Source organism: Phyllobates terribilis, unplaced genomic scaffold (assembly GCF_046119375.1).
Source record: "Phyllobates terribilis strain yellow unplaced genomic scaffold, ASM4611937v1 Scaffold_332__1_contigs__length_2088354, whole genome shotgun sequence".
Classification (NCBI taxonomy): Eukaryota; Metazoa; Chordata; class Amphibia; order Anura; family Dendrobatidae; genus Phyllobates; species Phyllobates terribilis.
Window position 1 is genome coordinate 508,543 of NW_027363092.1, and position 144,179 is coordinate 652,721.

At 45.0% G+C, this 144,179-nt stretch overlaps 2 protein-coding genes across 2 annotated transcripts; both read left to right on the forward strand.

Annotated features, from left to right (window-relative positions):
* The first annotated feature begins 21,808 nt into the window (after nt 1-21,808).
* SH3BGRL3 (SH3 domain binding glutamate rich protein like 3) lies at nt 21,809-76,967 on the forward strand. The gene is made up of 3 exons (XM_073666562.1): nt 21,809-21,959; nt 27,102-27,269; nt 76,282-76,967. The coding sequence occupies exons 1-3, from the start codon at nt 21,915-21,917 to the stop codon at nt 76,348-76,350; spliced, it is 282 nt and encodes a 93-aa protein (XP_073522663.1). The 5' UTR covers nt 21,809-21,914; the 3' UTR covers nt 76,351-76,967.
* A 23,830-nt stretch (nt 76,968-100,797) lies between these two features.
* Nucleotides 100,798-103,432, forward strand: LOC141221673 (uncharacterized). The gene is made up of 3 exons (XM_073666563.1): nt 100,798-102,593; nt 102,680-102,746; nt 102,961-103,432. Exon 1 carries the CDS (start codon nt 100,818-100,820, stop codon nt 101,928-101,930), a length of 1,113 nt encoding a protein of 370 aa, XP_073522664.1. The 5' UTR covers nt 100,798-100,817; the 3' UTR covers nt 101,931-102,593; nt 102,680-102,746; nt 102,961-103,432.
* The last annotated feature ends 40,747 nt before the right edge of the window (nt 103,433-144,179 follow it).

Here is a 144,179-nt window from a genome sequence, read left to right on the forward strand (position 1 = left end):
GTAAGTTAAAAAAGAAATCTATTGGTTTCACTATGTTATTCTTATTGCCAATCTATACAGCGTATGATGACATCTTGCTCTTTATGAACACTTAATACAGATTCTATATCTCACAATTGTACTATCTCAAGACCAAAATTAATGCAAATTTCCATTGCCTCTAGAGGAAGCTTATTAGTGAGTAAATGAAAAAAAAGCTATTTGTGGATACTAACTCATGAATACCTGTTTATAAGACAGGCACGTTAACCCAGTAAGCCAATGGAACATCGCTGGTGGAAAGCGATGTCAAGAAGCGCAGTAAACATTGCATCGCTAATAGGTAAGTTAAAAAAGAAATCCATTGGTTTCACTGTGTTATTCTTCATGCCAATCTATACAGTGTATGATGACATCTTGTTTTTTATGAACAATTAATAGAGATTCTATATCTCACAATTGCACTGTCTCAAGGCCAAAATCCATGCAAATTTCCATTGCCTCTATAGGAAGCTTATTAGTAAGTAAATGAAAAAAAGCTATCCGTGAACTCGAACTCATGAATGCCTATTTACAAGACAGGCACATTAACCCAGGAAGCCACTGAAACATCACAGGTGTAAGGCTATGTCAAGAAGGGCAGAGAACATTGAATCACTAATAGGTAAGTTAAAAAAGAAATCTATTGGTTTCACTATGTTATTCTTAATGCCAATCTAAACAGCGTATGATGACATCTTGTTCTTTATGAACACTTAATACAGATTCTATATCTCACAATTGCACTGTCTCAAGCCCAAAATCAGTGCAAATTTCCATTGCCTCTATAGGAAGCTTATTAGTAAGTAAATGAAAAAAAGCTCTCCATGGATTCAAACTCATGAATGACTGTTTACCAGACAGGTGCATTAACCGAGCAAGCCACTGAAACATCACAGGTTTAATAGGATGTCAAGAAGGGCAGTAAACATTGAATTGCTAATAGGTAAGCTAAAAAAGAAATCCTTTGGTTTCACTGTGTAATTCTTCATGCCAATCTATACAGCGTATGATGACATCTTGTTTTTTATGAACAATTAATACAGATTCTATATCTCACAATTGCACTGTCTCAAGGCCAAAATCCAAGCAAATTTCCATTGCCTCTATAGGAAGCTTATTAGTAAGTAAATGAAAGAAAGCTCTCCTTGGATTTGAACTCATGAATGCCTGTTTATAACACAGGTGCATTAACACAGGAAGCCACTGGAACATCACAGGTGTAAGAGGATCTCAAGAAGGGCAGTGAACATTGAATCGCTAATAGGTAAGTTAAAAAAGAAATCCATTGGTTTCACTATGTTATTCTTAATGCCAATCTGTACAGCGTATGATGACATCTTGTTCTTTATGAACACTTAGTACAGATTCTATATCTCACAAATGCACTATCTCAAGCCCAAAATCAATGCAAATTTCCATTGCCTCTATAGGAAGCTTATTAGTAAGTAAATGAAAAAAAAAGCTATCTGTGAATTCAAACGCATGAATGCCTGTTTACAAGACAGGCATATTTACCCAGTAAGCCAAGCAACCATTGGCAAATTCAGGCCCTGATAAAAATCAAGAGGTCACTGAAATTGTAAGCCATGTAAACCAACAATATAAAAAGAATGCTGAATTTTTACTAAACAGGTTACTGCAGAATAAAAATGTTACAGCCTAGAATGATAAAAGTGAATCAATTTTCAAAGGAACTGTAATACCAGGATCTAACTTGCTGGATTTTGTATGTAGTAAAACACAGAGTCATGCCCTGACCAGCAGGAATTTGCCTTGGGGTTGGGATTAATTTATGCAGGCAATGGCCAAGCTAAATATTCCATCTACAGTTGTGGGCAATCCCGCTACTAGACAGCTTTTAGATGGATTAAAAATCTCCATCAGTGAAGGTAGCGATGTATCTACACCCCAGACGCTATCCACATCAACCCGCACACTTCAATCTTTACACTCTCCATCATTAGGTATCACACAAGAAACTTTCCAACTTTAAAAAGGTCTTTACCAATGCTACAATCCATGTGGCTCACGATGTAAGTGATGTACTGGATAAATGATCTGACTGAATTGTAATACTCTATATTATTCTGCAAGAAATGTAATGATGTGTATTATTATTATTACATGCAATTTGGTCCATGTGAATGAAATACTTTTTACATTATTTTGTAAGAATTGTAATGATATATATTTATTGTCCTTGTGATACTTTTTATATTATTCAGTAAAAATTTTTATATTATTGAAATGTCTTTGAGATGTTATTATATTTAGAACAATAAAATCTTTTAAAATGTTTACAATATTGTGTCTTTGCTTTTTTTATAAACGTATAAAACACACACTTTATACTTGGGGAGGGGAATTGGGAGACATGAATAATAGAATTATTGGCCATATAAATAAGCCCAATCATTGAGAATCACGCTATCAAATAAAAGTAAATAATCTGATAGCAACACCAAACTCATATAAAATACTAAACAAGATACAACAGATGGCCTGATAGGGGAGAGGGAGTGGGCGGGGAGGAGCTACACTCTTTGATACACTTTGATAGGGGCGTGTCACCTGTCAGATTGAGTTTGATGAGACATACCCGGGATACACTACTCTCCTTACCTTGGCATGCCACTGTCCACAAGAAGAAATGTTAAACCTGGTATTAGGCCATGGCCCCACCATCAGTATTTGGTCAGTATTCGGTCAGTATTTTTTCTCCGGAGTGGGAGCCAAAACCAGGTGAGGAACAATCAGAGAAAATGTATAATAGAAACAAGTGCACCAATTCTGCATTTATCACCCACTCCAGTTTTGGCTCCCACTCCTGAGAAAAAATAATGACCAAATACTGACAGTGGGGCCGTTGAATTAAAAGGTAACTTCAAAAGAGAGACGGAAAAATTTGGGAGTACAAATTTATGACAACCTTTGACACACTCAGAGGAGGAATTTATGTCTTTTTATTTATTTATTTCACTGACTTATATAGCACTATTAATTCCACAGCACTTTACAGACATTATTGGCACTTTCCCCATTGTGGCTCACAATCTAAACTCCCTATCAATGTCTTTGGAGTGAGGTAGGAAACCGGATGAAATCCATGCAAGCATGTGGAGAAGATAGAAACTCCTTACAGATGTTTTCCTTGTTGGGATTTGAACCCAGGACCGCAGGACTGCAAGGCTGCTGTGCTAACCACTGAGCTACAATGCTATCATATGTTTCTACATCAACTAAGGAATGTGCTGTGCAGACCATTTGGGGGCATTGCAATCATGGACCAGACCTCAATCACAGGACAATAAAACTTTCACACTCCATATTTATGAACTGTTCTAATATTTACGGCCACAACTGTTTACTCCCCATCCCACATTGATAGTTCTGCTTCACATCACTTGTCTTTATCTATTGCATTATTCCTGTGTTCTCTTGTGCATAAATACCCGACTCTTCAGATTATGTGTTATTCTATGCCTGACGAAGAGACCTGAGTAGACTCGAAAGCTTGCAATTTGTTACAGTCAGAGCTAGGGTTTTGGTTCAAGGGGGCAAAACTTTTGAGTGGGCCCCTAATCAGTTAACCCTGATTACAACTATGATGGCGCACCCCGATAGTGGATGTAGGAGAATTTCAGCCGATGACCGCGCTGTTACTGAAAATAATCTCTATTCAAAGATCAACACTGATATTACTGCCATATGGTGACATCAGTCCTGCAGAACATATGAGATTACAGTGAATTTATATATATTAACTTACAGCTGAAGTTCTTTCTGATGGAATCGTTCACTTTTCTTGTCTTTTCCATCTGACCCAGGCTAAAACGACATCATCTCCAACCAGGACTCATCTGCAGAGATTACAACGAAAACACATTTGACTTGTAACATTTCAGGCATATCCCCATCTAATCCGAACCTGCACAAACACCTCATCCTGCTGATACCCCAATATTGAGCAATACTGAGCCTCTGCTGCCATATATGTCCCTACTACTGCGCCTAATGTATGCCCTCTAGATGGTAAAACAAACCTCCAGAATATAGTAATGCTGTGCGCAAGTGCCCTAGTAAACAGTGCCCACATTTTTCCCCCTATAAAGTAATAGTGCCCTCTGTGTGCACCTTTGACAGTCACAATAACCTGAGTTCCTCTATAACAATAAGTGCCCACTTAACTTTTAATAATGTCCCACGTCTCCCCCATGTACAGCTCCCCTCTACACAGTATGATCCTCTCCTATGCACAGTATGATGCCTCTCCACACAGTATACTGACCCCTCAGTAGCCCCCAAACTGATGGCTCCCACACTGTACAAAAAACCCACATTATCATCCTCACTGTATTCCCCACACTGTATGATAGCCCCCTAAATAGCCTCCATATAGTATAATGCACCAGATAGTCCTCAATATATTCTAATGCACTCCCCATACTAATCCATATAGTATAGTGCACTCTTCATAGGCCTCTATATAACATAATGCACTCTCCATAGTCCTCCATATAGTATAATGCACTCCCCATAGTCCTCCATACAGTATAATGCCCTCCCCATGGTCCTCCACACAGTGTAATGCACCACATAGGCCTCTATATAGGATAATACACCGCCTATAGGCAGACTCTCTATAGTATAATGCATCCCTATAGGCCTCCATACAATATAATACACTCCCCATGGGCAGACTCTATATACAGTTGTGCTCAAAAGTTTACATACCCCGGCAGAATTTTTGCTTTCTTGGCCTTGTTTCAGAGAATATGAATGATAACAAAAAATCTTTTTCTCCACTCATGGTTATTGGTTGGGTGAAGCCATTTATTGTGAAACTACTGTGTTTTCTCTTTTTAAATTTAATGACTACCAAAAACATCCAAATGACCCTGATCAAAAGTTCACATATCCCAGTTCTTAATACCGTGTAATGCCCCCTCTAACATCAATGACAGCTTGAAGTCTTTTTGTGGCAGTTGTGGATGAAGTTCTTTATTTTTTCAGATGGTAAATCTACCCATTCTTCTTGGCAAAAAGTCTCCAGTTCCTGTAAATTCCTGGGCTGTCTAGCATGAACTGTGCGCTTGAGATCTCCCCAGAGTGGCTCACTGATATTGAGGTCAGGAGACTGAGATGGCCACTCCAGAACCTTCACTTTACGCCAGGGATAGTAGGACGAGGCACGTGATCGGCGACAGCTGCAGAGGCTGTATAGGGACGTTAGGGGGAGACAGGGTGACGCTAGTCCAGATTAGGAGGTCACCTCTTCCCCCTTTTCCTAGTGTCTGGGCTCCCTTTCTCTTTCCCCTCTGTGTTGCACTCACACCTGGCGTGACACATAGGCAGACTCTATGTAGTATAATGCTTCCCCATAGGCCTCTGTAGTATAATGCACCCCCATAAAAAATTAATTCAATACTCACATTTCCTCCTCGTTCCCCCACTGCTCCGAGCACCTTCATCTCAGGACATCGGGCGCCAAGTGATGGCATCAATGTGCCCGCTGTCAGCATCTGCACATCAGTGATGTCAGACACAGAGGGATGGGAGAGGGAGTGTCATGCAATGAACTTGCGGTGTGTTATGCACACGCCCGGGCTAAGCGGCGTGTGCGTGTGATTGGTAGTGATTCCACTGGACCGTGCCGGAGAGTGAATGCCTGGAGGGGCGTGACTAAGTATTCACCCGATCCGACCAGGGTCGCACGACGGCATACGACGCCAGTGCACCAAGGAGGAACCGAGCAGAGGGACCAGGTGCTACTCCAGGACAGACCCCGGACACGGCTGTTGACCCACACAGGGGAATACAGGAACAGGCTGGTAGGCTGGCACACAGACTGGAGGGTATAGGCAGGCACGACTGGTATGCAGGCAGGCGGGTATGCAGGCAGGGGGGTAAAGGCAAGCACAGCTAGAGTGCAGACAGGGAGGCACTAGCAGGTAGGAACACAGGCGGGATAGGACCCAGTACACACTGGGACTCAGGAACATTACAGGCAGAGGGGTACAGGCAGGGCAGGACAGGACTGCCGGAGCAGCGGGCAGAAGCAGGGCAGGACAGGACTGCCGGAGCAGCGGGCAGAAGCAGGGCAGGACAGGACTGCCGGAGCAGCGGGCAGAAGCAGGGCAGGAGCAGGACTGCCGGAGCAGTGAGCAAGGAGTCAGAGCAGGCTAGAACCGCCGGAGCGGTAAGCAAAGGAGTCAGAGCAGACTAGACTGAGTAGGGGGGACAGGGCTCTGTTCACACAGAACAGACAGGAAGGGAAAGGCAGAGCCAGACACCCACAGGGTACTTGCAGTGAAGTAGCGAGTGGACCACAAACTCACAAACGGGAGTACAGAGACAACAAGCAGGAGTTAGGTACGAGTTCAGACTCTGCAGAAAAAGGAAGGGAACGGACATAGAGGCAAAACAGGTAAAGGATAGGAGAGAGTTCAGACTGGAACTGAGTGTACGGAGGAGACCGACACTGCAGCGGGATACAGGAGCGGGTCTGGGAATACTGCCCCCAGAGAGGCGGGACGAACAGGCAAGGAGCGTGTTCAGACAGGACAGACAAGATACACAGAAAGGACTCAGTTCAGACACGGGAACTAATACCGCAAAGCAGGAGACATACAGGACTCAGTTCAGACACGGGAGCTGATACCGCAAAGCAGGAGACATACAGGACACAGTACAGACAGGCCTGGAAATACAGCCTCCAGGAAAGGCAGACTAGGAAACAAAGACGGGACCTGGCACCTTCAGAGTGCAAGCACACACTGAAGGAAACACTATGCTCAGGCAGGGATAGAAGGGAGCTGCTGAGCTATATACCAAGTGACAGACAGCAATAGGCTGAGGACGCACAAGGGGTGTGACCCACAGCAGGTACAAAAGGCAGGAAGTGATCGGGCGCCGCCCTTAAGCAGCAGAAACAGACACAAACAGACAGCATGGAGGGAAGCCAGAGAGACATTCTGGACAGGAGATCAAGTGCGCCCTCTTGCACAGTGGGAGATGGACCACCATGCAAGGACGCCGCCAGGTATGTTACAGTACCTCCCCCCTTACGCCCCCTCTTCTTCAGGCCTGCCAGAATCTTCCGCAGGGAATTCAAGGACCAGTCGTTCACTGGGTTGGAGGGGGACAGAGACTTAAGGGTAATCTCTGCTTCGAGGTACATCTTGTCAAGCTCACAGGAAGAAATAGACGGGATATCAGGTACATAATGAGGAAAAGTCACTGTCTCTTTGTTATCTGGTGGTATCCCGGAGGATTCAGGAAACAACTGGAGGTCCTCCGCCGGGTCAGAAGAGTGCAGAGGCTCAGAGAAAACAACTGCTTCAGAGTACACTAGGTCGGACTCACTGGAGGAAGCAGGCGAGGTATCGGGTACCGAGTATAGGAAAGTCTCTGTCCATTCACCACCAGGTGGCACCCCGAAGGGTTCTGGAGACAGCTGGCGGTCCTCCGCCTGGTCAGAGGGGTGTAGAGACTCACGGGTAACCTCTGCTTCAGAGTACACTAGGTCGGACTCACTGGACGAAGCAAGCGAGGTATCAGGTACAGAGTATAGGAGAGTCTCTGTCCTTTCGCTACCAGGTAGCACCCCGAAGGGTTCAGGAGACAACTGGAGATCCTCCGCCTGGTCGGAGGGGTGTAGAGACTCGGAGGTAACTACCACTTTGGGGTACCCATTGTCAGGCTCACAGGACGAAGCGGACAAAGTATTGAGTACCGGGTGTAGAGAAGTCTCTCTCCATTTGTCATCGAGTGGTATCCCGGAGGATTCAGGAGGCAACAGGGGATCCTCCGCCAGGTAGTAGAGGTGCACAGACTCAGAGGTAACCACAGCTTTGGAGCATCCTTGGACATGCACACCGGTTAAAGAGAGAGAAGCATCTGATGCCGGGTGCAGGAAGTTCTCCTGTGTGGAGTCTGGATGGGCAGAAGTCTCTTCGGGCAGGAGAACTGGTGCACTACCCACGCACATTACCCATTGGGGTTTCTCCGGGATACAGGGAGATGAAGCTTCAGTAGGGACTTCAAGGTTGGGGTCAGGAGGTCTCAGGGAGGACAGACCCTGGCGTGACGGCTTGCCTCTAAGTCTAGCACGTCTGGACTGCCTCTTGAGGTTGAGAGAAGTATTCCGGAAAGCGTAGTCACCCTGTGAGGATTCTGGGTGGGCAGTAGTCTCATTGGGCTGGAGGACTATTGCGCTACCCACACACATTACCCATCGGGGCTGCTCCGGGATATTGGGAGATGAAGCTTCAGCAGGAGCCTCCGGGTTAGGATCATCGAAGACCATTAGAAAGGCCACCAGGAAGGCCATTAGGTCCAGGAGGATCGGATCCTGTGTTTCATATAGGGGGTTGATCCATTCCAAGGCATCACCCGCCAGGTAAGACATAATAAAGGCCACTTTAGCCCAATCGGAAGGAAAATAGAGAGGGTAGGCCTTAAAGTGTAGCATGCATTGCTCCACAAATGCACGACACTGTCTTGGATCCCCATAGTAACGTGGCGGATCCGCAGGAACGAGAGCTGATAGATCCATCTGGACGGTGCTTAATTCGCCTGGAACTCATCTAAGGGAAAAAAAATTTATTTATTTATTTTAATGCATGTATTCGCTGGAAAACTTCTCAGAGGGCGAAGGCCGTGGGGCTCAACGGGAACCATGGCCTGAGCATGCTGTTATGCACACGCCCGGGCTAAGCGGCGTGTGCGTGTGATTGGTAGTGATTCCACTGGACCGTGCCGGAGAGTGAATGCCTGGAGGGGCGTGACTAAGTATTCACCCGATCCGACCAGGGTCGCACGACGGCATACGACGCCAATGCACCAAGGAGGAACCGAGCAGAGGGACCAGGTGCTACTCCAGGACAGACCCCGGACACGGCTGTTGACCCACACAGGGGAATACAGGAACAGGCTGGTAGGCTGGCACACAGACTGGAGGGTATAGGCAGGCACGACTGGTATGCAGGCAGGCGGGTATGCAGGCAGGGGGGTAAAGGCAAGCACAGCTAGAGTGCAGACAGGGAGGCACTAGCAGGTAGGAACACAGGCGGGATAGGACCCAGTACACACTGGGACTCAGGAACATTACAGGCAGAGGGGTACAGGCAGGGCAGGACTGCCGGAGCAGCGGGCAGAAGCAGGGCAGGACAGGACTGCCGGAGCAGCGGGCAGAAGCAGGGCAGGACAGGACTGCCGGAGCAGCGGGCAGAAGCAGGGCAGGAGCAGGACTGCCGGAGCAGTGAGCAAGGAGTCAGAGCAGGCTAGAACCGCCGGAGCGGTAAGCAAAGGAGTCAGAGCAGACTAGACTGAGTAGGGGGGACAGGGCTCTGTTCACACAGAACAGACAGGAAGGGAAAGGCAGAGCCAGACACCCACAGGGTACTTGCAGTGAAGTAGCGAGTGGACCACAAACTCACAAACGGGAGTACAGAGACAACAAGCAGGAGTTAGGTACGAGTTCAGACTCTGCAGAAAAAGGAAGGGAACGGACATAGAGGCAAAACAGGTAAAGGATAGGAGAGAGTTCAGACTGGAACTGAGTGTACGGAGGAGACCGACACTGCAGCGGGATACAGGAGCGGGTCTGGGAATACTGCCCCCAGAGAGGCGGGACGAACAGGCAAGGAGCGTGTTCAGACAGGACAGACAAGATACACAGAAAGGACTCAGTTCAGACACGGGAACTAATACCGCAAAGCAGGAGACATACAGGACTCAGTTCAGACACGGGAGCTGATACCGCAAAGCAGTAGACATACAGGACACAGTACAGACAGGCCTGGAAATACAGCCTCCAGGAAAGGCAGACTAGGAAACAAAGACGGGACCTGGCACCTTCAGAGTGCAAGCACACACTGAAGGAAACACTATGCTCAGGCAGGGATAGAAGGGAGCTGCTGAGCTATATACCAAGTGACAGACAGCAATAGGCTGAGGACGCACAAGGGGTGTGACCCACAGCAGGTACAAAAGGCAGGAAGTGATCGGGCGCCGCCCTTAAGCAGCAGAAACAGACACAAACAGACAGCATGGAGGGAAGCCAGAGAGACATTCTGGACAGGAGATCAAGTGCGCCCTCTTGCACAGTGGGAGATGGACCACCATGCAAGGACGCCGCCAGGTATGTTACACGGTGACGGGCAGGAAGCACGATGCTGGCACCCGGGGCCCCCTGCCGGCAACGAGGGACCCCCGCTCTCCTGCTCAAGGGCCCTATAGAGGCCACTTGGCAGTGTAGGGACATCAAGACTCCCTGCTCTGCCCTAGAGTGTAACTGTATGGGCTTGCCGTGCACACCCATATAATTACACTAGCATAGCTCCAGGTGGGCCCCTCATTTTGCCATAGAAAACAATGCCCACATTTTGCCCCCTAGAAATTAACAGTGCCCTCTGTGTGCCACTTTGACAGTCACAATAACTTGAGTTCCCCTACAACAATAGGTGCTCATTTAACATTTAAAGGGGTTGTACACTACAGTCATGGCCAAAAGTATTGAGAATGAGACAAATAGTAATTTTTCCAAAGTTTACTGCTTCATTTTTTGTAATGGCAATTTGCATATACTCCTGAATGTCAAAGAGTGCTCAGCTTAACAGCAATTACTGTACTTGCAAAGTCAATATTTGCCCAGAAAATGAACTTTAACCCCCAAAACACATTTCAACATCATTGCAGTCCTGCCTTAAAAGGAGCAGCTAACATCGTTTTAGTGATTGATCCATTAACACAGGTGTGGGTGTTGATGAGGACAGGGCTGGCGATCAATCAGTCATGATTAAGTAAGAATGACATCACTGGACACTTTAAAAGGAGGCTGGTTCTTGGTATCATTGTTTCTCTTCAGTTAACCATGGTTATCTCTAAGGAAACACGTGCAGCCATCATTGCACTGCACAAAAATGGCCTAACAGGGAAGAGTATCGCAGCTACAAAGATTGCACCTCAGTCAACAATCTATCGCATCATCAAGAACTTCAAGGAGAGAGCTTCCATTGTTGTCAAAAAGGCTCCAGGGCGCCCAAGAAAGACCAGCAAGCGCCAGAACCGTATCTTAAAACTGTTTCAGCTGCGGGATCGGACTACCAGCAGTGCCGAGCTAGCTCAGGAATGTCAGCAGGCTGGTGTGAGTGCTTCTGCACGCACTGTGAGGCGGAGACTCTTTGAGCAAGGGCTGGTTTCAAGGAGGGCAGCAAAGAAGCCACTTCTCTCCAGAAAAAACATCAGGGACCGACTGATATTCTGCAAAAGGTACAAGGAGTGGACTGCTGAGGACTGGGGCAAAGTCATTTTCTCTGATGAATCCCCTTTTCGATTGTTTGGGACATCTGGAAAACAGCTTATTCGAAGAAGAAGAGGTGAGCGCTACCACCAGTCTTGTCTCATGCCAACTGTAAAGCATCCTGAAACCATTCATGTGTGGGGTTGCTTCTCAGCCAAGGGAATCGGCTCACTCACAGTCTTGCCTAAAAACACAGCCATGAATAAAGAATGGTACTAGAATGTCCTCCAAGAGCAACTTCTCCCAACCGTCCAAGAGCAGTTTGGCGCCCAACAATGCCTTTTCCAGCATGATGGAGCACCTTGCCATAAAGCAAAGGTGATAACTAAATGGCTCATGGAACAAAACATAGAGATTTTGGGTCCTTGGCCTGGAAACTCCCCAGATCTTAATCCCATTGAGAACTTGTGGTCAATCATCAAGAGACGAGTGGACAAACAAAAACCAACAAATTCTGGCAAAATGCAAGCATTGATTATGCAAGAATGGACTGCTATCAGTCAGGATTTGGTCCAAAAGTTGATTGAGAGCATGCCAGGGAGAATTACAGAGGTCTTGAAGAAGAAGGGGCAACACTGCAAATATTGACTTGCTGCATTAACTCATTCTAACTGTCAATATAACCTATTGGTACTCAAAATATGATTTCAATTATATTTCTGTATGTGATATAAACATCAGACAAACACTAATAAAAACCAGAGGCCAGCAGATCATGTGAAAATATAATTTTGGTGTCATTCTCAATACTTTTGGCCATGACTGTACTTTATATTACCGCTCCAATGTATCCCCCCGGGGTCCCTAAGACTTTTTGTAAATACCTTATGTTGCTGATAATGCGGCCAGTGATAGCACCGCTCACAGGCATCACGTGAACCCCGACTGCAGCCGGCTCTGACATCAGCTGATGTCACGACAAGTGCTGGCAGCAGCCGGGGGTCTTTGTCTTCTGCGTTTCAGGTGGATGCCAGGCTGTGGGCCGGGTTACCCCCCCGCGTCACACCTGGCATCCACCGCGCGCTCTGCCTCTCCCCATTCATTGGGAAAGAGTGTGGTGGATGCTGGGTGTGACGCGGGGGGTAACCCCGCCCACAACCCAGCAGCCATCATGGGGACCCCAGCACTGAGTCACGCCTCACTTGACGTGACATCAGTGCGGGGTCACGTGATGCCTGTGAGCGGCCACCGATAGCGCCGCTCACAGGCATTATCAGCAATGTAAGGTATTTACAAAAAGTCTTAGGGGCCCCCGGGTGATACATTGGTGGGGTAATATAAAGTAGTGTACAACTTCTTTAACCCCTTAACAAAATTAGACGTACTAATACGCGTCTGTGCCCTGGGACTTAAGAGCCAGACCTGTATTAATACGTCATCGTGATCGCGCGCGCACACAGGCTGTGCGGGCGCGATCGCCGCCGGGTGTCAGCTGATTGATACAGCTGACACCCGGTACTATGTGCAGGGAGCGGTCCCGCACCGCTCCCGGCACATTAACCCCCACAATGCTGCGATCGAAGTCGATCGCAGCATTGCGGAGGCTAAGGGGAGGTGACCGTATACTCACCTCCTCTTCCGGCCTCTAGCGCTGTCTGCCGCGGCTTCCAGGATGTTGCCATGACGACCCGATGTCGTCATGACAACATCCGGGTCACCAGACAACAGGAAGATTTTTTGGACATGCGCAGTGCATTTCCAAACTATCTTCTCCCTGTCCAGCTCTGATAGCCTGCATGGCACAGGGATGGTGCTCCATTCCTGTGCCATGCAGGTGATCAGAGTAAAAAAAGTGAAAGTCCCATAGTGGGACAAAGTAAAAAAGTAAAAAAACTGTCAGAAAGTGAAAAAAAAATAAAAAAAATTGTAAAAATATTTAAAAAAAAAATGAAAAAAATAATCCACCCCCCAAAAAATATAATGTACCCATCAATATATATTATTATGAAAAAAAACAAAAAAAACAATAAAAGTACACATATTTGGTATTGCCGCATCCGGAACGACCTGACCTATAAAACTGTCCCACTAGTTAACCTCTTCAGTGAACACGGTAAAAAATAAAAAACTAAGCAAAAAACAATGCTTTATCACCATAACGCCAAACAAAAAATGGAATAACACGCGATCAAAAAGACGAATATAAATAACGCTAACAATTTGAGCCGATTTTCCAATTCAATTTGTTAGCGGACACCATGTCGCGCTTGGAGAGCCCCTGTGAGCCTAAACATTGGAACTCCCGCACAAGTGACCCCATTTTGGAAACTAGACCCCCCAAGGCACCTATCTAGATGCATAGTGAGCATTTGGAACCCCCAGATGCTTCACAAATTAATCTGTAAAATTAAAAAAGTGTTTTTTTTTCCACTTTTTCATTTTTACGAATCAATTTGTGAAGCACCTGGGGGTTTCAAGTGCTCACTATGCATCTAGATAGGTGCCTTGGGGGGTCTAGTTTCCAAAATTGGGTCACGTGTGGAGGAGCTCCAATGTTTAGGCGCACAGGGGCTCTCCAAACGCGACATGGTGTCCGCTAACAATTTGAGCCGATTTTCCAATTCAATTTGTTAGCGGGCACCATTTTGCATTTGGAGAGCCCCTGTGAGCCTAAACTTTGGAGCTCCCCCACAAGTGACCCCATTTTGGAGACTAGACCCCCCAAGGCACTTATCTAGACACATAGTGAGCACTTGGAACCCCCAGGTGCTTCACAAATTAATCCGTAAAAATAAAAAAGTGGTTTTTTTTCCACTTTTTCATTTTTACTAATCAATTTGTGAAGCACCTGGGGGTTCCAAGTGTTCACTATGCATCTAGATAGGTGCCTTGGGGGGTCTAGTTTCCAAAATGGGGTCACTTGTGAGTGAGCTCCAATGTTTAGGCACACAGGTGCTCTCCAAATGCAACATGGCGTCCGCTAATTATTCAAGTAAATTTTACAATCAAAAAGTCAAATGGCGCTCCTTCCCTTATGTGTCCAGCCGTGCACCCAAACAGTGGTTTTCCCCACATATGGGGTATCTGTGTGCCCAGGAGAAATTGCACAACAAATTTTGGGGCCCATTTTTTCTTGTTACCCCTGCGAAAATAAAAAAAAAATGGGTCTAAAGTAACATTTTTGTGAAAAAAGTTAAATGTTCATTTTTTTCTTCCACATTCCAAAAATTCCTGTGAAGCACATGAAGGGTTAATAAAGTTCTTGAATGTGGTTTTGAGCACCTTGAGGGGTGCAGTTTTTAGAATGGTGTCACTTTTGGGTATTTTCTGTCATAAAGACCTCTCAAAGTGACTTCAAATGTGATGTGGTCCCTAAAAAAATGGTTTTGTAAATTTTGTTGGAAAAATGAGAAATCGCTGGTCAACTTTTAACCCTTATAGCTCCCTAACAAAAAAAAATGTTGGTTCCAAAATCCTAAATCTTATTTATTAACATTTTTGTGTGACATATCTCTCTGATTTAAGGGCATAAAAATTCAAATTTTGAAAATTGCAAAATTTTCAAAATTTTCGCCAAATTTCCATTTTTTTCACAAATAAACGCAAGTGATATCGAAGAAATTTTACCACAATCATGAAATACAATATGTCACGAAAAAACAATCTCAGAATCAGGGGGATCTGTTGAAGCGTTCCAGAGTAATTACCTCATAAAGTGACAGTGGTCAGAATTGTAAAAATTGGCCTGGTCATTAACGTGCAAACCACCCTCGGGGGTTAAGGGGTTAATAATGTCCCGAGTCTCCCCCCATGTACAGCTACCCTATACACAGTATGATGCTCGCGTCTGCACAATATAATGCCCCTCACTGTATACTCCCTATGCAATATACTGACCCCTAAATAGCCCCCAAACTGATGACTCCCACACTGTACAAAAACCCCATATTATCTCCCACACTGTATCAAGGCTCTCAATATAATCCCCACACTGTAAGATGGCCCCCTAAATTGCCTTCATATAGAGTAATGCACTCCCCATAGTCCTCCATATAGTATAATGCACTCCCCATAGTCCTCCATATAGTATAATGCACTCCCCATAGGAGCATACAGACATTACAGCACGGGATCACAGCAGATTCTTTCCGTGAGGCAAAACATTTCCCTGATGATTTTTAACCCCTTTACCCCTGAAGGTGGTTTGCATGTTAATGACCAGGCCAATTTTTACAATTCTGACCACTGTCACTTTATGAGGTAATACCTCTGGAATGCTTCAACGGATCCCACTGATTCTGAGATTGTTTTATCATGACATATTGTGATGATAGTGGTAAAATTTATTTGATAGCACTTGCGTGTATTTGTGAAAAATCAGAAATTTTGAGAAAATTTTTTACATTTTGCAATTTTCAAAATTTGAATTTTCATGCCCTTAAATCAGAAAGATGTGTCACACAAAATAGTTAATAAATAACATTTCCCACATGTCTACTTTACATCAGCACAATTCTGGAACCAAAGTTTGTTTTTGTTAGGAAGTTATAAGGGTTAAAAGTTGACCAGCGATTTCTCACTTTTCCAACAAAATTTACAAAACCATTTTTTAGGGACCACATCACATTTGAATTTGAGGAATTTGCCTTTATGACAGAATATTCCCAAAAGTGACACCATTCTAAAAACTGCACCCCTGAAGGTGCTCAAATCAACATTTAAGAAGTTTATTAACCATTCAGGTGACTCACAGGAATTTTTGGAATGTGGAAGAAAACAATGAACATTTAACTTTTTTCACAAAAATGTTACTTTAGACCCAAATTTGTTTATTTTCGCAAGGGTAACAGGAAAAAATGGGCCCCAAAATTTGTTGTGCAATTTCTCCTGAGCACGTCGATATCCATATGTGGGATAAAATGTGGGCACATGGCAGGGCTCAGTAGGGAAGGAGCGCCATTTGACTTTTTGAATGTAAAATTTGCTTGAATAATTAGCGGACGCCATGTCGCGATTGGGGATCCCCTGATGTGCCTAAACAGTGGAAACCCCCCACAAGTGCCACCATTTTGAAAACTAGACCCCTCAGGGAACTTATCTAGATGTATGTTGAGCACCCTGAACCCCATGGTGCTTCACAGAAGTTTATAACGTAGAGCCTTGAAAATAAAAAAATCTAACTTTTTCCACAAAGATTATCTTTTAGCCCCAAATTTTTTATTTTCACAAAGGGTAAGAGGAGAAAATGGACCCCAAAAACTGTTGTGCAATTTCTCCTGAGTACGCATCATGGGCAGATGATGCATGTAGAAGGGCATTACAGAGGTGGGTTTACGATACACGTCAGTTGTGATCAAGCGATCCGGACCCACCTCTATTAAAATGTCCAAAAACTCCACTTTCCTAGTATCAGATTTATATGTTAACCTAATATTAAATGGGCCCAGTCTGCCCATGAATATACCGAGTTCCTCCGCCGTGCCCTGCCACAAAAAAAGTAAATCATCAATATAACGGAACCAGCACTGCACATGTTCGCAGCCCGCCACACCCCCGTCGCCAAAAAGAGGTTGGCGTACGAGGGTGCACAGGCCGCGCCCATGGCAGTGCCGCATCTCAGTAGATAAAAATCATCTTTAAATACAAATAAATTGAGTCAGAGCAAAACGGAGAAGCTCGAGTATAAGGTCATTCATCGCACCATCCCGACCAGTAGACGTCAGAAAAAATCTCACGGCCTCCAGGCCATCATAGCGGATGCACGTGTACAGGGACTCTATGTCAGCAGTGACAATTAATCATCATCATGTTCCACAAAGATGCCGTCGACCCTCATCAGGACGTCCGTCGTGTCACGCACATAGGAGGGAAGAGTCTCTATGAGTGGTTTTAAATAAAAGTCAATAAATTGACATATTGGTTCACATAACCCCCCAATGCCGGACACGATCGGGCATTTCATTACAATAGGCAATTTGTCCTGCAAATGAACTACTATATTGAATATATAACTTTTGGACTTATGGCTGTATACTATTGATTGTACATTTGTGTGTGCTATGCATTGTCCCCTTTTTGTGCCCACCTGTCTTGTTTCAGAAATAAGCTGTGAAATTGTATAACATCACTTGACCAAATATCTTTAATTGCACGCCTTCTCTCCTTCTTCTCTTTTTCTTTTTTGCTATCTATGGTCGGAGTTTCATGTGTCTGTTGACCATAGTCTCTGACACATTTTATGGATTGTATGTAGTTTCATACTTAATTGAGTTTGCATCGGGTACTCGGGTATGCACCAAGTATTGCGGGTGCTCGAGTGACATGCTCAAGTCCCAGCCGCGCATGTTTCACGATTGTTAGACACCCAAAAAAAACATATGGGGATTGCCCGTGCTTTGTTTTTTTTTCAGAATAATATTTATTTATGAGTACAGTATATTTTTATTTTTTTGGATTGTTTTATCATTTTTTAAAAATATTTTTACAATTTTTTCTTTCTGACACTTTTTTGACACTTTTACACTTTGCCCCACTATGAGACTTTCATTTTTTGCAGGCTGATCGCTTGCATAGCATAGAGATGCAGGAGCATCCCCTCTATCTATCTAACTTGCAGGGGCTTGGTGACCTGGATGTCGTCATGGCGACATCGGGTCACCATGGCAACGATCAGGTCACAGATCCAAGGTAAGAGGGGTGCTCTTACCTCTGCTTTCCCCGGAAATGCTGCGACTGACTTCGATTGCAGCATTTCGGGGGTTAATGTGTAGGGAGCGGTGCGGCACCGCTCCTGGCACAGCGTAGTACCAGATGTCAGCTGTCAAAATCAGCTGACAACCAGCGGTGATCGCGCCAGTACAGCCTCTGTGCGGGTGCAATCGCCAAGGCATAATAATACGTACCTGCTCAATAAGTCCCAGGGCGCAGGTACGTATTATTACGCCCCACGTCAGAAGGGGGATAAACAATATTTTACTTCAAAGAAAGAATTAGCTGTGATCCCCTGTTGTAATGTCTGTATACTCTTCTGCTTCTCCCCCACTGCCCAGGAGATGTGGTATGATCAGACCATGTTCCTGTACGGTCAGATACAGCCATTACACAGTACACAGCAGGGGCTCATGTATAAGATTACCTCAGCACTGGAACATTTTATTTAAACACATCCAATTGTGTAACTTATTATTATTCCAAGATCTATTGATTAAAATTAACTTTTGTTCATAGGAAAATCCCTTTAATGCATACGCTTCATAGTGCAATATCTGGGCCAGAGTGTCAGGAACGACAACGGCAGGATCATACAATATCCCACCGCTGCCATTAATTTGTCAAGGATTCATGCACCCGCACAATCCCGATTACTCACTACGTAGCTATCAGCAAGCGAGCAGTGAGCATATGGCTTTCACACCTCCGAATTCCAACGCATGGAATATGTGTATATGCCCCCATACAATCACTGCCAGCTTCACGATACCCCAATTAAGATTATTCGCTGCCACCACCAATCAGTTTTAAAATATAATACAGGCCTGATCGGGGTGCCTGCTTTCTGGTAGCGAATGGCTTCGGGGGAGGGACGATTACAGAGCACAAGAAAAAGAACTATTACATTTTATATTTAATCCAAAAGGGAGGCAGTGTTAATGAAAGCTATACAAAAATTTTACAAAGGGTGACAATACAGAAAATACAGTTACACAAAATAAAAAAGGTTTAAAAAAGAAACTTACTAGACAAATCGCAGAGACGATTCAATTTAGTTGGAGGGAGGTGCTCCAATGGACCGTTATCGAACGGGACCCGTGCTTAGAAATATGTATCTCCTGGCATGAGTATACATCAATCTTCAGCTGGATCTTTCATGCCGAAGGGGGACCCTGCCCACACACTCCCCCGGTGATGACCTCACGTGAGTTGGTCTCCGCCCTTCATGGTTTTATTAAAATCTCTAATTTCTGAGATAACGTCTCGTTTGTTGATCGCTGAAGTTTGCAAGTGACACCATATATTTTATTGCGAATTTACCTTTCTGTAGAGACCAGACATGATATGGCTGCTGTCCGTTATTTTTGTACTTTTACGCCACAGGTCACCGACAGGGCTCACAGATACGGAAAAATATGCACATTGTTCCTTAGCTAACCCTGCCTCTAAAAATATGTGTCCCATCTCCCTGAGCAGACGGGGGGGCCCACTCACAGCCGGGCACCCCGCCACGCTATGGGACGCGTGAGCGGAGGAGAGCAGTGTCAGCGCCCCATTCCCCCCCGCTTGTTCAGGGCCCCGGCAGCCGGCACAGTACTTACCTCTTCCTGTGCCTCCACAGCAGCTCCGGTCTCTTCCGCGGCTGCTGCACTGTGACGTCTCAGGTCAGAGGGTGCGGTGACGTGTTTACACCACGCTCTCTCCTGAGCAGTCACAGCGCAGCGCGGGAAGACACCGGCAACATTGATGAGTCCGGAGCAGTGGCAGCAGGTGAGGAGAAGTGAGGTGAGTATTTTATTTTTTACGTATGGAGGCATGGGAAGGGGGGGTGACATCTTGCATGGAGCATTATAAAGGGGGGGATGTGACATCCTGCATGGGGCATTAAAAGGAGGGGTGTGACATCCTGCATGGGGCATTAAAAGGGGGGGTGACATCCAACATGGGGCATTAAAAGGGGGGGTGACATCCTGCATGGGGCATTATAAGGGGGTGTAGGTGAAATCCTGCATGGGGCATTATAAGGGGTGGGGGTGACATACCGCATGGGGCATTATAAGGGGAGGTGACATCCTGCATGGGACATTATAAGGGGGAAGGCATCCTCCATGGGGCATTATAAGGGGGTGACATAATGCATGGGGCATTATAAGAGGGGGTGACATCCTGCATGGGGCATTATAAGGGGGGGTGACATCCTGAATGGGGCATTATATGGGGGGAACAGCATGCATGGGGTATTATAAGGGGGGGACAGCCTGCGTGGGGCATTGTGGGGGGAACAGCCTGCATGAGGCATTATCTGGGGGGGGGGGACAGCCTGCATGGAGCATTATGTGGGGGCACAGCTTGCATGGAGTGTTATATGGGGGCCAGTATTCTGTATGGAGCATTATATGGGGGCCAGTATCCTGTATGGAGCGTTATATGGGAGTCAGTATCCAGTATGGAGCATTTTATGGGGGCCAGTATTCCGTATGGAGCATTTTATGGGGGCCAGTATTCTGTATGGAGCGATTCGCCGGTTTCTGAGCTATTGTAGAATCTACGATAGATATCGGTCATGTAATGTAAGAAGTGAAATTTTTTATATATTTCTCTGCGGTATCTGTGCATCATGAATCATGTTATGTGTTAAAGGGGCCCACTGAGACTCTTTCGCTCGGGGCCCACAAAAACCTGGAGCCGGCCCTGCTGCAGATGAATGGAGTAAATGTTTTTGGTTGTACAACTTTAAGTCATGTAAACTGCAATTTCTGAGGCTGGAAAACTCTCACCCCAACAGATAACCTAACCTGTTCAATGACATTAGATAAGGAGCCTGCTATAAACACATAAAACTGGTGTCAGCATGGAGAATACTGGATTCTCTGATTGTATTGTTCCTACTGGCCAGATGTTTTTAGGCGTTTAAGACTCCTCATACTGGCGAGCCAGACCTGGTATGTCACTCTCCACAAGGAGAAAACTTACCCCTTAGACCCTAGCCATATTGATGAAATGTGACTTTTACAAAATGTTTGTTTTTCCAATGTCTGTACAGAGGAAGGTATAAAGTGGAGTTTTCAATCTGGCGCATTTTTAGACAAATGTACAACCTTTAATGGATTTGCTATTTTTTGGGGGGGGCTAAAAAGTAGCAAAAAAACGGTTGAAGAAAAAAGTAGATTATTTCATGCTGCGACAAATTTTGTGTGCCAATCTGGAGAAATGGTACAAAAAGAGTCAGCAATGCCCACGAGACAAAAAATGTCTTTGTTGTGCCAACACATGTTACTTTAGACCGATAGAAAAATAGCAGGCTCATTATTTCGTGACTTAGACGCCAATTCAGCCCTTGAATTTTTCTTGGTCACTTTTCTTTTTTGTGTTGTGGTGTTTGTTGATGCTTTTTCACTTATTTGAAATCATGAATGTGGTAATGTCTTTATTTTATGTCTTTAAGCTCTTTAAAACTTCTTAGCATAAAAAGTCGCAAAATGTAAAAATAGAGCAAAAACTCCTGGCTGTACATAAACCACGGCAGAAGACTGAAGCCCATCTGTAAGCAATGACGTTCGGAAAAGTCAGAAATGGTAGATGATGTGAAAAGAGCTGAAGCCTCCTAAACCCCGCCCACAATGGCGACCTAGAGGAAGAAGGAGCGAGTGCCAAAATAAATGATGTTGTCTATCCCCTGCTGTTGTAACTATGGGTTAAAAATGGACATTGTTGGACAGCTAGAAACCTCCGGAGTGCCTACACCGCGGCTCCCCTTCTAAATCGCTGTTCTCCGGGGATCGCGGCACTACTCCGCCAAACATCGCATTGCACTCTGGGAACTGTAGTTCATAGCTGGTCGTCACATGTCATCGCTGCTCCGTGATTGGTTTATGTGTGGACACGTGGTGGGAGAGGTCGGAAGTCCACGCTGCAGAACGGGATCTGAACGATCAGGATGTCGCTAAAGCTGTACATGACAACGGTGACCAGCTCCCGAGAGGTGAGGAGGATGGCGATGGTGGCGTGCATTGTGTGGGGCGACCATGTCAGCGGGTCCAGACCTGTCTCCTCATAAGGCTATGTGCCCACGATGCACAAATGCTCCGGATTTTTTCCTGAGCGTTTCTGCATCTCCCTGGCAGAAAAAACGCATGCAGATTGTGCATGCGTTTTTCCTGCCAGGGACAAGTGGATTTGAAGCGTTAGGCTATGTGCCCACGTTGCATTTATGAAGCAGAAAATTTCTGCTGCATGAGGCTGGGTGCCCACGTAGCGTTTTTCAAGCGTTTTTGATGCGGAATTTCCGCAGCGGAAACGCTTGTAAAACGCTTGGTAATCCGCACCCCATGATCCCCAATGGGATTCCGCAAGTTCTATGCACATGCTGCGTTCAAAAATCCGCAGCATGTCATTTAATTTTGCGTTTCCGCAAGCAGAATTGCCTTTGTCCACATGCGTTTCTGCATGCAGATTGACAAGCGCTTTCCAGGCGATAGCATCACTTGGAAAGTGCTTGACAACTAGGTCACACTATATAAATCCATGCAACCGGCATGGATATATACAGTGTGACCGTAAAACAATGCTTCAAATAAAGCTATACTCACCCCCGAGGCCCCGGCGTGGCTGCAGCGCTCGTTCCTGTCTGGTTCTCGGCTGCCGGCATATCGCGAGACAGAGCGGTGAAGGGCCTGCGGTCACATGACTGTGACGTCACCGAAGGTCCTTCAGCGCTGCTGGCATTCAGAGAGAAGAAGCCGGACAGGTGAGTATAAACTTTATTTGTTATTTTATTCTTTTTTTTACAGGTAGAATGGTACCCAGGTCTGGATGAGAGTCTCCTGTCCTCCAGAACTGGGTACCATCCGCACATAGAGACGCATAGAAGCCGCTTGTAAAAATGTACAGTCGCGGTTTCTATGCATCTCAATGCAAGTCTATGGCGGGAGTTCCGCTGCGCTTCCGCAAAATTAAATGACATGCTGCGGATTTTTGTACGTAGCATAAACGCTGCGGAATAATCCGCAGCATGTGCATAGAACATGCGGAATCCACTTGGGGGGACCATGGGGTGCGGATTACCTAGCGTTTTACAAGTGTTTCTGCTGCGGAAATTCCACAGCATAAACGCTTGAAAAACGCTACGTGGGCACCCAGCCTCATACACATGCGTTTCTGCATGCGGATTGACAAGATCTTTCCAGGCGATTTTAGGGTATGTGCCCACGTAGCGTTTTACAAGCGTTTTTGATGCTTAATTTCCGCAGCGGAAACGCTTGTAAAACGCATGCTAACCCGCACCCCATGGTCCCCAATGTGAATCCGCATATTCCTTGCCCATGCAGCGGATTTTTCCGCAGCGTTTTTGATGCGCACAAAAATCTGCAGCATGTCTATTAATTTTGCGTTTCCGCAAGCGGAATTGCCTTTTAAATGTAATAAAAAACGCAAGGCAATTCCGCATGTTGAAAACGCGCGATAAACGCTTGGAAAATTCCGCATGCGTTTTTCCGGGAAAGGACATGCGGAAATGAAGCACAAATTATCCGCTTCATTTCCGCAACGTGGGCACAGCCTTAGCATCACTTGGAAAGTGCTTGACAACTTGGTCACACTATATAAATCCATGCAAACAGCATGGATTTATATAGTGTCACCAAAAGAATGGTAAAAAATAAACCTATACTTGCCCTCCGATGGCCCAGCGTGTGTAGCTGCGCTCCGTCCTGGCTGTCAGCTGATCGCGGGACACTGCACTGAAGGGCCTGCGGTCACATGACTGTGATGTCACCGAAGGTCCTACAGTCCAGCCCGCAAGCAGAGGGAAGGAGACCGGGGGCCGTCGGAAGGTGAATATAATCTTTTTTTTTTATTTTATTCTTTTTTTTACAGGTACAATGGTACCCGGGTCCGGAGGAGAGTCTCCTCTTCTCCAGAACTGGGTGCCATCCGCACATAGAAACGTATATAATCCGTGAGTACAAATGTACTGACACGGATTATATGCGTCTCAATGCAAGTCAATGGCGGCAATTACGCCGCGCTTCCGCAAAATTAATGGACATGCTGCGGATTTTTGAGCGCAGCATGGGCATAGAACTTGCGGAATCCCCTTGGGGACCATGGGGGGCGGATTACCTAGCGTTTAACAAGATTTTATGCTGCGGAAATTCCGCAGTATATACGCTTGAAAAATGCTACGTGGCTACTTAGCCTAAATCCATGTGACCGAAAGAATGGTAAACAATAAATCTATGCTTACCTTCTGATGGCCCCCGGTGTCCTTGTCTCGGCTTGCCAGCAGCTCGCGGTGGACTAAAGGACCTGCCTACGTCAGGGTCGTGTGACCCGTCACATGACTAAATGACATCACCGCAAGTCCTTGAGTCCACCGCGAGATGCCGGCAAGCCGAGAGAAGGACACCGGGGGCCATCAGAAGGTAAGTATAATGTATATTTTTTATTTTATTATATTATTTACAATTTCTATGGTACCCGGGTCCGGAGGAGAGTCTCCTGTGCTCCAGACTCGGATACCATCCGCACATTAGAACGCATGGAATCCGCATGTACACATGTAGTGATGCGGCTTACAAGCTTTCCAATGTAAGTCAATGGCGGCGAAAACGCAGCGCTTCTGCAAAATAATTGGTAGTGCTGTGTTTTTTCCCGCAATGATAATCCGCAGCATGTGCACAGCACATGCGGATTATCATTGGGGAACATGGCAGGCCTTCTACCATGCGTTTTTTTAAGCGTTTCTGCAGCGGAATTGCTGTTGCGGAAACGCTTAAAAAACGCATCGTGGGCACACAGCCTTACTGCTGCTGCCATTACAGTGACGCTATGCTGAGGGCTGAGCCCAGATGGGTTACTAATCACCGCCAATTAGTAATTGTCCTGCTGCTGCCAATCACCCTCCTGTCCCCCCACCTCTGCACACGTTCATCCTGCTCTATATGTTTCTAGCGCCTACATATAGGATAGCTGTGTGCACCAGCTCCATATCTAACGTCCCTCATGTACTCAAATGTTGGGACACTTCTCAGGACTTGGGGAGGAGGGGTCTAGAGGACAAAAAGGGAACCCCCTGAAAGTATGTGGGATCGCACAAATGCAATGGTAGCTGCTTAACTGCGGCGGACAATGCCTCCGTTAGCCGGATAGTCCTCTTTAGGAGATTAAGGCTATGTGCCCATGTTGCATTTATGAAGCAGAAAATTTCTGCTTCATTTCTGCAAGTCCTCTCCCGGAAAAACGCATGCGGAATTCCGCACGCGTTTATCGCGCATTTCTCGCGCGTTTATCACGCGTTTTCCACATGCGGAATTGCCTTGCGTTTTTTATGCATTGGACAAAGGCAATTCCGCTTGCGGAAACGCAAAATTAAATGACATGCTGCGGATTTTTGAACGCAGCATAAACGCTGCGGAAAAATCCGCAACATGTGCATAGAACTTGCGGAATCCCATTGGGGACCATGGGGTGCGGATATAGATGCGTTTTTCAAGCGTTTACGCTGCGGAAATTCCGCAGCATATACGCTTGAAAAATGCTACGTGGGCACACAGCCTTAGTACTTTATGCCGTACTGGACTTGTGCCATGTACTGCTCATCCACTCCGTTCACACGTCTATGGGGCAGAATGTGTGTAATTTCCATGGAGGGAATGAGAAAAGCGTCACATGAGGGGTCTGTCAGCTGCTTTTCTTCTCAGACCCTCATCTTGCTGATTGGAGAGGGAAAAGTCCAGCTGTTCCCACAGATTTCAGATGCCCACAAAAAATGGCTGTGGCTAGCTTGTGTTTGTACGAAACATGCCCCAAACCTCGGATGGTATGTGAAAGTCTGTGATGAATTCACAACCCACGGAGGGAGTGTTTTTCTGGTGTCTTCTTGGGGTCAGTTGTATTTTTTTCAAAATGCAGCAGATCTAAATGAAGAAATGCCATGAAAGCAGGTTACGTTTCTCACTAGGCAATTGGGCCATGTTCACACAGGCGTATTTCATGCTGCTTATACAGACTGCAGTGCCTGGTCTAGAGTGGGTGTCCTGACACGTACGTACTGCTTCATGAGTGTCTGAGGCTGTATCCAGTACAAGTTGTGAAATGCGCTCCTGTGGGCCTGGCCATACACAACTTGACTGGGATTCCAGTCCACAAACATAAAGAGCTCTTGCTGTTCTTTTATCCTCACACCTGAGTGCCGAAGTAGCTTCCAGTTCTATTCTATCTACAAGGCCAATAAATGGATCTCTCCAGCCCTGCGCCTTCCCAGTCCTGAAACACAAGACAAGGACAAGTCCTACAAAAATGAAAACCTATGGGCAAAGCGTCCTCAGAAATTGTATGCTGCCTAGGCTGTGATCACACCATTCTTCACAAAGGAAACTGGTTTTAGTCTTGTAAATTTTATTCTTCATGGCTGATGTATAAAAACAGCTGAGAATGCAGATAGAAATGGCCCGTTTTTTTCTGGATGCACACTCCTATTGAATAATAAATGGGACGGAGTGTTGCCTGAGCATCTTTTCTGTATTTTCAGCAGGGAGGACGTCTCTGTGAAAAGTGGTTTATTCTGTAGCAGTATTCACGTTGTACGTATCTAGTACATGTAATATATACAACCAGTCTGCGTTATTATGAAGTTTTCATGCAGTTGAAAATGGCAGGAAAAACCCAACGTGTGAGGGGAGCGGATCTCAGAATAAAATTCTGCAGCGCTTATTCCCACTGATGTTCCTGTATCTCCCACATTTAGGCTGTCCGAAAGTGTCTCTGCCTCAGCTGTGTTATAGGCAGGAAAACGTAACCATGGAATTGGAAATTCACTGTCACAAATTTGGGGGTGAAGCTAGCAAACGTGCACATCACCTGTCAGCCAGCGGCTGTCCGATTCTGCCACAGTCACCTATGGAAAGCTGAGTGCGTGTGATATACACAGAATGAATCATTTCCGGCATAGACTGACCTGTACACTGATCCTCTAGCCCGGCATCTGCTATTCTCACTTCATGCTCTTCTCTATGCTAAGACTTCAGCCTCTTCCTCTTCACCTTCTCGCTCTTGTGTGCTTTGTTTTTATCCTCCTATGTATTTCCTTTCTGCAAAATTTGAGTTTTTCTTATTCATTTCCCAGACAAAATCTCAGCAGAATGACATGATGCGGATTCTGGATATACATGGAGTCCAGTATGAGCCAGTGGATATTTCCTTAGACAAGTGCATTCTGGGAGAAATGAGGGAGAAGGCTGGAAATCCCTCAGCAGTTCCACCGTTGCTGTTCTCTGGAGATACCTACATTGGTGTAAGGATCATTTTTTTCCCCCTATACTTAAAATGGTTAAAGGGAACCTAACAGCTGATACATGCTGACCGAACCGTGGGCAGCCTGTGTCAGCTACTGGCTGCACGTCTTCAGCCATGTATGTTGGGCTCTGAAACACTCTGCAGAGAAAAATACTTTAAATGCCTCATGGGTGGCTAGTTGGGAATGCTTCTCCCTGCCTGCTGGAACTGACTGACAGATCTCTTTCTATACACGCACACGAAGCGAGACCCATCAGTCAAGGAGAGCAGCAGGGAGCAGCCGCCAGGGAACGGACTTTTTTAAAGTATTTCTTTCCCTGAAACGCCAAAGTGGCTTAGAGTCCAACATACCTTGCTGAGATCATACAGCCAGTGTTTCATACATGTTACCCACGGATCAGGCAGCATGTATAAGATGTCAGGTTCTCTTTAAAGGGGAACTCTACTTAGAAAGTTACAGAATTTCTCTTACAAAGTACTTTTTGTGAAAAGTGGCCACATACACCAGTTGTTGGAGGGTAAAGCCTTTTTTCATAAGGAATTTGTCATCAGGTTTTTGTTTTGTAATATGACAGCAGCATGATGTAGGGGCAGAAACTATGATGTAGGCAATGTATCACTTAGTTTACTGGGTGCAGCAGTTCTGAAAGTTCCAGATTTGAGCTGTGAATAACCCACCCACATAACTGATTGGCAGTGTTCTCTGTACACTGTATAGTGAGATAGAGCTGCTGATCAATGGTGGGGTGTAGTCGGCTGAAACGGCAAAACACAGCCCAGTAAGTGACACATCCCTGTAATCAGGGACTCTGCTCTTACATTAGACTGCTCTCAGATAGCATAACAAATATCTGCTGACAGATTCCCTTTTAAGAAATGTCGAATGTGATTGTATTGGCTGATTTGTATGTAAGAAATGGCAGGGTGACGATGGTTGTAGTAATCATAAAGGCAGACCATTAGGTGTCTTTAAACTAACTGCTCTTTACTCACTCTTTTAGGCTATGTGCCCACGATCCTGAGCTGCTGCGGGTTTGACGCTGTGGACCTATGAATTGTAAAACCTGCAGCGTCCAGATGTTAAAGCATAGTGGATGAGATTTCTAGAAATCCCATGTCCACTATGCGTCTGCGGCTCACCCGTGGAAACTGACATGCAGCACGTCTTTCCAGACCGCAGCATGTCAATTTCTCCGGCATGTCCACATGCAAGCTTTCCCTATAAACCTAACCTCGATGAGGAAAGTCCACAGGTAAAAAAATAAATAAATAAAGGCTCCTCTCAGTTGCATATCTGCCTGCTGCTCCCCCGCAGTGTCAGGGCCGCAGGCTGGGACGCATCGTGGGCACATACCCTTAGGATCCAGCGCTGAGTCACTGCTGCTGCTTTCTTTTTTTATTGTCTGCAGTGCTTATGTCATGTTGATTGGCTGCAGCCAATCAGTGAGCAAGGCGGTTCTGCCCATGTTGACCACATGAGCTGCTGAATTCACTGATTAGCTGCAGCTCTTTTGATGGTACCACTACGCTGCAAAAAATAAGACATTAAAGCCAGAAAACCTCATTTTTTCCTTCCCCCAGGACGGCACCATGGAGAGAGGGGATCCGCCCTTCAAGGGCAGGAAACCTACAGATGAAAAGGGCGGTACCTCTCTCCCGCATCAGTTGGTTTCTGTCCTTGACGGGGGACCTACAGTCTCCGTGATACCTAAAGTCAGTACCTGAATAAAGAAGATCCGGATGTCCCAGGCCCGACTAGTCCGACTCAGGCAGCAGGGGTTCTCTGCCTCGGCTGGTGCAGCGTCCTGAAGCACCACCGCTGGGGTCAGTGGGTCTCTAGGGTGAGAGGGGCGATTCAGCCTGAAGAGGAGCCAGCGGAATCAGCCCCCTCTCTCCATTCTCCCGGCGCAGGAAGCGTCTCCTCGTGGCATGGGCTCGACTTCCAGTTTGCTCAAGCCGAGGCGCCGCTTTATGGCGTCACGCCGCAGTGCATTACTGGGAGCCCCTGAGTGCACAGATATGGGAGGGAGGGGGGGACGACAGAAAGAGGCGGGAAAAAGAGGAAATTAATGCATTATAAAGGGGCGATTAGCAGCAGGAGATGCTGCCCATATCAGCTGGCATCATGAGCGAGAAAGGAGCTGGGAGAGTTGTGGCTTCTGTCTCCTGAGTCTCCGCTACCGCTGCAGCAGCGGCAAGCAAGACAGAAGGAAGGCGCTTCACGTCAGGATGGGAGCAGACGTTCGGGCAAAACATCCCAGCGTAGTAAAGGCTCCAGCGCAGCATCCACCTCGAGAGGGAACTCACCCCCCCCCCCCCCCTACGGATATGGTTCCACCTGACAACCCGGTACCCCTTCTTCGTTCAACTGGGTAAGTGGTCTTCATGAAAGTTCGGCTAATAATTGGGGTCCCCTCTCTTTCTCTTCTCTCTTAGGGAAGAAAAAGTACAGGTAAAACCAAGCACAGAATCTGTGCTCTTTGCGCAGAGAATTTACCCCCTACTTGGGCGAAAAAACTCTGTGGCTCCTGTATAGAGAAAAGGATCTGCAAGGAAACCCCTAAATTTGCCGCAGATCTGAGATCCATAATTAAAACCCAGGTGGAGGACACCGTTAGATCCCTTCATGAGATGAAACCGAGGAAACCTTCCCCCCGGAGTCAGATTCTAGTAGCCCAGACTTGGTCGATACGGACTCGGATTCGTAAGGCTCATCCTCATCTTCATCCTCATCCTGGGAGAAAAGGGGATGTAGTTGTTTTCCCATGGAAGAAACGGATGGCCTTATCAAAACCGTTAGGTCCACCATGGGCCTGGTAGATCCTCGGCCCAAAAGGTCTGTCCAGGATATTATGTTCGGGGGTCTAGAGCAGAAAAGGTCTTTTCCTCTTAATGAGAAGGTTCATTCTTTAATTAAAAAAGAATGGAAAAGACCAGAGAGGAATGGCCTTTTATCCCCGAAAAGGAAATAACCCATTGATGACCCGGCTTGCTCGTTCTGGGAGAAGGCAGAAACAGCAAAATTGAGGACTTAAAACGTAACTTATTATTAACTTTAAACGTAACTAAGTATGTTTAAAAATTGTTAATGGTAGACAAACATATTAAAAACGTAAGTGAAAAAAAGAATGAAGACCCTTGTCCCTGCAAGAGAACAATTACTGACAGTGGTCAGAATAATCCATAGGGTCTCAATACACATAAGTCTATGAAGTGAACAGACTCATAAATATACCATTTGAGTGTCCAAAGGACTAAATAAGAAAGATCTCACCCATATATGGTTTGGTCCTCTGTATCTTCTCAAAATTCCCTGTAAGTGGCGGAGTTCTCGTCATTTACTATCCCTGCCTGTCCCTATAACTTAGAAATTGCCCTAAGACCCCAAGAGCTCCCGCCCTTACAAGGACAGTCCACAGCTGACCCTATTGTACTAGTACAGCCCTGAACTGACCCTTTTAGTGCCTCGCGACGCGTTTCTTTAGGATTCTGAGTCAGGGGAATGGCACATGCATCTCTACATCGGGAATAAGGGAAAAGACCCACCCTCCAGATTATGGATGGGAAAATCAAACAGACCTGTCAGCTGTGAACTCCGCCACTTACAGGGAATTTTGAGAGCATACAGAGGTCACAGAGGACCAAACCATATATGGGTGAGATCTTTCTTATTTAGTCGTTTGGACACTCAAATGGTATATTTATATGAGTCTTTTCACTTCATAGATGTATGTGTATTGAGACCCTATGGATTATGCTGACCACTGTCAGTAATTGTTCTCTTGCAGGGACAAGGGTCTTCATTCCATTTTTCACTTACATTTTTAATACACTGTGTGCAGAATTATTAGGCAAATGAGTATTTTGATCGCGTGATACTTTTTATACATGTTGTCCTACTCCAAGCTGCATAGGCTTGAGAGCCAACTACCAATTAAGTAAATCTGGTGATGTGCATCTCTGTAATGAGGAGGGGTGAGGATGAGGATGTAAGGATGTAATGAGGATGACTAATGACATCAACACCCTATATAAGGTGTGCTTAATTATTAGGCAACTTCCTTTCCTTTGGCAAAATGGGTCAGAAGAGAGATTTGACGGGCTCTGAAAAGTCCAAAATTGTGAGATGTCTTGCAGAGGGATGCAGCAGTCTTGAAATTTCCAAACTTTTGAAGCGTGATCACCGAACAATCAAGCGTTTCATGGCAAATAGCCAACAGGGTCGCAAGAAGCGTGTTGGCCAAAAAAGGCGCAAAATAACTGCCCATGAATTGAGGAAACTCAAGCGTGAAGCTGCCAAGATGCCATTCGCCACCAGTTTTGCCATATTTCAGAGCTGAAACGTTACTGGAGTATCAAAAAGCACAAGGTGTGCGATACTCAGGGACATGGCCAAGGTAAGGAAGGCTGATAAACGACCACCTTTGAACAAGAAACATAAGATAAAACGCCAAGAATGGGCCAAGAAATATCATAAGACTGATTTTTCAAAGGTTTTATGGACTAATGAAATGAGAGTGACTCTTGATGGGCCAGATGGAGGGGCCAGAGCCTGGATCAGTAAAGGGCAGAGAGCTCCACTCCGACTCAAACGCCAGCAAGGTGGAGGTGGGGTACTGGTATGGGCTGGTATCATCAAAGATGAACTTGTGGGACCTTTTCGGGTTGAGGATGGAGTGAAGCTCAACTCCCAGACCTACTGCCAGTTTCTGGAAGACAACATCTTCAAGCAGTGATACAGGAAGAAGTCTGTATCGTTCAAGAAAAACATGATTTTCATGCAGGACAATGCTCCATCACATGCAACCAACCACTCCACAGCGTGGGTGGTCAGTAAAGGTCTAAAAGAAGAAAAAATAATGACATGGTCCCCTTGTTCACCTGATCTGAACCCCATAGAGAACCTGTGGTCCATCATAAAATGTGAGATCTACAGGGAGGGAAAACAGTACACCTCTCGGAACAGTGTCTGGGAGGCTGTGGTGGCTGCTGCACGCAATGTTGATCGAAAACAGATCAAGCAACTGACAGAATCTATGGATGGAAGGCTGTTGAGTGTCATCATAAAGAAAGGTGGCTATACTGATCACTAATATTTTTGTTTTTTCACATCAGAAATATTTATTTCTAAATTTTGTGCACTGATATTGGTTTACCTGGTGAAAATAAACAAGTGAGATGGGATTATATTTGTTTTTTATTAAGTTGCCTAATAATTCTGCACAGTAATAGTTACCTGCTCAAACAGATATCCTCCTAAGATAGTCAAATCTAAAAAACAACAACACCAACTTCCAAAAATATTTAAGGTTGGATATTTCTGAGTCTTTTGGGTTGATTGAGAACATAGTTGTTGATCAATAATAAAAATAATCCTCAAATACAACTTGCCTAATAATTCTGCACACTGTGTATGTTTGTCTACCATTAACAATTTTTAAACATACTTAGTAAAAGTTATGTATTAAGTCCTCAATTTTGCTGTTTCTGACAATATAATCTGTGTGAATTCTAGAATAGGTCCTATTGGGATCTTTCTTCTATGCTTTGGCATCTATATATATATATTTTTTGCTCTTTTCATTCTGGGAGAAGGCACCAAAATTGGATGTAACAATCGCTAAGGCATCCAAAAAATTCTCCCTTCTGTTCGAAGACATTGGGGTACTAAAAGATCCCATGGACAAAAAGACAGACGCCTTTCTTAAAGGTTCATGGGAGGCTGCTGGAGGGGGTCTTAAACCTGCGGTAGCTGCCACCTGTACCACCAGATCATTAATGGTCTGGCTGGATCATTTAGAGACTCAGCTCAAAGAGAAAGCACCTAGGGAAGCAGTTTTAGACTCCATACCTTTGATGAAGGGGGCTGCCGCCTTCCTAGCAGATGCTTTGGCTGACTCTGTCAAGTTGGCGGCTAGGGCAGCTGGCTTCTCTAATGCGGCCCAGCGGGCCCTCTGGCTTAAGTGTTGGCCAGAGGACCTTCAAGCGAAATCAAGGTTATGCTCCATCCCCTGTAAGGGGATGACATCCTAGATAAGGCGGGAGATAACAAAAAGCGCTTTCCTGTCCTCTCTAACACTACCTATAGGAAGTCCCAGGGACTAAGATAGATATGAAGACGGTAGGAGGAGAACCAAAGGCTTCTTGTTCAATAGACTCCACAACGAAAATAAAAAGCCCTCCCAATGAGGGTTTGCCCCGGTTGGTGGGGGGGGGGGATTGTCTGATATATTTTCCCAGGCCGGGAGATACCCAAACAGCCCATGGATCCTGGACCTAATAAAATCAGGCCTAAAATTCCAATTCCTTTCAATCCCTCATCCAAACTTCATGATAACTCCCAAAAGGTCCTCATGCGAAGAACAGTTAGCATTAGAGCAAGAAGTTCAGACTCTTAATAGAAAAAGCAGTCCTTCAGGAGGTGCCTACCAGGGAGCAGGGGGACGGATCCTATTCTCATTTGTTTCTGAGGCAAAAACCGGACGGGACTTTCAGGACTATCATCAATCTGAAAAAATTAAACAAACTGTTGAAGGTTTTGACCTTCAAGATGGAGACAATAAAATCATCAGTGAAAATGCAGTTTCAGTATTGCTTCATGATAGTGCTGGACCTGAGGGATGCCTACTATCATGTCCCCATCCACAAAGATTTCCAGGGGTTCCTCAGGGTGGCGGTCCCAATAGGGGGGGGGTGGTTAAGCATTATCAATACACGGCCCTCCTGATGGCGCACCTGAGAGAGCAAAACATCCTGGTAGTCCCATATCTGGACGATTTTTTGATAATAGGCAGCTCATTCCGGCATTGCAGGACCCAACTAGAGAAAGTCATGGATTCCTTAAGGAGCTTAGGTTGGCTTTTGAATCTGGAAAAGCCCAGAACCGAACCAGGTCAGGTGCAGGAATATCTAGGCATTATATTGAACTGAATAAATCAAGAGTGCCGCCTCATGGCAGGGAAAATCCAAAAACTTATAAGCCTGGTGTCTCGGATAGAGGGTCACCCAAGCATGACCCTGCGGAAAGCCATGTCCCTCCTGGGTTCCATGACTGCCTGTTTCCCAGTCGTCCAGTGGGCCCAGATACATTCAAGAGAATTGCAGTGGGAAATATTAGAGGCTGGAAACTCTCTAGGAGGGCTCTTAGAAAGTCCACTAACCTTTATCATTAAAAACCATACTTTCCTTAAAATGGTGGGCGGAGTCAGACAATCTAAGCCGGGGTGTCCCATGGGTAACTCCAGTCACTCAGATACTGACCACAGATGCAAGCCCAAGGGGTTGGGATGCCCACTTAAACGAACAGCTAGCTAAGGGTTGCTGGACAGGGTCACTAAATTCCGTATCCTCGAACATGAAGGAGCTCTTGGCGGTGACGTTTGCCCTCTCAGAATTTCTGGACACTCTGCGAGGTCACCTTGTAAGGGTGCTCTCTGACAACCGGGTAGTGGTGGCATATCTCAATCACCAGGAAGGTACCAGGTCCCGTCCTCTGATGCAGGTGACAGAAGGTATTTTCCTTTTGGCCGAAAGCAATTTGGGGTCCCTGTCGGGGCTCCATATAAAGGGAATAGAAAACCACAGAGCAGATTTCCTAAGCTGGACTCAGCTGAAGCAGGGTGAGTGGGAGCTAAATCAGGATGTTTTCAATCACATAGTAGAGGCATGGGGGCGTCCTGCTGTTGATCTGTTTGCCGACAGCCGTAGCAGAAAGGTAGCTGAGTTTTGATCTCTAGACCGCAGGGGGAACCCACTAGCAGTAGACGCTTTCATGATCCCTTGGACTCACACTCTGGCCTATGCTTTTCCTCCGATTGTTCTAATTCCAGCAGTTCTGAGGAAAATCAGGGAGGACGAAGCAAGAGTAATCCTGATAGCTCCTTTCTGGCCAAAAAGGCCATGGTTTTCTTGGCTAAGGATGTTGTCCATCTCCGACCCCTGGGTGCTTCCGGAGCTCCCGAACCTTCTGTCTCAGGGGCCGGTCCTTCATCCTCAGGTAAAGAATTTACATTTGACAGCATGGAATTTGAGAGGAACCTCCTGAGGGATAGAGGGTTCTCTCCAAACTTAATTTCCACATTACTACTAAGTAGGAAGGCCTTAACTACCAAGCTTTATGGGAGAACCTGGAGGAAATTCCTCTCATTTTGTGGCTCTAGATTGGATGGTAAAGTTCCGCTGTCAGCTATTCTAGAATTTCTTCATAAAGGGTTGGAACTGGGCCTAGCCACAAGTACTTTGAAGGTCCAAGTTGCCGCGTTAGGGGCCTTATACAGTTGTGATTTGGCCAAGAATAGGTGGATAGCCAGATTCATCAAGGCGGCGGCTAGAGCTAGGCCCGTCCCCTCTCGGAATCTTCCTCCCTGGGATTTAAACTTCATTCTTAAGGCCCTAACCAAACCGCCTTTTGAACCCTTGGCAGAGGCACGCTTGAGGATCCTTTCGTTGAAAACATCACTCTTGGTAGCCCTTACGTCGGTACGGAGGGTTAGTGATATTCAGGCTTTGTCAGCGGGGCCCCCCTTTACACAAATCCTGGATGATAGGTTAATACTCAAGATAGACCCAGGTTACCTTCTAAAAGTAGCGGCACGCTTTCAGAGAACCCTGGAGATTTCCCTTCTATCCTTCTGCCCAAATCCCAAGACTAAAAGCGAAAGGGACCTGTACACACTAGACTTTAGGAGGTGCCTGATTCAGTATCTAGCAGCCACACAGGAGCATAGGAAGGGTAGGGCTCTCTTTGTATGCTTTCAGGGGTCGCAGAAGGGGCAGAAAGCCTCTAAAAGTACGTTGGCAAGGTGGATAAGAGACACCATCATCCTGTCATTCTCCACATGTGGGGAAACTATCCCAAAGAATCTGAAGGTTCACTCGGCAAGAGCAGTATCAGCTTCCTGGGCAGAAAGAGCTGGCTCATTGATAGAACAGATATCTAGAGCCGCCACATGGTCTTCCCCCTCTACATTCTTTAACCACTATCAGCTGGACCTAGCCTATTCCTCTGACCTTACTTTCTGTAGAAGGATCTTGGTGGCAGTGGGCCCTCCCTAAAAATGCACTTCTCTGCAATTCTCTCCGTGGTGCCGTCATGGGGGAATGAGAAAAACTAAGTTACTTATCGGTAATGGGATTTTTCAGAGCCCATGACGGCACCCTTACATTCCCTCCCTTTCACTCTTTGGTGTGCACACTTTTATGCTCTACACGTAGTCACACGGTGTTCCTATTAAGCATCATAATTATGTTGTATATTGTGTTATTAACCTGGGGGTCCTCTCGTGCTCTGTAAACAACTGATGCGGGAGAGGTACCGCCCTTTTTATCTGTAGGTTTCCTGTCCTTGAAGGACGGATCCCCTCTCTCTGTGGTGCCGTCATGGGCTCTGAGAAATCCCGTTACCGATAAGTAACTTCATTTTTTGCAGGGAGTGTCCCCAAATGACAACTTATCACATAGCCATCTCTTCATGCTGCTCATTGTAAACCACTGCCTAGACCTCTGTACTGCCATGATCTAGGCACTGCCATTCATTAGTCTTACTGCAGAGGAAAGCTTTCATTGGTTACTCCTGGCTCCTGTCACAGACATAACATGTAACTGTGTGACTGGCACCTATATTAACCAATAATCACTTTCCTATGTAGTTAATGCTAATTGGTTATACATTTTCAGGCTCTGTCTGTGACATGGGGGATAGCCTTGATGATCATAATACTCAGCTACTAGTCTGACTGATTAACTGTGTCTCTGTCCAGTAGGACATGGCCGCAATGTTCAACCGTGACTTAAAGGGAATGTGTTATTTCAATAAGCACTGTAAATTTGCAAGTGAATAGCATTCTAAAGCTGTCACGCCAAAAGCTTGGCTACAGGGAGGAAGTGATCTATATTACTCCCTGCAGCATCTGGCTTTCAGTTATAAAGGCGCAGCTTCAGTCATCGCGCACTATACAGAGAACATCGGCTGTGTTCACATCCCGGCCCTGACTGACAGCTGGCTCAGCACTGAGGCTGGCTGTCAGTCAGTGCCAGGGCATGGTTAGAGCTGCTGCTCACTATGAACTGAGCAGTAACTGAAGCCGCACCTCTATAACTGAAAGTTGGAGGTTGCTGGGAGGAATAAAGTGAATTTTCTCCCGGTAGTCAGGCCCGAAGTACAGTGGCAGCATGGCTTTAGAATACTATTAAACACCCCGTAGTAGCAGGTTTTTTTGACATGACCAGTTGCCTTTAACTGTAATTTACAACACTGGTGTTAATGCAGTGTTTGGGTGTTTACAGTATCATAGACTTGGATGCAGTGTAAGGGAACATGTGCAATCAGCCGCTCCAATCAATAACTCTTGACCAGGGGTTAGACCAACACCAGTCTGACAGTTCTAACCTATTCAGTGGATAGATGATAACTTGTCTAGGCTAGAATACCATTTAACAAAATATTAAATTTATGTAAGATAGTAGATAATGAATAGTATAAAAAGATATATAGCAATGATACTGTGTTTTTTTAAAAAAAAAAAAGCATTGAAGGAATTGTCATTTTTTTTCCTCAAAAAAGGTCAAGTGAAAGAGTAACTTTCTCTTTATCTCTATTTTTTTGTATGTGTATAACAGAACTGTACCCGAATTTGAACCTGAAAATAATGGAGGCCTGAACTTTGGAGCTTGAAAAAAAAATCTGTCTCTCTCTCTCTGCATTGGTATTTAGCACAAAGGCCACAGCCCCACTCTCAGTATTTGGTCAGTGGGTGATAAATGCAGAATTGGTGACTTGTTTCTATTATACATTTTCTCTGATTGTTCCTCACCTGGTTTTAGCTCCCACTCCTGAGAAAAAATACTGAACGAATACTGACTAAATACTGATAGTGGAGCCTTGGCCTAACTGTCCGGTACAAACCCAGAAATTTTAAGTTTGGGTTCTCTCATCTCTGACAGTTGTTTTTGTTTTTTTTTATAAAATTCTATATAGGAGGGGGGAGTTTTACCTTTAGCTCCTCCCTGTACATGTTTAACACATGGTGCTGGGCTTTATCTGTGAACAATTCAAAATTTGTAGCGCAGGCTTAAAGGGGTTGTCCACTACTTTGACATTGATGCCCTATAGGGGAATCAATGTGTGATCGGCCGGGATCCCGCACACGGCGCCCTCGCCGATCCGCTGTTGACGGTGCCGGCGGTGCCTGCCTGTCAAGTTGTAGTGGCCTCCGCTTGAAACTGCACATCCGCCTCCCATTCAATTGAGTAACAGCTGATCGATGGGGGTGCTGCGTGCGGGACCCCGGCCGATCACTCATTGATGTCAAAGTAGTGAACAACTCCTTTAAGCCTGCGCTACAAATTTTGAATTGTTCACGGTTAAAGCCCCGCCGGCACCAATAACTGCTGATCAGCGGGGGTGCCGCGTGCAGGGCCCATTATTCTGTATGGGGGGGGACGACTACGTGGGGCCCATTTATCTGTATCGGGGAGGACTACGTGGGGCCCATTTATCTGTATCGGGGAGGACTACGTGGGGCCCATTTATCTGTATCGGGGAGGACTACGTGGGGCCCATTTATCTGTATCGGGGAGGACTACGTGGGGCCCATTTATCTGTATCGGCGAGGACTACGTGGGGCCCATTTATCTGTATCGGCGAGGACTACGTGGGGCCCATTTATCTGTATCGGCGAGGACTACGTGGGGCCCATTTATCTGTATCGGCGAGGACTACGTGGGGCCCATTTATCTGTATCGGCGAGGACTACGTGGGGCCCATTTATCTGTATCGGCGAGGACTACGTGGGGCCCATTTATCTGTATCGGCGAGGACTACGTGGGGCCCATTTATCTGTATCGGCGAGGACTACGTGGGGCCCATTTATCTGTATCGGCGAGGACTACGTGGGGCCCATTTATCTGTATCGGCGAGGACTACGTGGGGCCCATTTATCTGTATCGGCGAGGACTACGTGGGGCCCATTTATCTGTATCGGCGAGGACTACGTGGGGCCCATTTATCTGTATCGGCGAGGACTACGTGGGGCCCATTTATCTGTATCGGCGAGGACTACGTGGGGCCCATTTATCTGTATCGGCGAGGACTACGTGGGGCCCATTTATCTGTATCGGCGAGGACTACGTGGGGCCCATTTATCTGTATCGGCGAGGACTACGTGGGGCCCATTTATCTGTATCGGCGAGGACTACGTGGGGCCCATTTATCTGTATCGGCGAGGACTACGTGGGGCCCATTTATCTGTATCGGCGAGGACTACGTGGGGCCCATTTATCTGTATCGGCGAGGACTACGTGGGGCCCATTTATCTGTATCGGCGAGGACTACGTGGGGCCCATTTATCTGTATCGGCGAGGACTACGTGGGGCCCATTTATCTGTATCGGCGAGGACTACGTGGGGCCCATTTATCTGTATCGGCGAGGACTACGTGGGGCCCATTTATCTGTATCGGCGAGGACTACGTGGGGCCCATTTATCTGTATCGGCGAGGACTACGTGGGGCCCATTTATCTGTATCGGCGAGGACTACGTGGGGCCCATTTATCTGTATCGGCGAGGACTACGTGGGGCCCATTTATCTGTATCGGCGAGGACTACGTGGGGCCCATTTATCTGTATCGGCGAGGACTACGTGGGGCCCATTTATCTGTATCGGCGAGGACTACGTGGGGCCCATTTATCTGTATCGGCGAGGACTACGTGGGGCCCATTTATCTGTATCGGCGAGGACTACGTGGGGCCCATTTATCTGTATCGGCGAGGACTACGTGGGGCCCATTTATCTGTATCGGCGAGGACTACGTGGGGCCCATTTATCTGTATCGGCGAGGACTACGTGGGGCCCATTTATCTGTATCGGCGAGGACTACGTGGGGCCCATTTATCTGTATCGGCGAGGACTACGTGGGGCCCATTTATCTGTATCGGCGAGGACTACGTGGGGCCCATTTATCTGTATCGGCGAGGACTACGTGGGGCCCATTTATCTGTATCGGCGAGGACTACGTGGGGCCCATTTATCTGTATCGGCGAGGACTACGTGGGGCCCATTTATCTGTATCGGCGAGGACTACGTGGGGCCCATTTATCTGTATCGGCGAGGACTACGTGGGGCCCATTTATCTGTATCGGCGAGGACTACGTGGGGCCCATTTATCTGTATCGGCGAGGACTACGTGGGGCCCATTTATCTGTATCGGCGAGGACTACGTGGGGCCCATTTATCTGTATCGGCGAGGACTACGTGGGGCCCATTTATCTGTATCGGCGAGGACTACGTGGGGCCCATTTATCTGTATCGGCGAGGACTACGTGGGGCCCATTTATCTGTATCGGCGAGGACTACGTGGGGCCCATTTATCTGTATCGGCGAGGACTACGTGGGGCCCGTTATTCTGTATGGGAGGGGGACCACGTGTGGCCCGTTATTCTGTATGGGAAGGGGACGACGTGTGGCCCGTTATTCTGTATGGGAGGTGGACGACGTGTGGCCCGTTATTCTGTATGGGAGGGGGACGACGTGGGGCCCGCTATTCTGTATGGGAGGGGGATCACGTGGGGCCCCTTATTCTGTATGGGAGGGGGACCACGTGGGGCCCATTATTCTGTATGGGAGGGGGACCACGTGGGGCCCATTATTCTGTATGGGAGGGGGACCACGTGGGGCCCATTATTCTGTATGGGATGGGGACCACGTGGGGCCCATTATTCTGTATGGGATGGGGACCACGTGGGGCCCATTATTCTGTATGGGATGGGGACCACGTGGGGCCCATTATTCTGTATGGGATGGGGACCACGTGGGGCCCATTATTCTGTATGGGAGGGGGACCACGTGGGGCCCATTATTCTGTATACTGGTTGGCCCACGACTTTGTCCAAGTTTTTCATTTTGGCTCTCTGTGTGTTTGAGTTTGACATCCCTTGTCTAGAGGAAAGAAGGATTAACCCCTTGGGACATTTTCCACATTTTATCAATGTGGTCTGTTTACTTATACAAGCGGAAATTTAGCCTAATCCAATGTGGGCAGCAGATAAAATGTCAAGAAATTAAAGAAAGAGTTTACTAGTTCCACTTTCCTGATTTAGACTTCAGTGGAAAAGCCATCCCCGTGTTTCCATAATCAAAGCTTTTATAGTTTCATAGTTTTAATGTTGAAAGTAGTTTAGTCCATCAATATCAAACTATAACCTAACATGTTGATCCAGAGAAAAGCAAAAACCCCATGGGGCAGACATTAATAGATCCATATTGAGGAAAAATTCCTTCCCAACTACACATACAGAAATCAGAATAGTTCTCTGGATCAACATCCCATCACAAAATGTAGTGAATTTTAGTAGTGAATAAATCACTACAACATAATGTGGCAGAGAGTTCCATAGTCTCACTGCTCTTACAGTAAAGAATCACCTTCTGTGATTATAATTAACCCCTTTCCGACGTGTGCTGTAATAATACAACACGTGTGCTTCCTCCCTTTAGGCGGCCTCTGGCGCTGAGCCCGCATCTTTCCAGGCACATGACAACTGATTTGTACAGCTAACATGTGCCCCTAACAGTTGCCGGTGGAATCGCAATCCTCCCGTGGCTGTTAACTAGTTAAATGCCGCTTTCAATCTCTGACAGAGGCTTTTATCTCGCAATTACCGGAAGTGCGTCACTGATCCCACCCATCGGCGACCCCGTCACATGATATTGGGTCACCGATGGGTTGGCATGACAGCCCTGGGTCTACAGGAGACCCATGCGGTTGTCATTGCCAGATTGCTATGAGTTTCTCCCAGCAAAAAATGAGACTTCATCCAGCCCCAGATCCCGAATAATGGAAATGCTACGGGACTCGGAATATGGCTCCATTTTTTATTTGGATTTTTTTTCATCACATAAAAAAGAGCCTATACATGTTTGGTATCTGGAAACTCTTAATGACCTGGAGAATCATAATGGCAGGTCAATTTTAGCATTTAGTGAACATGGAAAAAAAAACAACCAAAAACTATTGTGGAATTACACTTTTTTTTGCAATTTCACTGCACTTGGAATTTTCCAGTACATGATTTGAACAACGGCATTAGTTTTACCATAAGTACAACTCATCCCGCAAAAAAAACAAACCCTCACATGGCCATATTAATGAAAAAATAAAAGTTATGGCTTTGGGAAGAAGAGGAGCAAAAACTGAAAAACCCAAGGTCTTGAAGGGTTAATAGTCTTAAAACTGACCTTTTATCATCAATTTGTCCCTTCTACTGGGTGAAATGTAATCTTGTCACAATATCTTACTAACAATGGCCGTTTCCTTTTGTGTCAGAATATGTATGGCCTGTAGTGTTGAGCGATACCTTCCGATATCAGGAAATATCGGATCGGATTGGATCGGACCGATACCCAAAAAGTATCGGATATCGCTGATTCCGATACCGGAAACCAATGCAAGTCAATGGGACACAAATATCGGAATGAAAATAAACCCTTTCTTTCCTTGTAGGTTAATTCTACATGAAGTAAAACAACTAAGAATAATGTAGAATGTATTACGCGAAAAGCCGGCAATTCATCAGCGCATACACCGGTACCCGACAATTTACAACAGAAAGAATAGAGCTTCACACATAGATTAGATAGATAGAAACATGTCAGTCACATATATAATAAGTACAGTGACAGTGTTGATTACTGTACTTGTCATTTAGTGTAAAGGATTTATTTAAAAAAATAATAGTGTTTTCATGCACCGTCTCTTTAAAAAAAACGGCCGGCAATTCAGCAGCGCATACACCGGTACCCGACAATTTACAACAGAAAGAATAGAGCTTCACACATAGATTAGATAGATAGAAACATGTCAATCACATATATATGAAGTACAGTGACAGTGTTGATTACTGTACTTGTCATTTAGTGTTAAAATAAAGGATTTATTTAAAAAAAAATTGGCGTGGGGTTCCCGTAATTTTAGGCTCTAGCGGAGGTTAAGCAGACAGCTGGGGCAGATGTTTGAAGCCTGGGAAGGGGGTAATACCCACGGAGCTTCCCAGGCTACTAATATCAGCCCCCAGCTGAATACCTAGCCTTTACTAGCTATTAAAATGGGGGACCCCCCCAAAAAATGACATGGGGTCCCCCCTAATTTAATAGCTAGCAAAGGCTAGGAAGACAGCTGGGGGCTGATATTAATAGCCCAGGAAGGGTGCCATGAATATTGGCCCCCTCCCAGGCTAGAAACACCAGCCGTCAGCCGCCAGAAATGGCGCATCCATAGGATGCGCCAATTCTGGCACTTAGCCTCGCTCTTCCCACTGCCCTGTAGCGGTGGCAGTGGGGTAATAGGGCTGGGGTTGATGTCAGCTTATAATGCCAAAATACAGCAATAGGGTTTCAAAGGTAACCACAAAATAGAGTAGGTATTCGAGCAAGTATAGTGGTGCTACAAAAGGTTAAAACTTAACATTTATTACAACTGAATAAAAAGTGATAAACAAGTCGCAAGGACCTAAAAGCAAGTATATGCCTGCCTGTGGTGGTGAGTAACCATAGTAGTCAGTAACTCATTATGTCCAGGGATACGAAAATATGTTATACAGACATAGTCTACCCGTAACATAACACAGATAAAATGGCAAAAAATATAGTGGAGCTCTCAAGACAATGTCTCAGCATATAAGAACCTTAGTACATTTAAACAGGTTATGGTGAGCATTTAGACCTTATATATACTATTGGAACAGCCACACCAAATAAAATGTCGGTTCTTGCTCTCTGGCTTTAAGACAGCTCCATGTGGTGGGGCATCTAAACCTTTTCAGCCTCCAACAGACCACAGCACACCGCTCCCGACGCGTTTCATTGCCTCAGCTAATCATCAGGGGAGATGAGGGTGTCACATAGTATGGAAGCTGGCATCAATCGCTCAGCCTATCCATTAGACAGCGCTGAAAAGGTTTAGATGCCCCACCACATGGAGCTGTCTTAAAGCCAGAGAGCAAGAACCGACATTTTATTTGGTGAGGCTGTTCCAATAGTATATATAAGGTCTAAATGCTCACCATAACCTGTTTAAATGTACTAAGGTTCTTATATGCTGAGACACTATATGCTGAGACATTGTCTTGAGAGCTCCACTATATTTTTTGCCATTTTATCTGTGTTATGTTACGGGTAGACTATGTCTGTATAACATATTTTCGTATCCCTGGACATAATGAGTTACTGACTACTATGGTTACTCACCACCACAGGCAGGCATATACTTGCTTTTAGGTCCTTGCGACTTGTTTATCACTTTTTATTCATTTGTAATAAATTTTAAGTTTTAACCTTTTGTAGCACCACTATACTTGCTCGAATACCAGCTTATAATGCGAGCTGACATCAAGCCCAGGTTAGTAATGGAGAGGCGTCTATAAGACACCCCCATTACTAACCCCATAGTCAAAGTTAAAAAAAACCACAAACACCCAGAATAAAGTCCTTTAATTGAAATAAAGACACAATTCTTTATTGTTCTAAATTAAACCATACTTACCATCACGCCCATTCCAGCTGAAGCCAACGATCTCCTGAAATAAAAGAAAAATAATAAAGCAACATCATCCTTACCTTTCCATGGTTCCCACGACAGCTCCAGCTCTGCTACATCGAGATGACAGACTGGACCGCAGCAGAATGCTGCCATCCAGCCTGTCATCCCACAGACACTGAGAAGCGCAGGCATGCTTGCGCTCCTCAGTGTCTCGCTGTGACGGCATAAAGATGAGCCGAGGTCATGTCCAATGAACTCGGCTCACCTCATGCATGTCACTGACAGCGTGGGAAAATTGTCCTGCACTCAGCGCTTCAGCGTGAGATTTCTCCCACGCTGTCAGTGAAGTGCATGAGGTCAGCTGAGTTCATTGGACATGAACTCACCTCATGCAAGTCACTTCTTCGTCTTCGTAATCATAATCTTTCTAGAGTACATTAGTCAACCAGCAGTGCCGATCATATTCACAGGTCACATAACTAGTTATGTCATCCATTGCCAATCTTGTGCCACCTTCAATCACTTGATAGCTGAATGAAAAAATCCTTCTGTTCCAATCCCCACGACAGCACTGTATGAGAGGATCCGACCCCAAGGACTGGAAACCTGCGGGGGGGTTAGAGGTGAGGAAACAGAAATGTTTCCCAGTACATAAGAAAGTATCTTCCCTGATAAAGATGGGATGGAAGAAGCCTGATGAAAGAGGTTTCATTCCTAAAGGGGTAAAAAGAAAATACCCTTTTGAAGCAGATATTTCTGAGTGTTGGGAAACGGCCCTAAAAATTTATGCTGCCATTTAACGCGTATCCCAAAAATCGGCCGTGCCTTTAGATGATTCAGGCTCCTAAAGGACCCCTTGGATAAAAAAGGCAAAACGTTTCCTAAAAATGGCCTGGGAGTTGGGGGCTGCTGAATTTAATCCAAATATCACTGTAACATGCACAGCAAGATCAGATTTTAGCCAGTATTCCAACCAATCAAAAAGCGGCTGATTTTCTAGATGACGCCTCTGCGGATACAATGAGGCTTATGGCCTGCTTGTGGGCTTTATCCAACTCTGCTCACCAGGCTCTTTGTTTGAAGAATTGAGCAGGAGACAGTCAGTCCAAATATAAATTATGCGGTATTCCATACCAAGAATTCCTTTTTGGACCAGTACTAGATGAGAGACTGGAGAAGGCGGCAGATGCCAAGAACAAATTCCTCTCTAACTCCTTTCAGAGGATTTCCTTTCGTCCATCTGAAGAAAACCGTTTGCGTCTACAAGGACTAGGGATAGAAGATGGAAGGGCCCAAGGAAGGGAAAAGGCTATAATTATAACTTTTTCTCTCTGATCCCACAAAGAGACCTTTAAGACAATGACACCAGGCCCTAGGTTCGTGGAAAAGTTACCTGCCTGGGTAGAAATTTCAAAAAACAGATGACTCTTAGATACCATAGAGCAGGGTTTAAACCAAAAATTCAAGCCTCCAGAAAGACTCTTGGCTACAAAAATCCTGTCCTCTAAAGCAGAACAGGCCCTAGTGCAGAAAGTCCTGTTATTGGTATAGAAAGTGGGTACTTACTCAGGTTCTGGAGCCAGAAAAAAGGGAGAGGATTCTACAGTCCTCTTTTAAAAAAAAAAAAAAACAGGAAAAAAACAGACCTCTTCTTCAGAACTATTGTGAACCTGAAAGAGTTGAATTGCTGTTTAAAAGTCAAGTATTTCAAAATGCAAGCAATAGGAACAGTGATGAAACTTCTCTTTCCATAATGCTTCATGGCAATATTAAATCTCCAGGATGCATATTACCATGTACCTATCCTTCAGGAACATCAGAAATTCTTAAGAGTGACAGTAAACATCCAGGGAAACTGGCAGCATTTTCACTTTCAAGCCCTTCCCTTCAGGTTATCCAAGGCCCTGAGGGTGTTCACAAAAATAATAGTGGAGATGTATGCCCATATCCGAGAAAAAGACGTATTATTCGTCCTATATTTAGACGACTTCCTGATATTGGGGAAAACGGTACTAAACTGCAGTCAGGCGGTTAATCACGTGACCAGGGTCCTAACTTACCTGGAATGGCTGTTTAAATACAAGGAAATCAAGTGATTCTGGAGTCGAGACAAGTCTCGGAGAGGTTCTGGAGGCAGAAAACAGATGCTAGGGGCAACTAGACAGGATAATAGGGGTGTCAAAAGCAACTGGGTTCCCTAGTTTGGTGGCTCTGTCGAGAGAATCTGTTACAGGGAGTTCCCTGGGAGATTTTGAATCAATCTGTTATCACCACGGATGCAAGTCTCTTTGGATGGGGGGCACATATGGAGAACACAGCTTTTCAGGGGCAGTGGTCACTGTCTTTGAGACATGCTTCCTCATATTTTAATGAACTGACAGCAGCCAGGTTGGCTCTGGTAGAAGCCTTACCTGGTCTAAAAAAATTCAAATGTAAAGATCCTTTCAGACAACAGGTCAGCAGTGTTTTATATAAACAAACAAGGGGGCACTAGGTCCAGGTCGCTGATGGCCCAAAACAGGGAAACTCGTAGTGGTGGCACAATAGAATCTCCAGTCTCTTATCAGCTGATTATATAAAATGAAAAGACTGTCATCAGCTATGTCAGAAAGAATGGTCACGGAACCCGGCAATATTTCAGAATATAGTGGCACTTTGGGGCCAACCCCAAATAAACTTTTATGCATCCAAGATCAACAGGAATGTAGTAAAAAAAAAAAAAATTCCCCTAGATCCGAGGGAATCCCCCTATGGGCTAATCTCCCTGATTCTGTTAGTTCTCAGGAAAATTCGGTCAGACCAAACCGAGGTGATCCTCATGGCACACTTTTGGCCCAAAAGTACATGTTTCACTTGTTTAAGACTAATGTCAGTGGGGGATCAATTGGTTCTCCTGGAAATTCCAGACCTCCTGTCCCAGGGTCCAATTGTTTGCCGGGGTTTAAGGAATTTCCATCTGACGGCATGGCGTTTGAGAGGCAGCTCCTGCAGTCAAAGGGGGTTTCCAAAAATTTGGTTTCTATAATTATTGGGTGTAGAAAGAAGATTACAACTAATATTTATGCAAGGGTCTGGAAGAGTTTTTTCTCAGATAAATCCCTTTGTGAGTAACCCAGTACCATGGGCTAAGATCTTAAAATTCTTAAAGAAGGGACTGGAGCTGGGTCTGTCCGTTAATATCCTTAAGGTACAGATATCAGCCTTGAACGTCCTGTTTGATTGAAAAAATTGCTGACCACCCATCGGTAGTGAGGTTCAAACGGTCGGTGGGTAGGTCTAGGCTGGTGCCTTTTGTCTCAGGTTCCACCATGGAACCTTAATCTAGTCTTAGACGTCCTAACCAGATCCCCATTTTAGCCTTTAAGCAGATGTATAGCTTAAAATTCTGACCTATAAAGCTATCCTACTGATGACCCTTAACCAGGGTCAGCTCCAGGTTTTCGTGGGCCCCGGGCGAAAGAGTCTCAATGGGCTCCTTTAACACATACCACCATTCATGATGCACAGATACGGCAGAGAAACATAGATATAGTACAATGCCAAAGATTTCACTTACTTCTTACATTACACGAGTGGTATCTATTGTAAATTCTACAATAGCTCAGAAACTGGAAAAACCTTACAGCGCACAGTGCAGACCGGACAGTATAGTCCTCCATACAGTATTATGGGCAGAAATGCTGCCTGCTGGATGGGCCCCGCAGAAATGCTGCCTGCTGGATGGGCCCCGCAGAAATGCTGCCTGCTGGATGGGCCCCGCAGAAATGCTCAATGACTCCATACATAAACAAAATCAAATGCTCACCTCTCCTGCTGCCTCTGCTCCAGATTCCTCAGTGTCGCAGTCTTCCCGCAGTCCCCTTTTATGCCCACAGCAGCCAGAGATGCAGATGTGTTATGTGCAGCATGAGATGGGGCATTATCATGCATGAAAATTATCTTGCTGCGGAATGCACAGTTCTTCTTCTTGAACCATGGAAGGAAGTGCTGTTTGAGAAACTCAACATACATTATGGAGTTCATCTTTACCCCTTCAGGGATCCTAAAAGGGCCGACAATCTCTCTCCCCATGATTCCAGCCCAAAACATGACTCCACCTCCTCCTTGTTAGCGCCGTAGCCGTGTTTGCATGGGGTGTCCATCAACCAGCCATCCTCCACTCCATCCATCTGGACCATCGAGATCATTTCATGCATGATAATGCCCCTTCTCATGCTGCACATAACACATCTGCATCTCTGGCTGCTATGGGCATCAAAGGGGACAAACTTATGGTGTGGCACCCATGCTCCCCTGACCTCAACCCCATTGAGAACCTCTGGAGCATCATCAAATGGAGTGTCAATGATGGCGGGAGGCAGTTCACATCTAACCAACAGCTCTGGGAGGGTATTCTGTCCTCATGCAAAACAATTAAAGCAGAAACCATCCAAAACCTGACAAATTCAATAGACGAGAGAGTTCAGAAGCTCCTTTCGAACAAGGGGTCCTATGTGAAAATGTAACATCACCTAGAATAAAGTTTTGAGTTGAAAACTGTTTGATTTCAGTTTGTAATAACCTGCTAATGCTTATAATTTCAAAAATGACCATTTTTTTTGTTCTTTATTAAAATGAAAAGGTTGAAAACTCTGCTGTGCATAATAATTTGGAACATGCATTTTGAGTGCAGTTTGAGTTTTTTATTTTTTTAAAAATATACTGTTATCATGGGCAGTTTGTACAGAAACCTTTCAATTGTACTCGAATAGTTATTTGACTGGAAAATTACAATGGCTGCAATTCATATAGGTAATTTGGGAAAATCTGAGAAAATATTATTTGCATAATAATTTGGAACACAGTGTAGTGTGAACAAGTTGTCAAGCACTTTTCCAAGTGATGCTAAAATCGCTTGGAAAAGCGCTTGATAACCCGCATGCAGAAATGCATGCAAAAACGCTTAACAAACGCTTCTACCTGGCGGAAAAAACGCATGCAAAAACCGCATGCTTTTTTCCCGCCAGGGAGAAGCGGAAAAAATATGCAGCATTTCTGCATCGTGGGCACATAGCCTTAGATCAGCAATTTCACTAGTCTTTTCTTCAGGCTTACACACCACTCCTGAGAATTTGAAAGCTCACTCAGCAAGAGCGGTATCTAGCTCATGGGCTGAAAGGGCAATGCCTCTCTTGATCAGATTTGTAGAGCAGCAACTTGGTATTCACCATCCATCTTTTTAAACACTACCGGTTGGATTTGGGTGCTTCTAATCTTTCCTTTGGGAGAAAGGTTCTTCAGCGGTTCCAGCCCCCTTACCTTCCCGATGACTCTTCATTTCAGGGCAGAAAGGGGAGTGACAGCAGTTTCAGCCAGCAGATGATGATTCGTTTCAGTATCCCATCATGCACTAGGATTCTCAAACGAATCGTCATAGTAAGTGGGTAAGATAAACTGAACCCTAAGTTGCATCCTATAATGTAAGGGCAGCTAGTGAAATGACTGCCACAGAGAGGAAACGTCCAAGTAACGATTAGCCAAATAGATGACCATGGCTGTTGCATTAAGGATGGACTGGAGAAGGGAAAGTCGAGTGGGGGGGGGGGTCAACTAATAGAGAGTTGCAGTAGACAAAACAGGAGGACAACAGTGGGGTTTTTGTTGTTTCCATGGTGAGAAAGAGATGTTCTTCATGTTTAAGCAACAAGAGCTGGTGAGAGATTGTATATGGGAGGTGAAGGAGAGATTGGTGTCAAACACAACATCCAGACACCTGCTGGCTCGGCGTTATTGTGGTGCCACATATGGTTAAGGAGATGTCAGATTTGGGGAGGTAAGTAGATGGTGGGAGCAGAAGTTCAGTTTTGGAAAAGTTGAGTGTCAGATAGAGAGCGGACATGATCTTGGAAACGGCGGACAGTCAGTCACTGGTGTTCTGTAGTACAACGGGGGTAAGGTCAGGGGATGAAGTGTACAGTTGTGTGTCAACAGCATAAACATGGTACAGAAAGCCAAATTTGCTGATGGTCTGTCCAATTGGGGCCGTGTTGAGAGAGAAGAGGGCCAAGAACTGAACCCTGAGGGACCCCAATAGAGGAAAAGGGGAAGAATTGGAACCAGCAAACGATACACTGAAGGAGCAGTCAGAAAGATTGGAGAAGAACCAATAGAGAGCAGTGTCATTTATGCCGATTGAGTGGAGCATAAAGAGTAGGAGATATTGGTCAACAGTGTCGAAAGGTGCAGAGCGTAGTCACCATTACGTTTTGCTGTCAAAGGGTCATTGGTCACTTTGAGTGCATTTTCTGTAGAATGTAGGGGGCGGAAGTCAGACGGTGATGGATCTAGAAGAGAGAGAATGGAGAGGTAATGGGTAAGGCGGGAGTAGACCAGGTGCCCCAAAAGTTTAGAGATGAACGGGTGGCTGGAGACTGGTCTGTAGTTATTTGTGCAGGATGGGTCAAGAAAGGTTTTTTTTTTTTAATAATGGAGTACTAGTGTTTGAAGGAGGAGGGGACGATTGAAGATTTTAATAAGGCGAATAGTGAAGACTGGAGAGAGAGGCTGGAGTAGGTGTGAGGGAATGGGGTCAGTAGTGCATGTAGTAGGAGGAGAAGAAGATAGGAACCTGAAGATTTCGTCTTCTGTGACTGGGTCAAATGTGGAGAGTGAGCCAGAGGAGATGTGGGGAGGGCTGTGAGCTGATTTCCTGATGGATATTTTCTCTGTAAAGTAGGAGGCCAAATCATTAGCACAAGTGTCGCTTCAGGACTGAGGAGGCAGTGAAAGGTGTTGAAGAGTTGTTTTTTTTTGGGGGTTGTTGGGATAGTGAGGAGATCAGAGTGGTGAATTAGGTCTTTTTGGCGAGGTGAAGGGCAGAATTATAGGTTCTTAACGTAAATTTATAGTGGATAAAGTTTTCTGGTGTGCGAGTTTTCTTCCATAGGCATTCGACACTCCTAGAGCATCGCTGGAGAAATAGTTTGCGGTGTGAGCCACGGCTGTTTTACTATGTCTTTAGAGGTTCTGAAGGTGTGGGGCGCTACTTGATCCAGGGTGCTTCTGAGAGTGCCGTTGTAGTGATATACAGCTAGATAAAGACAGAAAAAGTAGAGATTGGGGACAATAATTAGTGTAGGGAGTCTGTAAGTGTATGGAGGAGTGTGCTGGGGTGGGCGTGGATTTGTGAGCGTGAACGAGAGAATGTTGTGGTCAGAGAGGGGAAGAGGTGAGTTATCTAGGTAGGAGATTGTCTTGCTCTGTTCAAAAACCTGATCAAGGTTGTGACCATCTTTGTATGTCTGAAGTTGAAAACTGTGAGAGGCCAAGAGAAGTGGTTAGAGATAGAAGGTAGGATGCAGATGGGGAGGTTGGGTGGGGGGGTCTGTTAATGGGGATGTTGAAGCCTCTCAGGATAAGGGTTGGTAATTATAAGGATATGAAATGCAGCAGCCAGACAAAAAAATGGTCAAGAAACTGGGTGGATAAGCCTGGGAGACGGTATACCACCGCTACTCTGAGGGAGAGGAGATTGAAGAGCCTGATGGTGTGGACCTCAAAAGAAGAGAATAAGCGTGATGGAACTTGGGGATGACCTGGAAAGTGCATTGTGGGGACAGGAGTAAGTCGACTCCACGACCAAGTCTGTTTGCAGGTTTCGGGGAATGGTAAACTTGTAAGCCAGCCATGAGAAATAGCGGCGGGGAAACCGTGTCAGAATCCTGAATCCAGGTTTCAGTAAGGGCCATCAGATTGAGAGAGTTGGTCAGAAAGTAGATGTGCAGGAAAGGAAGCTTGTTGCATACAGACTGTGGATTCCAAAGTGCACAATTAAAAGAGGGCGATGTAGTACAACTGATGTTAATAAGGTTAGCAGAGTTTCGATGTGAGGTGGGAGAGGGATTGAAGTTGGCGGAGGGAGGACCTTGGTTAGGAGAGACATCTCTGGCAATAATAAGAAGCAGTAAAAAGAGTGTAAACATTTTTTGGAATTGTGACATGGTTTCTTGTGCAGTGTCTTTGGCCAAGATGGGCTGAGACTTTGTAGGAAGTTGAAAAGAGCATGGGAGCTGTACGTGAAAGAGGGGCCGATGTGGATGATTGGTGATGTAGGGGGTGGGGCGGTGAATGTGGATGACGAGTACACAAGTCTTCTGCACTTTTAGAAACTGGGTCAAAAGTACATGTGTCAACAGATATCCACTGTTTATCTTTTGAAATGATGTAATATTTTTTCTTGGAGAGCCATTACTGGAGAACATTTTTTGCAGTTATTTAGGTAACAGTTTGAACTCTTTTCTGGACACATTATTTCAGACACATACTTTGTAAGCACCAAGATTGGACTCACCAATCTGAATATCTTTTAGCTTACTTCCTTCAATCCTAAGCTTAGTGTTCTGCTCTTGTGACACGTCTGGTGGAAGCCTGTACAGTTCTGAGTGGAATGATGTTTTTTCCGTTTCTCTATCTTAGTTCTCCCCTGAGTTATGAGGAGAAACGTAAAGGTGTATAACACAAATTAGATTTTTTTTTCTTCAAAACTTTGTAATTTAATATAAAAACCACCTAAAGTATATAGAATTAATATTTTTATTTATATAGCGACAACATATTCCGCAACGCTTTACAATTCAGACAATTTACAGACATTATCGGCACAGTCCCCATTGGGGCTCACAATCTAGATTCCATATCAGTATGTCTTTGGAGTGTGGGAGGAAACCGGAGAACCCGGAGGAAACCCACGCAAACACGGGGAGAACATAAAAACTCCTTGCAGATGTTGTCCTTGTTTTTTTTTCTTCACATTTTGCACTAACACACTATTACCAGAGAACAAAATCTCAATAGAATTAAAAATATAGAGGAAAATTGCATTGGTTCACTTGAAATAGAATGCCGATCAGCTACTTGTTTGCCAGACATTTTATAAACCTGTTTACACAGTCTGACCTTGTATTGATTCATTAGTAATCCTTGTTCTCAAAACTCAAAGATTGCAATAGCGCTATCTTTTTCCCAAACAGAGAATACTAAGCTGCATAAAACATTTGCTGCCTATGTGCATAAAATGCCATACAACATTCAAATAAAGGTTAAATGCGCTTAAGAATCTCTTTATGCCCAAAGCTAAATGAATAAATATAGTTATAATATAATACATAATTATCGTCTATGCTGGATGCATTGAATCCTACAATTTTTTTTTTTTAATTCCTATGCCTACCTGTGCATAGATGTGAATTGGGTCATTCTTAGCTCTGTTACAACGTGGAGATTATGCACTGAATGAGGATTAGCTAAATGGGAAATAACTTGTTAGACCTCAATCCGTGGTGCTTTCAGTGTCTCCAGTGCTCTAGATGGCTGCACTGATTTGAAACACTCCAAAAAAAAGACTGTCGCTTTCAGCAAACGTTACGTCACTTGCAACGGGTCTCTCTGTACAATGCCGTTTAATTCTTCCCACCTACAATTTATGATTTGGACATTTAGGCTGTGTGCTCACAATGCTTTTTTTAAGCTTTTCCGCAGCGGCAATTCTGCTGCAGAAACGCTTAAAAAACGCTTGGTAGAAGGCCTGCCATGTTATCCAATGATAATCCGCATGTGCTGTGCACATGCTGCGGAAATTTCCACTGCGGGTTATCATTGCGGAAAAAAACGCAGCACTACCAATTATTTTACGGAAGTGCTGCATTTTCGCCGCCATTGACTTGCATTGGAAAGCTTTGATTCCACATCACTAGATCTGTACATGTGGAATCCATGCATTTCAATGTGCGGATGGTACCCGGGTCTGGAGGACAGGAGACTCTCCTCCGGACCCGGGTACCATAGAACCTGTAAATAAAAGAATAAAATAAAAAATAAATATATTTACCTTCTGATGGCCCCTGGTGTCCTTGTCTCGGCTTGCCGGCAGCTTGCTTTGGACTGAAGGACCTGCGCTGACGTCATTAAGTCATGTGACTGCAGGTCCTTCAGTGTACCGCGAGCTGCCGGCAAGCTGAGACGCATCGAATCAAGACTCCGGGGGTCATCAGAAGGTAAGTATAGATTTATTTTTTTATTTTTTACCATTCTTTTGGTCACACTATATAAATCCATGCCGTTTGCATGGATTTATATAGTGTGACCAAGTTGTCAAGCACTTTTCCAAGTGATGCTAAAATCGCCTGGAAAGCGCTTGTCAACCCGCATGCGAAAATGCATGCAAAAACGCTTGACAAAGGCTTCTACCTGACAGGAAAAACGCATGTACAATCCGCATGTACAATCCACATGTACAATCCGCATGTACAATCCACATGTACAATCCGCATGCATTTTTTCTGCCAGGGAGATGCAGAAACGCTCAGGAAAAAATCTGGAGCATTTCTGCATCGTGGGCACATAGCCTTAATGCAATATGTTACTCCTTTGCTGTAACAGGTTATGTAGTATTTAATGGGAAACAGTCCCTCTGTTGTGAGTACATTAAGTGTTGGTTTAGATTCTCCAACCCTACGACACATCCTACATTTTTTGCATGGAAAGAAACCGCATTTAGAGGTGTTGGTTAGGTTAGTTTTTATGTATAGATTTTTTACTATAGTGGAGCAATGTAATTTGCTACATTTTTCTACCAAAAAAAAGGGTAAAGAATGCACCAGCCCAGATAGCTACAGGACAAAAAATATTTAACTTAAGCCAATACAAATTCTCACCTACAGAAAAGCAAGTCTTCCAAAAGGGGTTAAAATTTGCATTCATGCATTTAAAGGCATAATTTTTTTTTAAGCAAAATTGGCTGTAAAAAAGCTTTTTTTTAAAAAAAAGCTACAAAACAAAATCCTCTAGTACAAAGAAATGAAGAAACAGAGTGTATACACACAACATTAAAATGTAAAGCTACTTTAAATCCAATTTAATGAATACTCCAAGTACTTTACTACATTTCAAAATCTCGTTATAAGGGATATCCGTAAATTAAAAATAAATACCTTAATAACTTGACTTGTGCTGAGCAAGAAACTGTAAAAAAAAAAAAAAAAAAAAATCATACCATCAATATTCACCCTGCACACAAGGTTGGGGGGGGTATTGTTATCATGGACTACGATAAGTGCCATTCAGAATCCTTACGTCTTTAGGGGGGAGGATCATAAAAGATATAAAAAACTAACTGGACCCCACTATATCCTTTTAAAAGGGAACTAAAGATATTGATTGATAAAGGGACGGATCAACAGATCCTAACAAAACAAGAATATAAATATACAAGATCCGTATCTAGCCATATTTTACCACAAACCTTAAAATCCATAAAGACAATCAGAATCCACCAGGGAGACCCATTATTTTGGGTGTGAATTGCCTAACTTCTAACTTATCCCAATATCTAGATCATATTTTGCAGAACTGTGTCCAAAGCCCATCAACATATACAGTTACATGAAAAAGTTTGGGCACCCCTATTAATCTTAAGCTTAATGTTTTATAAAAAATGGTGTTTTTGCAACAGCTATTTCAGTTTGATATATGTAATAACTGTTGGACACAGTAATGTTTCTGCCTTGAAATGAGGTTTATTGTACTAACAGAAAATGTGCAATCTGCATTCAAACAAAATTTGACAGGTGCATAAGTATGGGCACCTCACCAGAAAAGTGACATTAATATTTAGTAGATCCTCCTTTTGCAAAAATAACAGCCTCTAGTCGCTTCCTGTAGCTTTTAATGATTTACTGGATCCTGGATGAAGGTATTTTTGACCATTCCTCTTTACAAAACAATTCCAGTTCAGTTAAGATTGATGGTCACTGAGCATGGACTGCCCTCTTCAAATGATCCCACAGATGTTCAATGATATTCAGGTCTGGGGACTGGGATGGCCATTCCAGAACATTGTAATTGTAATTGTTCCTCTGCATGAATGCCTGAGTAGATTTGGAGCGGTGTTTTGGATCATTGTCTTGCTGAAAGATCCATCCCCTGCGTAAGTTCAACTTTATCACTGATTCTTGAACATTATTGTCAAGAATCTGCTGATACTGAGTGGAATCCATGCGTCCCTCAACTTTAACAAGATTACCGGTGCCGGCATTGGCCATACAGCCCCAAAGCATGATGGAACCTCCACCAAATTTTACTGTGGGTAGCAAGTGTTTTTCTTGGAATGCTGTGTTTTTTTGCCGCCATGCATAACGCCTTTTTGTATGACCAAACAACTCAATCTTGGTTTCATCAGTCCACAGGACCTTCTTCCAAAAAGAAATTGGCTTCTCCAAATGTGCTTTTGCATACCTCAGCCGACTCTGTTTGTGGCGTGCTTGCAGAAACGGCTTCTTTCGCATCACTCTCCCATACAGCTTCTCCTTGTGCAAAGTGCATTGTATAGTTGACCGATGCACAGTGACACCATCTGCAGCAAGTTGATGCTGCAGCTCTCTGGAGGTGGTCTGAGGATTGTCCTTGACGGATCTCACCATTCTTCTTCTCTGCCTTTCTGATGTTTTTCTTGGCCTGCCACTTCTGGCCTTAACAAGAACTGTCCCTGTGTTCTTCCATTTCCTTACTATGTTCCTCACAGTGGAAACAGACAGGTTAAATCTCTGAGACAGGTTTTTGTATCCTTCCCCTGAACAACTATGTTGAATAATCTTTGTTTTCAGATCATTTGACAGTTGTTTTGAGGAGCCCATGATGCCACTCTTCAGAGGAGATTCAAACAGGAGAACAACTTGCAAGTGGCCACTTTAAATAGCTTTTCTCATGATTGCATACACCTGGCTATGAAGTTCAAAGCTCAATGAGGTTACAAAACCAAAAAAAGTGCTTTAGTACGTCAGTAAAAAGTAGGTAGGAGTATTTAAAACAAGAAAATGATAAGGGTGCCCATACTTATGCACCTGTCAAATTTTGTTTGAATGCCGATTGCACATTTTCTGTTAGTACAATAAACCTCATTTCAAGGCAGAAACATTACTGTATCCAACAGTTATTACATATATCAAACTGAAATAGCTGTTGCAAAAACACCAATTTTTATAAAACATTAAGCTTAAGATTAATAGGGGTGCCCAAACTTTTTCATATAACTGTATTAAGTACACTAAACATTTACTGCAAATTCTTAAACAAATTGAATGGAAACCCTATTACATTACTAGATATTTCATCATTATATATTATGTTACCAGTACAATGGGATGTGAAGCTGTGGAATTTTTTCTTCAAAAGATAAAAACCACCCAAAAATCACTATGAAACAAATTAATTTTATTATAGATGCTGTTCACTATGAAACAAACACAATAGCATCTTTTTTTTTTTTTTAAATCAAATATTTTTTATTGTTAAATTTTTTTTTTGTAACACAACAGTAAAACAACCCAACCAAAGAAGGGACCCAGTCCCTATTGTCCCTCTCCCCACAACACATCGCCCTTTCAAACAAAACATTTTGAGTTAAATGTTCCACAGTTCTGTCCACAGCAAATTAACAATCTTACAGTATGAATAGTCACAATTGTATTAAGGGGTATCTAACTCTTGCTTTGGAGCAGTTATATACATGTCTAAAGCAGCCCAATGTAGGATTTTGCACCTGTCAAGTAATCTATACATCAATCCTAGCAGGCCAAGTCTAAATCTATGCAGTTCTCTGGATTCTAGGCCGGAGCCGTCAATCCATGAAGCCCATATTTTTTCAAATTTAGAGATGACCTTCCTTTTCAGATATATACTTTTTTCCAGATTTAATAACCAATTAATCTTATTTATAAATTCCGTCACCTTGGGCGCCTGCTCTGATAACCAATGTTGGGCTATTAGTTTCCTAGCCATGTATAACATGTGTGCCACCGCTATTTTGCCATGTTCGTCAGTGCTCAGATCTTCTATATATCCCAGTATACATACTAATGGTGAGGTATCTGAATCGACTGAGTATGTTCTATCAATGATCGCTATTACATCCCTCCAGAAGTTTTGCAGAGCAGTGCAGGTCCACATCATATGAAGCATGTTAGCCGGGGATGTTTTACATCTAGCACATAGGGAGTCTGGTCGAAGCCCTATATCGTGGAGAAATTGGGGTGTTCTATATGACTGGTGCAGCACCTGTAAGTGGGACAACTATGGAGATAACTGGGGAACTCTTTCCAGTATTTCAGACCACAGCCCCTCTTCAATAGGGCCTATCAAGCCCTCCCATTTTTCTTTTGATCTTATGGGGTGTTTTGCTAATACCAGGTCCAGCAGACCCCTATAAAGCAATGAGATTAGCCCCCCAGAATTATGTGACCTAGCCATTCTCTGTATTATAGAATTTTGAGGAACTCCATTATTTAGGACAAGACCCTCTGCCTGATATGCATGTCGTAACTGAAGGTATCTTTCTAGTCCTTTTAGACTCCAATTTTTAAACCCTTCCAATTTTTATAGGTTAGGGAGCCATGGCGTTTCCCACAGTGATGTAAATTGTGAGATCCCTTGTATCCCCTGTAATTTCCTCACTGCCCACCAAAGTTTGTGTATTAACAGCGGAGTTGGGGTTCCACAAGAGGGTGTCTTAAATTTGTGAGCCTCCAATGCTTCATAGAGTCTGAGTGATTTAAAATGTGATTGGAGTAGAAGACATTAAGCCCCCCCTCCCCCTCCAGGGTCGTTCCACCCACGGATATGCTGGAGCTAAGCTGCCATATAATAAACCCACAGTTTTGGGACAGCAAGGCCACCCATTGTTTTATCTCTTTGCAAAGTTTCCAGTTTAATTCTTGGAGCTTGTTTCCCCCAGATTAAGTCCCTGAACATGCTGTTTGCTTTAAGGAAATATCTCTGGGGAAGCCATATTGGCGAATTATGCAATACATATAGCAATTGTGGCATCCAGAACATCTTGACCAAGTTAGTGCGGCCCACCACTGACGGTGGCAATTTAGACCACGTGTCCAGTTTACACTTGAGTCTGGCCAGTATTGGGTTGAGGTTTAGTTTCTCAGTCAGTTACTTTAGATGTTACATTAATACCCAAATATTTACCACTTGTAAGCCCGAGTCAGTATAGTGAGGTGCATTAATGTTCCCATTATCTATTGGAAGCAGTACTGACTTAGTCCAATTAATCGCCAAACCCAAAAATTTCCCAAACTTTTCGATTGTCTCCATAGCTACAGATGTTTTGGAGGCTTCCGCTAAAAATAGTAGTGCATCGTCAGCATAAAGCGCAATTTTCTCCTCTATATTCCCTCTGCGAAATCCCATTATGCCAGGGTGCATCCTGATAGCCGCAGCTAGTGGTTCAATGGCCAGTGCGAACAGTAAAGGGTACAACGGGCCGCCCTGCGGGGTACCCCTCCCCAGTTCAAAAGCTGAAGTAAGACGCCCATTTACCCTTAATCGTGCCACTGGCCTCTCATATAGTAGCTTGATCCATGAAATAAATCCAGCGCCCATACCAAATTTATCCAAAACTACCCATAGATATTCCCATTCAACAGAGTCAAATGCTTTAGCTGCGTCTAGCGAGCAAATAACCCTGTCTCCTGCATTGTCCACTGGCAGCTGAAGATTAATAGTCTACGGATATTAACGGCTGTACACCTAGCTGGCATAAAGCCCGATTGATCACTATGTATAACATTAGACATTATGTTATTTAACCTGGAAGCCAGAACTTTTGCTATAATTTTAATGTCCGTAGGTAGTAGGGATATAGGCCTATAGGATTCGGGAAGCAATGGATCCTTACCCGGTTTGGGTATCACTACGATAACTGCTTCTCTCATTGAGAGGGGCAGAATGCCTTCCCTGGCTGCCTCCTGGAAGGTGAACAGCAATTGAGGTAGTAATATATCCCCAAATTTTTTGTATATTTCAATAGTGAACCCATCCAACCCTGGTGATTTATTATTGGCCATTGAAGCTGTGGCCATTTGTAACTCCTCTAATTACAGGGGACTATTTAAGTATTTTTTACCTGCTTCAGAGATAGCTGGAAGATCAATCCCCTCCAAATAAGTCAGGATTTGTTCTCTGCTAAACCGTGTTTTGGTTCTGTATAAGTCCTGATAAAATTCTCTGAAAGTATTTGATATTTGATCTGGCTGATTAACCATTGCACCTTCCTTATTTTTTAAAGCGCCTATAAAGGATGTCCCTATTTGAGCCCTTGCAATCATAGCCAGTAAATGCCCTGCCTTTTCCCCTTCTTCATAAAAATGTGTTTGGGAAAATAGTTGCTTATTCTTGGCCTTCTCCCTAATGTGTGTGGAGTATGCCTCCTGCGCCTCTTTCCATGTCATTAGGTCCTCCTCTGTACCTGATTGGACAAATTTATTTTCCGTGAGTCTAACCCTGTCTTGCAAGAATTCCCCAAATTGGTTAGTTTTAGTCTTGGATCTATTTCTAGCTTGTATCAGGACTTCCCTCAGACAGGCCTTCATAGTGTCCCATAGTGAGTTCTGCATCACAGAGCCATTATTTTCTATAAAATAGTTTTGAAGAGCTGATGTAATCAAATTTGTGTCTATGATTTCAACCAAAAGGGATTCACGGACCATCTAGTAAGGGTAGCTTCCAATCTGGGCAAAAGACATAGGCTCATCATCAGGGGTGAGTGGTCCGACAGTACTCTAGGTAAATATTCCACCCTTTCCACTAAAGGGAGAATGTGTTCTGTTCCCAGTACTAAATCTATGCGGGAGAGGGTGTTATGTGATTTAGAGTAGCAGGAGAATTGTTGTGTTTTGGGATATTTAAGATGCCATATATCAGTCAAGGATAACTGACAGGAGCTCACCAAACTTAGTTATGGGGGTAGCCTCTGTAGCTGTGTCTGATCTGAATCTATCCCAGTATGGGTGTACAATATTGTTAAAATCTCTCATGCATAGCACAGGGCCCCCGGTACTTTGTCTATGAGTGATGCAATTTCCTTCATAATATTATTATTATAGGGAGGTGGAATGTAGACTGCCACTAGTAATAATTCTTTGGTGAATATTCTACAATGAATCCCAATGACTCTGCCCTCCTCATCCACCTTAGCGGATATCAATTCAAAAGGAATAGATCTATGTACTAAAATACTGATGCCCCTCGAGTAACTTGAAAAGGTAGAATGAAAACTATGGCTGATCCATGAACGCTTCAGGGCCGCTATATTACTTTTTTCTAGATGCGTTTCCTGCAGACCTACCACTGCTGGTGAATTTCCTCGTATATATTCCATGACATCCGTCCTCTTTAAGGGGTCTCCCAACCCTCTCACGTTCCAAGAAAGGAATTTGACTTGGTTAGCCATTAGGATATAACGCATAGGGGATGGACAGGATATACATGACAAGCGTTAACATAACTCCGGTTCCCAAATACAAGGTTATGATAATACCCTTTTTTCCATACGAGATCACTGTAATCCATACGGGTGGCAGAACTGCGCAGCACAATCTATAAACATACAACTTACAAAAACATACAAACAGAAAAATACCGATCCATCCAGAAAAATCAGATAGATGGGGGTACCAGTCCAACTCGCATCCTCACATGAAGCAAGCGAGCAACCTACTAAAAGAGAAAAATAAACGTTTCTTGGGAGCCTGCCATTTTAGGATAATAGACAGAATATCCATTTTCCACTGGGCCGTGGGTTACTTGGTAAGAATTATGACTCAAACAGTCAATCAGATATCTTCTGATGGCACATGACTTAAGTTATACGTCTTCATTCAACGTTGTGGGTTCTGGCGAAGTTGCTGTTCATTTAGATCAAGCCAGCGGAGTGCTTCCTTAGGATTTTCAAAAAAGGAGGTCTCTCCCAGGGCGGCCACTCTGAGTTTCCCTAGGTAAAGCATAGAGTATGGTATTTGTAGCTGGCGTAGCCGGCGTTTCACATTCCCAAGTTGTGCCCTGTGTTTTGACACTTCAATGGAGTAGTCAAGGAAAAAGGACACCTTTTGGCTGTTGACGGAGATGTCCCCTTTATCACGAGCTGCCTTAAGGATGCTGTCACGGTCCTTATAGTGGAGCAGCTTCATTAGGACTGGCCGTGGCGGGGCTCCGGGTAACAGCCGAGTAGGAACTCTGTGCGCCCTTTCCACAGCAAATAGAGGGGTCAGGTGTTCTGCCCCAAACAGGGAGAGCAGCCATTTCTCAAAATACTCAGTAGGGTTATTGCTCTCGGTTTTTTCAGGGATGTCAATTACCCTTATATTATTCCGCCTGAGTCTGTTCTCCAGATCGTCAGTTTTAGCTAGCAATGCCAGGATCTGTTGGTCATGTCTGCGATTGTCACTGATAATTTGAGGCTGTTTATCCTCCAAATCACCAATTCTCCTCTCAGCTGCTGTGGTGCGATCTGTTACTTTCTGCAGCCCCTGTCTCATGTAGGAAAGTTCTCCCTTAATCTCACCCATTTGATTACTAAGTGAGGACAGGACAGATCCATACTGTGTAACAACCATGAAAACATCCTTAATTATAGGGTCTTCTGTCTGCTGGGTTGAGAGAGTGCTGAAGGGGTTAACCTCTGGCCGAAGCTGCAGGCTCTTATCTGAGGTGTCAGTACTATCTGTATTGTCACAATCTCCTGGGAGAGCAGAGAAGCCATCCCCTTCATCTGTGTCTGCGCTGTATTACTCAAGAGGGCTGCTCTGTTTGTCCTAGCATATCTAGCTAGTTTAACTGCAGCGTTCATGGAAGAAGACTTGCCTTGTGCATCTGGGGATGTGGAAAGCTTCGGCTTCTCGGCGCCATCTTGAGAACATCTGTCAGCTCTTGCAGTCACCTCACGGTGCCTTCTGCCTGCTTTCCCAGCCATAAAAATCTCCTCTGTTGTGCACCAATGGTTACAGGAGCTCAGAGGGAGATGCTATCTCTGGTTTTATTACTATTTAGGGCCCAGTGGAGACTTTTACAGGCTATTGCTCCGGAGCTGATCTGTCCTGCAACCGCTCACATGTCCAGCCAAGCCACGCCCCCCACAATAGCATCTTTAATAAAATTAATTTATCTTAGCGCATAAGTATTTTAAATGCAAATAATTTTTTTACATTCAAACGCGGGGAACCGCGATGGGAACAAAATTCGCCCCAAGTTTTGCAAATCTCTATTTGGGTTGGTGGGAACACCATACCCTCGATAGTGATCTTGGTGCGAATCTAGTCCTCTGGAGGTGTTTTATAGAGGACATATTTTTTTTATTTGGGCTGGAGGGGAAGAGTCCCTTAGGAGCTTTTTAAATAATATCAATAAAAATTAATTTAATCTTCCACTCACTTAAAGTTTTTGTACTACATCAGTTAATTTTTTGGATATCACGATATATAGCGATAAGGACCATGTAGCCACCAAATCCTTTTATAAACTCACAGATAGCAATAACTACATCTCAATGGAAAGGTGTCACTTGCCCATCTGGTTTAATAATATTCCCAAAGGGCAATTTATGTGTGTCAGGAGAAACTGCGCACACCTAAAAGATTCCCAGGAAGAGTCTAATATGGCAAAAAAAAATTGTTACCAAAAAAATTAGCAAGAAGTAAAAAATTACTGTGGAAAAAATGTCCAGGGAGGTCTTATTAATTAATGGAAGTAAATATCTGGAGGAATCTACTAAGGATCCTACTGACATCCACATTCCAATCATCACTCAGTTCACAAAAGACTGTGGGTTTCTCAAAAATAGTTAAAAAAACATTGGGTATTTTTGCAACAGGAGAAAGTGATAGGGGACTCAATTTCAAAAAATCCAAGTTTTGTATTTAGGAGAGCAAAAATCTAGCATATTGTATTGCTCCCAATATAGTAAAAAATCTGTACATAAAAACTAACCTAACCCACACCTCTAAATTCGGTTTCTTTCCATGCAAAAATGTAAGCTGTTTCATAGTGTAGCAGAATCTAAAAGAACACTTAAAATACTCAGAACAGAGGGATTGTTTCCCATTAAAGACTACATAACTTGCCAAAGCAAAGGAGTAATCTATTGTATCACCGTAAATGTCCGTGTCAAAAATTGTATGTGGGAAGAACGAAACAGGCATTATACACTAGGATGAAAGAACATGCCTATAATAATAATAGGCAATTTACTGGACATCCACTATCTAATTACTATAAGCAGGCACACAAAGGTAGTTTAAATGGGAGCTCTTTCTGGAGTATGAAGATTATTAGAAAACATAGGAGAAAAAGCAATTTCACACACACACAATGTCAAGAGCAGAAAGTAGGTGTATATTTCAATTAAACACTCTCAGACCACTGGTCTGAAGAGTGAGATAGCGGTCTGCATTTGGGGATAATTGAACAATCAGGTGTCCTAAAAGCTAAAATAATGGACAGTTTTTTTTCCTAAGGAGAGACCCATAGCAATTGATGTCACTTTTGCTGAAAGCGGCAGTCTTTTTTTGTCTCAAATCAGTGCAGCCGGCCGGAGCACTGGAGATACCGAAAGCACCACAGATTGAGGTCTTAGGCTATGTGCCCACATTGCGGAAATGAAGCAGAAAATTTCTGTTTCATTTCCGCATCTCCTCTCCCGGAAAAAACGCATGCGGAATTTCGCAAGCGTTCATCACGCGTTTATCGCGCGTTTTCTACATGCGGAATTGCCTTGCGTTTTTTCCGCTGCTGCCAGCACTTGTCGTGACATCAGGGGATTGCAGCCGGGGGTCACAATATGCCTGTGAGCGGCCAGTGATAGCGCCGCTCACAGGCAGTATCTGCAACGTAAGGTAATTACAAAAATCCTTAGGGACCCCGGGGGAATACATTGGGGGGGGTGTCAGGAAAACTTGCCGGCCAGTGAGTGCAGCTCTCTGGCGCCCCCTTGCCTCTCAGGTCAGTCAAGCTACTGCACCTAGAGTAAGTAGTGCCAGGAAGCTGCTACCAGCGGGGGAAAACACGGTGGTGTGTTATCCCTTACACGTCACCAATCCGTGACGCCACAATACAGGCACAACTCTCTGGCACCCCCTTGCCTCTCAGGTCAGTCAAGGTACTGCACCTAGAGCGAGTGGTCGCCGGAGAGGCTGTCCTGTAGCCCACTGGGTATTTGAGGCCCTCTGCAGTGAGGGCGGTATATATATATTTCCCTGGCTGCGCCAGTAATATATATCCACACCTCCGGCCGTCACTGCCAGCCTTCCTCAAATCCCCCAGATAGTATGCTGCCACCAGTTTCTCGTTTGATGCAAGCCCGGTGTTAATGGACTTGTATCGGGTCAGGAACCAACCCGGTAGCATTATGGCTTCAGGGAGGAGAACGATTACGGAACAAAAGAAACAGAACTATTAAATTTTATATTCAATCCAAAAGGGAGGCAGTGTTTAGGAAAAATATATACAAGGATGTTACAAAGGGGACATTAAAATACATAAACAGTTACATAAAATAAACAGGATAAAGAGTGAGAATTACTTACACTACACGATCGCGGAGACGATTCAATATAGTGGGAGGGGGGGTTCTCCAGATTGCTGTTATTGAACAGGACCCTTTGCGTATAATTCGTATTCCCCCCCCAGCAATGAGTACTTCTGTCTTCTCCATAGACTCTTTTATGCCTAAGGGGAGATCTGGCCACACGCCCCTTGTGGTGACATCATGTGGGCCGGTCTCCAGCCTGTACATTTTTATTAGAAAATGCTAGCTTCTGCGATAACTCATCGCTCGTTGATCGCAGAAGCTTGCAAACTACGCCATTTTTTCCCTTATGATTTTATCTTTTGATATCATGCATCCCATAGCTGCAGTCTGCTATTCGGGTGTTTTTGCGCTGCAGCTCCCTGATTGTGGTTACAGCCGTGGAAAAATACCTGCATATTCCGGGGCTGATTTGGTCACTACCCATTTGGGTCTCGTTATTGTCGGACCTATGGAACTCCTAATATCTCATAATTCATATCGGAGTCATCATGTCTGCAAATTCCCCTTTGAAGCTGGGGAACTAGCTTTCAACAGTTACAAATTAGGGCCAGCCTGCATTCTAATTACACCCTGCTCTCTCAGAGATAAGAGGTTTGGTTCCCTAAAGAAGTTTTCACACTTCTTCCCTGGCCGTATGTGAATAACTATTTATCAGTCGTGCGTTAATTGGGGCTTTTGTACTAGCAGAAGGAGAATAAGGGAGGGGGGGTGAACATGTGTGTCACGCGATGGAAGGACATTCTCCTGATATTAATATTTTATAATATTCCTGACAGGGGGTAATATAAAGTACTGGACAACCCCTTAAAGATTATCACAGCTCGGGAAGGTCACGCCAAACCATTTTCAGCTCTCAGCTGTCCCCTATATTCCGGACAATTACACGATTGGCTGACCATCAATGTAGGAGGCTGCAGACTGTTTGCATTAACAGGCTAGTTATTGGAAAACTAACAGTGCGTGTATGATATATACATCTCCGGATGTCAACATATGGAATTTATGTATATACCCCTGTACGATCACTGCTAACTTCTCGATAACCCAAGGAATATTAGCTGCTACCATCAGTCGGGTTTTTACAGGCTGACTGGATGTCTGGTTCTGGTAATGTATGGCTTTGGGGTGCAGTTTATAGAACATAGGGAACAGAACTATTACATTTTATATTTAATCCAGAATGATAGTTAGTGTTTATAAAAAAAATATACAAAAGATTTTACAAAGGGGACAAAACAATACAGAATATACAGTTACATAAAATTTTATTTTATGTAACTGTATATTACAAAATACAGAAAATATAAAATCAAGAAAAATTACTAGACCTATCGTCACAGACATGGCTTCAGGTATATGGAGGGAGGCTTCTTCAGAAAAACCGACAGAATCTATGGTGAACTGTGCCTCCAAGTACTGACACGCCTAAAAGTTAGCGGTTGCCTTTTATTAGCTTCTAAGTTACACCCACACCCCCTCCCATCCTTACTCCTGCAGGGTTGTACTTTTCAGTTTCAGAAAATTGAGATCCCCTAAATTGACTATATCTTTGCTTCGGAATGTTGCATGTGCTCGATATCAACGTCATCTTTTGTATCATGATTTTATTTTTGCATAGAGACCAAATACGTATAGCCTTGTGTATCAGCTCTTTATTCAATTGATGTGATTCTGGTCGTCCTGCAGCGACTTGAAACGGTGCTTTGAATTCGCCACTTCATCACGTTTCCGAAAATATGATTTCCTATCTGTTGGATTGACGCAGATCTTGCAAATCTCCCTTCTTATTTTTCTTGTGAGCAGACAAAGAGAATCCCAAATCTTTACATTTCTAAAGCTCTCTCATCTTGATCGTAAATCTAATCCACATTCCTGAAGGCCTCACATCTGTTCAGCAATTGGCGTATCTATGGGTTACCAAATTCCAAAGGAGGGGGTCAGCTACATAGAGAAAAGTGTAAGCTCTTCTCTCATCTCTTGGAGCATTTTACTTTTTTTCCATGACAGTAAGGAAAACCTTTGTGCTGACCTTGTATTTATACAAAATTACTAGGTCACTTCTAAAAATGGACCCAAACTTTATGGTCCAAATTTTATTTATCTTAATTGAAATCGTTCTAGCCTTTGTACAGATCAGTTACAATTTATGGGTAAAAGGGTTGTAATTACAATTGCTTTCTTATAAGATGGCGAAAGCATCTCTGAAGACATTTTGTTGCATATAATAATTGTGAATGGTTAATATTTTTCACACCAGCCAAGAAATCTATCTGCAAAGCAGGCCGTCCACTGTAAATAGCTGTTGAATTGACATTCCTTGTGTTTACAGTAGATGGTTGACAGGTCCTGCTACTTTTGCAGATATCACCACTGTTTTGCTCAGTATAACTAACTGCTGGCTTTGTTGGCAGTTCATTGCCTATGTCCACTTAGGCGAACATTTATTAATCAGTGGTGCAGACAGGGTGATCCAGTGCCGAAAGCTGCCATCCAGCTTGCCATGCCGCAGAGACTGAGAAGCGCAGGCATGCTTGCGCTCCTCAGTGTCTGGCTGTGACGGCATAAAGATGAGTCGAGGTCATGTCCAATGAACTCAGCTTACCTCATGCACGTCACTGACAGCGTGGGAGAATTCTCCTGCTCAAGCGCTGAGCACAGGAGAATTCTCCCACGCTGTTAGTGACGTGCATGAGGTGAGCTGAGTTCATTGGACATGAGCTCACCTCATGCACGTCACTGACAGCGTGGGAAAATTCTCCTGTGCTTGCAGTGAGCGTGAGAGAATTCTCCTGCTGAAGCGCTGAGCGCAGTAGAATTTTCCCATGCTGTCAGTGACGTGCATGAGGTGAGCTCATGTCCAATCAACTCAGCTCACCTCATGCACGTCACTGACAGCGTGGGAGAAATCTCCTGCGCTCAGCGCTTGAGCAGGAGAATTCTCCCACGCTGTCAGTGACGTGCATGAGGTGAGCTGAGTTTCATTGGACATGACCTCGGCTCATCTTTATGCCGTCACAGCGAGACACTGAGGAGCGCAAGCATGCCTGCGCTTCTCAGTGTCTGCGGCATGGCAAGCTGGATGGCAGCGTTCTGTTGCGATCCAGCCTGTCATGTCAATGTAGCAGAGCTGAAGCTGTCGTGGGAACCATGGAAAGGTAAGGATGATGTTGCTTTATTATTTTACTTTTATTGCAGAAGACATTGACTTCAGCTGGAATGGGCGTGATGGTAAGTATGGTTTAATTTAGAACAATACAGAATTGTGTCTTTATTTCAATTAAAGGACTTTATTCTGGGTGTTTGTGTTTTTTTTTTTAACTTTGACTATGGGGTTAGTAATGGGGGTGTCTTATAGACGCCTCTCCATTACTAACCTGGGCTTGATGTCAGCTGGCATTATAAGCTGACATCAACCTCGCTACAGGGCAGTGGGAAGAGCGAGGCTAAGTGCCAGAATTAGTGCATCCTATGGATGCGCCATTTCTGGGGCGGCTGACGGCTGGTGTTTCTAGCCTGGGAGGGGGCCAATATTCATGGCACCCTTCCTGGGCTATTTAATATCAGCACCCAGCTGTCTGCCTAGCCTTTGCTAGCTATTAAAATAGGGGGGACCCCACATCATTTTTTTGGGGGGTCCCCCATTTTAATAGCTAGTAAAGGCTAGTTATTCAGCTGGGGGCTGATATTAGTAGCCTGGGAAGCTCCGTGGGTATTACCCCCTTCCCAGGCTTCAAACATCTGCCCCAGCCGTCTGCTTAACCTCCGCTAGAGCCTAAAATTACGGGAACCCCACGCCAATTTGTTTTTTTAATAAATCGTTTATTTTAACACTAAATGACAAGTACAGTAATCAACACTCACTGTACTTCTTATATATGTGACTGACATGTTTCTATGTATCTAATCTATGTGTGATGCTCTATTCTTTCTGTTGTAAATTATCGGGTACCTGTGTATGCCGCTGCTGAATTGCCGGCCGGCTTTTTTAAAGAGACGGTGCATGAAAACACTGTTATTTTTTTTTAATAAATCCTTTAACACTAAATGACAAGTACAGTAAGCTGAGCTCTGCCATCCAGCTTGTCATCCTTCAGAGACACTGCAGAGCGCAGGCATTATGGGAACTTCCGATTCCGGTATTCGATATTCTAAAAGTATCGGAACTCAGTATCGGAAATCCGATACCGCGAATATCGGTCGATACCCGATATTTCAGTATCGGAATGCTCAACACTACTAACAAGTAATGGTAATCTTATTAAAAGCCCTATTTTAGTATTCAGAATAAAGTAGAGGAGGTACAAGATGCTTATAAAAGGAAGATTTTCTTAGGCTATGTGCCCACGATGCAGAAATGCTCAGGATTTTTTGCAATAGAAAAACTGAACTTAATATTTTGGTACAGAAACCTTTGCAGTTACAGAGGTCAGATGTTTCCTGTAGTTCATGACCAAGTTTGTACACACTGCAAGCAGAGATTTTGGCCCACTCCTCCATACAGATCTTCTTCTCATTGTGTTTCAGCTCTCTCCAAAGATTTTCTATTGGATTCAGGGCTGGAGACTGGCTAGGCCACTACAGGACCTTGAAATGCTTCTACTGGAGCCACTCCTTAGTTGCCTTGGCTGTGTGTTTTGGGTCATTGTCATGCTGGAAGACCCAGCCACCCCCATCTTCAATGCTCTTACTGAGGGAAGGAGGTTGTTGGCCAAAATCTTGAGATACATGACCCCATCAATCCTACTTTCAATACGGTGCAGTAGTCCTGTCCCCTTTGCAGAAAAGCACCCCCAAAGTATGATTTTTCCCCCAAGTTGCTTCACGGTTGGGACGGTGTTCTTGGGGTTGTACTCATCCTTCTTCCTCTAAACACAGCGAGTGGAGTTGATAAAGTTCTATTTTGGTCTCATCTGACCACATTACTTCCTCCCATGCCTCCTCTGGATCATTCAGATGGTCATTGGCAAACGGGCCTGGACATGTGGTAGCGTGAGCAGGGAAACCTTGTGTGCCCTGCAGGATTTTAATCCATTCCGGTATAGTGTGTTACTAACAATAATGTTTGAGACTGGTCGCAACTCTCTTCAGGTCATTAACCAGGTCCTCCCATGTAGTCCTGGGCTGATTCCTGACCTTTCTCAGAATCATCCTTACCCCACAAGGCAAGATCTTGCATGGAGCCCCAGACCGAGGAAGATTGACAGTCATCTTGTGTTTCTTCCATTTTCTAATAATTGTGCCAACAGTTGTCTTCTCACCGAGCTGCTTGCCTATTGTCTTGTAGCCCACACTAGCCTTGTGCAGGCTACAGGACTTTTCTCTGGTATCCTTAGACAACTCTTTGGTCTTGACTATGGTGGAAAGGTTGAAGTGTGATTGATTGTGTGTGTGGACAGGTGTCTTTATACAGCTAACAAGTTCAAACATGTGCAATTAATACAGTACTAAGTGCACAGTAGGAGGGCTTCTTAAAGATAAATGAACAGGTCTATGAGAGCCTGAATTCTTGCTGGCTGGTAGGTGATCAAATACTTATTTTATTAAATAAAATTTAATTTAATTACAAATCATACAATGTGATTGTCTGTCTGTTTTTTTATTTTTAGATTCTGTCTCTCACAGTTAGTGTTTTTACGATAAAAATTACAGACCTCTCCATTCTTTGTAGTGGGAAAACTTGTGAAATACGCAATGTATCAAACACTTATTTTCCCCACTGTATATAGAGATGGCTACTCTTAGTATGCACTTGTTCACACCTGTTCTCTATCTGGAAATGATGGTCAGTCTGTGATATTTGTATGCATAGGCTCATTTACCGAGCACACCACCCATCAGCCTATGGTTGTTTTTAAGGGGATTGTCCAGTACTTTAGATTACCCCTCAATTTATCCCCCCCTGGGGCCTCTAAGGATTTTTGTAATTAGCTTACGTTGCTTTTTCTGCCTGTGACACTCACAGGCATCACGTGACCCCCTGCTCTGACATCCGCTGATGTCACGACAAGTGCTGGCAGCAGCCGGGAGTCTCTGTTTTCCTGGTTCCACGGTAGATACCAGGCTGTGGGCAGGGTTAGTCCCCTACGTCACACCCGGCATCCACCACGTGCTCTGCCTCTCCCCATTCATTGGGAAAGCGCGTGGTGGATGCTGGGTGTGACGCGGGGGCAACCCCGTCCACAACCCATTAGCCACTGCGGGGACCCCAGCGCTGAGTCATGCCTCACTTGTCGTGACGTCAGCGCAGGGTCACGTGGCCACCAATAGCGCCGCTCACAGGCAGAAAAAGCAACGTAAGGTATGGCAAAAATCCTTAGGGGCCCCAGGGGGATACATTGGGGGAAATATAAAGTAATGGCAACTTCTTTAATCATAGCAGGATCCTACCTACCCATATAAATGTAGGCTACCTGCCCCGGAGAGGATTCACATTAGGCTAGGTTTCCAGCAAAGAAGGTCACCTTGTCATGGCTACTGGGCATATATGAATTGGTCAATTTAAGTGCTAAATATCCTTGTTTTTTCCTATTTTCTAGAGCAGTAATGCAATTCCAGTTTCACAGAGTGCAGCTTTGTTTGTTAGTTATATATGGAGGTGGCTACTCTTAGTATGTACCTGGTCTCTGTTCTGGAAGTGACTGACAGTCTTTTGAGATTAGTAAATGAATATGCTCTTTAACCTGGAGATTTAGGTGTTGCTAGTGCTAATTTACACACCGATGTAATCTAACATGTATGATTGCACTTTCATTCACAATAAATAAAAATTAATTGTTATTTATGTATCTGGCAAAAATCCTTATTGATAAAACCTTGAGAAGCATTCACAAGATGAATGGAGACAGATTATACCAGATGTTGACACCTTTGCACCTTTTCACAAGCTGAAAAAAACATAGATAAATGTACTTTTTAAGTCCGGCAGTAAGTTTAATGCAGGAAAAGATGGTATCTGTTTATATGGAGAAACCGTTAGATGATGATTCTGGATAGTGGGTGTACAATTTATTTCTAAGACAGATGCTATGTCCATGCTTTATTATTGTGCATAAATACAATTCATGGAGGAATGGTAGTATGTGCCCACAAGAGGAGCATATATTAAATATCTATGCATATACAAAAAATTCCAACTACCATGATAAGGACCAAGTCAGGGCCAAATCGTCAATAATCAGAAGAGCAAAGACAAAGAAAATAAAGAGGCCACTAAATTTATGCAAAAACATCAAAATTCATTAAGGAGTAATGACAGGCAAAAAGGAGGGGGTAAAGTGCAAAGTGCAGACGGAAAAAACCTTATAGATAGCTCCACGCAGCAGCTGCCATAAATGATGTATATATGTGGTGTAATTGTACCCAATCTGCAAACATGCTTGATGGGTGGTACACAAAACGGATATGAAATCAAGAGTATATATCAATTAATATAGATTATCCAACACGATGTACCAAATATAATACTAATAAGGCCCTGTACAACTGCCAAAATTAGTTATAAAGTCTGATATATTGCCCTTGATATTTAGCTTGGTATAGTATAATATACACTATTACTGTGCGGAAGATTAATACAAAGAACAATTTGGGACTCTGTAGTACACAGTGGTTCTTGTTTTATTATATCAGATGACACGGAACGCCTGGAAATGTTGGTTTCCAATAAGTTGCATTGTTTTTCTTATATTATAATTATCGAATTGCGAAAGACTATCATATGGAATAACTCAAAGGTTGCACAATGCCAGAAATCTGATCAGAGACATGGGCGGGTTTAAACGTGTTTTAGCAGCACTCAAGTATTTTATCTGTGGTGTAGATAAGTGTGCACCTACATGCAGCATATGCCAATGAGAATATCTGATCTGTTGTATATTATTTTCTTATTTGCTGTTTATAAGAGCCTCTGCATTTTTTTAGCCATTGCCTACAAACCTGAATATGCACATAAGTGTAATGTAACGATTACAACAATTAGCGTGCACACAGCTATAGAGTGAAGTGCAGGTGGAAGGGAGTTGCAGACTCCACAATCGCTACAGTATAGAAATTTTCACCACACACTCAGGAGATTCAGTGCAAAAGTTTTAATGATATATAGAAAAACGTGCAAGTGGTGGTTTCACAAATAAAGTTCATTTGTTTAGAGGCGACCTTTACGTTTCGGCCTGCTCCTGGGCCTTGCTCACATAGTCTCTCTTAGGCTATGTGCCCACGATGCAGAAATGAAGCAGAAAATTTCTGCAGAGTTTCTGCATCTCCCTTGCCAGAAAAAAAGCATGCAGATTGTGCATGCATTTTTCCTGCAGAATACACGTGTATTCACATGCGTTTACACATGCGGACTACAAGCACTTTCCAGGCGATAGCATCACTTGGAAAGTGCTTGACAACTAGGTCACACTATATAAATCCATACAACTAGCATGGATTTATATAGTGTGATCGTAAAAAATAAAGCTATACTTTTACCGATCCCCTGCCGCTTGTGCTGCCGCGTGTGTTGTCGCGCTCCTTCCGGGTTGCCGGCATATCGCGAGAACGTCATCTCCGGTCCTGGAAGATAAGCGCTAGCCGTCCGGCCCGCGACAAGGTAAATATAAACTTTATTATTTTATTCTTTTTTTCACAGGTACAATGGTACCCAGGTCTGGATGACGGTCTTCTCTCCTCCAGAACTGGGTACCATACGCACATTGAAACGCATATAATCCATGAGTACAAATGTACAGACACGGATTCTATGCGTCTCAATGCAAGTCAATGGCGGCAATTCCGCTGCGCTTCCTCAAAATTAATGAACATGGTGCGGATTTTTGAGCGACGCTGAAACGCTGCTGAATAATCCGCAGCATGTGCATTGACATTGCGGAATGCCCTTGAGGACCATGTGGTGCGGATTACCAAGCGTTTTTGATGCGTTTCCGCTGCGGAAATTCCGCAGCAGAAACGCATGAAAAACACATCGTGGCCACGCAGCCTAAGGGAATGGGGAACAGAAACAGTATGTTAAAGCACATAGACAATATTTACAATATATACAATGTATGCCAAAATGACAAAAAATTTGAACAAAAGAGTCTATTACAAATCACGAAATCATAGTTCATATCGCATTGTTGAGGAGAGCCACAGTGTGTATGAGAATACTTTATGTCTTAATAATTGGCGTAACTTTACTCATTATGTGTAATTATATACACACACACGTAAATCACATATGTTCCCTAGCACAGGTCTTTGTCTAGAGACAGATATGGTATATCATGAATATAGGCGGCCGCCACCAATTAGCAACGAGCGCAGTCCGGCCGCGAATAGGCGCCGGATTTCAAACACGCTTCGCTGATTGGTCGCACCTGCCCGGCCGCGACCAGTGGGCGATATTGGCGCGAAATTTAAAACACCGCTTCTCTGATTGGTCGTGGCCAGCCGGCCTCGACCAATCAGCGACTGGCGCAGCCCGGTCGCGGATTGGCGGCGGATTTGAAACACGCAGGCCACCATCGGGAGATCAGCAGCGACGCAGCCATGAGATGACCTGTTTCGCGTTCCACGTTGAGTGATGGGCTGTGGGCGGGGTTATCCCCCATCCCGTCACACCCGGCATCCACCGCACGCGCATTCATTGACAGAGCGCGCGGTGGATGCTGGGTGTGACACAATGGGGGATAAGCGTGCCCACAGCCTGACATTCACCGTGGTACGCGGGACAGGAGACCACTGGCTGCAGCCGCAAATAGTCGTGATGTAAGCGGAAGCAAGAGCCGGCTGCAGCCGGGGGAATTACGTGCTGGCTCTGCGTGGTCAGCGATGTTGTCACAAGCAGTATTGACAACATGACGTAATTACAAAATTCATTAGGGGCCCCGGGGGAATACATTGGGGGGTTAATTTAAAGTAGTGCACAACCCATTTAAACACTGCTTCGCTGATTTAGTTGCTCCCGGTCAGCCGCATACATATTCTAGAATACCCGATGTGTTAGAATCGGGCCATCATCTAGTGTATTTATATTTGTTTTTCTTGCACAGTGAGTATTGTTGCTATCTGAAGTTTGTGCCTTTTTTCTGCAGGGTTTCAAGGAGATGATGGATGCAGTAGAAGATGGCAACTTACACCAAGTCCTACAGGTCCAAAAATAAATTGCATCCTGCATTCACAATGGGATCAACTCTGCATCTATTCTGCGCATCTTTAAACTGGCTTCTAGCATTTCCCAATTCATGTTTTAGTCAGTTTGATTACTGAAAACAAAAACCTAGTAGTATTGCATTTTTTTTTGTGTGTATATGTACAGTACAGACCAAAAGTTTGGACACACCTTCTCATTTAAAGATTTTTCAGTATTTTTATGAAAATTGTACATTCACACTGAAGGCATCAAAACTATGAATTAACACATGTGGAATTATATACTTAACAAAAAAATGTGAAACAACTGAAAATATGTCTTATATTCTAGGTTCTTCAGAGTAGCCACCTTTTGCTTTGATGACTGCTTTGCACACTCTTGGCATTCTCTTGTTGAGCTTCAAGAGGTAGTCACCGGAAATGGTTTTAACTTCACAGGTGTGCCCTGTCAGGTTTAATAAGTGGGATTTCTTGCCTTATAAATGGGGTTGGGACCATCAGTTGTGTTGTGTAGAAGTCTTTGTGATAACCAGCCACATTCTTATCATGACTGTGAATTTAATTGTGTATTTCTTGCCAAAGAGGAAGCGAGTCTTCCAGCTGATCAATAAATGTCTTTTCACAATAACGGTGTTCTCAAGCCTAGCATTTATATCATGCGTCAAGGGTGGTTTTCACTGTGCCATTATACTTGGTCTTAATGCCAAGGTTCAGTGAAAGGCAGCTACTAGAATCAATGAGGCATTTTATACTTTATACTTTATCAATGACCAGTATCAAAGAAAGGTTTGAGAAGTAACTGGAATAATTCTGTTCTGGTTTGTGAAATAATCTATGGGCCTAATAATTTGGCGTCAAAATAACTGGTAAATCTAGATTTTTAATGTTTGTTTTACTTTTACGCTGAATACAAACAGCATTTTTTTCCTTTTACGTGAAAAGTTGACTGTCCCCCCCCCCCCCCAGTGTTCTGGATCCTTCTTTGGTCCATGTGTCTGTTTTTATCATATAAAACATATAAAAAAAATTATAACTTTTATCCAGCTATTCAGTGAAAAACTGATTAGTTTATTGTTCTCATGCCCATTTAAAGAGATGGACACTGTTGCAAAGTAGTACAAATGAAATTTGAATTCATTGTAACAAATGGCTTTGTCAGAGACATGTTGGATTCATATCTAAGTTTTGAGGATTTTGAAGCATGCTCTGGATTGGTACATGTGTACAAGATCAGAAGCAATGTCAGTACATGACTGCAGTGCCAGAACCACAATCAGTACATGTACAATTGAAACCAGAAGTTTACATACACTATATTTGCATGTTTTTCCTCAGTATCTGACATGAAATCAGAATAAACCTTTCCCTTTTTAGGTCAATTAGGATTACCATAATTTTTAATATTTGCCAAATGCCAGAATAATGAGCGAGAGAGAATGTTTTAAGGCATTTTTATTACTTACTGCAAAGTCAAAAGTTTACATACATTTCATTAGTATTTGGTATCAATGTCCTTAAACTGAATGACTTGGGTCAAACATTTGGGATATCCTTCCACAAACTTCTCACAATAATTGGTTGGAATTTGGGCTTATTCTGCCTAACTGGTGTAACTGATACAGGTTTGTAGGTCGCTTTCCTTGCACCTGCCTTTTCAGCTTTGGCCATAAATTTTCAATAGAATTGAGATTCAGGGCTTTGTGATGGCCACTCCAAAACATTGACTTTGTTATCCTTAAGCCACTTTACCATTTTGGCAGTATGCTTCAGGTCATTATCCATTTGGAAGACCCTTTTCTGCCCAAGCTATAACTTCCTGGTTGATGTTGCTTCAGTATTGCCACATAATCTTCTTTTCTCATGATGCCATCTATTTTGTGAAGTGCACCAGTCCCTCCTGCAGCAAAACAACCCTACAACATGATGCTGCCACTCACGTGTTTCACAGTTGGGATGGTGTTCTTAGGCTTCCTAGCTTCTCCCTTTTTCCTCCAAACGTAACGATGGTCATTATGCTCAAAAAGTTCAATTTTAGTTTCATCAGACCACAGAACACGTCTTCAAACATTAAGTTCTTTGTTCCTATGTGCATTTTCAAACATTAATCTGGCTTTTTTATGTTTCTTTTGGAGTAATGGCTTCTTCCTGGTAGAGTGGCCTTTCAGCCCATGTTGATACAGTACTCCTTTCACTGTGGATATTGACACAATCTTACCAGCTTCCGCCATCATCTTTATAAGGTCTTTTGCTTTTGTCCTTGGGTTGATATGCACATGTCGGACGAAAGCAAATTCATCTGTGGGACACAGAACCCATCTTCTTCCTGAGCGTTATGATGGCTGGACATTCCCATCTTGTTTGTACTTGCGTATAATTGTTTGTACAGATGAACGAGGCACCTTCAGGTATCTTGAAATTGTACTGGAGAATGAGCCAGACATGTGTAAGTCCACAATTCTCTTACTGATATCTTGGCTGATTTCTTTAGACTTTCCCATCATGCTACACAAAGAAGCTGTGTGTTTTAGGTCTGCATAAAAATGCATCCACTGGTGTGTCTTTAATTAACTCAGATGTTTCCAAAAAACCTATGAGACGCTTCCGAACACATGACATCATAATATGAGCAGTTCAGAATTGTTTAAAGGCATAGTAATCATAGTGTATGTGAACTTTTGACTTTAAAGTAAGTAATAAAAATGCCTTAAAATATTCTCTCTCATTATTCTGGTATTTGACATATATTCAAATTTATGGCAATCCTAATTGACCTAAAATGGGAAAGGTTTATTCTAATTTTATGTCTGCTATTGAGAAAAATATGCATGTGTCTTTTTATATAGTGTATGTAAACTTCTGGTTTCAACTGTATACAGGTCCAAGCTTAACCCCTTAAGGACTGAGCCACTTTGTACATAAATGACCGAGCCTAATTTAAATCTTATGCCCTTAAACCATAGTTATGTCACACAAAATAGTTAATACATAACATTTCCCACATATCTACTTTACTTCACTTAATTTTTTTTTGTTAGGAAGCTAGAAGCGTTAAAAGTTGATCAGCAATTTCTCATTTTTCCAATAAAATTTAGAAAAACATTTTTAATAGGGACCAGAACATATCACATTTGAAGTGACTTTGGGGTACCTATGACAGAAAATACCCAAAAGTGACACCATTCTAAAAACTGTACCCCTCAAAGTCCTCAAAACCACATTCAATAAGTTTATTAACCCTTCAGGTGCTTCACAGGAATTAATGCAATGTAGAAGGAAAAAATTATCATTTTACTTTTTTTCATGAAAATTTTACTTTAGCCCCATTTTTTTTATTTTCACAAGGGTGATAGGAGAAAATGAACCTTAAAATGTGTTGTGCAATTTCTCCTGAGTATGCAGATACCCTATATGTGGGGGGAAACTACTGCTTGGGTCCATGGCAGGGCTTGGAAGGGAAGGAGCACAGTTTGACTTTTTGAATGCAAAAATGGGTGAAATTGACAGTGGATGCCATGTCCTGTTTGGATAGTCCCTAATATGCCCTAAACAGCGGGAACCCTCTCACAAGTAGCCCCATTTTGGAAACTAGGCACCTCAAGAAATATACCTAGATGTGGGCTGAACACTTTGAATCCCCTTCTGCTTCACAGAAGTTTATACCATAGAACCGTGAAAATAGTCACATTTTTCCCACAAAAATGCTTTTAACCCAAAATGTTTCATTTTTTACCGAGGTAACAGGAAAAAATGTACCTTACAATGTCTCCTGAGTGTGCAAATACCCCCACATATGGTCGACAACTACTTTTGAGGCATAGTGCAAAGCTCAGAAAGGAAGAAGCACCATATTGGATTTCAGATTTTGCTGAAATGGTTTGAAGATGCCATGTCACATTGACTGAGCACTTGAGGTGCCAGAACAGCAGAGACCCCCCCATAAGTGATGTCATTTACAAGCTACACCTGTCAATGAATTCATCCAGGGATGCAGTGAGCATGTTGACACCACGTGTGCCTCGCAGAATGTTATAACCTTGGGTGATGAAGAAAGAATAATTACCGTTTTACCACTAAAATGTTGTTTTAGCCCCAAATTTTTATAAGGGCTAATAGGAAAAAATGGATCACACAGTTTGTTGTGCAATTTCTCCTGATTGCGCCAATACCCTTCATTTAATTGAAAACTACTTTTGAGGCACAGTGCAAAGCTCAGAAGGGAAGAAGCACCATATCGTAGTTCCGATTTTACTGTTCTGGTTTGCGGGTTCCATGACCCACAGAAAGTGTTCCTGAGGTGACACGACAGCAGAATCCCCCCATAAATGACCCTATATTAGAAACTACACCTCAATTAATTCATCTAAGGGTGCAGTGATCATATTGACACCACGGGTGCAACACAGAATTTGATACCATTAGGCAGTAAAGAAAAAATAATTACATTTTTACCACAAAAATTGTTTTTTACTTTGAGTTGATTTTGCTTTTTTTGTGGTTTGAGTTGAAGCTTTTATTGTGACATTTTACATATTGTTTGGGATCACATTTATCCTGCTCTCTACACTGAATAATATGAGGTTTTCATCTAAATCTCTGACTGATGTCAGTCAGGTGAAACTCCTGACTGATCCATTCACTAATAAGGCAGAAGTTTTACTCTGGACTTCGTCCGGCCTCTGTTCAGCAGTGTCCTTCTTTTCAGAAGTGCACAAAACTGTGGCCAATGGCACTTTTATGGCTGCCTAAACAGACTGCCACCGCCGGATCATAGTCCTGACACAGTGCCTCCATCTGCCTCATTGAAGGGAATCTTCCCTCAGGGTTTCCATTAGAATCACATATTTCAGAGATCTAAATGGAAACCCCTGTGTAAGCGCTCAGCGTAGAGCGCAGGATAAATGCGCGACGAGCCTTACTGCTATCTTTGGGAGGCAGAATGAACAAATCGGCAACAGGTCAAGAATTGGTTTTATTTATTTTTTAACGCCATTCCTCGTGCGGTATAAGTGATTAGACAACTTTATTCTTCTGGTTGGTATGATTACAGTGATACCAGATTTAAATAGTTTTTTTTTTGTTTGGCTGCTATCACACACTATAAGACACTTTTTTTTTTTTTGCAAAAACTAGTTTATGCATTGCCAGATTTTGACAGCTATAATTCTCCATTATTCTGCCCACAGAGTCATGTTAGGGCTTGTTTTTTGTGTGTGAGTTTTTATTGGTACTATTGTTGAGCACATAATATTTTTTGATCGCTTTCTATTCCGATTTTTGGGAGGCAGAATAAATAAAAACTAGCAATTCATTTTATGTCGTTCCGCATGTGGTAAGATTGATAAGACAGCTTTAATTCTTTGGGTCAGTACGATTACAGCGATATCACATTTTTGTCATTTTTTTAAATGTTTTGGCGCTTTTACACAAAAAATATTTTATAGAAAAAGGAATTATTTTTGCATAGTTTTTTCTGTGAGTTGTAACTTTTCAATTTTTCCACTCGAGCTATATAGCGGCTTTTTGTTTGCGGGACAAGATGAAGTTTTCAGCTATACCCTTTTTATTTACATTTGTTGTTTTGATCACTTTTTATGCCACTTTTTTTCAGCAGTATCATGAAAAACCGTAGTTTACCACTTTATTTTTATGGTGTTCCCTGAAGGAATTAACTAGTGGGACAGTTATGGGTCGGGTCTTTTCATACGCAGCGATACCAAGTATGTGTACCCTTTTTTTTTTTTTTAAACATAAAAATGTGTATTTATTGATGCAACTTACTTTTTTTTTTTTTTTTTAATAATTTTTTTTACCCTTTTTTTTTTTCCTTAGTCCCTCTATGGGACTTTCACTTTGATCGCAGGTATAATGCATTGCAATGCATTTACCTGTATAGAAGCTTCTTAGACCATGCTCAGAGCATGGTCTAAGAAGCCTCCCGTAGCTTGATGACCCGTGGGTCACCATGGCAAAGTTCGGGCCCCGCTATGACATTGTGTAGGAGGGCTGATCTGAAGTAGAGAGAACCCCCCTTTTAAATGTTGCGATCGCTTTTGATTGCAGCACTTAGGGGGTTAAACAGTCAGGGGTCGTGCTAGCACCGTCCCTGGCTGTTAGCGCAGGAGCTCATCCATTAGCACCGAGCTCCTTCTGTGATCGTGTGAGAGTTGATATTTCAGCACCTCCTGCACGACCATGAGTCTGGGGACTGATGACATTGGTCCCCGCACCTCTTCCTGTGCTGGTCAGCTGTCAGCACTGAAAGGTCACTACATGACACCCTCATATGACATGCTGTTTGTCATTCGTCGATAAGGGGTTAATACAGTGATTAACTGTAATGTTAGGTCAGCCGCATATATAATTGTATTGCATGAACCTACAATTCCTAGTATGTCTTTAACAATGGTGAGATATTGGGCGTTGTTGTTACCAGCCATCATCAGATTGTCGACCATACAGGAACCACATTACTGATAGACATAGTCAGTTTCACAAATAAATCTTTAAAGCCAGGTATTTTATAGTTGACATCTTCTCTGATTTAAACCATTCCCATCCCTTTAGTCTCCACGCTGCACAGATGCCATGATGAGATTTCATGCCCATTGCTCATCTCTCCAGACTTACCTCTTCTCCATCTTCAGCAGCACACCCTGACACTATGCCCTTAAAGATAAAAGTATCATCATACTGCCCCATAAATAAAAATCTCCCATGCAGCGCCCCCTGAATAAATAATTTCCCCTCCCTGTGCTTCCTGCATGAACTATTTACCCCTCCTCATAATGTCCCCCCACATACTGCGCCTCTCCAAAATATCCCTCCAAACTGCCCCTTTCCATATCTCCCCCACACTGCCTCTCTGCATAAAGCCCACCCCACTGCCCCTCTTAATACTATGCCCCTTTCACAATCTCCCCATAATCTCCCAAATTGTCAATAATATCCTGCATTGCCCCATTATGTGCCCTCGTAGTAACACAACCCTCCCCTCCCAAGGTCCCCTCACCTAAAATAATACATTTAATCTTCAGCTCCTCCAAGGAGCACTTACCAGTGCCAATGCATCTACTTCCTCTGTGGCGCCGGCAGCAGTGTGATGAGGTTATCACCATGCTGATTTCATCACGCCACTGCACGTTGGGCAGGGGCTTAACAAGCACTCCTCTGCACCAGTCCCAGCGCACAAGTGTCCAAATGTATTCACTTCGGAAAGACCCGAATACAGAAAAAAGGGAGAGATCTCCCATGCAAACCCTTTTGTGGGCCACACATTGTGCAGGCCTACTCTACATGGTTAAAGTGGAAAAGTGATCCGAACACGTTTAATGGCCTACTTGATCCAACTGCCTAGGTGACATTAGGTGGATCTTAAGCCTTTTTTCACCCAGGAAAATTAATAGGTTCTCATCCTTCCTGCTATCTTAATTCCTAGCTTAATTGATAAAACTAGAGATGAACAAACTTGTTCGCCAATCTCAAAGTCGGCACAAAAATTGCACATTTGGATTCGTGTTTGGAACCCCCAGTGTTTTTACTCAAAATCGGCAAACTTCTGTCAAAGTACGGTAAATGATCACATTTCCACTAATGCTTTTTTTAGGACTTTGGCTATGATAGTGGTGCTGCATGATGAGCGGGGTGGGGGGGTGGTGGCGGATGTGTTTGATGACAGTCAGAGGAGCGGTGGACTGTTATTATTCCATTTTTTTTTTCTTAACTTAATGTGTGGAGATTCCGTCAGCCAATCAGGGTGCAGAAACCATCCACAATGTGCAAACGCAAGAGCTTGTGTCATTGCTTGCCAAAGTCACATGTCCCTCTCCAGATAAAGAGCGGGCATGTTGTTTTAGCACCATTTTGTCAGTGTAACAGCGCAGACAGGCTGCTCCTACGGCTAATGGATACTGAGATAGTTAGCTAGGCAGTTGCTTGTCAGTCAGCTAGTTTAGATAGATAGGATCCTGTGTAGTTGTGAAATCGACCTTCAAGCAGATCAATCCTTTCTGCCAATAGTGTGGTTCAGAGACACCAGGCCACAGTTCAGCATATAACTCTTTAGTGTTGCTAATATTGTGCTGCAGGTGGGAGTCAACACTAAAAAAATCTAAATTCTATTTGCTACCAGCGTGGCCCTGAAACCAGGCCATATTTGTGTATAGAAAAATTTGGTGCTGATAATATTTTTGGCCAGAAAGGAGTTATCATTTGAAAATCTAAATTCTTTCTGCTACTAGCGTGGCCCTGAAACCAGGCCAAATATGTGCATAAAAATTTTGGAAAGAACACACACGGAGCATAGCAAAACATGTAGGTACTTTAGGAGGATCTAATAGTCAATGTGAACCCGTAGATGTTATATGTTTGCTATTTGGAGGAGTAAATGGCAAACCATTCAGATAAGAACAACAAACAACAAGAAGGAAAACACTGAACACCGGGTCCAATAAATTAAAGTGCCCACACTTAAATACTACAAATCACAAAACAATGTAATTTAAATAAGAGTGAAACTAGAGGACCACATAGGAAGCAGTTACCGTTTATAACACTAAATGTGATAGCCAAAAAAATATATAATTACGGTATATTGCGTATCACCCCGTACTGATGGTATATATCAAAATCATCCAGCACATATGGTATGCATTAGTAGGGGAAACATTGTACAGTGTAGTGTTCCTACAGCTGAGAGAATTATTTACAGCTGAAAGGGTGGTAGAGGAGCAGGAGTATACATATAGTGCCTCTGACACTAATTAGTAAATAAACACAAGTACATAGTATCACCTAATACAGAAAGTATATAACACTATAATCCAGCACATATACAGGTGCATCTCGCTAAATTAGAATATCATGAAAAAGTTAATTTATTTCAGTTCTTCAATACAAAAAGTGAAACTCATATATTATATAGTCATTACAAACAGAGTGATCTATTTCAAGTGTTTATTTCTGTTAATGTTGATGATTATGGCTTACAGTCAATGAAAACACAAAAGTCATTATCTCAGTAAATTAGAATACTTTACAACAACAGCTTGAAAAATATTTTTAAAATCCAAAATTTTGGCCTACTGAAATGTATGTTCTGTAAATACACTCAATACTTAGATGGGGCTGCTTTTGCATCAATTACTGCATCAATGTGGCGTGGCATGGAAGCGATCAGCCTGTGGCACTGCTGAGGAGTTATGGAAGCCCAGGTTGCTTTGATAGCAGCCTTCAGCTCATCTGCATTGTTGGGTCTGGTGTCTTTCATCTTCCTCTTGACAATATCCCATACATTCTCTATGGGGATAAGGTCAGGCGAGTTTGCTGGCCAATGAAGCACAGTGACAGTGTTATTTTTTTTTTTTTTCAATTCGTTTATTAAACAGCAATAATAATAATAATAAAACGTACATGTTTTGTATATAACCAATATAACACACTCATCATAGTAATTATAAGAAAACAGCAAGTTTGTATAATGAGTTATTTGTATGAACTTCAATTCCACAAGTCCATATTCTTTTGCGAGGCTTATGGAAAAATTGAGTAATTAAAAGACTCATTATGCAGATTTATATATGTTTGGTTAAACATAACTCAGAATGATTCAATACATCCAACATAACTATCGTATTCTTAAAGAACGAAAAAACTAAGACTACCCTGCTGCCAAAAGCTATTTCGACATTGTTAATAAAATTATGATACTATCAAGTGTGAGTCAATGTATTCTTTACTACAGCTATTGTAATGGTACCGGACCATTATCAACGTGTTGATATAGTAAGGTGAGATGAGTTGCACACATCCCAAATCTTATTGAATTTCCCCAAGCAGCCTCTATTCTGATACATTGTCCTCTCGTAAGGTATAATTGAGTTTACCAGCTCAATCCAAGCTCTATGAGATGGATTTTCATTACCCATCCAGCGTAGGACCCATATTTTCCTAGCTAAGAAAAGCATCTCCCGCAGGAAAATTTTAACATGATATCCCCATATCTGTTCATCTAGCACACCAAATAAGCATACTAATGGATTAAGAGGAACAGGAGTAGATATAAGGGAGGTTAACAAAAAGGTTACCTCGTTCCAAAAGGAACAACTGGACATCTCCACACCATATGTATAAAATCCGCATCCATTGTATGGCATCTTAAGCATTCTGAAGTTTGAGACCGTCCCATTCTGAATAACCGTAACGGGGTCAGGTATGATTGGTGTACTATATATAATTGGGTCATTTTGTTATTAGCCGATGGGGACACCTTGGTTGGAGATTGAAGAATCTCCTCCCAATCTTCATCTTGGATATCAGGAATGAGGAGTTTCCATTTTTCTCTTACTGTCAATAAAGTAGAATCAGTACTCACGGACAACATGTATGTATATAAAGTGGAAATAAGACCTTGGGGACCTTGTGATTTAAGGATCCCTATTAAAGGGAAAAATGATCTTGTTTGAATTGTATTTATGTTGCGTAAGTGTGATTGAATTGCTGATCTGAGCTGTAGGTAGCGAAAAAATTGGGGCTTAGGGATTCTGTATTTAGTTTGTAGTTGTTCAAAGGACATTAGGACACCGTGATCATATAAATCTTTAACCAAGGAAACATTATGTGAGATCCAAAATTGAGTGGTGCTAGCCGGTAACCACACATATTCTGCCTCTAGGAGTGGTGCTAGCCAGTCACCCCATGTATTCTGCCTCTAGTAGTGATGCTTGCCAGTAACCACAAGTATTCTGCCTCTAGGAGTGGTGTTAGCCAGTAGCCACATGTAGTCTGCATCTAGGAGTGGTGCTAGCCAGTAACCCCATATATTCTGCCTCTAGGAGTGGTGCTAGCCAGTAACCACATGTAGTCTGCATCTAGGAGTGGTGCTAGCCAGTAACCCCATATATTCTGCCTCTAGGAGTGGTGCTAGCCAGTAACCACAAGTACTCTGCATTTAGGATTGGTGCTAGCCACTACCCCCATGTATTCTGCCTCTAGGAGTGGTGTTAGCCATTATCCCCATGTGTTCTGCCTTTAGGAGTGATGCTAGCTAGTAAGCGCACGTCTTCTGTCTCTAGGAGTGATGCTAGCCAGTATCCCTATGTCTTCTGCCTTTTGGAGTGGTGTTAACCAGTAACCGCACAACTTCGATCTCTAGTAGTGGTGCTAGCCATTAACCCCATGTATGCTGCATCTAGGAGTGGTGCTAGCCAGTAACCACTTGTAGTCTGCATCTAGGAGTGGTGCTAGCCAGTAAACCCATGTCTTCTGCCTCAAGGAGTTCTGCTAGCCAGTAACCACATGTACTCTGCCTCTAGGAATGGCACTAGCCAGTAACCTCATGTCTTCTGCCTCTAATAGTGGTGCTAGCCAATAAGCGCACGTCTTCTGCTTCTAGAAGTGATGCAAGCCAATAACCCCATGCCTTCTGCCTCTAGGAGTGGTGGTAACCATTAACTCTGCATTTAGGAGTGGTGCTACCCATTATCCCCATGTGTTCTGCCTTTAGGAGTGATGCTAGCTAGTAATCGCACGTCTTCTGTCTCTAGGAGTGATGAAAGCCAGTATCCCTATGTCTTCTGCCTTTAGGAGTGGTGCTAGCCAGTAACCGCACGACTTCTATCTCTAGTAGTGGTGCTTGCCAGTAACCCCATGTATGCTGCATCTAGGAGTGGTGCTAGCCAGTTATCTCATGTAGTCTGCATCTAGGAGTGGGTCGTGCCATTAAACCCATGTCTTCTGCCTCTGGAGGGATGCTAGCCAGTAACCCAATGTCTTCTTCCTCTAGAACTGGTGCTAGCCAGTATTCCCATGTCTTCTGCCTCTAGGAGTGGTGCTAGCCAGTTATCTCATGTAGTCTGCATCTAGGAGTTGTGCTAGCCATTATCCACATGTATTCTGCCTCTAGGAGTGATGCTAGCTAGTAAGCGCATGTCTTCTGCATCTATGAGTGATGCTAGCCAGTATCCCTATGTCTTCTGCCTCTAGGAGTGGTGCTAGCCTGTTACCACATGTATTCTGCATCTAGGAGTGGTGCTAGCCAGTACCCCCATGTATTCTGCATTTAGGAGTGGTGCTAGCCAGTAATCCCATGTGTTCTGCCTCTGGGAGTGGTGATAGCCATTATCCACATGTATTCTGCTTCTAGGAGTGATGCTAGCCAGAAACCTTATATATTCTACCTCTAGTAGTGGTGCTTGCCAGTAACCGCACGTCTTCTCCCTCTAGGAGCGGTGCTCCCCAGTAACCCCATGTATTCTGCCTATCGGAGTGGTGCTAACCACAAGTATTCTGCATTTAGGAGTGCTGCTAGTCAGTTGCCCCATATATTCTGCCTCTAGGAGTGGTGCTAGCCAGTATCCCCATGTGTTCTGCCTCTAGGAGTGGTGCCAGCCAGTAAACACATGTAGTCTGCATCTAGCAGTGGTGCTACTCAGTAAACCAATGTCTTCTGCCCCTAGCAGTGGTGCTAACCAGTAACCACATGTACTCTGCCTCTAGGAAGGGCACTAGCCAGTGACCTCATGTCTTCTGCTTCTAGGAGTGATGCTAGCCAGTAACCCCATGTCCTCTGCCTTCAGGAGTGATGCTAGTGAGTCACCCCATGTTTTCTGCCACTAGGGGTGGTGCTAGCCAGTAACGTCATGTAGTCTGCATCTAGGAGTTATGCTAGCCACTAACCCCATGTACTCTGCCTCTTGGAGTGGTGCTAGACAGTAACCCCATGTCTTCTGCTTTTAGGAGTGGTGCTAGCCAGTAACCACACTTGTTCTACCTCTAGGAGTGGTGCTAGCCAGTGACCCAATGCATGCTGCCTCTAAGAGTGGTGCTAGTCAGTAACTACATGTACTCTGCCTCTAGGAGTGGCACTAGCCAGTAACCTCATGTCTTCTGCCTCTAGGAGTGGTGCTAGCCAGTAAGCGCACGTCTTCTGCCACTAGGAGTTATGCTAGCCAGTAACCCCATGTCTTCTGCCACTAGGAGTGATGCTATCCAGTAAACTCATATAGTCCGCATCTAGGAGTGGTGCTTGCCAGTAACCGCACGTATTCTGCCTCTAGTAGAGATGCTTGCCAGTAACCTCATGTAGTCTGAATCTAGGAGTGGTGCTAGCCAGTAACCCCATATATTCTGCCTCTAGGAGTGGTGCTAGCCAGTAACCACAAGTACTCTGCATTTAGGAGTGGTGCTAGCCAGTAACCCTATGTATTCTGCCCCTAGGAGTGATGCTAGCCAGTATCCCTATGTCTTCTGCCTTTTGGAGTGGTGCTAACCAGTAACCGCACAACTTCTTTCTCTAGTAGTGGTGTTAGCCATTAACCCCATGTACACTGTGTTCCAAATTATTATGCAAATAATATTTTCTCAGATTTTCCCAAATTACCTATATGAATTGCAGTCATTGTAATTTTCCAGTCAAATAACTATTAGAGTACAATTGAAAGGTTTTTGTACAAACTGCCTATGATAACCGTATATTTTTAAAAAAATAAAAAACTCAAACTGCTCTCAAAATGCATGTTCCAAATTATTATGCACAGCAGCGTTTTCAACCTTTTCATTTTAATAATGAACAAAAAAATGGTCATTTTTGAAATTATAAGCATTAGCAGGTTATTACAAACTGAAATCAAACAGTTTTCAACTCAAAACTTTATTCTAGGTGATGTTACATTTTCACATAGGACCGCTTGTTCGAAAGGAGCTTCTGAACTCTCTCGTCCATTGAATTTGTCAGGTTTTGGATGGTTTCTGCTTCAATTGTTTTGCATGAGGACAGAATACCCTCCCAGAGCTGTTGCTTAGATGTGAACTGCCTCCCACCATCATAGACACTCCTTTTGATGATGCTCCAGAGGTTCTCAATGGGGTTGAGGTCAGGGGAGCATGGGGGCCACACCATAAGTTTGTCCCCTTTTATGCCCATAGCAGCCAGAGATGCAGATGTGTTATGTGCAGCATGAGACGGGGCATTATCAAGCATGAAAATGATCTTGCTGCGGAATGCACAGTTCTTCTTCTTGAACCATGGCATGAAGTGCTGTTTGAGAAACTCAACACATTATGGAGTTCATCTTTACCCCTTCAGCAATCCTAAAAGGGCCGACAATCTCTCTCCCCATGATTCCAGCCCAAAACATTACTCCACCTCCTCCTTGTTAGCGCCGTAGCCGTGTTTGCATGGGGTGTCCATCACCCAGCCATCCTCCACTCCAGGGGTCCTCAAACTTTTTAAACAGGGGGCCAGTTCACGGTCCCTCAGACCATTGGAGGGCCGGAATATAGTTTTTAAAAAAAACTATGAACAAATTACTATGCACACTGCACATATCTTATTTTGTAGTAAAAAAAACAATACAGGAACAAATACAATATTTAAAATGAAGAACAAGTAAAGTTAAATCAACCGGTATTTCAATAGGTAGGTAACTGTACCTAATAGGCAGCATAGGTCCTCAATAGGCAGGTAAATGTCCCCAATAGGCAGCATAGGTCCTCAATAGGCAGGTAAATATCCCCAATAGGCAGGTAAATGTCCCCAATAGGCAGGTAAATATCCCCAATAGGCAGTATAGGTCCCCAATAGGCAGGTAAATGTACCCAATAGGCAGCATAGGTCCCCAATAGGCAGGTAAATGTCCCCAATAGGCAGGTAAATGTCCCCAATAGGCAGCATAGGTCCTCAATAGGCAGGCTGTTTCCCCCTTATAATGCCCTATGCAGGCTGTTCCCCCCTTATTATGCCCCATGCAGGATTTCCCTTTCTCCCACCATATAATGCCCCATGCAAGATATCACTCCCCTGTCTTTATAATGCCCCATTCAGGATGTCACCCCCCATATAATGCCCCATTCAGGATGTCACCCCCCCATATAATGACACATGCAGGATATCACTCCCCTGTCTTTATAATGCCCCATTCAGGATGTCACCCCCCATATAATGTCCCATTCAGGATGTCACCTCCCCCCCCCCATATAATGACACATGCAGGATATCACTCCCCTGTCTTTATAATGCCCCATTCAGGATGTCACCCCCCCATATAATGCCCCATTCAGGATGTCACCCCCCCCATATAATGACACATGCAGGATATCACTCCCCTGTCTTTATAATACCCCATGCAGCACGTCACCCCCCCATATAATGCCCCATGCTGGATGTCACCCCCCATATAATGCCCCATGCAGCATGTCACCCCCCCATATAATGCCCCATTCAGGATGTCACCCCCCCATATAATGACCCATGCAGGATATCACTCCCCTGTCTTTATAATGCCCCATTCAGGATGTCACCCCCCCATATAATGCCCCATGCTGGATGTCACCCCTCATATAATGCCCCATGCAGCATGTCACCCCCCCATATAATGCCCCATGCAGCATGTCACCCCCCATATAATGCCCCATGCTGGATGTCACCCCCCATATAATGCATCATGCAGGATGTCACCCCCCCATATAATGCCCCATGCAGCATGTCACCCCCCCATATAATGCCCCATGCAGGATGTCACCCCCCCATATAATGCCCCATGCTGGATGTCACCCCCCATGCAGGATGTCACCCCCCATATAATGCCCCATGCAGCATGTCACCCCCCCATATAATGCCCCATTCAGGATGTCACCCCCCCCATATAATGACCCATGCAGGATATCACTCTCCTGTCTTTATAATGCCCCATTCGGGATGTCACCCCCCATATAATGCCCCATGCAGCATGTCACCCACCCCCATTTAATGCCCCATTATGTATGTCACCCCCCCATATAATGCCCCATGCAGGATGTCACCCCCCCATATAATGACCCATGCTGGATGTCACCCCCCATATAATGCCCCATGCAGCATGTCACCCCCCCATATAATGCCCCATGCAGCATGTCACCCCCCCATATAATGCCCCATGCAGGATGTCACCCCCCCATATAATGCCCCATGCAGCACGTCACCCCCCCATATAATGCCCCATTCAGGATGTCACCCCCCCCCATATAGTGCCCCATTCAGGATGTCACCCCCCCATATAATGCCCAATGCAGGATGTCACCCCCCCATATAATGCCCCATTCAGGATGTCACCCCCCCATATAATGCCCCACTCAGGATGTCACCCCCCCATATAATGCCACATGCAGGATGTCACCCCTAATATTATGCCCCATGCCTCCATACATAAAAAAAAAAATCCAATACTCACTTCCCTCCTTGCCTGCTGCCGCTGCTCAGGTCCGGACTCCAGGATTGGTGGATTGGTGCTAGCCAGTAACCGCACGACTTCTATTTCTAGTATTGATGTTTGCCAGTAACCCCTTGTATGCTGCATCTAGGAGTGTTGCTAGCCAGTTACCACATGTAGTCTGCATCTAGGAGTGGTGCTAGTGTTATGATCTGCAACATAGGAAAGAATGGGAAAAGCTGTCCCTACAGTAAGACTATGCTGAATCCCTACGATGTAGCGGGCAGCCTGTTCCTTGTGAACAGACCCGCCTTCGTCCTCGGCTAGTCTGAACGGAGACCTATAGATTAAAGGGAGGGGTCCCTAAAAGAACTAAGGACTGGGACAAAAAAGGGACACCTCCTAACAGAAGTTGTTGCAGAGCAAAAAGACAAACTGGCAAAAAGTACTAGAGGTCCCAGAGGACCAAGCAAACTAGACAGCGATAGGCACTGAAGCACCTGGCTAGAGAGACAGGCAAAAAAACACTGAAGTCCAGCAAAGCCAGAAGGGTGGAGCTGGAATATATAGGCAGCTGGTCACGTGACCGCAAAACACAAGATAGCAAAAACTAACAGGAGGGTTCTAACAGTACCCCCTCTTCTATGAGGATCCTCCGGATCCTCCAGGCCCAGGCCTATTAGGAAACCTCCTGTGGAAAGCTTTAACGAGCTTAGGAGCAGAGACATCATCCGTCCTTACCCAGGAGTTGTCTTTGGGACCGAAACCCTTCCAGGAGACAAGATACTGTAATATCCCTCTATGCCATCTTGAATTCAAAATACGAGAAATTTCATATTCACCGTCTTCCACCACAGGAGGAACTGTGACAGTGGCGTCCCTATTAGAAACGTCAGCTTTTTTCAACAAGGAAACATGAAACACAGAATTAATCTTCCAGGATGTAGGGACATCCAACCTGACAGCAGATGGGTTAACAACCTGAAGCACTTTAAATGGACCCACAAACTTAGGACCCAGTTTTTTAGAGGGAATCCTCAACCGCAAGTTCTTCGAGGACAACCAAACCATGTCACCCACAGTAAACAAAACCTCTTTACGCTTCCTGTCAAAATACTTCTTGGACTTCTTGTTAGCCTCTTGCAGGTTACAACGTACATTAGTCCAAACTCTCTCCAAATCACCGGAAAAATTCTCCTCCTCCGGCACCGCAGACCCCAATTTGGAGAACGAACCAAAAGACGGATGTCTCCGAGTGCAACAAAAAAAATAAGAACACCCAGCAGAGGAGGATGTATGATTGTTAAGAGCAAATTCTGCGAGAGGCAGAAATTCAGACCACACCTCTTGATTGTCCGCCACAAAACAACGCAAAAACTGTTCAACATCCTGGTTCTTTCTTTCAGTCTGTCCATTAGACTCAGTATGATAACCAGACGAAAATGACAAATGAACGCCCAACCTGTCACAAAAAGCAAGCCAAAAGCGAGCCACAAACTGAGGTCCTCTATCAGAAACAATATCCGTGGGAACGCCATGGAGCTTGACAATCTCCTTAACAAACGCCTTAGCGAGTGTCTTGGCACAGGGCAATTTAATGAATGGAACCAAATGACACCAAATCTTACTAAAACGGTCTACGACCACCCAGATGACAGTAAAACCCTCAGACACAGGAAGATCAGTAATAAAATCCATAGAGAGATGCATCCAAGGCGCACTAGGAACCTCCAGAAGGCAAAGCAACCCCGCAGAAGGAGTATGTGAAGCCTTTGACCTGGCACACACAGTACACTGACGCACCCACTTGATGACTTCCTTCTGCCATCCAGGCCACCAAAAACTGCGACTGATAAGTCTCTTGGTCTCCGAAACTCCTGGATGACCAGCCAACCAAGACTCATGGCACTCCACATACAAATCTCTCCTAAAGGCTCTAGGCACGAACAACCTCCCATGGGGAGTGTTAGATGGAGCATCATCTTGAGCATTCAGAATCCCATTCTCCAAATCGGAGTCCAATGCCGCCACCACAACTCCTTTCTGCAAAATGCTCTCCTCCTCCTCGGCACCGACCGTAGGGGAGAAGCTGCGAGATAAAGCATCGGCTTTAACATTCTTAGTACCAGGGATATAGGTAACAGAAAAATGAAACCGAGAAAAAAAAAGTGCCCACCTAGCTTGACGGGCATTCAAGCTCTTGGCAGCATCCAGATAGATCAAATTCTTATGACCTGTGAAAACCTGAATAGGAAATCTAGCATCTTCCAAAAAATGACGCCAGTGTTCAAACGCAAGTTTAATAGCCAGCAACTCCCGATTTCCAACATCATAATTCAGTTCGGTTTCCGAATTTTTTTCGAAAAGAAGGCACAAGGATGTACTCCACCCTTGTTCTCCTGAGACAAAACTGCTCCTACCCCCACTGATGAAGCATCGACCTCGACCAAAAAAGGTTTGATCTCATCAGGCTGTATAAGGATAGGGGCAGAACTGAACCTCTCTTTGAGATACTCAAATGCTTCAATGGCTTCAGTAGTCCACTGGGTCGTATTTGCACCCTTCCTGGTGAGATCGGTTAGAGGTTTAGCAATTACTGAAAAATTCTTAATGAATTTCCTGTAATAATTGGCAAAACCCAAAAACCTCTGTATAGATTTCAAACCAATAGGCCTAGGCCATTCCTGCACAGCCTGAACCTCCACAGGGCCATCTCAAAGCCCTCGCTGGAGACAATGTAGCCCAAAAAACTAATTTTCTGCACAGCGAACTCACATTTCTCCAGCTTAGCAAAGAGTGAATTATCACTCAATAACTGCAAAACTTCACACACACTCTGCCAATGGGACTCTAAATCTGGTGAATAAATCAAAATGTCATCCAAATACGCAACTACATTCTTACCAATCAAAGGTCTCAGGATGTCATTAATAAGGTTCTGAAAAAATGCAGGTGCATTGGTAAGACCAAACGGCATCACCAGATTCTCAAAATGACCTACCGGAGTGTTAAAAGCAGTTTTCCATTCATCACCCTCCTTCACACGTAACAAATTGTATGCCCCTCGGAGATCAATTTTTGAGAACCACTTGGCCCCCACTAACTGGTTAAACAAGTCAGGAATTAACGGCAATGGGTAGGAATTACGTACGGTAATCTTATTAATTTCACAAAAACCAGACATGGACATAAACTGCCGTCCTTTTTTTTAACAAAGAAGAATCTGACTGCCACAGGCGACTCTAGAAGGTCTAATACGACCAGGGATAGTAAGATTAAATAAGCGACTTTTGGGAAGAGTAGCACCTGGAACAAACTCAATGGCGCAATCATAATCCCTGTGAGGAGGTAAAACTTGCGACTCCTCCTTCGAAAGAAAAACTCCAAAAATCTTGAATTGGTACTGGTACTTCCCCTTTTTCCACAGCCGCAATGCGACCATTACAACATTTATCATAGCACTTCGGACTCCAAGACTTAATCACATTAGTAGACCAGCCCAACAAAGGATTGTGCAGTTTTAACCAAGGCAATCCTAGAACAACTGGAGAGGGCAAATTATCCAAAACAACCAAATCCAAAATATCTTGGTGAACACCATTGATAGTGAGAGGAAATGCAGCAGTTTTGTGAGTAATACATTTCAAAGGAGTGTTATCAATTGCAACAACAGAAATAGGAGATGACAAAGGTTTGGATTTCAATTTAAGTTTTTCCAAAAACCCTTTATCAATCACATTAAGTGTTGAACCACAATCCACAAATACCTGATATTCAATCAAATCTCCCTGCAGAGTAGTACACCCAGAAAGGAACACTCCTTCAGAGCGTAAACAAGCTATATGGGCGTAACTGACCTTTTTTTTTCTTTACTTAAACGTCGCTCACAATACTTAATCAAATGATCAGCTTTACCACAATAAAGACACAAACCTTCGGTGAATCTCCGATCTCTTTCTTGAGAGCGGAGTGACATCGCCCCAACCTCCATTAGTTCTCCGCTGTCAGAGCAGATTTTCTGGAAACTAGGACCCAAAGTTACAGGAGTTTTTAAATCATTGACCCTGGACCTTATTCTCCTGTCCACACGAACAGCTAACTGCATAGCTTCTTGCAGAGTCTCAGGTGCAGGGAATGCAATTAGCAAATCCTTAACCTTTTCACTCAGACCAGCAAGAAATAAACTTTTCAGCGCCGAATCATTCCACTTAACTTCTGAAGCCCATCTCCTGAAGTGTGTGCAATAAATTTCAACATCATCTGACCCCTGATTCAAACTTCTAAGTTCTCATTCAGCAGATGAGATTCTATCAGGATCGTCATATAATAGCCCCTTAGCAGAAAAAAATTCCTCAACAGAACTTAAACACGGATCATTAGGTTGGAGAGAAAAGGCCCACCCCTGTGGTTCTTTGCGCAAAAGTGACATAATAAAACCAATGTGCTGTGATTCATTCCCAGAGGACCTCGGTCTCAAACGAAAATATAACAAACAAGCATTTTTAACGGAAAAAAAATCTTGCTGTTTACCATAAAAAATATCAGGCAGTCCTACCTTCAGTTCCACAAAATGCGCTCCAGGACTGCTGCTCACGTGTTGCTGAAGCTCGGCCACCTCCAGAGACAATCCCTGCAGGCGTTTAGCCAAATCCTGGATGGAAACCATACTGATCCCCGAATTTCTTCCCTTTCAGTTTTTTGGGGCTGGACTTACTGTTATGATCGGCAACATAAACTAAGGAAAGAATAGGAAAAGCTGTCCCTACAGTAAGACTAAGCTGAATCCCTACGATGTAGCGGGCAGCCTGTTTCTTGTGAACAGACCCACCTTCATCCTCGGCTAGTCTGAATGGAGACCTATAGAATAAAGGGAGGGGTCCCTAAAAGAACTAAGGACTGGGACAAAAAGGGACACCTACTACAAGAAGTTGTTGCAGAGCAAAAAGACAAACTGACAAAAAGTACTAGAGGTCCCAGAGGACCAAGCAAACTAGACCGAGATAGGCACCGAAGAACCTGGCTAGAGAGATAGGCAAAAAACACTGAAGTCCAGCAAAGCCAGAAGGGTGGAGCTGGAATATATAGGCAGCTGGTCACGTGACAGCAAAGCACAAGATACTAACAGGAGGGTTCTAACAGCTAGCCAGTTACCACATGTAGTCTGCATCTAGGAGTGGTGCGTGCCAGTAAAGCCATGTCTTCTGCCTCTGGAGGGATGCTAGCCAGTAACCCCATGTCTTCTGCCTCTAGGAATGGCACTAGCCAGTAACCTCATGTCTTCTGCCTCTACGAGTGGTGCTAGCCAATATGCGCACGTCTTCTGCCTCTAGGAGTGATGATAGCCAGTAACCCCATGTCTTCTGCCTCTAGGAGTGGTGCTAGCCAGTAAACGCACGTCTTCTGCCTCTAGGAGTGATGCTAGCCAGTAACCTCATGTATTCTTGCTCTAGTAGTGTTGCTTGCCAGTATCCTCCCGTCTTCAGCATCTAGGAGTGGTGCTAGCCAATAACCACATTTAGTCTGCATCTAGGAGTGGTGCTAGTCAGTAACCCCATGTATTCTGCCTTTAGGAGTGGTGCTAGCCAGTAACCACAAGTACTCTGCATTTAGGAGTGATGCTAGCCAGTACCCCCATGTATTCTGCCTCTAGGAGTGGTCCTAGCCAGTATCCCCATGTCTCTTGCCTCTAGGAGTGGTGCTAGCCATTATTCACATGTATTCTGCCTCTAGGAGTAATGCTAGCTAGTAAGCGCACATTGTGTACCTCTAGTAGTGGTCGTAGCCAGTAACCCCATCTATGCTGCCCCTAGGAGTGGTGTTCCGCAGTTACCTCATGTAGTCTGCATCTAGGAGTGGTGCTAGCCAGTAACCCCATGTCTTCTGCCTCTAGGAGTGGTGCAAGCCAGTAACCACATGTATTTTGCCTCTTGGAGTGAAGCTAGCCATTAACCCCATGTGTTCTGCCTCTAGGAGTGGTGCTTTCCAGTAACCCCATGTATTCTGCCTCTAGGAGTGGTGATAGCCAGTAACCCCATGTATTCTGCCACCAGGAGTAGTGATAGCCAGTAACCTCATGTTGTCTGCATCTAGGAGTGGTGCTAGCCAGTAACCCCATGTATGCTTCCTCTAGGAGTGGTGTTATCCTATAACCCCATGTCTTCTGCCTCTAGGAGTGGTGCTAGCCAGTAACCACATGTATTCTGCCTGTAGGAGTGATGCTAGCCAGTAACCCCATGTGTTCTTCCATGAATGGTGCAAGCCAGTAACCACATGTATTATGCCTCTTGGGGTGAACCTAGCCATTAACCCCATGTGTTCTGCCTCTAGGAGTGGTTATATCCAGTAACCCCATGTATTCTGCCTCTATGAGTGATGCTAGCCAGTAACCTCATGTAGTTAGGTGCTATCCTGTAATCACATATAGTCCGCATCTAGCAGTGGTGCTAGCTGGTGTTGAGCGAGCATGCTCGACACTGCTCAGTACTCGCCCGATCATCTCACTACTCGGAATGTTCGGCGAGCACTGAGCATTTTCGGGTTACTCAGGCGGGAGCTTGGGTCTCCGCCCTGAACGTTTGGCGCTCTTTACAGAGCCAATGAACATGCAGGGATTGCCAGCCAGTCACTGTAATGCCACAGCCATGTTAGTTGTGGGCATTACAGTGATTGGCTGGCCGCACAGTGTCACCTCGATTATTTAAAACCGGGCGCCGCTATCTTGGACACAGTGTAGGGAGAATGCTGCTGAGCTAGGGAGAGAATGGTACTGCGAAATAGGTAGTGTAGGGTCTCTAAACCTGCAAAATCAAACAAACAGTCCTTCTCCATCCCAGATATCAGGCAAGCAGGCAGGCAGGCAGTATAGGAAACGCAGTGGTTATACCAACAAACACTGCATTATAGTCCTGTGTGCCATTGTCAAATTGCTAGACTTAGCCCCAGGTCTCAGGGGCCAGGAAAAATCCTTTTTTTTTTCATCTCAATCCTCTTTTTTTTTTTTTCCCCTTAGTCAGACTGTAGAAATACCAGTCTTATTAACCTTTTGGTATTCCCCCCCCCCCAAAAAAAAAAAAAAAAAAATTGAGTGTCTGTGAGTGTTCAGACACAAATATATCTGTTTAAAAGAGTCTGGTTAGGCTAGAGAACTAGAACTGTGGTTTTGCAGTTCCACGGTTCAAATCAATGTATTATCCACTTTTTTGCCCTTTTTCCAAAAAAAAAAACAGTTTGAGTGTCTCGCTGACTGTTCAGACACAAATATACGCTTCTACCGCACCCTGAGACTTAAAACACATTTTTCAGAGACTCAATTGCCACCTACACGGGACCTAAGCACCCCATTAACTAACCCCGACGTATTGATCACGGCTAAGAGCTTGGGTTTAGCCAATAAGAGTACTTACAGACCTCCTCATGGGTCTCACGCCCTGGAAACCTTCATTGGAGTTGTCGACACAGCATTTAGGGATCTACGTTCTAGGGTTGACAAAGGGAAACTCCATTACGAGCCCAATTTATCAGCATTAGACCAACAAGCGTTGAATAGCCTAAAAGATGATAAGGATTTGGTCATAAAACCGGCAGATAAAGGGGGTGCCATAGTGATTATGGATAAGGACCAATATATCCGTGAGATAGAGCGCCAGCTGAGCGACACTACCACCTATCTTCAACTTTCACAGGACCCCACCAGTCAGTTTAGTAATCTGATTAGGACCATGGTCAACCGACATACTATAGCGGGTACCATTGACATCAAAACTGGGGAATTCCTCAACAGGGCACATCCCATCATTCCGGTATTTTATATACTACCCAAAATACATAAAAATCTAACAAATCCCCCTGGGCGACCTATAGTGGCTTCAACTGACTCCATTTTTTCTCCATTATCAAGATTTCTAGAGAAAATAATCACACCACTGATTCAGAGAAGCCCATCTTTCCTTTTAGACACAGGAGCTTTCCTCAAAACACTTTCCGATTTAGGACAAGTCCCCACAACCGCTCTACTTATTTCATTTGATGTTAAGAGCCTCTACACCTCAATACCACATGATCAGGGCATTCACGCTGTGAAGACCCTCCTAGTGGAATCAGACATTGACCCTCGGATTATTGAGCTCACAATTGACCTACTCACCATAGTCCTCACTAAGAACTATTTTTTGTTTCAGGATAAATACTATTTGCAGATCAAAGGCACCGCAATGGGTTCAAATGTAGCGCCTCCGTATGCTAATTGCTTCATGGCAGCCTTTGAGAGACTTGTAGAGTATACCCATCCGCTTTTCCAAATGCACTCTTTGCTCTGGAAAAGATTCATTGATGATATCTTCTGCATTTGGGATGGTCCCCCAGAAACACTTGATACCTTCTATAACCACCTCAACTCTGCTTGGCCAGACTTGGGTTTCACCATGACGTATGACCTTCAGAGAGTGAGCTTCCTGGACACGTTGGTCATCAAAGACAATAATGGACAGCTCACTACTGATCTGTTCACTAAATCTACCGACCGTAACGGACTGCTACATTATTCGAGTAACCACCCAACACATATTAAAAAATCCATTCCCCAATCACAGTTTAAGAGGGTTGAAGGAATAGTGTCAGACCCTGTCATTCGACAACAAAGGTTGCAAGAGATGGGCTCTAAATTCATAGCAAGAGGCTACCCTCAATCCACCTTACAGCCTCAACATACGGGTCGAAATGGACACCGCTCCGATAATTCTGAGCGCATCCCTTTCATTCACACCTATCACCCATTTGCCTATACTCTTCACAAAATAATCCGCAAACACTGGAACATCCTAAGCACTGCTTACCCTTCTATCACCAGCTTCCAGAAACCATTCATGCCATGTTTCAAGTGGGCCCGAAATCTGAGGGACTCCCTAGTACGAGCAGACATTGGCAGCACTAAACGGGGACATAGTCAAAAATTTCTCCAGAATCCCAAAATGGGAACTTTCCCATGTCTCCAGTGCAGACAATGTAGTAACGTCATGAAAGGCAGTACAGTCTATCATCCTCAGACGGGCAAGCAATACGCTATCAAGGGCTACTATACTTGTGAAAGCTCCTATGTGGTTTACCTGATTAAGTGCCCATGTGGCATGATTTACATAGGAGAGACCACACAACCCATCAGGGACAGAATCTCAAAACACAAATCCACGATACGCTGTAAAAATCTACTACTACCCATTCCCCACCACTTTATCTACAATGGACACAATATTTCCCAACTGAGGTTTCAGGTTCTGGAACAGGTCCAACAGCCACGACGTGGAGGTGATCGGATCCACCTTCTCAAACAGACGGAAGCCTATTGGATCCATAAACTTGAATCCCTTTCCCCTAAAGGACTTAACAGAGATTACGATCTCCTCTCTTTCACCTAAATAAGAAGTGTGGTGCTGAAGGACACAGGGGCTTCATACACCTCCTATTAGAGCCCCAATACCTCAGATCTATGGTTATAAATGTATTTATTAAGCACATATGTATGTACACTTGTAGAAGGATATATTATATTATGTATACTGATTACTGTGCCTCTTTGAGTGATGATACCTTTAATCATTCGGTCTAATTATTATGTCCATTCTGTTGACACCATAATAGCTTCATGTTCTCATATTCTGTAATCAACCAAGCCCTAGACATCATACTGCCTTATATATGGTTTGATAACTCATGTATAATACTTGATTATGCTGACTCTTATTTTTTGTATTTGCAGATGTTTCTTCCCTGGTCCTCTCCTCTGCCTCTTCTCCTCCTTCCTCGTACCCTGCTCGCATCCCCAGAGCGCCGCCCACCCCTTCCTGTTTGCTGGAACGCAAACACTGTATCGTTGGAACGCAAGCGTCCAAGTTCAACGTCACTTCCGGTGACGTCACCCCACTTCCTGTTCCTCATTTCCTGGCTCCGCTCTCTGCGGTTGATCAGGGGATAGTCGCCCCCCTATATAAAGGACCCCTTCCCATTTCAGGCCACAACAACGAGCGGTGGATACCGCGTTGTGGAGCCCTTCTGGTCTGCATCCAGTCCCTCTGTATAAGGTAATCCTCTGAGCATATTTGGTCCCTCCCTTCCCTCCATTTTGGGAACTAGACAGTGTGTGCTCATCCTTTATGTATATCCTCAGGTGGTCCCCATCGTATTGGTCCCAGTTGGACTTATCTTTTTGCAAATTCCACTATATACTACTATTGGTAGGTCCCCATACTTTATTTCTAAGTTGGTACTGCTAGTCATCCGCTCTCCCCTTCAGGCCCTTCCCCCTCCCCCACCCTCTCTCTCCAGTTGTCTTATCCTTGTCTTGTCTCCCCTCCCACGTTACATTCCCTGAATCAAGTTTATATGTAACATTGTATATATGTATAAACTGTTATGACAATATAGTTACACTGTTTTACATCTTTGCAGTTAAACTGATGAAGGTCGCCAAGACCGAAACGTTTTTGTATGTGTATGGACTGCAAATAAATTTCACCGCTTTGAATATTTGAGTGCCGAGGCTTTTTCTCTATATATCAGCGGGTTCGGCCCCTACTTGTGCACCAGTATACGGTAGTGCAGCGATTTTTTTCTATAGTGATTGAATTCCGGTCCGCTTGCACACTGTCGGGAGATGTCATCCTCCACTTTCTCTTATAACGCGGATGAAGCCACATCTATTTTGGCACAGAGTACCATACCAAGTGATTTTTTGAGGGCACCTCCAGGTGAGACAAGGGGACGCGACTTGGAAAAAGAACAGCGACATCTCATCAACTTGGAATTGCACTGCGCCACGCTAACGGAGTACCTGAGGGTACACCGTATTCCTAGAGGCCTTAGAGTACCGAAACGTTTTTGTATGTGTATGGACTGCAAATAAATTTCACCGCTTTGAATATTTGAGTGCCGAGGCTTTTTCTCTATATATCAGCGGGTTCGGCCCCTACTTGTGCACCAGTATACGGTAGTGCAGCGATTTTTTTCTATCGCTGACTGTTCAGACACAAATATATCTGTTTAAAAGATTCTGGTGTAGGCCAGAGAGCTAGAACTGTGGTTTTCCTCTTCCATGGTTCAAATCTGGGTCTAATCCACCTTTTTGCATAAAAAAACTGTTTCAGTGTCTCGCTGACTGATCATACACAAATATATCTGTTTAAAACATTCTGGTGTATGCCAGAGAACTAGAACTGTGGTTTTCCTCTTCCACGGTTCAAATCTGGGTGTAATCCACCTTTTTGCATAAAAAAAAACAGTTTCAGTGTTTCGCTGACTGTTCAGACACAAATATATCTGTTTAAAAGATTCTGGTGTAGGCCAGAGAAATAGAACTGTGGTTTTCCTCTTCCACGGTTCAAATCTCTTTTTTATTACCCATTTGCCAGTGATAGTGCGAGTGTAAGCTATTTTACTTCATTTACAATGGGCAAGGGACGTGGAGCTGGACGTTCTGGTGATGGTGCGTGCAGAGGACGGGGCCGTGGCCAAGGTGAAAATGTGCCACAACCAACAGCCACATCTTCTCGCTCCCAGTTCTTGACCGAATTACTAGGGAAGCACACAACAACACCACTATTGCGAACTGATCAGTGTGAACAGGTTATTAATTGGATAGCAGATAATACTTTCAGTCACCTGGGCACCACCATCTCCGGTCTGTCTTCCACACGGTCAAGTCTTAGTAGCCGTGAGTCTCGACCGCATACTCCTCCTCACCCTGATGCTCCTTCCTCCCACCTTGCCTAGTGTTGTCAGACAGCGACTGATCCCACAGTTGGACACTCTGAAGAGCTGTTCACTGGTCCATTTCCATAGTTGGGCCCCTCACCTGCTCTGCTTGAAGTGGTGGAAGAGGAGATCCCATGTAGCGATGGCAAAATATTTGAACAGCCACGGCCACAGGAAGGCAACGCTGGCAATTTGTCACAAGAGGTGGATGATGACGAGACACAATTGCCACGAAGTGAGGAGGAGGATCTTGGTGCGGAAGTGGAAGAGGAGGAGGTGGTAGATGATCAAGTAACTGACCCAACGTGGCAGGAGGACATGCAGAGTGAGGCCAGCAGCACACAGGGGGTGGGAGGCAGAGTACCCCAACAGGCAGGAAGAAGCAGTGTGGTGGCCGCAGACAGAAGGCGGGCAACCATTCCCCGTAACACCAACACGAGGAACGTTGCCAGTACAACCGGTAGGTCTTCCAGAGTCTGGAATTTTTTTAAAGACTCCTCTGATAACCCCAAAAAGGCCATTTGTACCACCTGCCATGCCAGCATCAGCAGGGGTGACAAAACTACCAGCCTGACCACCATCAGCATGATCAGGCACATGGCAGCAAAGCACCCGACTTTGTGGGGCAAACGCCAGGGTCCACGACCAGTGTCAGCGGGTGTCACCACTGCTTCTTCCGCTGTTGTGCGTGTAAGGCAATCCCCTGTCCATACTGCATGCAAAGATGCCCCCTCCTCTCAGTCTTCACTTGTTATGGCAGTTGCTCAAGAAACAGCATCAACGTCCACGTCCCACCGCAGCGTTCAATTGTCCATATCCCAGACCTTTGAACGAAAGCGCAAATTCTCAACCAACGCCCCACAGGCCACAGTCCTAAATTCGCACATTTCACGACTGCTTGCGTTGGAAATGCTGCCTTTTAGGCTGGTGGAGACGGAATCCTTCCGCAACCTTATGGCGGTGGCCATCCCTCGGTACTTGGTCCCTAGCCGACACTATTTTGCCCGGTGTGCCATCCCCGCACTACCCAAGCACGTGTCCCAAAACATCTGCCATGCCCTCAACAATGCAGTTACTGGGAGAGTCCACCTGACAACGGACACGTGGACAAGTGCTTGTGGTACATCTCCCTAACGGCACACTGGGTAAACATAGTGGAAGCCGGGACCCAGTCAGACCTTGGGACAGAACACATCCTCCCCACAACCGGGATTGTGTGCCCTATGTCAGTCAGAGTTGCCCCCACAGTGTACAGCTCCTGCTCATCATCCTCCTCCTCCTCCTCATGTTCAGCCTCCATCTCAGATATCACCACATCAGTTACATGCTGGAAGCACTGCAGTACTGCCTCAGCCAAGCGGCAACAGGCTGTGCTGAAACTCATAAGCTTAGGTGATAAACCTCACACTGCTTGTGAGTTGTGGACAGCTGTGAAAGAGCAGGTTGATCTGTGGCTGAGACCGCTGAACCTACATCCAGGCATGGTCGTGTGTGACAATGGCCGTAACCTGGAGGCGGCTCTGAGGTGAGATCACACACGTACCATGCCTGGCTCATGTGCTTAACCTTGTGGTTCAGCGGTTTCTTAAATCATACCCCGAGTTACCAGATCTGCTCGTCAAAGTACACCGCCTGTCAGCTCATTCTCGGAAGTCAGCTATAGCTTCTGCCGCCCTTGCTGTGTTGCAGCAGCATTGCAGCTTACGGCACACCGACTGGTGTGTGATGTCCCCACACAATTGAACTTTACCCTCCACATGTTGCAAAGGATTTGTGAGCAGAAGAGAGCAGTTGTGGAGTACCAGCATCAACAAAGCCGTCGGGATTCAGTTCAGACTCAACACATAAGACCTCAGGAGTGGACCTGGATGTCTGACATATGTACCATCCTGACAAACTTTGAGGAGTCCACCAAGATGGTGAGTGGCGATGACGCCATCATTAGCATCAGCATCCCACTTGTCTGTCATTTGCAGCACTCTCTGCAGAGAATTAAAGAGGAGGCATTGCTGCCAGAGTATGATGAGATGGATCAAGAAGCCGTAGCGGGCAATTACACACAGCCCAGCCTCATCTCATCCCAACGTGCAATGGGGGACAATGAGGGAGAGGAGGAGGAGGAGGAAGAACAGGAGCTGGTATCATGCACTGTAAATGGTAGTACCTTTACAACTGTCATACCTTCGGTTCAGCATGGGTGGCCTGAGGACAGGGGGGAGGAGGAGGAGAAGGAGAGCATGGTCAGTCGTCATCTTGGTGAGGACACAGAAGTCTTGCCCGTTATCATTCAGACACACATGGCTTACTTTATGTTACACTGCCTTAACCGTGACCCTCGCGTTGTCAAAATGTTGGGTGACAGTCATTACTGTTTGGTGACACTTTTAGACCCCCGCTACAAGGAGAACTTTCACTCTCTTATTCCTGAGGTGGAGAGGTCTACAAAAATGGGGCAGTACCAGAAGGCCCTTGCTGCAGAACTGTTAAAAAAATTCCCATCTGAACACGCTAGTGGCAGAGGTCACAGTTCGTTGCCCAACCAAGGCGTACAGGCGAGAGAGACACAACTCCAATCCAGCAGAGGCAGGGGAACACTGTCAACGTTCTGGAACAGTTTTCTGAGACCCGCCCAGCTTATAGGCCCTGAGGTGCGGGTTACTCTCACAAGGAGTGGAAAGTTTCAAAAGATGGTGTGGGAGTACCTTGCCGACCGTACCAGCGTCCTCCGTGATTCCTCTGTGCCTTTTAATTATTGGGTATCCAAGCAGGATACTTGGAATGAACTCTCTCTGTACGCCTTGGAGGTCCTGGCCTGCCCTGCCACTAGCCTGTTATCGGAGTGTGTTTTTAGTGCCGCTGGGGGAATTATAACTGATAAGCGCACTCGCCTGTCAACTGACAATGCTGACAAGCTGACCCTTATCAAAATGAACAAGGGCTGGATTGGGCCAGACTTCTCATCACCACCAAATGACAGCAGAATAACATAAAGTCAAATCCACTGTGTTATTTCGGATGTGTATTCCCATGCAACGCTTCACACCCACACATGGGTATACGCTTCCTCATTTCGGCTGTTTTTGCTCTTCTCCTACTCCTCAGCCTCCACCACCACTATACCACCAGGGTGACCGTGGTCCGTGTTGCCAGCATTGCAAGTTCCTCCGTCCTAATTTTTGGCAGCTTTTTCTTGGAAGGCATAGGCAAAGACTATGGGAGACCCACTCCCCAATAATGGGAATAATGTTTTTAATATGCTGTACTGCATGGCTCTTGTAAGGGGCATTGCAAGTTCCTCCGTCCTAATTTTTGGCAGCTTTTGCTTGGAAGGCATAGGCAAAGACTATGGGAGACCCACTCCCCAATAATGGGAATAATGTTTTTAATATGCTGTACTGCATGGCTCTTGTAAGGGGCATTGCAAGTTCCTCCGCCCTAGTTTTTGGCAGCTTTTGCTTGGAAGGCATAGGTAAAGACTATGGGAGACCCACTCCCCAATAATGGGAATAATGTTTTTAATTTCCTGTACTGCATGGCTCTTGTAAAGGGCATTAAAATCATCTTGTTAAGCTACTGTGACCTCCACGTCTCTTCCAAGGGGTATTAAAACCGTCTTGTTAAACCACTCTGAACTCCACGTCTCTTCCAAGGGCATTAAAACCATCTTGTTAAACCACTCTGAACTCCACGTCTCTTCCAAGGGGCATTAAAACCGTCTTGTTAAGCTGCTGGGACCTCCACCTCTCTTCCAAGGGTCATTGATATTGTCTTTTTACTCCACTGGGACCTCCACCACTCTTCCAAGGGCATTGATATTATCTTTTTATTCCACTGCGACCTCCACCACTCTTCCAAGGGGCATTGATATTGTCTTTTTATTCCACTGCGACCTCCACCACTCTTCCAAGGGGCATTGATATTGTCTTTTTATTCCACTGGGACCTCCACGTCTCTTCCAAGGAACATTAAAACCGTCTTGTTAAACAACTCTGAACTCCACGTCTCTTCCAATGGCCATTAAAAGCGTCTTGTTAAGCTACTGTGACCTCCACGTCTCTTCCAAGGGGCAATAAAACCGTCTTGTTAAACCACTCTGAACTCCACGTCTCTTCCAAGGGGCATTAAAACCGTCTTGTTAAACCACTCTGAACCTCACAGGTCTTCCAAGGGGCATTGAAATGTTGATTTTAATTACCTCTACCCTTCACGACTCTTCCAACGGGCATTGCATTTCCTCCTAATTTTAGTCAGCTTTTGCTTTTCAATGCATAGGCGAACACTAAGGGAGACCCACTCCCCAATAATGGGTAGAAGGTTTTTAGTACGCGGTAATCCACGTCTGTTTCAAGGGGCATTGCAGTTCCTCATAATTTTTGGAAAACCTTCAATTCACTGCTTAGGCCAACAGTGTACAGGAGACCCAGTTGCTATAAATGAAAAAAATGGTTTAGTTAAGGCCCTCTGACCTCCATGTCACTTCCAAGGGCCATTGGGGTGCCTCAAAATTTTTGGTAGGCATTGCACTCTCTGTATGCCCTATAACTGTGTAGCCGAACCGCTCCTTTTGGTACAGAAACATATCATACAAGATATGTGTGGTTGACTGGCCTGATATTAATGTGAATGGTCCCTATTCCTCATGCTCTTTCTCCTTTGCCACCACCTCATCCATCATTCATCACCTGAAGCTTTGTTTTAACGGGAGTCATAGAACTGGGATAGTAGCAGGAAAACATTCAGCAATCCTCGGAGGAGGTAGGATATGCGCCAAAACGCTGACCACCTCAGGCCTAGCCGCTACTACATACATGCGCTTGCATTCCAAGGAACAGAGCGCTAAGGAGATGGATCATGAATAATTTACTCGTTGTGTAGGAGGCCGACCACTGCTGCTGTCTACCTTCTGAACTTTGTGTTGAAGCCTGATTGACCCAGGACCCGCCATCCTCTTTGTCTGGAGGACGTGTTGCATCCCAGTGTCCAGCTGTGTCCCGGCTTCCACAATATTAACCCAGTGTGAAGGCGTCAGTGAGATGGACCATCCCTGGCCACATTCACTTGTCCACCTGTTTGTGGTTAGGGTGTCCTTCCCACTAAATGCACTGGGGAGGGCACAAGTAATGTTTTGGTATGCGCGCTTGTGTATAAGGCGCACCGGGACAAATAGGGGTGGCTGGGGACCTTTTATGGACACCCGGCCGCCCCCAGGCAGCTGGGGACCGTGTGTGGGCACCCGGCCGTGGGGCTGCTGGGGACCAAGCGTGGACACCCGGCTGCCAGGCGGCTGGGGACTGCGTATGGATACCAGGCCGCCGACGCAGCCATGATATGGTGGCCAGATTCCACCTCCATATGCCTTAAAGGCCTAATTTCAAGTGCAAGCAAGCAGTATGGTATTGCAGCCTGGGGGTGGGTAGGTGGCAGGCTGCATACTTGCGCTTGCATTGCTAGGAATGGGGGAGGTACAATTGAACACTGCCCTGGGACAAGGACTTGCACGGGGATAGTTGCAAGTCTGCATCTTCTGATGCGGCAAGGATCACTTCTTATGGGCACACTTTTAGGCAGTGACCTGGGTGTCAGAGATGCTTCCAGGGGTCTTTCCCAAGCTGTTCCCATGTCTTTTCAGCACTGTATGCATGTGTCACACAGCACATGGCCAGATAAGGTTGTAAAATGTTAAAATGACATTTCCCGGTGAATGCATTTGTCACGGTTGAAAGCAATACAAAAGTGCAAAAACGCATAAAAAATGCTACTTGTGAACATAGCCCAAGGTGTGGAGGAGTATTTTTGTTTTTGGTTATTTATTTTACCTTATACACAAGTCTTTACCATGGAAAGGATGTTCCTTAACATATTTCACAGGAAAAAAGTTTCACTTTCATTTTTGAACGTTTTATTATGAGCCTGTAAAAGTGGCTTGAGGCTGCGTGCCCACGATGCGTTTTTCTTGTGTTTCCGCTGCAGAATTTCCGCAGCGGAAACGCATCAAAAACGCATGGTAATCCGCACCCCATGGTCCCCAATGGCATTCCGCAATGTCAATGCACATGCTGCGGATTTTTCCGTAGCGTTTCTGCAGCGCAAATAAATCCGCAGCATGTTCATTAATTTTGCGTAAGTGCAGCGTAAGCGCCGCCATTGACTTGCATTGAGACGCATAGAATCAGTACATTTGTACAAGCGGATTATATGCGTCTCTATGTGCGGATGGTACCCAGTTCTGGAGGAGAGAAGACTCTCATCCAGACCTGGGTACCATTGTACCTGTGAAAAAAAGAATAAAATAATAAATAAAGTTTATATTCACCTGTCCGGCGGCTTCTCTCTGCTTGCCGGCAGCGCTTCTCCTTCCTGGACCTGAGATGACGTCGCGGTCATGTGACCGCAGGCTGTCTCGCGAGATGCCGGCAATCCGGAAGAAGCCAGGACGAGCGCGGCAGCACACGCGGCCGGGGATCGGGGGTAAGTATAGCTTTATTTTTTTATTTTTAAGGTCACACTATATAAATTCATGCCTTTTGCATGGATTTATATAATGTGACCTAGTTGTCAAGCACTTTCCAAGTGATGCTATCGCCTGGAAAGTGCTTGTCAGTCCGCATGCGGAAACACATGCGTTAACGCATGTGGGTACGCATGTGAATCCGCATGTATTCCGCATGTATTCTGCAGGAAAAACGCATGCACAATCTGCATGCGTTTTTTCTGCCAGGGAGATGCAGAAATGCTGCAGAAATTTTCTGCTTTATTTCTGCATCTTGGGCACATAGCCTAATATCTCTGACCACGTTGTTGACAGCAGTGACCTGGGGGGCAGAAATGCATCCTGGGGCGATCCCCATGCTGTCCCCATGTCATTTGAGCTCTGTCACTATCGTTTTGGGCACTTTTTAGGCTTTCTACAGACTGCTGGGGGTGCCGCCGCAAAAATGCTCGGGTCTCCCATAGACTAACATTGGGCTCGTTGCTCGGGTCGAGCACCCGAGTATCACAGTGAGCTCGGCCCGAGCTTCGACCACCCGAGCATTTTAGTGCTCGATCAACACTAGTGCTAGCCAGTAACCCCACGTCTTCTTCCTCTAGGATTGGTGCTAATCAGTAACCCCATGTCTTCTGCCTCTAGGAGTCATGCTAGCCAGTAACCTCATGTAGTCTGCATCTAGTAGTGGTGCTAGCCAGTAACCACATGTAGTCCGCATCTAGTAGTGGTGCTAGCCAGTAACCCCATGTCTTCTGACTCTAGGATTGGTGCTTGCCAGTAACCCCATGTATTCTGCCACTAGGAGTCATGCTAGCCAGTAACCTCATGTAGTCTGCATATAGGAGTGGTGCTAGCCAGTAACCACATGTAGTCCGTATCTAGTAGTGGTGCTAACCAGTAACCCCATTTCTTCTGCCTCTAGGATTGGTGCTTGCCAGTAACCCCATGTCTTCTGCCTCTAGGAGTGGTGCTAGCCTTTAACCACATGTAGTCTGCATCTAGGAGTGGTGCTAGCCAGTAAACCCATGTATTCTGCCTCTAGGAGTGATGCTAGCCAGTGACCACATGTATTCCGCATCTAGGAGTGATTCTAGCCAGTAACCCCATGTCTTATGCTACTAAGAGTAGTGCTAGCCAGTAACCCCATGTATTCTGCCACTAGGAGTGGTGCTGGCCAGTAACCTCATGTAGTCTGCATCTAATAGTGGTGCTAGTCCATAACCCCTTGTGTTCTGCATCTAAGAGTGGTGCTAGCCAGTAACCCCATGTATTCTGCCACTATGAGTGGTGCTAGCCAGTAACCACACGTATTCTGCCTCTAGGAGTGATGCTAGCCAATAACCCCATGTATTCTGCCTCTAGTAGTGGTGCTTGCCAGTAACCACATGTAGTCTGCATCTAGGAGTGGTGCTAGCCAGTAACCTCATGTAGTCTAAATACAAATGCACAGGCAACCAGCACTGCAGCGACTCAGTCCTTGTGCAGAGACTCCAGAAGCTCGACCTCATCAGCTGGAGCAATCAACCTTACCTTCGGGTGCAACTCCCTCCAGAAACAAAGTAAGTCACATTTCATACATGAAGAAAGCGAGGTGGCACACCGATGTAATAAAATCTACTTTTATTCCATTTCCATTAAAAATGCAGGGAAGCGGCGCCTTATGTGGATGACGGCCGTTTCGCGTATCTATCACGCTTCTATGGGTCCAGGCATATGGTCATAGGGGTGTGCAGGGGTTAAAATACTCCCGACCCCACCCCATAGACCAAACAGCCATACAAAATGTTACAACAAAAAATACAAAATTAAAAACAATTGTTTTTAAAAAAATTTTTTTACAAAATATTCATGGAACCATCATAAAAATACTGCCATGTCTAGCTTGTCGTTTAAGCCGAGGGGTCCCTGGGCATTAGTTCGGAGGATCCATTTCGCCTCCCTCTGTAAGAGGATCCTATTGTGGTTTCCTCCCTTGCGTGGCAATTTCACTTTTTCTAATCCTATGAAGCGCATGACTTCAGGATTACCCCTATGCTCAGTGCGAATATGCTCTATATTAGAGCCCTTCCCTGAAAGGATTGAATTGAAATGTTCTCTGAACCGTGTGAACAAGGGTCTAATTGTTTTGCCTATATAGAACCTTCTAAATGGGCAAAAAATTGCATAAACCTTGAATTTGGTTCTACATGTAATCAGATCCCTGATCACATGGTGCACCCCTCCAAGTTCTATTTGCCGGGCATTCTCATGAAAACTGCAAAAATTACACGTACCACATTTGTGATTGCCCTTGATTACTGATTTATTTAACCAATTCCTCGCTGAGTTACCCTCTATGCGATTCTTTACAAGCTTGTCTTTCAAATTTGGTCCCCGGCGGTAAGTAATCAATGGGTTTCCCACTCCCACCTGGAAATCCCTGTCTGTAGTGACAAGATCCCAGTTTTTCAGAATTGCTGATCTAATTTTTTTATCCATAGGACCAACCTTAAAGTTGAAAATGATTATCTTAAACTTATCTGTATTGTCCTCATTTTTGGGGGGATTTAATAACGAGGTCTGAGGAAATTGGCATACCCTTTGATAGGCATTATTTATGATATCATCTGGATATCCTCTTTGTTTGAACTTCATTTTCAGATTTCGTGCTTCTTTTACAAAGGAGGCAGTATTGTTATTAATTTTTCTCAAGCGTAAAAATTGACTGTAGGGTAGAGATAGCTTCTTGTGTAAAGGATGCGCACTCTGATAGTGAAGCAGTGCATTACAGGATGTGGGTTTTGAAAAAGATTCTGTGGATAGATTGCCATCCACAATTTTAAGTTTAACATACAAAAAATTCAATTCTGTGTTTCCAAACACTGAGGTGAACGACATGTTCATGTCATTGTCATCATTCAAATACTTGACAAAGGAGTGAAAATCACTTCTATTGCCTGACCAGACAATGAAAATGTCGTCCACAAATCGGACATAGAATTTAAGGAATTGGGAGAAACGGTTACTACTGGAGAAGATTAATTTTTCTTCAAAGGAAGCCAGGAACAAATTAGCCAGAACGCAAGCTGCCAGGGTCCCCATCGCTGTCCCAGTGCACTGCACGTACCACTGGTCCATAAATTTGAATGAGTTGTGACTCAAAATAAATCCTATGGATTCACACACAAACGATATAAAATTTTCACTCCTGTTTGTGTGGGAGAGGATGTTGCGAACAGCCCCAATATTTTGATGATGTGGGATCCTCGTATAGAGGCTCTCCACATCTATTGAGGCCAAGGCAAAATCCTCCTGCCATTCAAAATCCTTTAAGGACTTTAAAAAATCTCCCGTGTCCTTAATATACGATGGAATCTCCCTCAGCAGAGGCTGGAGAAGCCAGTCAATATATCTGGACAACGGTTCAGTAAGCGAGCCAATGTCCGCAATGAAGGGGCGACCCGGCGGCTGCGTTGTGGATTTGTGGACCATCGGTATAAAATACGAATTAGCGGTCTATGGAAAATCCGGATACAATTTGTTCGCTTTTTTATCCGGAAGAACTCCTTTTGCAACATACTTCTCCAATAGAGACTTCAATATCAATTGAAATTTTGTTAAGGGATTGAATTTGAGGGGTTTATACATATTTTTATCTGACAGCTGGCGGTGTGCTTCATGTATGTAATATTCCTTAGTCATAAGCACAATATTCCCCCCCTTGTCTGCCTCTCATATTACAGTGTCCTCCCATTTCTGAATCTCTTTTAAGGCCTCCCACTCTCCTTTTTCTAAGTTTTTGGGTAATTCAGGATATATTAAAGCCTCTACATCCCTGATCACAGCTTCCTGAAATAAGTCGCTGTTATTACCAGGAATTATGGGGGGCATAAAGGTTGATGTAACACCCCCCTGAAAAGCCTCCCTACTAGTCTGTATGGAGTGCGCCCCAATTGTGTCATCATCATTCAAACTCAACAATAGGGATACATCACTGCCCAACAGGTGTCTGCTTGTGTCATCCGTCAAACGGGATCTCTCCCTCTAATTCTTGGTGCACTCCTGATTTATTCTTCAAAAAGGATTTAAACAGATGCATTTTACGTGTAGCCTTAAATAAGTCCACCTTAAAGTCCACAATATCAAATTTATCGGGTATACAATACTTGAGACCTTTTTTCAACAGAGATACCATATCTTTATCAAGCATATGCTGTGTTAAATTAATAATATTTAAACCTCATGTAGTCTGTATCTAGGAGTGATGCTAGCTAGTAAGCGCATGTCTTCTGCATCTATGAGTGATGCTAGCCAGTATCCCTATGTCTTCTGCCTTTAGGGGTGGTGCTTGCCAGTAACCGCACGTTTTCTACCTCCAGTAGAGGTGCTAGCCCGTAACCCCATGTATGATGCCTCTAGTAGTGGTGCTAGCTTGTTACCACATGAAGTCTGTATCTAGGAGTGATGCTAGCCAGTACCCCCATGTATTCTGCATTTAGGAGTGGTGCTAGCCAGTAACCCCATTTGTTCTGCCTCTAGGAGTGAGGCTAGCCAGTATCTCCATGTGTTCTGCCTCTAGGAATGGTGCTAGCCATTATCCACATGTATTCTGCCTCTAGGAGTGATGCTAGCCAGAAACCTTATATATTCTGCCTCTAGTAGTGGTGCTTGCCAATAACCTCACGTCTTCTCCCTCAAGGAGTGGTGCTTGGCAGTAACCCCATGTATTCTGCCTATCGGAGTGGTGCTAGCCAGTAACCACAAGTACTCTGCACTTAGGAGTGGTGCTAGCCAGTATCCCCATACATTCTGCCTCTAGGACTGGTGCTAGAAAGTAACCCTATGTGTTCTGCCTCTAGGAGTGATGCAAGCTAGTAAGCGCACGTCTTCTGCATTTTTTAGTGATGCTAGCCACTAACCACATGTAGTCTGTATCTAGGAGTGATGCTAGCCAGTACCCCTATATTTTCTGCATTTAGGAGTGGTGCTAGCCAGTAAACCCATGTATTCTGCCTCTATGAGTGAGGCTAGCCAGTATCCCCATGTGTTCTGCCTTTAGGAGTGGTGCTAGCCATTATCCACATGTATTCTGCCTCTAGGAGTGATGCTAGCCAGAAACCTTATATATTCTGCCTCTAGTAGTGGTGCTTGCCAGTAACCGCACGTCTTCTCCCTCTAGGAGTGGTGCTAGCCAGTAGCCCCATATACTTTGCCTCTAGGAATGGTTTTAGCCACTAACCTCATATCTTCTGTGGCTAGGAGTGATGCTAGCCAGTAACCCCATGTACTCTGCCTCTAGGAGTGATGCTAGCCAGTCACCCCATGTTTTCTGCCACTAGGGGAGGTGCTAGCCAGTAACTTCATGTAGTCTGCCTCTAGGAGTGGTGCTACCCAGTAACACCATATCTTCTGCCACTAGGGTTGGTGCTAGCCAGTAACCCCATGTCTTCTGCTTCTAGGAGTGGTGCTAGCCAATAACCACATGTATTCTGCCTCTAGGAGTGATGCTATACAGTATCCCTATGTCTTCTGCTTTTAGGAGTGGTGCTAGCCAGTAACAGCACGTCTTCTACCTCTAGGAGTGGTGCTAGCCTGTGACCCCATGTATGCTGCCTCTAGGAGTGGTGCTAGGCAGTAACCACATGTACTCTGCATCTAGGAATGGCAATAGCCAGTAACCTCATGTCTTCTGCCTTTAGGAGTGGTGCTAGCCAGTAACCCCATGTATTCTGCTACTATGAGAGGTGCTAGCAAGCAACCTCATGTAATCTGCATCTAAGATTGGTGCTAGCCATTAACCACATGTAGTCCATATCTAGGAGTGATGCTAGCCAGTAACCCCATGTATTCTACCTCTAGTAGTGATGCTAACCAGCAACCTCATGTAGTCTGCATCTAAGAGTGATGCTAGCCAGTAGCCACATGTAGTCCGCATCTAGGAGTGGTGCTAGCCAGTAACCCCATGTGTTCTGCCTCTAGGAATGGCACTACCCAGTAACCTCATGTCTTCTGCCTCCAGGAGTGGTTCTATCCAGTAACCACAAGTACTCTGCATTTAGGAGTGCTGCTATTCACTATGTATTCTGCCTCTAGGAATGGTGCTAGCCAGTATCCCCATGTCTTCAGACTGTAAGAATGGTGCTAGCCAGTAATCATGTGTTTTGCCTCTAGGAGTGGTGCTAGCCAGTATCCACATGTCTTCTGCCTCTAGGAGTGATGCTAGCCAGTAACCCCATGTATTCTGCCTCTGGTAGTGGTGCTTGCCTGTAACTGCACATATTCTGCCCCTAGGAGTGGTGATAGTCAGTAACCACATGTACTCTGCCTCTAGTAATGGCACTTGCCAGTAACCTCATGTCTTCTGCCTCTAGGAGTGATGCTAGCCATTAACCCCGTGTATTCTGCCTCTAGGAGTGATGCTATCCATTAACATAATTTAATCTGCATATAGGAGTGGTGCTAGCCAGTAATCACATGTAGTGCGCATATAGGAGTGGTTTTAGCCAGTAACCCCATGTGTTCTGCCTCTAGGAGTGGTGCTAGCCAGTAAACCCATGTGTTCTGCCTCTTGGAGTGGTGCTAGCCATTAACCGCATGTAGTTTGCCTCTAGGAATGTCACTAGCCAGTCACCTAATGTCTTCTGCCTCTAGAAGTGGTGCTAGCAAGTAAGCGCACGTCTTTTGCCTCTAGGAATGGTGCTAACCAGTAACCACACGTATTCTGCCTCTAGGAGTGGTGCTTGCCAGTAAGCGTACGTCTTCTGCCTCTAGGAGAGGTGCTAGCCATTTACCCCATGTATTCTGCCTCTAGTTGTGGTGTTTGCCAGTAACCGCACGTCATCTGCCTTTAGTAGTGATGCTTGCCAGTAACCACATGTAGTCTGCATCTAGGAGTGGTGCTAGCCAGTAACACCATGTCTTCTAACAAGAATTGGTGCTGGCCAGTAACCCCATGTATTCTGCCTCTAGGAGTGATGCTAGACAGTATCCTAATGTGGTCTGCATATAGGAGTGGTGCTAGCCAGTAACCTCATGTTGTCTGCATATACTAGTGGTGCTATCCATTATCCACATGTAGTTCGTATCTAGGAGTGGTGCTAGCCAGTAACCTCATGTAGTCTCCATCTAAGAGTGGCGCTAGCCAGTAAACCCATGTGTTATTCCTCTAGGAGTGGCGCTAGCCAGTGACAACATTTGTTCTGCCTCTAGCAGTGGTGCTAGCCAGTAAGCGCATGTGTGGCACCCCTGCGGGTTCAGTCACCACAGAGGTTCTGCATCTCACCCAGAGGTGTGGTATCCCACTCTGAGGTAAGGATAGAGTGCTGCCCGGGACCCTAACACCTGCATCCAACACGTTCCACTTCAGTGGGGGCAGGGCGAGATTGATCCTAAGGGAGAGCACAGTCCTTGGTCCCTAGCTGAAAGGTGGAACCATGTAGTGGGTGTAGGTGGAGGACGTAGTTCGGGGGAGCACAGGAAAGGAAGTGATATAAATAGAGAAGCCATCTTGTTTAGAGAGACCAGTCAGAGAGATCAGTCAGAGGAGTTGGGAGCTGGAGCTCTGTAGGAGCTCTGCTCAGGAGGGGGTCTGAGGAGAGGCCCAAGACTGAAGGAGAGGAGCAGGAAGGGCTCCAGGAACGAGGAAGGGACCCCAGGGGTACAGGCAGTGCTGGAGGCCACCTGTACGCCCAAATCCACCGGGAGGTGGAGGGGTCAGGCCACACAAAGGGGACCGGTCCCTCAACTAGCGGAGGACTTTATGTCTCAACTAGAAACCAGAGGCTGCAGTATTTCAAGTCCTACAGCCAACAGTTCATATCAGTCTCACCAAGAAGGTAGCCATAGAGGACCCAGGGGACGGAACAGATGTCACCCGACAAGGCCCGCGAGTAACGGATTGGCACACTGGGTATGAGGTGCAGGAAGATGGCCAGAGAGAGAGAACACACAGAAGGGGGTCCCGCTAAGTACTCCAGAGATATCTGAGGGTTGACTGAACCGCTCCCTGAGTAAGCGCAACACGACGAGGGAAGTTACACTGGTACCTGTAACTTAGACTGCAACAACCGTGAGTAAAGACCCTGAAGACTGCACCCCACTGTCTGTGATTACTGCTGCGCCATCACCCCCTGCACTACACCGCAACATCCATAATAATTCAGCACGGCCCTGGAGCTAAGCTCTACCTGTGGAGAGCTAAACTAACTCTGCTGCATTTACACCCACTCCAGAGGACCTGCTTCGTAGCGGCGGCTCCATATAGCCGCATACCACAGGTGGCGTCACGAACTATATATAAAAACTATAAATCTCCTGTAAATATCCCCCATCTTTTATTGAGCGCCCTGGGTCACGGACCGGGTCACCGCCACAGTGATATCTCCCCTAGCAATGACCGGCCCGGCTCGAGTACCCCACGGCCCAAGGGGCGCGTCATCTTTGGCCTCACGAATGGGATATGAACCCACCCGTTATCACTGGGTATTGTGCGCCTATAGACTGTGTTTGAAACTGAATATGGCACCCGCCCCAGAAAAACGGGCGCCATTATGTGCGTTATCAAAGACAACATAGAACCTCCCATCGTGGGCCGGGTCCCAGAATGGCGCAAAAAGCGGAGCACGCCCCAAGCAGCAAGGACCATGTATGTAGATGTGTCCATCAAGGTGGGGGAGCTGCCCCCAGGTGTGGCCGACAGCAAGCAGCCATGGGACCGCCCCAGAAAAGGGAGAGGAAAAAAGAAGAAAACTGGGAGACAGGGTGTGGTCTCAAGCAGTCTAGACAGACCACACCCGGCAGGCAAGATGGAAGGAGGACAGCCTGAAGCTATGGCTTGTGGTCTGCAGCCCGCGGCAGAACCCCTCACTGTGGAGGGGATGCTAGCCAAATTGTCTCTGGAGTACACCAGCTTCATCCGGGGTCCACACACCGAGACAGATCTCTTCGTTCACAGGAGGGACGTGGAGTCCCACCTAAAGGAAGGACATCAGAATCGGAATCTCTACCCTGGTGATCACGTCACCTACACCAGGCATAGAGGTGAGAGGGGCTGGTATGCCCTGAACGTCCACAGGGTGGTAGAGGAGAGGGTACCCTCGCCATCTAGAGCTGATGACCCGGCTGGGCCAGCCTATAGTGGACAGGAGTTGTTTCCCCGGAGGAAGCACCACTACTGAGCAGTAGGTGGAACTGTACTGTATATAGTTAGTTACCCGGAAGGGTACAGCAATGTTGATGTGAACTGGAAAAAGTTATGAGTGTGTTTCCATAGTTACCTGGTAAGGGTACCAAAAACTGACAGGCTGAGGACTGTGAAAAGCCAAGAACTGACCTTGTAAATAGTTGCACTTCTTAAAGTGCCCCTTATTGGTTTTATGCAACCAAAGATGACCTCAGAACAAAAACCCGTTTGGCGTGGCCGAAGATGTGATATGAGAAATGTTTTATGTGAAAAATGTTTTATGAGTGTAAAGAAGAATGTTCTTTAAAAAGTTTGATATAGTAACGTTCAAGTAATGTGTCTCCCATAAGGGAAGAAAAAGTTTGTTTATGATCTTCTGTGCGAATGCATTCTAAAAATTGGATGTCTTTAAAATATTTTGTGTTTTACTCTGTTCCAGCCTGCGGACGTGCTGTGGTTTACCAAGTGGGTATGTGGCGCCCCTGCGGGTTCAGTCGCCACAGAGGTACTACATCTCTCCCAGAGGTGTGGTATCCCACTCTCAGGTAAGGATAGAGTGCTGCCCGGGACCCTAACAACTGCATCCAACACATTCCACTTCAGTGGGGGCAGGGCGAGAGTGCTCCTAAGGGAGAGCATAGTCCCTGGTTCCTAGCTGAAGGGTGGAATCATGTAATGGGTGTGGGTGGAGGACGTAGTTCAGGGGAGCACAGGAAAGGAAGTGATATAAATAGAAAAGCCATCTTGTTTAGCCAGTAACCACATGTAGGCTGCATATAGGAGTGGTGCTAGCCAGTAACCCCATGTCTTCTGCCTCTAGGATAGGTGCTAGCCAGTAACCACATATCTTCGGCCTCTAGGAGTGGTGCTAGCCAGTAACACCATTTGTTCTGCTTCTAGGAGTGGTGATAGCCAGTATCCCCATGTATGCTGCCTCTAGGAGTGGTGCTATCCTGTAACCACATGTAGGCTGCATATAGGAGTGGTGCTAGCCAGTAACCCCATGTATTCTGCCACTAGAAGTGGTGCTAGCCAATAAGCCCACGTCTTCAGCCACTAGTAGTGGCGCTAGCCAGTAACCCCATTTCTTCTGCCTCTAGGAGTCATGCTAGCCAGTATCCCCATTTTTTCTGCCTCTAGGAGTGGTGCTAGTCAGTAACCATATGTATGCTGCCTCTAGGAGTGGTGCTAGCCAATAAGCGCACGTCTTCAGCCACTAGTAGTGATGCTAGCCAGTAGCCACATGTACTCTGTATCTAGGAGTGGTGCTAGCCAGTAACCCCATGTCTTCTGCCTCTAGGAGTGGTGGTAGCCCATAATCCCATATCTTTAGCCTCTAGGAGTCGTGCTAACCAGTAACCACGTGTATTCTCTCACAAAGAATGGTGCTAGCCAGTAACCACATGTAGTCTGCATTTAGGAGTGGTGCTAGCCAGTACCTCCATGAATTCTGCCTCAATGAGTGGTGCTAGCCAGTAACCACATGTGTTATGCCTCTAGAAGTAGTACTAGCCAGTAACCTCAGTAACCTCATGTCGTCTGCCTCTAGGAGTGATGCTAGCCATTAACCACACGTCTTCTGCATCTAGGAGTGGTAGTAGCCAGTACCCCCATATGTTCTGCCTCTAGGAGTGGTGTTAGGCATTATCCACTTGTATTCTGCCTCTAAGAGTGGGGCTAGCCAGTAACCCATGTCTTGTGCCTCTAGCAGTGGTGTTAGCCAGTAACCCCTTGTCTTCTGTGTCTAGGAGTGGTGCTAGCCAGTAACCCCATGTATTCTGCCACTAGATGTGGTGCTAGCCAGTAACCTCATGTAATCTGCCACTAGGTGTGGTGGTAGACAGTAACCTCATGTAATTTGTATCTAGGAGTGGTGCTAGCCAGTAACCACATGTATTCTGCCTCTAGGAGTGGGCTAGCCAGTGACACCATGTCTTCTGCCTCTAGGAGTGTGCTAGCCAGTAACCCCATGTCTTCTGCCTCTAGGAATGGTGCTAGCCAGTAACCCCATGTATTCTGCCACTAGGAGTGGTGCTAGCCAATAACCTCATGTAGTCTGCATCTAGGAGTGGTGCTAGCCATTAACTACATGTAGTCTTCATCTAGGAGTGGTGCTAGCCAGTAACCCCATGTCTTCTGCCTCTAGGAGTGGTGGTAGCCCATAACCCCATATCTTTAGCCTCTAGGAGTCGTGCTAACCAGTAACCACGTGTATTCTCTCACAAAGAATGGTGCTAGCCAGTAACCACATGTAGTCTGCATTTAGGAGTGGTGCTAGCCAGTACCTCCATGAATTCTGCCTCAATGAGTGGTGCTAGCCAGTAACCACATGTGTTATGCCTCTAGAAGTAGTACTAGCCAGTAACCTCAGTAACCTCATGTCGTCTGCCTCTAGGAGTGATGCTAGCCATTAACCACACGTCTTCTGCATCTAGGAGTGGTAGTAGCCAGTACCCCCATATGTTCTGCCTCTAGGAGTGGTGTTAGGCATTATCCACTTGTATTCTGCCTCTAAGAGTGGGGCTAGCCAGTAACCCATGTCTTGTGCCTCTAGCAGTGGTGTTAGCCAGTAACCCCTTGTCTTCTGTGTCTAGGAGTGGTGCTAGCCAGTAACCCCATGTATTCTGCCACTAGATGTGGTGCTAGCCAGTAACCTCATGTAATCTGCCACTAGGTGTGGTGGTAGACAGTAACCTCATGTAATTTGTATCTAGGAGTGGTGCTAGCCAGTAACCACATGTATTCTGCCTCTAGGAGTGGGCTAGCCAGTGACACCATGTCTTCTGCCTCTAGGAGTGTGCTAGCCAGTAACCCCATGTCTTCTGCCTCTAGGAATGGTGCTAGCCAGTAACCCCATGTATTCTGCCACTAGGAGTGGTGCTAGCCAATAACCTCATGTAGTCTGCATCTAGGAGTGGTGCTAGCCATTAACTACATGTAGTCTTCATCTAGGAGTGGTGCTAGCCAGTAACCCCATGTCTTCTGCCTCTAGGAGTGGTGCTAGCCCATAACCCCATATCTTTAGCCTCTAGGAGTGGTGCTAGCCAGTAACCACGTGTATTCTCTCACAAAGAATGGTGCTAGCCAGTAACCACATGTAGTCTGCATTTAGGAGTGGTGCTAGCCAGTACCTCCATGAATTCTGCCTCAATGAGTGGTGCTAGCCAGTAACCACATGTGTTCTGCCTCTAGAAGTGGTACTAGCCAGTAACCTCAGTAACCTCATGTCTTCTGCCTCTAGGAGTGATGCTAGCCATTAACCACACGTCTTCTGCATCTAGGAGTGGTAGTAGCCAGTACCCCCATATGTTCTGCCTCTAGGAGTGGTGTTAGGCATTATCCACTTGTATTCTGCCTCTAAGAGTGGGGCTAGCCAGTAACCCATGTCTTGTGCCTCTAGCAGTGGTGTTAGCCAGTAACCCCTTGTCTTCTGTGTCTAGGAGTGGTGCTAGCCAGTAACCCCATGTATTCTGCCACTAGATGTGGTGCTAGCCAGTAACCTCATGTAATCTGCCACTAGGTGTGGTGCTAGACAGTAACCTCATGTAATTTGTATCTAGGAGTGGTGCTAGCCAGTAGTGTTGAGCCACCCCCGTAGTGTTCGAGTTCGGTTCGGTTCGTCGAACACCCGTGTGTTCGCCGAACTGTTCGTCGAACTGTTCGTCGAACACCTTCGAACACCGTTAAAACCAATGGCAGGCAAACAAAAACACATAGAAACACATAGAAAACACCTTCAAAGGTGTCCAAAAGCTGACAAACTGCTCAGAAGACACAACTAACACATGGAAAAGTGACAAGTACATATAGTCATGCGAAAAGAAAAGAGGTGGAGGAGTAAAAGGAGGGGGAGACACAGATATAGGCATGTCATGCCCTTCTAAAATCCAAAAAGTGAGAAGCCGACACGGCCAGTCCGCTCCTGCCCGTGCCACCTCCGTGTCGCCGGGTTTGTGCCAGAGCCGCGGTGAACCCTGACGGCCAGCCCCCCTCTCCCAATACTGGTGCCTGTCCGCTGGTGGGTCGAGAGAGCCCCCCTGTGGTGGAGGCAGCTCTAAGCTTTTTAATTTAAATTGTCCCCCTAATTTGAATGAATACACTTTAAATCCATTTACAAGGATCTATTGGAGGGCAAGTCTCATGCCAGCAGCCGCGTAATTCCAGCTCCAGTAGCGTCCACTAAAGCTGCTGCAGTTAAAAAGCTTTTATAAGGATCGAGCTCGGCTGTCCACCGCAAGGCATCCTAGTGCCAGTCCCAGCCCCTATGCCTTGGGGTGCCTCCTGATGCTCTTCACTGAGTATCCCGTGGTCCCGAAGCATTTCCTTTGAAAAAATTAAGTGTCCAAACTACAGGTGGTGTAGCTTGCTTAACAGCCGGGATAATCCGCTGACTAGCAGACACTGCTACTAGGCACAAAGTATTTCCTGGGCTAGATGCAGTTAAAAATTTGTAAGTAGATACTCTCGTTGGATGCTGAGAAAGCATTCCATAGAGTCTCCTGGCACGCCATATATGATTCTCTTAAAAAGCTTGGGGTAGGGGTCTAGGGGACCCTTTTATAGCCAAAATCACGGCCCTGTATCACAATACGTCACCTAGGCTGAAGATAAATGGAACTGTAGCACCGAGGGCTCGGTTGCTACAGACGTATTGCACCTCACCCAGAGGTGTGATATCTCACTCTCAGATAAGGATGGAGTGTGGATCAGGACCCGACACCTGCATGCATTACACCACATTGCCGTGGGGCAGGGCGACCAATATGCCCCTGAGATGGGCACGACAGTCCCTGTCCCTGGCTGGAGTGGGGGGAGGGAACACTGAGGAAGGGGAACCCTGCAGTGCAGGAGCAGGGAGGAAGCAGTTCCTGGGTGCATTGAGAAGGGAGTATAAAAGGTGGGCACCATCTTAGTTCAGTGCAGAGAAGTCTGAGCAGAAGTGGCAGGGAGCAGGGGCTCTGCATGAGCTCTGCTCCGGAGGCGGGCCTAGTAACAGAGGCCCAGGCCTGCAAGAGGGAGAAGGAAGGAAGAGGAGCGGAGAAGGCTCCAGGAACGAGGAATGAAGGGATCCCAGGGGTGCGGACGGGCGAGTCGCCACCGCACGCCCGAATCCACCTGCGTGGAGGGGTCAGGCCAAAGGGGGTGACCGGTCCCCGAGCTAGTGGAGGCAGGAAACGACCCTCAGCTAGAAACCGGAGGCTCTGACATTTTATGTGGCGCAGCCCCTTGCTCCACCTGCTAGGAAGGCACCACATAGGGTCAGGGAAACTGGCGCCAAGTTTACCAAGAGGAGGCCCGAGGCAGCCGGACAGAAGTGTTGGTAAGAAAGGCCAGACAAAGGACACACAAAGGGGATCCTGTGAAGCGCTCCAAAGTTATCTGGGAGTTGTCTGAGCCCCTCACCTGGTGAGCACAGTACGACGTGGGCAGCCGTTACCTGCAGACGTGGTCTGGATAATAAGAACTGTGAGTAAAGGCCCTGAACTGCATCACTGACTCCGTGTCGTTACTGCTGCTGCCCTGCACCATCACCCCCATCCTCCGCATACACTGCCCTGAGGCTATACTCCTCCCGTGGGGAGTTATGCTACGCTCTGCTGCACCCACAACACCAGCCTTAGCGGTCTGCCCTGTAGCGGCGGTTCACTCTGACCGCAATCCACGGGTGGCGTAGTCGGACATTTAAACATCAAAACCACATAAATAGTTCCGCCACTGGTTTGACCGCCCTGAGCCACGGAACCGGATCGCCGCCACGAAGACTACAACCACCAGCATCCACCAAAAAGGGTCCGGCTCCGGGTGTCCCAAGGCCCAGGGGGTGCGTCAGAACATTTTCATCACCTTTCACAATCACCAATGGGACAAGGCAGGGATGTCCTCTGTCCCCTCTCTTATACATCCTAGTGACGGAGCACCTGCTCTCATCAATTCGCCATAACCCCAATATTAGGTGGATTGAGGTGGGAGGCATCGAGTACAGGTGCTCTCTATTTGCTGATGATGTCCTAGTATATATCACTCAATCACATATATCCATCCCTGCTGTTATGGCTGAAATAGATCACTTTGTTACATGGTAAAATTTTAAAATCAATGCAGCGAAGTCTGAGGCCCTCGATGTCTCCCTCCCTAAATCCATATAGGATTCCATCCAGTCCAACTTTCCCTTTGCCTGGCCCTCACAGGGTATCAAATACTTAGGAATTCCTATTCATAGAGACCTCTCCCATCTATGTTATCTTAATTTTGGGCCCTTTATTGAACAATTCCATACAGACCACGGTTGGCAAGTTAGAACTGTAAGATTCACTACGTGAACCACTGGTGTTTTGTGGAAAAGCACATGTACACCGCGTTCCAAATTATTATGCAAAAAGTGTTTAGGAGTGATAAGGGAAGAATTTGTTTGTTTGTCAGTTAAACTCATTGATGGTGATGTGTGTCAGGGCTCTTTATATCACTGTAAGCAATTGCAGACACCTGTGCTAATTAGTTTGGCAGGTGTGTCCAATGAAAGGCAAGACTACTTAAGAAGGCTCTCTCACATTATTAAGCAGCCTACATTTTCTGCCAAAATGGGAAAGAAAAAGGATGTGTCGGCTGCTGAGAAGCAACAAATTGTGGAGTGTTTAGGTCAAGGCATGACTACAATCAACATTGTGCGATGATCAGGATGAAGTGTCTTGGCAATCAAGAAGTATGTAGCTGATTCACAGTACACACGTGTGCGTGCTGATAAGGGCAAATTGAGGACTCTTTCCTACAGGCAATTACGTCAGGTTGAAAGAGCAGCGGCAAAAAAGCCTTGTCATAGCAGCAGACAAGTTTTTGAAGCTGCTTGTGCCTCCAACGTCCCCCGAACAACAAGATGCAGGGTCCTTCAGAGGTTTGCAGCTGTGCATACGCCATCCTGTCGACCTCCTCTATCCACTTCACACAAGCAGAAACGGCTCCAGTGGGCCAAACATTACATGAAGACTGATTTCAAAACTGTTTTGTTCACGGATGAGTGCCGTGCAGCGCTCGATGGTCCAGATGAATGGAGTGGAGGATGGCTGGTTGATGGACACCCCACGCAAACACGGCTACAGCGCCAACAAGGAGGAGGTGGAGTAATGTTTTGGGCTGGAATCATGGGGAGAGAGATTGTCGGCCCCTTTAGGATCCCTGAAGGCGCTAAAGATGAACTCCATAATGTATGTGGATTTTCTCAAACAGCACTTCCTGCCATGGTTCAAGAAGAAGAACCGTGTATTTCACAGCAAGATCATTTTTCTGCATGATAATGCACCATCTCATGCTGCACATAAAACATCTGCATCTCTGGCTGATATGGGCATAAAAGGGGACAAACTTATGGTGTGACCCCCATGCTCCCCTGACCTCTACCCCATTCAGAACCTTTGGAGCATCATTAAAAGGAGTGTCTATGATGGCGGGAGGCAGTTCACATCTAAGCAACAGCTCTGGGAGGGTATTCTGTCCTCATGCAAAACAATTGAAGCAGAAACCATCCAAAACCTGACAAATTCAATGGACGAGAGAGTTCAGAAGCTCCTTTCGAACAAGGGGTCCTAGGTGAAAATGTAACATCACCTAGAATAAAGTTTTGAGTTGAAAACTGTTTGATTTCAGTTTCTAACAACCTGCTAATGCTTATAATTTCAAAAATGACCATTTTTTTGGTCTTTATTAAAATGAAAAGGTTGATCGAAAAGTTTGGGGGATCTAAGAGTGTGGCAACCCAGTAGTCATGATTACTTCGAATTCTGACAATATGAGGGTCATGCTGCAGGTAGTGCAGCAAGAACGCACTTATGTGTCTTGCGCATCTCGGAGCCCCAAAATTATTTTCCGGGCTAGATGCAGCTAAAAATTATTTTTAATTTTAAATCTGGTGAAGCTTATTATAGATGGCCTAATAGGATCAGTGCTGCACACTGCTACAAAGCCCAAATTATTTTCCAGTCAAGATACAGATAAACATGATTAGTAATTTGAAAGCTTAAAACGGTTGGTAGGGTGATTTTAACCAATCATCAAGCTTTTACTCTCCCCAGGATGACACAGGGGTAGAAAAGTCGTTTCGGATCCATGATTTGTTCATCTTTATGAACGTGAGTCTGTCTACATTATCAGTGGAGAGCCGCGTGCGCTTATCTGTCAGCACACCACCAGCAGCGCTGAACACACGTTCAGACAGAACGCTGGCTGCGGGGCATGACAAGATCTCCAAGGCGTAAGTGGCTAGCTCCGGCCATTTATCCAGATTGGAAGCCCAAAAAGAGCAAGGGTCCAGTGACACAGTCGTGGCTTCAATGTTTACTTGGAGATACTCCTGTACCATCGTCTCTAGGCGTTGACTATGTGTCAGACTTCTTGTCTCCTGTGGCCTTGCAAAGGATGGGCTAAAAAAGTGGTGAAATGATTCCGCAAAATTGATGTTACCAGCAGATACTGTGGTTCTGTTACGGTTTGAGTGCTGAACACTTGACGGTCCCACGGTTGGCAAGTTGGAACTGTGAGATTCACTACGTGCACCACTGGTATTTTGTGGAAAAGCACATGTAAGATTCTGCAACAGTCTCTGCTGATACTCCTGCATGCGTGCATCCCTTTCTATGGCAGGAATAATTTCTGCAAATTTACTTTTGTACCGGGGATCTAACAGTGTGGCAACCCAGTAGTCAGGATTATTTCTAATTCTCACAATTCGAGGGTCATGTTGCAGGTAGTGCAGCAAGAAGGCACTCATGTGTGTTGCGCATCCAGGAGCACCAAGTCCCTGTTGTGTTGGTGGCGAGGTAACAATCATGCTTCCTTCCTCTGTCCTCTCCCCCCAACCTCGCACAACAGAAATGTGATCAAGGTCTCTCTCGTCTGATGAGTCTTCCATCAGTTCGTCCTCCACTTCTTCCTGGGCTCCTGCACCTTCCTCACTAGTTTGGCTGCTACCATGCGCCCTGGTAAAATCATCTCCCCCACCCTCACATGCCTGCCGCCTTGGTGCTGCCGACCGTCTGGACCTTGCAGATGTTAGCCCTTCCGCATACAACTCCTCCTCCTCTACTTCCTCCACCTCCTCTTGTGCCACCACCTGATTCCGAATTCTGTTTAACATGTGCTCCAGCATGTAAATCACCGGAATAGTCATGCTGATAATGGCATCGTCAGCACTAAACATCTTCGTCGCCATTTCAAAACTGTGCAGAAGGGTGCATAGGTCCCTGATCTGAGACCACTCCTCCAGCGTGATTTGCCCCACCTCTGAATCTCGTTGGCCCAGGCTATACGTCAGAACGTATTGCACCAGGGCTTGTCGGTGCTGCCACAGTCGCTGCAACATGTGCAGAGTTGAATTCCACCGGGTAGGCACATCGCATTTTAGCCGGTGAAGTGGCAGGCCCAACGACTTCTGTAGAGATGTAAGTCGCTGAGCTGCGGGATGCGAACGGCGGAAGTGAGCACACAGCGACCGTGCCCTCTGCAGAAGGCCATCTAGTCTGGGATAGTGGGCTAAAAATTGCTGGACAACCAGGTTCAACACGTGAGCCATACAAGGCACGTGTGTGACATTGCCCCGGCGAAGGGCCGCACCCAGGTTTGCAGCATTGTCGCACACGGCCTTCCCTGGTTTCAGGTCCAGTGGAGACAACCATTCATGATATTGGTTCTCCAGAGCTGACCACAACTCCTCAGCTGTGTGACTCACATTTCCCAGACATTTCAATGTAAAAACCGCCTGATGACGTTGAGCCCTACTGCCAGCATAGTAAGGAGGCGTGCAGGATCCCTTCTGCGCAGTTAGAAAGCTTGTGGCATGACCAGACAGGCTTTGGGTGCAGGTGGAAGACCGAGAGGAGGTTGAGGAGGCAGAAGCAGTGGAGGAACTTTGACATAAAGAGGATTGACGCACAACTCGTGGGGACGGCAAGACTTGGACAGCAGCCCCTTGTCCTGCTGTCACCATAGTTACCCAGTGCCCAGTCAGCGACATGTAACGCCCCTGTCCATGCCTACTCGTCCAAGTGTCTGTGGTGAAATGCACCCTGTCACACACAGTGTTTCTCAAAGAAGCGGTGATGTTGTGTGCGACATGCTGGTGGAGCGCAGGCACACCTTTCTTTGAGAAGTAGTGCCGACTGGGCATCTGGTACTGGGGCACTGCGACGGACATAAGGTCTCGAAAATCCTCTGTGTCCACCAGGCGGAAAGGCAGCATTTCTGTAGCCAAGAGCTTGCAGATGGTGAAATTCAACCTCTTAGCTTTCTCATGGCTAGGAGGAAATGGTCTTTTACTTGTCCACATCTGAGGGACCGAGGTCTGGCTATTGTGCTTAGACGGGGTTGATAAGGGTGTCCCCGGCAAACTGCCGGTCTGTGAGGAAGATGCAGGCGGACATGTTAGGTTGCCTTGATCCAAAGGTGGTGCTATCGATGTCGGACAGCGCTCAAGACCAGCTGGTGTTACCACCTCCAAAGAAAATGATGACCTGCCAATCACGCTGGCTGTTGCGGGTAAAGAGGTGGCAGGTCTGCGCCCCAAAACAGGTGTGACTGCTGTCCCCCTAGTCACAGAGGATGAAGAGGCCGCGGATGCACAAGATATGGCAGACGGTGGTTGGCCCGGCCGGCTAGGCCGCATTGTAGCACACTGAGCTTCCCACTGCAACTTATGCTTCATGTCCATGTGCCGGTTCATGCATGAAGTACTCAAACTATGTATTTTTTGGCCTCTACTTAGCTTTTGCTGACAAATGTTACAGATAACACGAGTTGGGTCATCTTTATCGATCTGAAAAAATGCCCAGGCTATGCAAGGCTTAGCACCCATGCGACCTGAAGAGCCACCACGACTTGTGGTGAGAGGCAGAGTTGTGTTTGAGGATGCAGTTGTTGACGTGCTTCCAGTACTACGTCTCTGTCCAGGAAGGCGCAACCTGACCTCGTCGTCACTAGCATCTTCCTCCACCTCCTCTGCTGACCTCATCTCTTGGCTGACTGTGGGTTGACAGTAAGTGGGATCTCCGACCTCATCATCATCACCCTGTGCGTTATCACACCCGTCGTCCTCAGAGCCAACCTGTTCCCGACCTGACAAAAAACTAAAGTTGTCGCTCCAATCAGGTATTTGAGTCTTATCATCGTCTTCCTCATTGTCTCCACCAACAGGAGTTACAGTTTGGGAATGAGGGTCTACATTATGGTCAGAACCTTCTGCGTCTGGTTCTGGATCCGACTCATAAAGATTCTGGGCATCAGTGCAGATCATTTCCTCGTCTGGATTCACAGAAGCGCTGGAGTCGACCTCTGATTCCCAGGCTATAGTATGAGTAAACAGCTCTGCAGACTCAACCATCTGTTCTACCTCATACTCAGACGGGCAGCTGGAGATTTGGGAGCTGTGAGGAAGCAAGTGCGATTTGGGTGACACCTTTGAGGACTGGAGTATTTGTGATGTTGAAGTTGATGTGGAGGAGAGCCCACTTAAAGGAGCACTTGATATCCGTTGAAGCACCTGCTGTTTTTGTGCCTCATCTGGAATTTGTAGCGATTGGCGTGGCCGTAAGAAAGGGATCATATCACATTGTCCGCTAAAAGAAGTAGACATTTTAGTTTGGCTGGAAGATGGTCTTTCTTCTGCACCTACCCCACGGACACAACCTTTTTTCCCCTTCCCAACACGCCTATTCCCCTTTCCACCAGCAGCAGGCCTTTTTCCACTCATTTTGGTGGTTAACTAATTCACAACTCTGGAGTTGTTTGCACAAAAAAACAATGGATGGTAACCGAGCAGAGCTGAGTGGCCAAACTGTGGTATTAGGCCAAAACTATTGGCTGGGTTAGATGCAGAAAAAAATTATTTTTAATTTTCAACCTGATGGAGGTCAGTATAGATGGACTAATAGACCAAGTCCCACACACCGCTAGAAGCCCAAATATTTTTTCAGAGCTAGATGCAGAAAAAAATTATATTCAATTTGCAACCTGCTGGAGGTCAGTATAGAAGGACTAATAGAACAAGTCCCACACACTGCTAGAAGCCCAAATATTTTTTCAGAGCTAAATGAAGAAAAAAATTATTTTTAATTTGCAACCTGATGGAGGTCAGTATAGATGGACTAATAGACCAAGTCCCACACACTGCTAGAAGCCCAAATATTTTTTCAGAGCTAGATGCAGAATTTTTTTTTATTCAATTTGCAACCTGATGGAGGTCAGTATAGATGGACTAATAGACCAAGTCCCACACACCGCTAGAAGCCCAAATACTTTTTCAGAGCTAGATGCAGAAAAAAATTATATTCAATTTGCAACCTGCTGGAGGTCAGTATAAAAGGACTAATAGAACAAGTCCCACACACTGCTAGAAGCCCAAATATTTTTTCAGAGCTAAATGAAGAAAAAAATTATTTTTAATTTGCAACCTGATGGAGGTCAGTATAGATGGACTAATAGACCAAGTCCCACACACTGCTAGAAGCCCAAATATTTTTTCAGAGCTAGATGCATAAAAAAATTATTTTTAATTTGCAACCTGATGGAGGTCAGTATAGATGGACTAATAGACCAAGTCCCACACACCGCTAGAAGCCCAAATATTTTTTCAGAGCTAGATGCAGAAAAAAATTATATTCAATTTGCAACCTGCTGGAGGTCAGTATAGAAGGACTAATAGAACAAGTCCCACACACTGCTAGAAGCCCAAATATTTTTTCAGAGCTAAATGAAGAAAAAAATTATTTTTAATTTGCAACCTGATGGAGGTCAGTATAGATGGACTAATAGACCAAGTCCCACACACTGCTAGAAGCCCAAATATTTTTTCAGAGCTAGATGCAGAAATTTTTTTTATTCAATTTGCAACCTGATGGAGGTCAGTATAGATGGACTAATAGACCAAGTCCCACACACTGCTTGAAGCCCAAATATTTTTTCAGAGCTAGATGCAGAAAAAAATTATTTTTAATTTGCAACCTGATGGAGGTCAGTATAGATGGACTAATAGACCAAGTCCCACACACCGCTAGAAGCCCAAATATTTTTTCAGAGCTAGATGCAGAAAAAAATTATATTCAATTTGCAACCTGCTGGAGGTCAGTATAGAAGGACTAATAGAACAAGTCCCACACACTGCTAGAAGCCCAAATATTTTTTCAGAGCTCAATGAAGAAAAAAATTATTTTTAATTTGTAACCTGATGGAGGTCAGTATAGATGGACTAATAGACCAAGTCCCACACACTGCTAGAAGCCCAAATATTTTTTCAGAGCTAGATGCAGAAAAAAAATATTTTTAATTTGCAACCTGATGGAGGTCAGTATAGATGGACTAATAGACCAAGTCCCACACACCGCTAGAAGCCCAAATATTTTTTCAGAGCTAGATGCAGAAAAAAATTATATTCAATTTGCAACCTGCTGGAGGTCAGTATAGAAGGACTAATAGAACAAGTCCCACACACTGCTAGAAGCCCAAATATTTTTTCAGAGCTAAATGAAGAAAAAAATTATTTTTAATTTGCAACCTGATGGAGGTCAGTATAGATGGACTAATAGACCAAGTCCCACACACTGCTAGAAGCCCACATATTTTTTCAGAGCTAGATGCAGAAAAAAATTATTTTTAATTTGCAACCTGCTGGAGGTCAGTATAGATGGACTAATAGACCAAGTCCCACACACCGCTAGAAGCCCAAATATTTTTTCAGAGCTAGTTGCAGAAAAAAATTATATTCAATTTGCAACCTGCTGGAGGTCAGTATAGAAGGACTAATAGAACAAGTCCCACACACTGCTAGAAGCCCAAATATTTTTTCAGAGCTAAATGAAGAAAAAAATTATTTTTAATTTGCAACCTGATGGAGGTCAGTATAGATGGACTAATAGACCAAGTCCCACACACTGCTAAAAGCCCAAATATTTTTTCAGAGCTAGATGCAGAAAACTTTTTTATTCAATTTGCAACCTGATGGAGGTCAGTATAGATGGACTAATAGACCAAGTCCCACACACTGCTAGAAGCCCAAATATTTTTTCAGAGCTAGATGCAGAAAAAAATTATTTTTAATTTGCAACCTGATGGAGGTCAGTATAGATGGACTAATAGACCAAGTCCCACACACCGCTAGAAGCCCAAATATTTTTTCAGAGCTAGATGCAGAAAAAAATTATATTCAATTTGCTACCTGCTGGAGGTCAGTATAGAAGGACTAATAGAACAAGTCCCACACACTGCTAGAAGCCCAAATATTTTTTCAGAGCTAAATGAAGAAAAAAATTATTTTTAATTTGCAACCTGATGGAGGTCAGTATAGATGGACTAATAGACCAAGTCCCACACACTGCTAGAAGCCCAAATATTTTTTCAGAGCTAGATGCAGAAATTTTTTTTATTCAATTTGCAACCTGATGGAGGTCAGTATAGATGGACTAATAGACCAAGTCCCACACACCGCTAGAAGCCCAAATATTTTTTCAAAGCTAGATGCAGAAAAAAATTATATTCAATTTGCAACCTGCTGGAGGTCAGTATAGAAGGACTAATAGAACAAGTCCCACACACTGCTAGAAGCCCAAATATTTTTTCAGAGCTAAATGAAGAAAAAAAATATTTTTAATTTGCAACCTGATGGAGGTCAGTATAGATGGACTAATAGACCAAGTCCCACACACTGCTAGAAGCCCAAATATTTTTTCAGAGCTAGATGCAGAAAAAAATTATTTTTAATTTGCAACCTGATGGAGGTCAGTATAGATGGACTAATAGACCAAGTCCCACACACCACTAGAAGCCCAAATATTTTTTCAGAGCTAGATGCAGAAAAAAATTATATTCAATTTGCAACCTGCTGGAGGTCAGTATAGAAGGACTAATAGAACAAGTCCCACACACTGCTAGAAGCCCAAATATTTTTTCAGAGCTAAATGAAGAAAAAAATTATTTTTAATTTGCAACCTGATGGAGGTCAGTATAGATGGACTAATAGACCAAGTCCCACACACTGCTAGAAGCCCAAATATTTTTTCAGAGCTAGATGCAGAAAAAAATTATATTCAGTTTGCAACCTGATGGAGGTCAGTATAGATGGACTAATAGAATGATGCTATGCCCAAAAGATTTTACTTCACTAGGTGCAGTAAAAAAAATGGTATTCTATACACAGGTGGTATATCTTGCAACACAGATAGGCTACTCCACTGACTAACACACTTTGCAATAGGCCAAAAAGGATTAGCTTTGCTAGATTCAGCCAAATGCTGTGAAAAAAACTTGCACAGCACTGGCACAGACCTGCCTGGCAAAAACTGATAGGAACTCATGTAACCTAGTCCTGAAAAGAACTCCAATTACAATTAGTCTTTACTCCCACAATCTATCTATTTAAGAGCACAGACCTGCTTGATAAAAGTCGTAGGAAATGCTGTAACCTAGTCCTTAAAAGGACTGCAATCACAACTATTCCCTACTCCCAAGCTATCTGTATATTTGTGCGAAAATTGGCTTGAAATTAACAAGGTATAGCGCACACAGCAACAGCGGTGCCGTCTAACACGCAACTGCAGCAGTGAGAAAATGGTGGCGACGGGGAAAATGGCTTGGTCTTATAGGGCAAGGACATGTGACATACACTGCCAATCACACATGCCCTTGCTTGTGTGAAAAAAAGCACTTCGCTCCGTGTGTGCGCTGCTGATAGGCTGACAGATTGCACCTCCCCACTGCAAATGCGGGAAAGAGAAAAAAAAATGGAGATCTTCATTGTTCCTGCAGAGATCCATCCCCTGCCCCTCCCCCCGCCCCGCTGTACACTCAAACTGCGTATTAACATTAATTTTCATCATTACTGAGAAAAAATCCAGTTATGATTTTGGTGCACGAACAGTTATCGAACATAACCTCGAACAGCCGAATTTTTCTCAAATTGTTCGTGTTCGCCGACCGGCTCGAACACCGCCCAAAACAGCTCGAATTTGAGATTGGCGAACAGTTCGAGTAGAACAACGCTCATCTCTACTAGCCAGTAACCACATGTAGTCCACATCTAGAAGTGGTGCTAGCCAGTAACCACATGTATTCTGCCTCTAGGAGTGTGCTAGCCAGTGACCCCATGTCTTCTGCCTCTAGGAGTGTGCTAGCCAGTAACCCCATGTCTTCTGCCTCTAGGAGTGGTGCTAGCCAGTAACCCCATGTCTTCTGCCTCTAGGAATGGTGCTAGCCAGTAACCCCATGTATTCTGCCACTAGGAGTGGTGCTAGCCAATAACCTCATGTAGTCTGCATCTAGGAGTGGTGCTAGCCATTAACTACATGTAGTCCTCATCTAGGAGTGGTGCTAGCCAGTAACCCCATGTCTTCTGCCTCTAGGAGTGTGCTAGCCAGTAACCCCATCTCTTCTGCCTCTAGGAATGGTGCTAGCCAGTAACCCCATGTATTCTGCCACTAGGAGTGGTGCTAGCCAATAACCTCATGTAGTCTGCATCTAGGAGTGGTGCTAGCCATTAACTACATGTAGTCTTCATCTAGGAGTGGTGCTAGCCAGTAACCCCATGTCTTCTGTCTATAGGAGTGTGCTAGCCAGTAACCCCATGTCTTCTGCCTCTAGAAGTGGTGCTAGCCAGTAATACCATGTCTTCTGCCTCTAGGAGTGGTGCTAGCCAGTAACCCCATGTCTTCTGCCTCTTGGAGTGGTGCTAGCCAGTAACCCTATGTATTCTGCCACTAGGAGTGATGCTAGCCAATAACCTCATGTAGTCCGCATCTAGAAGTTGTGCTAGCCAGTAGCCCCATGTCTTCTGCCTCTAGCAGTGTTCTAGCCAGTAATCCCATGTCTTCTGCCTCTAGGAGTGGTGATAGCCAGTAACCGCACATCTTCTACCTCTTGGAGTGATGCTAACCAGTAACCAAATGTATACTGCCTCTAGGAGTGGCGCTAGTCAGTAACCCCATGTATTCTGCCTTTATGAGTGGTGCTAGTCAGTAACCCCATGTCTTCTGCTTCTAGGAGTGGTGCTAGCCAGAAACCACATGTATTCTGCCTCGAGGAGTGATGCTAGCCAGTAAGCGCACGTCTTCTGCATCTAGGAGTGGTGGTAGCCAGTAACCACATGTCTTCTGCCTCTAGAAGTGGTGCTAGCCAGTAATACCATGTCTTCTGCCTCTAGGAGTGGTGCTAGCCAGTAACCCCATGTCTTCTGCCTCTAGGAGTGTGCTAGCCAGTAACCCCATCTCTTCTGCCTCTAGGAATGGTGCTAGCCAGTAACCCCATGTATTCTGCCACTAGGAGTGGTGCTAGCCAATAACCTCATGTAGTCTGCATCTAGGAGTGGTGCTAGCCATTAACTACATGTAGTCTTCATCTAGGAGTGGTGCTAGCCAGTAACCCCATGTCTTCTGCCTCTAGGAGTGGTGCTAGCCCATAACCTCATATCTTTAGCCTCTAGGAGTGGTGCTAGCCAGTAACCACGTGTATTCTCTCACAAAGAATGGTGCTAGCCAGTAACCACATGTAGTCTGCATTTAGGAGTGGTGCTAGCCAGTACCTCCATGAATTCTGCCTCAATGAGTGGTGCTAGCCAGTAACCACATGTAGTCTGCATTTAGGAGTGGTGCTAGCCAGTACCTCCATGAATTCTGCCTCAATGAGTGGTGCTAGCCAGTAATCCCATGTCTTCTGCCTCTAGGAGTAGTGATAGCCAGTAACCGCACATCTTCTACCTCTAGGAGTGATGCTAACCAGTAACCAAATGTATTCTGCCTCTAGGAGTGGCGCTAGTCAGTAACCCCATGTATTCTGTCTCTAGGAGTGGTGCTAGCCAGTAACCCCATGTTTTCTGCTTCTAGGAGTGGTGCTAGCCAGAAACCACATGTATTCTGCCTCGAGGAGTGATGCTAGCCAGTAAGCGCACATCTTCTGCATCTAGGAGTGGTGCTAGCCAGTAACCACATGTGCTGTGCATCTAGGAGTGGCGGTAGCCAGTAAGCGCTTGTCTTATCCTCAATTTTAATTATCCGTCAGTTTTTTCCTCGGGTCCCCCGGTAATCTAACCAGTAAAGGCTAAACAAACAGCTGTGGGCTGATATTAAAAATAAGGGAACATTGTTGGCTAATGACCCCTTCCCCGGCTACTAATATCAGCCCCCAGTGGTCAGCTTTCCCTCTGCTGTTTATAAAAATGATGCGGTAGCCCACGCCATTTTTTTTTTTAAATTTTAGGTTCTGTGCCCACGATCCGGACGTAGCAGCTCTTTGGACGCATATTTTTGCTGCGTCCAAAACATTGCATTCTATTTAGCACAGGTAAATACACATGTGTTCACTGAACCATGCGGATTTACCGCATTTTATACATTCTAGTGGTAAAATTTCTGTTGCGGAGACTAGTGACTCCACAAGAGAATTTGACATGCTGCGTTCCAAAAAGACGCGCTGCATGTCAGTGTCCATGGGTGATTCGTAGCCTCTGATGCACGCATTGTGGACATGGTATTTCTAGAGATCACATCTACTATGCTGTAACATCTGGACGCTGCGCGTTTGACGTTGTATAAACTTGCAGCATCAAACCCGCAGTGGTTCCTGATCGTGGCCACGTATCTAAACTCACCCTCAGCCTATCAATTTCTGTATTTCCCTACAGTTAAAAGTTTTAATATAGTTAGATTTGCTTCACTTACTACAAGGAAGCTAGCATATGCAGCTGTCAAATGGTAAGATGGCTGACTGGGCTAAGTCCCTGGTTTAAGGCTCCTGTTCATTTGGGAGGTGTGGGTTTGTATGTTATTGGAGCAAAAAGCATTCTTTTTTTCTTGGTGATTTGCCTATTTCCCTACAGTCAAAAGTTTAAATATAGTCAGATGTGCTTCACTTACTACAAGGAAGCTAGCATGTGAATATCTCAAATTATAAGATGGCTGAGTGGGCTAAGTTCTTGATTTAAGGCTCCACTTTGCTTGGGAGGTGTGGGTTTGAATCTAGCTGGAGCAAGAAGCTTTATTTTTCCTAAAGTCAAAAGTTTTATTATATTCAGCTGTGCTTCACTTACTACAAGGAAGCTAGCTAGTGCAGCTCTCAAATGGTGAGATGGCTGAGTGGTTTAAGTCCCTGTTTAAGGCTTTAGTTCACTTGCGAGGTGTGTGTTCAAATCTCAATGGAGCAAACAGTATTCTATTTCCTAGTGATTTGCTGATTTCCTTACAGTCTAAACTTTTAATATAGTCAGATGTGCTTAACTTACTACAAGGAAGCTAGTAGGTGCAGTTATCAAATGGTAAGATGGCTGAGTTTTGTAAGTCCCTGGTATAATTTTCCTGTTCACTTGGTAGGTGTGGGTTTGAATCTCACTGGAGCAAGAAGCCTTGTTTTGCCTATTTCCCTTCAGTCAAAACTTTTAATATAGTCAGATGTGCTTCACTTACTACAAGGAAGCTAGCATATGCAGGTCTCAAATGGTATGATGGCTGAGTGGGCTAAGTCCCTGCTTTAAGACTTCAGTTTACTTGGGAGGTGTGTGTTTGATTCTCACTGGAGCGAGAAGCAGTTTTTTTCCTGGTGATTTGCCTATTTCCCTACAGTCAGAAGTTTAAAATATAGACTGATGTGCTTCACTTACTACAAGGAAGCTAGCATATGCAAATATGAAACGGTAAGATGGCTGAGTCGGCTGAGTCTCTGGCTTAAAGCAAAAGTTTACTTGGGAAGTGTGAGTTCAAATCTCACTGGAGCAAGAAGCCTTGTTTTGCCTATTTCCCTACAGTCAAAATTCTTAATGTAGTCAGCTGTGCTTCAGTTACTACATGGAAGCTAGCAAGCGCTTATCTTAAATGGTAAGATGGCAGAATGTGCTATGTCCCTGGTTTATGGCTACAGTTCTTTTGGGAGGTGTTAGTTCGAATCTCATTGGAGCAAGAAGCATTCATTTTCCTGATGCTTTGCCTTTTTCACTACTGTCAGAAGAATTAATATAGTCATTTGTGCTTCACTTACTACAAGGAAGCTAGCATGTGTAGATGCCAAATGGTAACATGGCTGCATGGGCTCAGTCCCTTGTTTAAGGCTCCCGTTCACTTGGGATGTGTGGGTTTGAATCTCATTGGAGCAAGAAGCTATGTTTTCCTGATGATTTGCCTATTTCCCTACAGTCAAAAGTTTTAATATAGTCCGATGTGCTTCACTTACTACAAGGAAGCTAGCATGGGTAGTTTCCAAATGCTAAGATGTCTGAGTGGGCTAAGTGCCTGCTTTAAGGCTCCTGTTCATTTGGGAGGTGTGGTTTGAAAATCACCTGAGCAAGAAGCTTTATTTTGCCTATTTCCCTACAGTCTAGAGTTCTAATATAGTCAGATGTGCTTCACTTACTACAAGGAAGCTAGGATGTGAAAAGCTGAAATAAGATGGCTGAGTGGGCTAAGTCTCTGGTTTAATGCTAAAGTTTACTTGGGAGGTGTGGGTTTGGATCTCACTGGAACAAGAAGCATTCTTTTTCTTGGTGATTTGCTAATTCCCTGCTTTAAGGGTCCAGTTCACCTGGGAGTTGTGGTTTCAAATCTCATTGGAGCACGAAGCTTTCTTTTTCCTGGTAATTTGACTATTTCCATACAGTCAAAAGTTTTAATATAAAAAAATTCTTGTGTGAATTGCTGTGAGTTGTTGAATTGTGACCTGCTGAGTGCTTTTCTACCTGTTTAGTCTTATTGAGCTTTTTAAAACCTATTTTCTCTCTATAGTTTTACAGTCTCTTATTTTACTACCTGTGTATTTAAGGGTTAACTACATTGCACTTAAATCCTGAGGTGTAGCTATACTCACAAGGGGTTAATTAAGGGTAAGGGGTCATAATTAAGGGTTTATAAGTGGCAGCTGGTTGGGGCATCCAGTCCTTTGGAAGTGTATTGAGCTGTAGGTTGCATTGCTGCTAAAAGGGGAAGACTTCTTAGACCGTTGAAATGCGTTCTGGCAGTGGTATTGGAGGAAGAATAAAAGTCGGTTGCCATCTATTAAATTGTCCAGTATTCCTTTGGCGCTCCCTGAGACCGCTGCACCATTGTTTACATGTGAAAAGGGGAAAAAAAATATCTTCTTTAAATCTTCTTCCTTAGCGAGTGTGACCGGAGCGTAAGTGCAAACGTAAGTAAGTGTGTGACTTGTTTTTCAGTAACTTGGATTCAGGGAGTTTGGAAGGGAGGAATTTGGACTGATTTTCTGTCTGTAATTTATTAATTCTTTACATTTTTTTTTTACCTAACATTTCTGTCTAGTGCAATCCCCATTAGGAAATGATCTCCATTATTGACAATGCCATCCAGTGTACATCTTGCCACATCTATGCAATCCTTGAGCAGCCGGTTGTGGATGCATACTCCTGTGCGAGATGTGTGCACATTGTGCATTTGGAAGCCCAGGTACTGGATCTAAATGAGCAGCTGGCAACACTGAGATACATTAACAATATGGAAAGGAGTCTGCTACTCACTGAGTTAGATGTGGGGGAGGGTGGTAGTAGGGAGCTTCAGGACAGTGTAGCAGCTAGCTGGGTGACTGTTAGAAGGGGGGGTAGAGGGAAGAGTGCCAGGGAGGCTAGTCTTGGTCTGGCACACCCCGAAAAGTTTGTAAAGTTGGCAGATGAGGGGGCTGTCGGTACAGGGGTAGCACTGCTGCAGCAAGGCATGTCCTCTGATACCCGGAGGATTGTTAGCTCCAGTAAGGGGTGGGGGGGGAAGGAGAGCAGGGCAGGCCAGGCAAGTGCTGGTAGTGGGGGACACAATTATTAGTGGAACAGATAGGGCAATCTGTCACAAAGACCGGGATCGTCGAACAGTGTGCTGCCAACCTGGCGCTCGAGTCTAGCACATCGCTGATTGGGTTGACAGAATACTGGGAGGTGCTGGTGAGGACCCAGTAGTCATGGTGCACATTGGCACAAATGACAAAGTTAGAGGTAGGTGGAAGGTCCTTAAAGATGATTTCAGGGATTGAGGCTGCAAGCTTAAAGCAAGGACCTCCAAGGTGGTATTCTCTGAAATATTACCTGTGCCACGCCAGAGAGGCAACGGGAGATTAGGGAGATAAATAAGTGGCACAGGAACTGGTGTAGGAAGGAGGGGTTTGGGTTCCTGGAGAACTGGGCCAACTTCTCAGTTGGCTACAGATTCTACGCTGGGAATGGGCTGCACCTCAATGGGGAGGGTGCAGCTTTGCTGGGGGAGAAAATGGCTAGAAGGTTGGAGGAGTGTTTAAACTAGGGATTGGGGGGGGGTATTCATTTTATAGGTGGGGAAGATGGTGCAGATAGTGACTTGGGCACAAATAAAGAAATTGGGGGTGGTGTTAGAACAGTCAATATAGTAAGAAGGAATAGAGGTACAGAGAGATACATAAAATGCAAGTACACTAATGCCAGATGCCTCACCAACAAAATGGAGGAATTAGAATTAATTTTGTTGGAAAATAATTATGACATGGTGGGGATTTCTGAGACATGGCTGGATGAGAGCCATGACTGGGCAGTTAATTTACAGGGCTATAGTCTGTTCAGAAAGCACCTGTGTCATCTCCTTCTTACAAAAGGGGGCCGGCTGCATCCTGGTGTGCATTTGTCTTGAACCCTTGGCTGGTGAGTACCATTGCCTTATTGCGGTTTTCTAATTTGACTTTGGATTTTTTTTTTTTAAATTCTGTTTATTGCTCAGTTTATGCCGTTTGTTCAGAAATGACCATACAAACAAGGGGGGTTGTGAGCTTATATGTAAAATCATCCTTAAAACACATTTTGCGTGAGAATATATGTGAATCTAATGAAAAATGTAGAGTCCCTGTGGGTGGCGATAAGGGGAGGGGGGGGAATAATAAATTACTGATAAGAGTTTTATAAGTCTCATCTATTTATAAGCAAATAGATGAAGCAGCGACTCAAGGAGAAGTCAATATAATGGGGGACTTCAACTACTCTTAAATACATTGCGGAACAGAAAACTGTAGTTCAAGCAGAGGTAATAGGTTTTTGACAACTATGAGAGACAATTACCTTTCACAACTGGTTTAGGACCCAACAAGAAGGGGGGCACTGCTAGACGTAATATAAACCAACAGGCCAGACCGCATATCAAATATAAGAGTTCGGGGGCACTTGGGTAATAGTGATCACAAAATAATAAGTTTTCATGTATCCTTTAATAAGATGTGTAGTAGCGGGGTTACAAGGACACTAAATTTCAGGAAGGCAAATTTCCAACGGTTGAGAGATGATCTTAGTGCAATAAACTGGGACGATATCCTGAGACATAAAACTACACAAAGCAAATGGGAGACATTTATTAGCATCCTGGATAGGGCCTGTGCACAATATATACCTTATGGGAAAAAACATGCTAGAAATAGGATGAAACTGTGGCGCCCTGCTGCGCATTGGTGCCACAGATCTCAGAGGTGTGCATGGACGGACTTCTCCACAAGAGGCCCTCATAGCATTCACACACCTCCACCCTATCACCTCAGACCACCAGAGGGAGCCCGGATAGGGATATATAAACTGGAGGGTGGAGTTAGGCAGTCAGTCTGGAGTCCACAGTCTGTGAGAAGTTCGATCTGTTGAGAGGAGCTCCTGCAGAAGCTAGCCTGCAGTGGAGCTCAGCCAGTCCAGTCCAGCCTCAGAAAGTTCGAGTTAGTGAGCCTAGGGCGTGCCGACGCAAAAAGAGCGGCGAAGAGAAGCGAGGCCTACTGCCCGTGTGAAGCTTAGTGAGGGCCCCGAGCGTGGCCGAAGGCGAGTGGAAAGAGGGTAACATAGGGGGCAGAGGAGCTTTACCCGCTCACCCCAAGAACATATACCAGACACTTGTCCGCGTCTGCAGGGATTCCTTACACCCAGCAGAGACAACCGGAACCCCTGGCGAAATATATGTCCCAGGAACACCAAAAGCTGATTACGTACCAGGGTCAGGAGTCACGGGGGCCCCAGAGACCGGGGAGTGTGAACTCCAATAGAAGGCCCTACCACCAGGTCAGCAGGTGCAAGACAGAGACCAAGTTAGGCCTAGCTCCGGGCAGGTCAGAAACTTATCAAGGAAAGGCAAGGAACAGGAGGCCCTACACCCGCTCACTGGGGAGAGTCCTGATATGCACCCTTCACCCTAAAGTGCCCTGGATCATGCCTGAAACACCACCAGTAAAGGTGCTGTAGTGAACTGTCGTGTGTGTGCCTATTCTTCCTGGGTCCCCTCTGTCCTGCATCCCCTACATCTTTCGCTGCCCTGAGGCCCCGCTCCACCTGTG

Coding starts and splice junctions, on each gene's coding strand:
- SH3BGRL3 (XM_073666562.1), top strand. CDS start 21,915: ATGTCGCTAAAGCTGTACATGACAACGGTGACCAGCTCCCGAGAG. Junction 21,960..27,101: donor CGGTGACCAGCTCCCGAGAG/GTGAGGAGGATG, acceptor TTCATTTCCCAG/ACAAAATCTCAGCAGAATGA. Junction 27,270..76,281: donor CTGGAGATACCTACATTGGT/GTAAGGATCATT, acceptor TTTTTTCTGCAG/GGTTTCAAGGAGATGATGGA.
- LOC141221673 (XM_073666563.1), top strand. CDS start 100,818: ATGCACTCTTTGCTCTGGAAAAGATTCATTGATGATATCTTCTGCATT.